At 41.0% G+C, this 144,179-nt stretch overlaps 6 protein-coding genes and 1 non-coding gene across 11 annotated transcripts; 1 reads left to right on the top strand and 6 right to left on the bottom strand.

Annotated features, from left to right (window-relative positions):
* Positions 1-32,796: 32,796 nt before the first annotated feature.
* Positions 32,797-37,916, bottom strand: mtx2 (metaxin 2). Its single transcript, XM_076742335.1, has 10 exons — positions 37,760-37,916; positions 36,553-36,600; positions 36,407-36,453; positions 36,140-36,212; positions 35,291-35,367; positions 35,014-35,106; positions 34,801-34,839; positions 34,596-34,721; positions 34,374-34,450; positions 32,797-33,813 (listed from the first exon to the last, which is right to left on the bottom strand). The coding sequence occupies exons 1-10, from the start codon at positions 37,797-37,799 to the stop codon at positions 33,654-33,656; spliced, it is 780 nt and encodes a 259-aa protein (XP_076598450.1). The 5' UTR covers positions 37,800-37,916; the 3' UTR covers positions 32,797-33,653.
* lnpk (lunapark, ER junction formation factor) lies at positions 37,270-89,157 on the top strand. Of its 5 annotated transcripts, XM_076742330.1 has the most exons (16): positions 37,270-37,371; positions 38,290-38,353; positions 79,542-79,611; positions 80,217-80,258; positions 80,632-80,682; positions 80,763-80,899; positions 81,253-81,311; positions 81,662-81,702; positions 82,075-82,158; positions 82,259-82,310; positions 82,507-82,620; positions 83,279-83,389; positions 83,623-83,728; positions 84,190-84,260; positions 84,461-84,631; positions 87,294-89,157. In XM_076742330.1, exons 3-16 carry the CDS (start codon positions 79,585-79,587, stop codon positions 87,464-87,466), a joined length of 1,239 nt encoding a protein of 412 aa, XP_076598445.1. In that variant the 5' UTR covers positions 37,270-37,371; positions 38,290-38,353; positions 79,542-79,584; the 3' UTR covers positions 87,467-89,157. The 5 variants fall into 5 exon arrangements, with proteins under 5 accessions (XP_076598445.1, XP_076598447.1, XP_076598444.1 ...); XM_076742332.1 differs by lacking the exons at positions 37,270-37,371; positions 38,290-38,353 and adding an exon at positions 78,200-78,329 and having other exon boundaries at positions 83,297-83,389; XM_076742329.1 differs by lacking the exons at positions 37,270-37,371; positions 38,290-38,353 and adding an exon at positions 78,215-78,329.
* Positions 41,070-42,729, bottom strand: LOC143327819 (homeobox protein Hox-D4b-like). The gene is made up of 2 exons (XM_076742334.1): positions 42,058-42,729; positions 41,070-41,374 (listed from the first exon to the last, which is right to left on the bottom strand). The coding sequence occupies exons 1-2, from the start codon at positions 42,710-42,712 to the stop codon at positions 41,070-41,072; spliced, it is 960 nt and encodes a 319-aa protein (XP_076598449.1). The 5' UTR covers positions 42,713-42,729.
* Positions 57,647-57,718, bottom strand: trnaq-cug (transfer RNA glutamine (anticodon CUG)). Its single transcript has one exon. It is a non-coding gene; the product is annotated as a tRNA-Gln (tRNA).
* On the bottom strand, positions 62,188-64,691 carry LOC143328426 (homeobox protein Hox-D9b-like). Its single transcript, XM_076743556.1, has 2 exons — positions 64,007-64,691; positions 62,188-62,432 (listed from the first exon to the last, which is right to left on the bottom strand). Exons 1-2 carry the CDS (start codon positions 64,689-64,691, stop codon positions 62,188-62,190), a joined length of 930 nt encoding a protein of 309 aa, XP_076599671.1.
* On the bottom strand, positions 69,571-72,454 carry LOC143328347 (homeobox protein Hox-D11b-like). Its single transcript, XM_076743431.1, has 3 exons — positions 71,800-72,454; positions 70,508-70,649; positions 69,571-69,670 (listed from the first exon to the last, which is right to left on the bottom strand). The coding sequence occupies exons 1-3, from the start codon at positions 72,452-72,454 to the stop codon at positions 69,571-69,573; spliced, it is 897 nt and encodes a 298-aa protein (XP_076599546.1).
* A 1,811-nt stretch (positions 89,158-90,968) lies between the features above and the next one.
* On the bottom strand, positions 90,969-104,798 carry chrna1 (cholinergic receptor, nicotinic, alpha 1 (muscle)). Its single transcript, XM_076743025.1, has 10 exons — positions 104,609-104,798; positions 99,048-99,190; positions 95,255-95,299; positions 94,638-94,747; positions 94,339-94,534; positions 93,945-94,182; positions 93,356-93,579; positions 93,123-93,237; positions 92,719-92,843; positions 90,969-92,405 (listed from the first exon to the last, which is right to left on the bottom strand). Exons 1-10 carry the CDS (start codon positions 104,661-104,663, stop codon positions 92,277-92,279), a joined length of 1,380 nt encoding a protein of 459 aa, XP_076599140.1. The 5' UTR covers positions 104,664-104,798; the 3' UTR covers positions 90,969-92,276.
* Positions 104,799-144,179: the final 39,381 nt, after the last annotated feature.

Consider the following 144,179-nt stretch of genomic DNA (forward strand, 5'->3'; position numbering starts at 1 on the left):
CATGATAATTTGGATGCCATCCAGGCTGTGGCCCAGTTCAGGCAACAAAAAACTTTGGTTAAGGTTCAGGAAAGATTGTGATTGCTGCTGACTTCTGTATTAAAATAGAGCATCATCTTTACCTGACATTAACCGAGCGCTGTCAGTGCCGAAACATGACCATAGAAAGGTTTAATAATGCTGTAATCACTGAGTGGTGCATTGCAAGATGTTGTCTGTTTTGGTGGAAAACAAATGAAATACCTTGTCAGTGAACATATGTTCAGTATCAACAGCACTGCCTCATTATGTTAATACAAATTCAATCAACATAATGTTTCCTTCAACATGTACTTGCTCTTGCTGATTAGTTGTGTGTGTGTATATATATATATATATGTAATTTGTGGGAGACACACAGCCACACCAATGCTGCTTCTGCCTTTTCCCTGTTAGCTTGTATGCGTTGCTTTCTTTTCATCTTTCTTTGGATATCCTTGATTGCCCCCCTTTTTCTCTTTGTGTCCCCAGTGAACTACACTTTTCTAAGTGTCATCTTGTTTTTGACAGAGAGCTAACATCTAACTTCAGGGAGGATCTTTCAGTCTCTTCACTCTTTCTCTGTCTTAAAAGTGTGTGTGTGTATATACATGTGCGTATGTATGTGTGTAAAACTGTCATTTTAGACAGATAAGGGAGAGACTGGTAAGTGTGATGACAGCTGAACACCAGAGAGGAAGAGAAAGCCTACAGGGCTGTGACTGAATACGTATTTTTCAAATGTACCTCCCAGTGTTATTCTAATCAGTATTCATTATACTATAATTAATACTCTTTGGTGTATGTATCTGTATTTATATTATGAGCGCAATATTGTGCCATGCATGTAAATAACCTTTAAATGGAGTTGTATGGATTTATGGATTTGACGTGGGCAGAGACAGGGATGTATGTGAGTATGTATGTAGAGAAAAGGAAGAAGAAGGGAAATAACAAAGAGAGAGAGTTTGTCCTCATGTCGGCTGTCTGTTTCCTTTCAAAAAACAAGGAGATGTGTACAGGAGTGACGGTCGTCCCGCAAACAAACAGAACGTCACAAGTGAGATGGAAACTCTCCTGTTTGCACTTCTCATTTCCTCTCCCCCTCTGTGTCTCTCTGTCATTCTGTCTTTCCAAAAATCCTCATGCTCTTGGCCTACTTTCCTAAAAAAAAAAAAAAACACTTTGGCACTAAAAATTGCATCCTCGCTCCACTCATGACATGTAAGGAAATGGGTGATGTTCCCCCACTGGTGGTTTGACTGGAAGAAACCACTGGAAGCCGAACATCAAGGACTGGAAGACTGAGAGAGAGACAGAGAGAGAAAGAACGAGAGAGGCAAATGTCTGACATGACAGATCTTTTTTAACAGTGCTATATCTGCCTAAAGGGGCCGCTTTCATCATTAACACCGACAACGCTTTTGCCATGAGCCTACTGTGTTCAGATAGTAGACGAAATAACACCATGGTACCCGAATCACTTTTGTAAGATCATACTGGGTCACACTGGGGTCAAGCACTGTTAGTTTAAAGCTAATGAATGATGCTAACTGGCAATAACACAGAATGACTTCAGAGTTAAAGCCATTATTTGTCTATACATCTGATTTTAAAGGGCCAGTCACAAATTAAAAATAACAACAAAACACATTTTCCCACTTTCACAAGGCAACATTTTTATACTCTTTTGTATAAAATGTACTTAGCCTCTACAGTTGACTTCATTTTGTATCTTTTTTATTGTCTAATTCTTTTTTTTCCACCTCTCCTTTAAAGTCCTGCTGTTGTAGCAAGCGTGGGATCAATACAGTCTTATCTTATATCTTATCTTATTTATACTGTACAGTAAAGCTACCAAACAGTAATTCATGTTCACTGAATCAGTATTCCAGTTACTCAGGAGAGTCCACAGTCTCCAATGTGAATGATGTTTTTGGCAGGAAAACAATTAGCGATAAAAATGTCAGTTTTTAATGCTTTTGAGTGAACTGACCTTTTGAAGCTGCTTCTGATTACTTATTTATTGTAAATTATTGGCATTTAAATGTTGCTGACCTCTGCAGGATCTGTAACAGAGCATTTATCTGAAGTGAAGACCCTTCAGAATTGATTTTTCTCCAGGAAATTGTTAAAAAAAAAAAAAAAAAAAAAAAAACCCAGCTTGTTCTTTTGAAATAAACTGGAAGTTGGTGATTGTAAAATATTTTTAGATGTGATGCAGTTTTGGATTGTTAAAGAAGAAGAAGTAGTTATCGTTCAAATTCTGCATTGAGGGCCGTACCTACAGCAGGCTCTGAAGCAGGTTTGCAAAGTGGGCTGCTGAATTCACTTTCATTTGGTTTCTTTTTCCCTCCACGTTTTTCTTTTCTTAATGTTTTTGCAGACTGGAAATTGCCTGTTTTCCTCAAGCCTTGTTTCCAGCTTTGTGCTTTGTCTCCTTCAGCCTTTCGTCACAAAATGCTAACTCCACGCTACCTTTCGCTGCAACAGTTACCACTCAACACATTGTTATCTGCACGCACCAGGCAGCACATATGTAATCAAAAGAGCAACAGACTGCAGTTTCGAAATCTGTCCTGCCGGTGCCTTTAAAATTAGGAGTTTTATAGGACCACATCACTGTTCTACAATTTCCCACAGAAGAATCATTTCTTGCCCCCGCCATCTTTTATCTGATGAGACAGTCATAAGAGGAAGTAAGAAAATCTGCAATTTTCCTGCATTTAAAATCTTAGATTAGCTCTGTTTTTTTGTTTTTTTTTCAAAATCTCAGAGAATGATTACAGGTCTTAGAGCTGAAATTAGTCCCTCTTGCCGCCATTCAGCCGGTGCTTGCATCATCAGGTGTAGCGTTTTGGGTGGTGAACAGAGCCTGCCTTCGACTATTGACAAGTGCGGTGGAGTATAAAGGCATGTCATAATATGACAGAAGCATAGCGATAAGGTTGAGAAACTGTGAAGTGGTTCCTTAAATGATGAGAAGAGGTGCCAGAATCCTCCGTGTGTCCTTGGTAAATCATTTGATCCAAAGCGCTCTGTTAGCACGCTATGTCGTGTATAAAAATAAAATTAGCAAAAGGAAATAAAAGATTTTCAGGACACAAGTTCTCATTTTGAAATGATTGATGAAGATGTCTGGAAAAAAAACTGAAACTTGGTTAGACCCTGACAACAGCGCAGCAGAACTTATTGAGTCAACCCCTCCCAACTTCAGCTTTATGAGCAAAGCAGGAGTGGATAAGAAAGGAAGCACAGTCTCCATTTTGTTAAATAATTCTGTCCAATGTAAGCAGATGTCTTGTGGGAATTACGCCTCTTTTGAAAATGTTGCTCCACAGCTGAATTCTGCTTGTCAAGCTGCGAATTCAAGCATCTAGGCCACCTAAATATTACTGAACTGCTGTCTATCATCTGCATTGACTTTGACGGTGTAGTTATTGTTGGTGATTTTAACATGAATGTTGACAAGCCCCAGGACAGCAGCACGAAAGAACTGTGTTGTCGACAACGATGGACTGACTCAGCATGTAAAAGAGCCCACACACGCACTAAAGGGCACAATCTGGAATTAATTATCTCCAAGAGTTTTAATATTTCTAAGGTTGCAGTGACTGATGTGGCTCTTTCTGAACATCCCCGTGTTTTCTCTGAGATGACTATCTCAGTATCACTGGAAACACCAGCAAATTATTCATTCAGGATTTATCTTCCACACTTGCTCCAGCTTTGGTCTCAGTCAGTCACCGAGTGGATGGTTTTAGTTCAAAAATGACAAATGTTTTTGATGCCTCTGGCCAAACTAAGGTAAAGGTAGCCTCAGGTAAGAAAAGAGCACCAAGGAGAAATGCCACACTGGTAAATTAAATCATACATTTAAACAAAATAAAGAACAAGAGTGTTGAAAAGCTGTTAAAAAGTAGAAAAACCAACCCAATCACCAGAATAAACATTGTCATTGTATATTTCTGCAAACCACATGTTGCATGTGGTCAGATTGTTGACTGTTTCCCTCAGGCCCTGAATACTGCAGTTATTAAGCCACTCTTATAAAAGGAAAATCTAAATACAATTAAAGGCCAATATCAAACCTAAAATCATTGAAAATGCTGTTTTTCAACAACTGAACGCGCTCCTGGCTCTAAACATTTTTTGATGTTTTACAGTCAGATTTTTGCGTAGATCATTGTGTAGTGTTCGTATTAATGTTTACGGACCGGGGTGAGTTACTGCACGTTTACTGTAGCACAACACAGAGACTGCTCTTGGTGAGGTTTTGAATGGTTTAATCTCAGTGTTGTATTGGATTCAGCCAACCACAACATATCACAGACTGGATCCTGCATCCTATTTGAATGACATGAAAATGACATGGAGTTCCTCAAGGCTCCGTTATCGGGCCTCTTCTGTTCAACATCTACGTACTCCCACTAACACAGATTATGGAAAACAACCAAATATTTATAGTTATCATAATTAATAACACTCAGCGCTCAGCTTCAGTTGCTAATACTGAAGACCACACACCAGGCCTGGACTCGGACCTGAATTTCAGTAGCAACACTGAGACAATTACAAGAATGTATCAAGAATAAAGGATGGTGTCTCAGTGAGATTTAGCAGAAAATGTGCATACATGAACACACATTCAGTCGGCTGTGTGATGCTGTCTTTTATTTCAGACAGCTGCAGCTGATTCAGAGCACTGCTGTTAGAAACCTCACTAAGACCTGGAGACTGGATCACATCAATCCACTCAGATCACCGTATTTTTTGTTTTCCTGTTTTATCTGTGACATTTTATTTAGGTTGTTTTCATCTTCTATTTTATTTTATGCTTTTAAATCCCATCTAAATGTGTGCTTTTAGATTGTCTTTTTACATTAGCTTGTGTTTCGTTTCTTAATGCGTCTTAGGTCTTTTATAAGGCACCTTGAGTTCCCTTGTTGTTGTTAAATTGTGCTGTACAAATAAACTTGCCTTGGTTAGATTCTACTTCATGAATCCAAGGTTAAACCTATTACTGCAAGGAAATGATGGCGCAAATGGGTTTTTAAGTGTTTTCACCTTGAAACCATTTGATCGTAACATGCATTTCAACCAAAAAAAAAAACTGCTTTCTACATGCAAGACTGTTAAAATCTTACATGGAGAGATGCAGCTTTACTTTGGAAAACTCTACACCCACCTCATCTGCCTAAGAACAATGTCTCCATGCTTATTACTGCCCAGGCCAATCACTAAATAAATTCAGCATATATTTTCAGTCATGATTCATTAGTCACGCTGCAACACATTTGTTAATCTCCTCACCATCACATAAAAGGCTGTTAGAAAAGCTTTATGTAAATGTCAGTCAGTACATTTCAGCACAGTGATCAAAATGGTTTAATGGTTTTACAGACTTCCTCACTGTGTTGTTGCATCAGAAGCACCATTTACTTCCAGTGGAAAGCTGTGTTTTTTAGTTTTGCCTCATCCTTAGCAGATGTTGTGGGGATGTTGGGTCAAACATATTAATATTATATATAAAATTCAATATATGCATTTGAGCTTACGTGTTGAAATTTCCAGTATCATGCATGTGATTAGAGGACCCATCACGCTGTTGAGTTTGTCTTCCACTCCGGAAATGGTTCCACCATGACTGAGCAACAGCAGGGAGTAATGACTGGAGTGACCCTGCAGGGAGTGTTCAAAGACATGGGACCAAGCAACAGTTAACATCAGTCCGATATAGATTTGCTCCATAGACAGCAGTAAAGACTTTCCTCTGCACCATCATTGTCTTGTTCTTTTTTTTAGGTAAAATTACACAGAACACATTAGAGAGACAGAAACCAGCTTAATGTCAAACTCTTCTCCTCTCATTGAACTTGCATAATGAATCGTGAGATCAACAAAATGCCTTAAAGATGTTACGGCCCAGGATGCACCATCCACAGGAGGAAAGCAGAGCCGAACAGAAGACTTAGGCAGTTCTGCCTGACTGCCTCAGGCAAACTGTGGGTGCCCTTCATCACAACAAACAATTTAGAACAGATCAGATGGAGTTGCATATGTATGATTCGGTGTTTGTTTTTGTGTCTAAAAAGCAGAACTATCCAGCTTTCCCTTATGCCGTCAGTCAGCTCTATCTGGAAGTTCACTGTGTGAGTTTTGTATCCCTAAAGCTCTCCACCTGTCTGCGGCTTTTTAGGCTTCTGTCAAGCTGTAATTGAGGATAATGGAGTGGATTTTACGTATATTGCTTAGTTTTACTAAAGTAAGTTTGTCATAGCATATAAAATGAAGGAACTGAAGTTTGAACTAAGAATAAACACTGGTCTGCAGCAAACCGTCCTCATTCGCGGAGCCATCCAACACTTTCTCATCCCAGAAATGCACAAAGCCTTTCTGCCTGAAAGTCTGCCCAAGATGTGGTTAATGTTGTGAAATGGTCATAGTTGCTTGGGTTTAAGCACTAAAACTACTTGGTTAGCTTTAGCAAAAGATTGTTCACTTTGGTTTCTCACGTCGTGTTTCCATTCTTGCTCTTTAACCCACATGCTGAAGGTTCTTTGTGCATCTGTGTGAGACGCTGAGGGACATGATAAACCGGTGGAAGCAGACCGGCTGTATGCAGCTTAAGTCTGTAGCTACTATTCAGTGCCTGTTTACATTTAGTTGTACTTAGTTATCTGTTCAGCTACAGTATATTATTTAGGTCACTTATTATAAATGATTCACAAATAACCCGCAGATTAAAGTAAGAGCATATGACTGCTCTGTGGAGTGGGCGGTCTTATTCATCGCATCAAAGTTTAGAAATGAAACCGGTCGTGAGCACTTTGCACTATGAAAATGCTGTGAAAATGGACTCACGGCAAACAAAGGAAAATGCCTAACACTCCCATGACCTCGCTTAAAAAAAAAAAACGTCATTTCAGTTTTTACCAGCTTGAATTGTTACGACACACAGATCCAGAGAGATGGGACATTAACCCCCACTGTGTGCATGTGTGTGTGTGTGTGTGTGGATGCTCTTGTGTGACTGTGTGTGTGTGTGTGTGTGTGTGTGTGTGTGTGTGTGTGTGTGTGTGTGTGTTGTGTAAATAGACAAAGATCCCTGAGGACAAATGATGAGGAGATGATATCTTGTGAAGTGTGCCCTTTAAAAATAGCAGGGTCGCTGTCAACATTACTTGGCTCTGGATGAGCTCTCTGTTTCTCTATGTGTGTGTGTGTGTGTGTGTGTGTGTGTGTGTGTGTGTGTCTACACTCCTGCATGCCACCATGATATGTGTGCACTATTGTGTGTGTGTGTGTGTGTGTGTGTGTGTGTGTGTGTGTGGACAAGTAACAGCTATTAGGATGTGTCATCATGCATGACTGAGCTCTAGACGACCTGTGTGTTTGTGCGTGTGTCCTAATAAACGTGTGTGTCCGCAGAGAGGTATGAGGTGCATTTACGCAGAGCTTCTATGACTGATGTACATGGTAATGTGAAATACTGCCTCGGGGTGACACAGACACAGAGACAGAGAGAGAAAGACGGCGGGTCAGGGGGAAATAAAAGAGGAAGATGATGAAACAAAGGAGCAGCAGAAAACAAACAGTATTGTTTCTCATTTACAGTATTTAAAGTGTAATTTAATGCAGCTCCTCTAAAATCTGATCTCCTCACCTTTTCTCTCACATTGTGTCTGTTACTTAGGGCACTGAGGTGCTGTTTGTAATGGTAAATGCATTAAGAATAGCATTAAAACTAACTAAGCTAACCCAACATTCAGACTGAATTGCCACCTCTTCATCCAGCGTGACGTCGTGTTCTGTTTTACCACATTTTATGGAGGCAGGAGATGATTTTGCCCTTTCATGTCACTTCTGACGAATGTATTCACCTGCTCTGATAGTTTTCAGTCAACACAAAAGGCTTCAGCATGCTTAAAACAAAGTGCCTTTTGGCACATCTTACAGCGACTGAGAATCCCTTTGGGGTTGAGGCTCCAACAACTTTTTTAACTTTCTGAAAGACAGTTTGACAATCGTGGCCTCGTTAATCAGCGATTGGCCAGTGAGAAAGGACACTCACTGCAGACAGACAAAAGCACTGCATGAAAAACACCTCTCCGTCATTCATTCTAATGCTGCCACTGCATTCAGTGAGACTTCTATTTTTGCCACAACAACGTGATGGCCAGTCGACACACACGGTTATTAATATGTATTCCTGGTATATTACTTTGTAAAGATAAAATAATTTTCAACTTTCCAGAACAGCAAAATGCCATCTGTGAGCATAATAAACTGCTGCGCAATGTGTTCGTGTCTGATAAACCTTCAAACTCATGAATCTATTATCAAACTGAATTTACTGTTCTATATTTAATCATCTCGCTGGTACTTGATGCAACACAGTCCCATCAGTTTTTAAACACATGGCTGTTTGCACAAAATGTACCTGTTGAAAAGGGGATGGTCCACAACAAGGAGACATGATGGAGGAAAAGAAAAGATGAAGTGAAGTCCACATCAGGATGTATTTAAGTGAGATTAAGTGTTTTTCGAAGCAGATTTTCTGTCATATCACAGCAGGTGAATGCACAGGTGGGATTAACAATGATAAATGCTGCATGCTTGGTATGCTTACCAACAAATTACACCTTCACATGCTATGGCATGTCTGCAGTGAAAATCTGAGACATGGGACTTGATTAACAGCTCTGCAAACGAGTTTTGCTTTCCCTGGATGATTGTCCAGTTTTTCCATAGGCCTTGGGAAACGTTATTGGAAAAATTTGACCTGATTTTGGAATTAGAAACTTTGCATTTTAGGGATCAGCAAAATGGTCACAATTTATCCTGAGGGAAAAATGAATGTGTGTATGAAATTTCATGGAAATCTATTCGCAATTTGTTGCTGTATTTCACAAATAACCATAAATGTCAACCAGATGAGGCACAAGACAGAAAGTCAGGCGATTACCAAAGTTGGTAGGTTCCATCCTCTGGAGACCAAACATCGCCTGGGTCAGCGTGGTGGACCAATATTTGCCATCCACGCTGCTAACATGGCTAAAAATGTGATTTCTGTTGCACTGAGGCAGAAAAAGTCAGTTTTAAGATTTGATTAAAAAGGAGCACAGTACGTGTAGAACATTGAGGAGAAATATGGAAGTGAAGGAGGGGAGGTGAGAAGAGGAGAGAGGGGCTGAAGGACAGTGAAAACTCTCCCCTCCCCCCACAGAATTCATATGCAACACCCCCCATTAAAACCTAGAGATAACAACCTACAAATTTCTCCCAAATGGACTCTCCACCCTGCTGCCTCGTCGTGTTTCACTCCCCCACCTCTCCTCATCTCTCCCACCTGTCTGTCTCTTATTGCTCCTGTCTTTCATCACTCCCTCCGCTCTGTGGCCGAAACCTATCAGAGGTTGAATCAATGACGAGATGTCTGAGGGCATCTCCGTGTGTCTTTGGGTGTGTGTGTGTGTGTGTGAGGATCTGAGTGTGTGAAAATGTGTGTACGCCTTGTGCACATTGTGAAAAGAAATGTGTGCATGTGTGTATTTCTTCCTCATTATGGAGAGATTTTGTGATTGTGTGGTTTAATGTGCTCTGCCTCGCTCTCATCTCACTATTTCATATATCAAAAAATGTGTGTGTGTGTGTGTGTGTGTGTGTGTGTGTGCATGGGAGTGTGTGTTTCCTTGAGGATGCTAACTAGTGGATGTTAAATAATGCAACGTTCTGCCGAATGCCTCTCCTCCCCAACAACATCCCCATTAGTGATTCGGGGTTTGAAAATGTTAATGCTTTTAACACAGTCACTCCTCATTCACATCAGACTGGAGAAAATAGCAGGACTGGAGAGGCTCGCACATACAGTAGACACAAACATGGACAGAGGCAGAAGCAGATAGGCAGACTTGTACCAAACCACAGTACATATACAGAGACACAGACATGCAAAGATACTCAGAGAAACATAGAAAGTGACACGTACATGCCAACACAGAAGCCGCTCACAGCTGGCTGATGGGGAGGTTCACACAGGGCTGTTCAGCTTCTCCTTTGTTCTTATTCAAGAGTCTATAAACTCTAATCTAATGGTCTCTGTGCTGTTTTCTGACATATGTTTCTATTGTTCCATTTTCTGTATGAATTTCCTGCTAAAAAGAGTTTTTTCAGTCGGTCCCTGCCTGGTTTGTCTTGCTCTGGACTGTCCAGGCAGTGATTTCAGGATATTCTACTAACGACAAGTGTGCCTCGTTACACAGCAATGCACCAAAAACGGCAGGTTAGAAGAAGACCTCCAGCAAGCAAACATGGATGTAAATGATGCAGGATTTAGGCTTTTAAGAAAACAAGTTTTATGAAGGAGGAAATGCATTCAACACTTTTCTTAGAGCTCAAGGACACACATAACGTGCTTTGGTGAGTAACACCGAATGTGCCTTTCGTTTGTTTAGAAGAAAGCCCCATACGGTGCCGTTAAATGAAAATTAAACAGAAAATAAACAAAAACACAACGCAGTTTGTATCTGTAAAACTGTTCCCCAGACACCTTGAATAAGAGACAAGCCCAAAGCACCATGAAGGGTTAATATTTGCTCAAAAAGCCGTGTGTGTGTCCACCCATCATCGAGTCTGTGGGCCAAGCAGGCTGGGCCAGGAACGTTAATGCACATGTAAGGGCTGCATTTGGCTTCATTTCCAATGGGCCACACAATTCAGAAGCAAACCAGGAGGAAAATTGAGCTTTTTTTTTTGGCTTATGTGCTGTGTGAGTAATTTTCAGTGGCTGCCTTCTTGGTATTAGCTCCCATAATACATGCAGTGTCCTTTCAGGGTTCTTCTTAATGGTACATCGTCTGTTTAATTGAAAACCACAGGGTTTATAGTGGTCATAGTTTTTGAAATCACTACAGTGGTGCGAGATCACCATCCACCACGGTGCTATTTGTTTACAATAATTCTATATTATTATCATAGCACTGTTTTAATTGAATGCAGTTTAAAAATGTCTTTACATGGCACTTGCAACATCTTACAGCAGCTCCAGTGAGCAGCACAGCTCGACACTTTGTTTACAGGCAAAGGGAGAGATGCTCGACTTCTGAAATGAGGCAATAGAAAACCAACTCACACTGCAGCACGGAGCATTAAAATGCAGAACCGTGAAACTGGCATTCGTTTTATTCTCCCTTGTTTGAATTTTGGGCAACGCTCAGCAAACAAGGTGAAAAGAATGAGCTCCCGATTTTAAATTTAAAAAAAAAACAAAAAAAAGTGACAGAGAAAGACTTTATCTTTTCAAATGACTGAATTCAAATGAACCCACAGTGCAACAGAAAATGTGTTCAGTTTAAAGTGCCTGAGGCAGGAGGAGAGAAATAAACATGCTCTGCACGCTTCCTTTTGTTTTTCCTCCCTCTCTTTTGGTTTGAAAATGGAGCATCTTTGGAGGAACTGTGTGACATTTCAGATTTATAGAGGAAGCAATATAGAGACGGTACGTTTTCATTGTTTAGAATACGGCATTGAATTATTTAACATCCACACTGTATTTGAAAGATAATGATTCTTATTATTGTCTTTTTAAACCTTTGTCTACCGATGCAGGCATATTGCAGCTTTGGCTGTCTAGGAACCGCATTGTGCTGCTGGCACCACTGCATGTCCCTCTGCTAAATGTCTTACCAAGTATAAAAATGTAAATGATTTCATTTCCAAGGTCACCATGCTGCGAGATTTTCTTTGACACCGAGTCATGCAGCTGTGATACGGAGAACATCAAGGTTAAACTGTTTTGATGTTTTCAGTAGGTGATCTCCCTCTCTCCCGCTCTCTGATGATGCAACCTCTCCTCACTCCTTGCCAAATGGTGCTAACTAGTGCCCAGACTCCAGGACCGTCTCCCACGTGCCTTTTCTTGTTTTTGCTTCTTTATTGGTGTGTTTTTTTCCCCCCTGCATGCGATTCAAATGCCCTCCCTAGAAGCACGCAGAGCGCTGAGCGGGCCAAACAAATCTGACTGAGTTGTTTATCACAAGCGCTTGAATGTCAACTTGGCAAAACCTGCAGCTATAGCTGTTGTGTGGAGAGGAATGAGAGTAATTACACAGACTGACAGACATAAACACACACAAAAAGCTTGCGAGAGATGCAACAGTGCAATCAGAGGCACACACACACACACACACACACACACACACACACAGTGTTTTTTTATGATAAATAGACTGAGGCGATGCTTTCATGTCGTCTCTTAGTTTACTGTATGATGGAGGCATTAATTGTCTTTCTCTACCTTTCTCTCTCTTTATCTTTCTTTTCCTCGTTCTGCAATCTCGTGTTTCCCCCTCCTCCTCCTCCTCGTCCTCCTCCTCCTCCTCTCTCTCTTCCCACCTATTTCTCTCTTTCCACCTCTCTCCCTTTCCCCCTTTTTCCATCTTTTTCTCACTCTCTGGTTCAATGATTGGAGACTTCAAATTGCCACTGAATTTCATCATAAAACCCCACTCTGCTCCTACTGCCCTTGTTGCCTCCTGCCAAACACACATAGATATGCAGGCACACACGCCAGCTCATGCTAACATGCCACCAGAACCCATTATTCGGGGTAACTATCAACAAATCCATGTCGAAAACAATTGGAGAGAAAGGGGGCTCAGAAAGAAAAGCAACAGAAAGAAAATTGGAAATTCCTTGTTTGCAAAGAGCGAGAAAATATTTATTGAAGTGTCTCATGCACACAAATCAACAAAAGCACACAGAGCAGAGGAGGGAGATAAGAATGGCTGGAACATAACATGCAAATAGGCAGTCAATGTGTTTCGAGCTCAGTGCTCTCCCTCTGGCTGCAGCTAACCACTTTTCACACAAACACGCACATACACAGTCAAATTGGCATGCAGGTACAATCGCTAAATGCTCTAATTTCAAAATAGCGTGTCAACATATCACATCCGTGCATTCTTATTTCACCAGCCTAATGCAAGTTTAAAAAAAGCATGTTATTTTAACACAAACTGACTCGTTGCTTTGACCGAGTCTAACACAACTTTGATTCATCCGTTTGATCAACTGGCAGGTCTTTCTGGTGAGGAATCCTCTGGGATGCAGGAAATGATGAGTGTTATGCCTCCAAAAGTGGGTTATTTCAACACGAGAGGAGCTGAGTTAGAGCTGAGGAGGTAATATCTGCCTTGGCTAAATGAGTCACTCTCTGAGATTCTGTTTTTATGCAGACAACTATCTGGATCTCTTGGTCAAATCAATTCTGGGGGTTCACGGGGGACAATATTCACCTTGCTGCATGAATATTTGATAGCTCAGTGGATGAAATGCAAATATGTGTACTCATTATTAGCATTTTTATATTCACACGATTTCTAGGCAATTATAAAGGTATCTGTACGTGCATCTGGTTGCACCAATATTTTTGTGTTGCAGCAGTAGTAAAGAGTAAATTGGAGATAGGTCAAAGATGGCATCAGTCTAATATTGTTTTTTTTGGTTCTTAACTACTGCAATTTTTCAAGTACCGTGATTCAGTATTACAATTTATTTCTGTTTGATTTTTTTAACAGTAGATCAAAGGAAAAGGTTGAATTGCACTCTTCTAAGACTGTATTCATATAGACTGTTTGTTATCGTGGTTGTTCAATCGATGACACGGTGCCCTCATTTGGTATCAAGAGACAACAAAAACTGAGAGAGCTGCGCTCCAACCATCAGCAAGTTGCAAATGCTGAGAACTGCACATACAGAAAAGCAGAAAAGCACATATTACTTGCATTTGATGCAACTTCATGTAGTTTCTGAAACGCAGCCATTTCTCTACCGCACTATATTTAGTTGTGCATCACATGGGGTTACTCATTTGAACAATTTTCACAAAAGCACTAGTGGAAATAGAAGCTTGTCCCTTGTGACTAATGGCTCAAAAAAGGATGCTCAGAAGAACTTTCACTGCAGCCTCATAATTTGGCCATTTGAAAAAAATCAGTGGATTTGTGCTTTGCTCAGCTCGTACTTCAAGTGCTGTGAAAGAAACGATACGATTGCACTGTGGACATTATGAGGGGAGTCTCCGAACATGCACCAGTTCATGTGCTTTACAAAACCCCAGATGCTGATAGAGAAATGCACCAAGCTGCCACAGAGAGAGCATCTCTGTTAAAATCAGGAGGAGCAGGAAAAAAGAGTGAGACAGACGTTCATGGATTTTCAGTAACGCACAGAAAGTAAATACATTAAAAATGGAAGCTTAAAACATCTGTCGGGTTTGTCTCTGCATGTGTTTTCTCCTCTTTGTCCTTCATGTTTCTACTCTCGCACCATACTTCCATTGTTTCATCTGTGTTCCCTGTTTGCATATTGTTTGATTTCTCCTTTTTCAGCTTTTTGACTTTTGAGATTTTTTTTTTTTTTTTTACAGAACTGGTTGTTGTGTTTTTGTTGATTCTGTGGTCTGTGTAAGTTTGGTCTCCTCCAGCTCGCTGGCTGCGTGGTAGCAACATTTTCCACCGCTTCAGGCGGCTTGCTTGGCGCTGCTGTGTCGTGATCAAAGGCAGCTACATTCTTCTCACCTAGAATCCAGTGGAATGAATCACTCGCTCATTCTCCTCTCATGAATCACGCAAAGTGGCAAACAGGACAGTCGGTGCGAGTAGATGTCAACTCAACAAAGTGACGTGAGCGGGATGAAATGCAAAAATATGCAACAGTGACTATAGGGGGATTTTTTTTTTTTTTTTTTTCATTCACAGCTGTGAGCCGAGGAATTCTTCCACTGTGTCGGGTCGCTCCGACTTCCTCCTATTGAAACAGTAGCAGCATGTATCACACACTCATGCACAGAGCACTGTGAAACCCTCTAACCTCTGCCTTCCTGCTGAGCTGATGGAAACTTCTGGTCGGTCCACAGCTGGACAACAGTCGTTTCAACCTCTCTGCAAAAACTCCACGACTGCTTCACTCACAGTTCTGTGGTCTTTATAGAAACAACTGTGATGTTAAAATTAAGTATGTTTTAAATAAATGTCATTTGTCAAAGTTAAAATTAGTTCATTTGTCCTTTTTTTAAATCATAGTAGTCAGTTCAATCCACTTCACTTCAGAGAAAGATGTATTTAAAATTAACTTGACTTTAGACAACACAACTACTTGTTCAGGTTTGGGGAAACATCAGGATTTGGGTTGAAATAATAAGTCAGCGTTGACTTTTTGGTTTCACACAGGACATGAACAATGGTCTCCTGCGTGAAGGAGCTTTCTGGCAGGAAGGTTTTCTCCCTTATGAGAACTATGTACGATGAGAAAAGGTTAAAAATGACTAAAATGCAAAATTGTGCACACACATGAGTAAACAGACTTTTATTTATAACACAACAGGTAAACATGGAGAGAGAGACAATGGCTGCAAACACGCATGTCAAACATACATGCACACACACACACACACACACACACACACACACGGCCAGATTAGACAATACTTAGAGGAAGTGAAGGGTTGTTGCTGGGTAAACCAGGGGAAGGACTGGAGAGACCTGATTAAGGATTGGCTAGATGAGATTAAGTGTTTTATAGGATTAAGCGTTTTTCTCTTCTCACTTGGCACTCTCTCTCTCTCTCTCTCTCTCTCTCTCTCTCTCTCTCACACACACACACACACACACACACACATACACACACACACTACCTTATCATACCCAGATGTGAGCGGGAAACCCTCTTTTGGAAGTGACGTTTGATGTCCCTTCAATGGAAATCTAACGTCATGTGTTAAAGATAGCAGATGGCAGCTGACCGGTGTGTGACAGTGAATGCCAAAACACTGAATTCACAGAGTGTTCAGCTCTGCGTCAGCGCTGTGACCAGTTTCCTTCTGGACACAGCACAATGAAATGACCTCACCTTTAACATCAAAGAGAAATTTCAATGACATGAGCTTTCAGATGAGTTTTCAAGTTGCTCGTTCTTGGCAGGGATGGAGATGTTCGTCTATCTTATGATTCCTGAATCTGTTCTTTCACCAGAATCGATTTTATGTATGTATATGAAACTAGCACTTATTCTGTTAGCTCGATGCTAACACAGAATGGGAATTACCATTAACACGCTAATGGAAATTAGCAGTGTGACCATGATTTGTGTGTGTGTATTTTTATACACACATCTGTACATAGTGCTATAGCACTAGCTTGATGAGCAGGAACAGTTATGCAGCACTTTACTTTAAAAAGTACACAAAAACCCACATTTCTGTCAGTGTGGTATTGATTGAACAACCACTAGCAAACAGTCTGTAGGGCTGCTGCTAGTTTATGTAAACGAGGGATGGAATGTGCACATTCTAATTGAAGTTAAATAAAATATTATTAGTATAAATTTAGAATTGAATTACCACGATGTGATCCGGTGGTATAATTATTTGATGATTAAATAAAATTACCATGAAAGTGATAAAAGAAAATGCCCTTAAAACATAAATTGAGTTTTTTAAAAAAAAACACTGTCTGAATAAAAAGCTAATTTCTTATCTCGCTTTCTTTCTATCTCTCTCTCTCCCTTGTCCTTCAGTGCCCTTGTGACATGATTTACTCTCCTTGTTAGACTCTCTCTCTCTCTCTCTCTCTCTCTCTCTCTCTCTCTCTCTCTCTCTCTCTCTCTCTCTCTCTCCATGGCTGTTTTCCATCGCTTGCAGTTTCTCTTCTTTCTTCACTGAACTTGATGAATATAACCAGAAATGCTGAGTTTCCTCTTTCAGTCACTGTATTTCACACTCCTACATATAACCAGATAGATCATGATAAAATAGACTTGGATTCTCCAGAATACAAGGGAATACAATGGGGGACGAGACTTTTACGGATAAGCCCAAAATCCATTAAGTGGATGGCAGTTTTTCTAATGAAATCTCTCTCCACATCTTTTCGTGTACAGGTTATCCCGTAATGTGATTCAGGGTCTTGTGTGGAAGCCAGAGGAGCAGAGGCAGGAACCAGCCATGCACGACTGGCAGGTGGACCAACAGGATTACACAGACAACAGATTCAGATGTTCCTTTCAGTTTCACACTGCAGAACCTCTTCAGAACACCTCGGATAAGTCAGATGCATTTGTCTCCTGAGCATGGCTTTTTTCTTTCTTTGTCTCCTTTGTCCAAATCTGCATCTGCTGTTTATTTTTAGCCATATCAGTGGCATGGCTGTTTGACCGTCAGAAATTCATGGACCCCAGAGGATGAATCCTACTGACTTTTGTAATCCCGATGTTTCATCAAGCATCATCACCGGGTCAATCTGTAGTTTGTCCAATACTTATAGCTTCATATTAATGAAATCCTCATCAGACTCAGCTGCACTTTGTGTTTAGTGCTAATCAGCTCATGTTGGCGTGCTAAGATTGTTAACATGGTAAACATTAGACTTTATCAGACACCCCGACAGAGCTGCTAGCTTTGCTGTCCCACTACGTGATATTTCATACATTCGTTTTTATATATTATGATTTTTCCTAAGAATCACTGTTAAAGCAAACATTAGCATGTGCCGTTCGTAGAACTTTCTCACAGCAGACTTGTCAAACGCTGGTAACTAATAACATCAATGGTGGCTCATTCCACTCAGATGTGGCATGGCTTCCTGGCACACCTAAATGGAACAGCCAATGTTATTGGTTACACCTGCGTTACACCTTTTCCTGCTATGACAATCACACGTTATTGTTTTAATTCAATCACATTTTCCTGATCAACCCATTTTTGTCCACTTCCTGCCTTCTGTGCCTGGTGGATATTTTATTTAGGCAGGGTTTTCCCAAAAGATATTGTGATTGTGTAACAGATCCACCTCAGCTGCAATGATTTACTTTTTAATTTCAGTTGCATTTACACTCCCACGTTCACATTATGCCTCCCGGCTTTCCCTGCCTTTATCGATTTGCTCGTCTCAGCTCAGTGTGCTGCGCTTGTATCTGTGTTTGATTCTGTTGCATGGTGGACACACCCCACAGATATGAGTATCTGGGTGTGCTTGACTCCTCCGCTCTCTTTCCTCTCCTGGTATTCAGAATTAAGACTCCATTACGTGGGATTTCTGTCCCAGACCAGTTTCTCTGACAGCTGAGAGGGGTGATACAGCTCTCAGGCCCAAGTTTTACATGCAACAAATCCTCTATTTCTCCCTCCCCATTTACTCAAATCCTCACCTCCAGCTCTGTTTTTTTTCTCCTTCCCCCCGGCTTTGCATTTATGCCATTATGGCAATCCACTGGGCAACTTGATGCACATAAAAAATGGAGATATACATTATTACAAACAGACTAGAAAAGTAGAGCGCAGTCAGTTCAGTTAGTTTTTTGTGTTTTTAGTCAGATAAGTAGCCAGAAATTACAGGCTGTAAACTAAAGTGGTGAAAAAAATAATAAAGTGGAAAGTTCTTAGAGTCTTTTACAATAATGATACACTCAAATGTTTATCTGGTGCACAACAGGGACTACATACTTCATTCTGAAAGAAAAATTAATATCTTATGAATCGCCCCAGTTGTACACAGTTCAAAAGAAGTCCGCAGAGTTTCAGTAAGAGTGAGTAATTACTCCTCCTCCTCACAACATCTGAGCATGTAAAAAACAGCAGCACAACAACCCAAGAGTGCCATCACCAACAGCAGAGGTCTGTTCTGACAACCACGCACTCTGGCCACAACACTCGTGATTCAGTTTGTGGCCAAAGGCTACATCCAGATGGAGGTGTGAGAGGTCAAAGGTCGTCTTGCGTTCATGTCCGCTTGTCATGATTTGCTCGATTCCACAAGACAAAGATCAAGAGTTCATGTAAAATGTGTTGTTGCTGATGTAAAGATGAAGAATGCCGGGTTTTACAAAGGCATCACATGCATTTTCAATTATGAGTTGAACATTATTCATTCCTACACATCTCAACTTCAGTCATGATGTCTTGCATGTATTTATTTTCAAATACAATGAAGTTTTTGTTGCATTTATATGACTCACATGAATTTTGGGCAAAATGACTATTAGGTAAAAATAATGGAATTGCAAGCAAGGACCCTAAAATCTGTGTCTAGCTTTGATTAGTTTGATAGTTTTGTCCTTAAATCCTTTGCTCACTTTGTTTCTGTCACCAAGTTTTTTTCAGTTCCAATATTTTCTCTTTCCTTTTGGTCTTGTGTTGACGTTGGGTGGGCTTGGTGGGTCCCAAAGGGCATTTAGCAAGGAATTGGCACAGGTCAAGGGTCACCTCTGAACCACCCAGCCTACTCATGTTTCACTTTCACAGAGCAAATAGAAACATGGAGATGGCAGCGAATCAAAAACCTCTTCATGTTTCATTTTGTCTTGCTCTGTTCGTTGTTTTATAAATCAGTCTTTGGCTGATGCTGTTAATTATTTTTGGTCATCAAGGTTGTTTGTCAGTTCCTTAGTTTGCTAATTGGCAAATGTTATAATGCTAACATGCTAAGCTATGTTGGTGAACATGTATGTTGTAGTTCCTAAACATCAGCATGTTAGTACCGTCATGGTGAGCATGTTAGCATGCTGATGTTAGCATTTAGCCCAAAGCACCACTTCTACAGAGCTGCTAGCATGGCAAACTTCCCTTCCTTTCTCTGGTAGTTGTATTGCTTCCAAAATTAGCTTTAGCATTTGTTTTTTGTTACCCATGTCTCTGCATCTATTCAAGGCCTGCGCAGAGTGTCACCGTCCCCAGTCAGCACAGCCATGAAAAGGTCAGAAAAAGCCTGCAGGTAGAAAACGATGACGTCCAGTCATAAACAGAGGAGACGGTGGGGGGTCTGACATCGGCTTTGCCTCAGGCGACAACAGCATCTGGAGTGTGTGTGTGTGTGTTAATCTGAGCAGAGTGTGTGTTTAAAGCGCAGTGGGATGATCTGCCCTCATATCCACCAAAAGGGGAGGGAAGAGGAGGGGGTGGGTTTAAGCTTGTTATTAGGAACACCAGTCAGACTCTTTGGAAAGGGACGGGAAATCCCTCTCTGACTCCGTGATTGTCTCCATCTCTCTCTCTCTGGATTTGGCATCTGTACTCCCCCTCACCAGATATATCTTCTTCCACCCCTCCTACAATTGTAGGAGAAATAGCATTTCTCAGAAAGCAACAGAAAATTGATTGTGATAGGGTTAAAGCCGTGCTAATGTCCACATACACACAAAGACCCCTCCCCACCCAAAGGAATGGGATTATAATAAAGTGCTGCACGAGCCGTAAGACCTGCTCTGTTTTTCATCATCTATAGACAAGGGATTCATAAAAGTATAAGAGTGAGGAGATTGTAGGGTTAAAGGACAATTCTGGCTTTTATTTTTCTTTAAGCCTGCTGTCTGCATCAGGCCATATGCATATTTTACAGCACAACTTGAAGATATCTGAAAACAGGCAGCACTGTGCTCAGTTTTACTACAAAATTACTTTATTCTTGCAAGAAGTCCCACATCCCATAAAAAACAATCAAACACACGAGAGAAGTGTGTTTGAAGTGAAGTAAGTTTAACAAAAGCAAATTCTTGTCAATGTGGAAGCTTGGAGACATTTTGGCTTTAGGTTTCTGTGTTTAGGTACCCGAAGATCTACAGACCTTTTAATTCAACATCCAATCAGTGATCATCGATATGAGTAATAAAGTAAATTTGACAAAACTTAGTCAAGCATGGTGTGGACACCATGATAGATGACCCTTCTCAAGCAAGTCTCTGCATGTGGATTTTTTTCCCCTGATTTATCAGGATTTTCTTTGTTGCGTATCATACCTCTGTCTCCCTCTCTCTTCCTGTCTGCCTCCCATCTGTCCCATAAAGGCATAAAAAGGCACACCGAAAAAATACAAATGGCACCTAATGCCTGAGAGCATAACAAAACACAAAAAGACAAGATGAGAAAAGGCCTTATATGTTCTGTAAAATCCCCCCTCTCGATCCTCCATACATACTGTACAATGTACAGTACTTGATTTGCAACCGTGCACACTCTGTTACCACAAACTGTTGAATTAAAGTCATTTTTTACTACCAAAACAGCTCAACAGATAAAAGAAAGACAGCAGTCGATGGCCTTGAGTGGGAAACTGTTCCCAAAAAGAACCCGCCTGCTGCTCGGGCAAATAAATAAAGGTTAGTAGCAAATAAAACAGAGCACCAGAGCGAGGAGAAAGGCCAAAAGGCAGCGCTCACTTAGCATACAGAAAGCCTGACGAGTTCACCTAGGCCTACTTTCTATTTCGGGTAAAGCGGCTCACAACAGAGGCGGAAGGATTGGATTTCAGTGCCGAGGCCCAGTGTCTCTGGGCTAGTGGCTCTGGGCTAAAGGCTAATCGGACACAGGAGACGATCAGTCAGGCATGATGAGAAGGTAGACAGAAAAAAAAACAAAAACTGAGACAGAGAGAATCAAGAGTGGGAGGGAGGGATTTCTGGTGCACCCGGGCACTAGTAGTAACACACACACACACACACACACACACACACACACCCAGAGGGATAAGACTTTAGTCAGTGGCCGGGGGCAGCAGTCGTATTTGATGCATGATTAACAAATTAATCTGCAGTCCTACTCAATATGGATTAATGAGCTATAAATAGCTCTCATTAATCTTCCATAGAAATAATGACATTAGCATCATTAAGAGGATCTGGATAGTTAGCATCATTTGGGTTTTTCTAGACCACTGCCCACTTTCTGTGTGTGTGTGTGTATGTGTATGTGTGCTATGCATGAGACAGAAGTTTCTCAGATCAGCCACAAAGGGAAAGAAGGTCTGTACTAGTTGAGTGGTTCAACGAATGAAAGCGAAGACAGCCAGGGCTGAGCATTCGTGTCACCGGCAGAGAGGAGAACAGGTAGAGCAAAGCGCCGACTGCCATGGACAGAAGTTCATTTCCTAAATGCCAGCCAAATAATTAAAAATGGAGGAACTGCTTTTGTTGTTTGTTTTATTGTAGCGCCAAAATGAGTGAAGTTCAGTCTGTAATTGCTGGTTCAATGTCAATTTTAATGCTTTTTCATGGATCATTTCGATCGAGCCGACAAATGAATCTGTTTAATGTCTGGTATAAAAAAAATGATACGAGCGTCATTTGCTTTAACGGTTGTCCAATGTCAATTACTGTTTGTGTGTGTGTGTGTGTGTGTGTGTGTGTGTGTGTGTGTGTGTGTGTGTGTTTTGGGGAATTAATTTGAGCCTTTTTACCTTTTAACAAGCTTTTTGGAAGGTGAGGACATTTATTTAGCTCACTTCTCTGAGGGGATGTTGGAGGTTTGAGATTCATTTTAAGGTTTATGATTAGAATTAAGTTTGTCTTAAATGGTAATTCCAGTGTTTTTATACCTGGACACCTTTTCGACTTATTTTGGAGTCCAAATGACTAATAGGTACAAAAGGTTTTGGAATTAGTCCTGTAAACCAGCAACTCCCATATTCTTTAAGGTAAAACTGTTTTTTGTCAAAGGAGTCTGGAGCAATGTTTTAAGAAAAGGATTTTACTCTACAAAAAACATCTATCGCTGCAGGGATGTTGTCGGACACATGGACGTTTCACGTTACATTTCGTGGCAGTTGGCTGAGGCGATACACTGGACCAGTTCCCAAACTTTTTGTACCTATTATTCATGTAGACCCCAAACTATATAAATAAAAAGGCCTCAGGTTTAAAAATAAGTTACTCTTTAATGTTTTGATAAGGAATTATGTCAATGTAGAACTGTGATGACGTGCATCTTGTTAACTGCATTTCCTGTTTTATTTTGTAGTAACTTTCCATGTGCATTCCAGTCTGTTTTACTTCCTGTCATTGCTTACTTTCCCACCATTTTCACTCATCACCTGTTCTTAATGATCAAATCAGTCCTCCCAGTGCTTAAAGCCCTCGACATCCACGGCCTGTTTTGCCAGATTGTCTTTGTCTCCCTGCAGACTGGAGGTCCAGCCTTTGTTATGGCCGCTGTTGCTTTGCAGCATGAGATCTCCGCCTGATGTTTGGGCTTTGATTATTGTCAGGATGACCTGTTCTGCTTGTTTTCTTAACTTAACAATTAGATTTTTGCATTTGAAGAATTGAATTCATCACAATAATGTATGTGCAGTCAAACATGTTTACACAGTCACATTATGGGGACAGAGACTTTACCTACCATCTGCCGACAAACCTTGAGCCACCAGAGGCTAAAACATTTATTTAGAGGTTACCATTTCTGTACAATTACCCTGACATGCCTTTCCAAGACATATCCAAGGTAAACTGAAAGCTGTTCTTGAACCATTTGGATTACATGGTTTTGGTCTCTTTTGAAATGTAACACTGAACTTTTATTCGCTGTACCACTGGCATTGAAAAGCAGAAGTTTAAACACACTGAAGCAGAAGGTTTTTATTTATGCCTGAATGCTTTTTTTCAAATAGTTTTTAATTATTAGCTGGAAAACATAATGGGACAACAGCATGAAGCCTCTCCTTAGTCCAAGTTCAGTCCAGCCTGCTGCCTGCTCAAGACCCCCACAAAGCCTTGGCTTTGATTACCTGCCTGCTCTGTTTGGTGTCCTGTTGGCTCTCACTGTCACCTTACCTGTTCTGCCTCTATGTCCTACTTTTGGGTCCAAACAGCACTTCGCAAAATCCCTGAAGGTCTGTGCAGCACCTCCGTTTGGTTTTCTGTTCAAGTTACAAACAAATTGTCCTTTAATGTGTTACTTTCGGTGTAATGGCCAGCCCGCAGGGTGTACACTTTTTTCTAACAGACTTTTACACATGAGTTAATCCAGACCTCTGGGGCGTGACGGGATGGACGTCTGGCTATGTGAGGTTTGACACTGTCCAGTGAAAACCACGTATCTCCACGATTTCATGCGTTTGGATCCTTAGATGCTGCCTCCTTAGATTTTAAGGAACTCAGATTGTTTCACTGATGCATTGTCACCAACCTGAATCACCTTTTGGAAAGGACATCAACATGTTATTTATTCAGGTGGAGCAAATAAAAAAAGAGGCCGTGATGTTTGACCACCACATTTTAACTTCACAAAGTATGAAGTCTGTACTGCACTGAAGTCTCCTGACTCGTTGGGTCCTCTTTAGCAGATTTCTGTCTTTATGAGTTGAATGCTTCAGCTCAAAATGGCAGCTACAGAAAAAGGCTCCGGAGTGACTGACACTTAAGAGTAAACCTGACATTTGTCACTCTTCTTTTAGATAACAAAGTTAAAAAATATGAAACTTTTGGCCAGTTATCTGTGGGAATGCACGCCACCATAAATGAAAAAATGGACCCAGTAATGAAAAGCACTGGCAGAAAACATATGGAACAACGAGATAGAAGCCGTGAGGAGGAGAGGGATGACATGAAAGAGAGAAAAATAAGAAGTGAGACAGAGGACCACTTAAACACACACACATCAGTGTACTGTACAGTATATGGACATGACAAGTACATGAGAAACACATTCTTCCACACCCAAGCACACACACTCTCACTTTGGGCTCTCATGTTTCCAGTAAACATCACTCACTCACACACACACACACACACACACACACACACAGTGTTGTTCCAGCTGTGCTGAACACAGCCAGTCAAACTATAACATACAGAGAAACACACACACACATATAGCACTGAAACACAAAGAAAGAACAGCTAAACACAGACTCTGTAGGACGGTCACAGTCACATTGTGTGGACTCGCCCTCCTTATGGGGACAAAACGCATCTCCCCATTGTGTAAATCATTAAATTTTAGGGTGAAAACTTGGGTTAAGGTCATGGTAAGGGTTAGGATGAGGCAAGTAGTGGTTATGGTAGTGTTTAGGGTAAGTCTCCAGGAAATGAATATATGTCTATGTCCCCAAAACTGATGGAAACCTAACGTGTGTGTGTGTGTGTGTGTGTGTGTGTGTGTCTCAGGCAAACAAGTGGAAAAGACTAAATAAAAGTAACAGAAAGTAAAAAAAAAGAAAAAGAAGAAAAGAAACTCACCTTTAAAATAAAACTGCTTCAGCTGTATCGCCCACGGCCTTTTGTCCAGACAAAGAGTCTGTTTCATGGGCTGTTGAGGCGTGTGTGTGTGTGTGTGTGTGTGTGTGTGTGTGTGTGTGTGTGTGTGTGTGCGCACGCACGCACGCGCGCGCACATATGTTTGTTTAAGATTGGTGTTAATAGGTCTCATTATGAACAACCTCTAATCAGTAAAAATAGCAATGTAGGTCAGTGTTTAGTCTGCACACACATGCATTTAGTATGACACACACACACACACACGCACACACACACACACACACACACACACTTTATGTTTCACATGATCATTATATTTCAAGGCACATGTGTGTGTGTGTGTGATTACATGGTGCTGGGGTCTCTGAGGCCACTTAAGCCCTGTGGTCATAGAGGGCCTCCACACACACACACACACACACACACACACACACACACACACACACACACACACACATTTGGAGTGAGATCATTGGAGAGAGTGACAGCTTCAGGAAATGAAACACACCTCAGATTACAGTTAAACAACATTAACTAACATTTAAAACATGTGGCTTCGCGTGATTCGCTCTCTCCATCAGAGCCGTGTGCTTCGTGATTGAAACCTTTCCTCCTCCTCCTCCTCCTCCTCCTCCTCCTTCTTCTTCTTCTTCTGTTAAACACAAACAGCCGAGTGTGAAAACGTCGCTCGAAGAACATGCAGGACTTTCTCAGCACGTTGAACTCTCCTCTGTGTTTCTCCTCTTTCTCGTTATTTGTGCCGACCTTGTGTTTTCTCCTCTTCTTCACGTTCTCCCTGTTGGTGTCTGCACACACTCAGCATAGTAAGCGATATCAAGGCTTCCCTCCCTTTAGAAGAAGCCATCTGCTGCTGTTTAATATTAAAGTCAAGTTTCAGACTTAAGTAAACCATCACAGTAAACACGCAAGTTTCTGTTGACTGTTTTCATATCAACACATGCATCAAGTTACTCTTTGCTTGCTGTCAATCACCCGACATCACAAGAGGACTTTTCCACCAGGAAATCATCTTTAAAAATAATATGTTGCCTCACAGACTTCACTGTTGCATCCATGCAGCGCTTGAGCTGAGAGATGAAAGAGGTCTTTACTCTGAAGCAGTAACCGCACAGCATCCAGCCCTTATGAGTAAGTCGTGTTTATGGCTGGTTTACTGTGATGAATGACTATCAGGCATGTGGTGATGTTAGTCCTTCATTTGTCTCCTTATGTAAAAACAACAAGCCCTTATGAGTATTTTATTATAGCATCTTGTAAATTACTCAGATGGCATAATGTGCTGTTATCAGCCCATGATAATGTAGACGGACACCTTTTCTTTCCACAGGTGGGATCATTTTGGATTTCTTTTCTTGACAAAGTTTGTTATTGAGTCGCTTTAAAGGCCCAGTGTGCAGGATTTAAGAGGATCTATTGGCAGAACTGTAATATCATATTAACAGGTATGCTTTCATTAGCCTATAATCATTTGGAAATAAAAATTGTTGTATTTTTTGCCTTTTATTGCCTCTTGTTTTTGCGTTTTTTGTGACCAGCGTAGGGGAGGGTGAGATGAGGGGTGTTCAGTTGGTTGCAATCACCAAACTCACCGCTAGATGGCACTAAATCCTACACTCGGGTCCTTTAAATCACACTTCAAAAACCCAGAAATCAGAACCCACCATGCGTTTCCTCATCCGACACAAGACCAAAATCTAAGGAAAGTGAGTTCAGGTGGGTTTAACTTCCACTTTGTGTCTGAATGAGAGGGCTGTTTTGATGAGAACCGTTTTAAAACGAGTTGGCAAGACAACTCTCGTCATACTGGTCCTGTCAACAGAAATTGGTTTTTCTCCAGCAGCTGTCACACATTACATGTCAAGCAATGGGAGAGGAGCTGCACCTGCCAGCCTCTTATCTGAGCTGGAAAAAAAAATGAAAGATCTGACTCTGATAAAATAAGAACATCCTTGATAGTCATCGGAAATTGGTGGTACGTAGATTGAATTAATGGCACGCAGGTTAGAAGAAATGACAAGGTTTCCGTGTACTTTACTGAGCGGCAGAACAATTCAAACACTGGCTTTTAATTCAAATGATGCTCGGCCCAAAAATACGTCTCTTGATTATGAATCACTCTGTGGTGTGTTTCACTCCTTCAATGAAACTGGAGGCTTAGTGTTAGTTGACAGTGGGTACAATGGATTCCAACAATGACAAGCTGTCATGGTGGAGGAAGTATCAAAACCACTCAGCATAATCCACTCCTCCGCCAGTCATCTGTATACTCAGTATGTTCTAAACAGTCATATTTTTACCACAATTTGCCTAAATACACGACTTTCATCTCAGATTACATGCACGACCCTGTAGCTCAGTCACTGATTGTACTGTAAACTAGACACAGACAGATGTAAATGGGCCATACTGACTCTAAATGACACCAAGATTCTTCTTTGAAACAAGCAAAATAATGACCACAAAACCCATAACTCATGACTGGAGTCACTGACTGACTTACAAAACAGTAACATGAGAATAACATTACACTGGCAGAAAATCATCAGATAACAGCTGTTTTACAAAATGGATTTAAAATGTTTTGGAACGAAGCCCTTCAGCTTTGGTGGAAGATTTCCAGCACAGACTCTGGGCTCAAATCCAGCATGTTTGTCTTTTTTTGTCCCTAATTTGTACACGGACATTTATATCCTGGGAAGTGAGAGCTCGCACGTGCAGCTTGGACTGGTTTACAATCTCATTATTATGAAAGAAAAATGAGTATGAACACTTCCACGTGTAGTCTCTCTCTGTCTGAGGCTTCGATTCGAACCCTTCCTACACCTGACTGGATGAGCGCCTGCATTTCTATTTAGCTGAATTCACCTGAAGAGCACTGAGGTGCAGTGTATTCCCTTATGTGTCTTACTCAAGAACTCCTTGACAGCCCTGTCGGGGAGCAGAGAAAATTTAGTATCTATTCTAAATGGATGAGAGTAAAGCAGCAGGCGATCTATATGTAAAAACTGTGAATAACTGCATGCAAAGTAGGAGAAACCTTTAAATGTTTAAGCCTTTTAGAGTAAACAACAACCTCGTGAGACAAATCCTGTGCTCTTTCAACATGTAAATTCTGACTTTAAGTCTGCTGCAGCAAAGCAAGTTTATCAGCGTAAACTGTGAAGGAACATGGGCAATTAGAAAAGACATGAAAATCATGAAGGAGGGAAGTAGAGCATGGTGTGTGTGTGTGTGTGTGTGTGTGTGTGTGTGTGTGTGTGTGTGTGTGTGCGCGTGTGTGTAAGCACGAGGGGATGGACTGTGAGAGGAGGAGAGGATTATCGACACACAGCTAATCTCTTTATTCCACTCAAATCTGCATCACGTCAAAACACGAGTATTGTATACATGATGCACCTTCACTCATGACGGAGACAAACTGTGCTCACAGGTATAAATGGCTGCTTATGTGTACAAGCACCACACACACACACACACACACACACACACACACGCATTGATATAGGTAGACTTTCCATAAGACACAGCTCAAACTGCTCAGCTTCTTCTTCTCTGATGATTGTTTGCAAACGTCTGCTGCAGGCGACACATAACCTGCATGTGTGTGGCTTCCTCCCCTCGCTCTTCATCATCCTTCATCATTATTTTAAGACAAAAGTCTGTCTGCTTGATACAAGCTGTGTTTTCATTTGCCTGGATGGTTATGGTTACAATGACTGTAGGAGATGAGACATGAGGTGTGTTCTCTGAGGTCAGCAGTGTACGTGTTATTGACCCACCCAGCAGCCCCGTCTCCGAGAAGTTGCCTTCATATGCAACTAAATAACAGCAAATACATTCTGAGAGAAGTAGAAAGCTGACCGAATTAGGTTTTCTATTCACATAATGAGGAAGTGTTGTTAATTAACGTACTTGGCAAGTGGCAAAAATGTTTACTGACAGCATATTTCATTTGTTTCCCACAAAAATCTGGCAATGCAGTATCCACCTCTAATGAATGCAGCATTATTCGGGTTTTTTATGATTATGTTCAGACTCTGGCAGCACTTGGTTAATGTTAAGTGAAGTCACAGTCTTCCCCTGACCTTAATCAAATTGATTTTGTTGGCTAAACCTAATGAAAGACAGTCTGGACGTGAACCTGGATTCTGGTGTCCTGCAGTTTGTATGTCCACCATTCAACCACCTCTCTTTAACACCAGCATGTGAAAAAGAGAAACAGTGACTCAGAACATAATCCAGGCAGCGATTACGCCGTCACTACAACCTGATTATGAATGCAAATTAGTCATCTATAAACATAATTTCTAGTAGACAGAGTTGAGCCCAGAGGTGCGTTCAGGCTGAAGGTGAATCTTGCCTCACTTGCATGACTGCAGAGACATTATCAGCATGAATGTCTAAAATCAGTTTGAGCCATTAAGAGTAACAACACATCAATTTACTACCATTGATCCATATTGAAATTTAGTGCATAGAATGGCTCAAGCTCCAAAAACACTGCATCTTACATTTCCCACAATGCAGCTTGTTTCATCTTTCATCTCCTGATGGCACCGGGGTTATTTTCTCAGACATTTTTCTCCTCGTGACAAAGAATCTGAGCTTCGTGTGCAAATTCAGTGCAGTTGCCGTTGCTAATAATGCAAGCCAGTAATTATTCAACCACGAGAGACTGCTTGTCAGGAATTATAAACACCGGCTATTTAAAGTGTTTGATCAAACGACTAATGCAGTGATTTTTCTCGGGGAGACATTGAGTTTGGCGCTCCTTTGGCTTTAGTTTCTTAAAAATACAAACATCATTTTAAACTGCTTAATTTGTATTTATTTGTCTTGTTCTGAGGGAAGGGAAGCGCATGCAGCAAGCATTCAAAACCTTTCATTAAGAAGACTCATTTGGCTTTGTTCGCCGCCTGCAAATAGTTTTTGCTTGCTTGCCAGGAGTGTGTAATGCGAGGTGGAGAAGGGCAGGGTTTCCTGCAGCGCTGTCATTGTGTCGAGCCTTGGCAGGCTGCTGGTTCATTGCTGTGAATGTGGGGGACTGTGTCATGTCAAATTTTGCAAAGTCAGCCACTAAACCTTGATGAAATTGTTTTTGTAGGATGATTTTTTTTCATGTAAAAATGCATTCTCCCAAATTTTCTGAGTGCGCAAAGCTTACACACACACACACACACACACACACACACACACACACACACACACACACACACACACACACACACAGTCAGCTCAGTTTCCGCCTGCCTGGAGCCTCCAAATCACAAAAAAGTGCCCCTGCACTTTGGCATCTGCTGATCCTGTTTATGTGAATGAGATTAGAGATATCCTGGCTCACCGCACCAGAGACGAATTATCGCTCTGGTTTTCTCAAATTAAAAAATATGCACCATATGCAAAGACAGACATAAACTGTCTCACCCACTCAGATACACTGAAGACAGTCTTCTCTGGCCGTCTTCTCTCACTCGTTCTCTCTCAGAAAGTGCAGATTATGTCTCATGACTCACTCTGATAATCATGTTGTGTAATTATCAGCCTGCAGTGGTTTTATCAAATCTGACACTTCACATCACAGCATAAGAACATATACACATCCACACTCATGAGCACAGAAACTCTGCTTTTTATGCGTTTCAACACTCTCCTCGACCTCTTTCTCACACACACATTCATCACACATGTGTCTTTATGGGGATCTTTCAGTGACTCGACATGCGATCTGTGAGCACCTGCCTGAGACAGACGCTGAACCCGAGTCTACATCAGAATTTATCACCAGAAATATCATTCAGTATTACTTTTAAATGCTCAGTTTCTCTTTATTATGGCATTATTTCTTGTGCTTTGTTCCAACGGCGCTTATGATTAACTGACTGTAATTGATTTATCATTTTCACTATAACGGCAAAGACTGTCAAAGGTTTGTTATTCATCAACTTGAGTAATCGAAACCATGTTTGTGTCAGTTTGTGTTACCACATAAAGCTGTGAAATAATTATTCTGAGAGCATTCAGACTCTGCAGCTCCACCCCTTCAAAATCATCAGGTTTTCTTTCTTTTTTTCTTTTTTTTTTTGCATTTTGTTGCATCATGGCTCAGCATGCATCAAGAACCTGAATGATAACAATTTTATTGCTGTTCTGGAACCTCTTTGTTTGTACTAATGTGTTTTTGGTGCCGTGCATTTGTGATGTTTTGATTCCATTACTGGTTTTTATTTACTTGTTATTCATATTTGGCTTGTACTGTATTTTATTGTCATATTGATACTGTGTGATTTCAAACTGTTGACTTTTTTATTGTTGTTTTTTTGTGGACTCCAGGAAGACTCACGACCACCTTAAGGACGCTAATGGTTGATCCAAATACAGACTGAAGAATAACCAGGACAACCAGCGGTGCTTCTGGTCAGTGGTGCAGTGAAAACAGACAAAAGCCAATCCAACCACTGACATACAAAACAAAATCAAATGTTTACTGTCACAGTTTTCTTCATTTTGTCAGATAAAACTTGCCCAGAACAGCAAAGCAATCAAAACTCAATTGATGTCATCATTTGTATTGTTTCTGTTTTCAGTTTCTTTAATATATCCTCTCTCAGTTTGTCCAGACCATAATCAGCAGGCCACTCGACCATCAGATCTCTGCAGCAGCAGAATCCTTTTCTGTCCTCATGCTGCCCCCTTCTGGACAAAATCTGTCATTACAATCTGTGGATCTGACTGAGGAAATCTGTGCAGTGTTTCAGTCATAGAGCTTATTTGGGTAAATTGGGCAATATGAGTTTTTCTTCATGTTTCTCACACTTTCTCCACATTGTGTGTGTGTGTGTGTGTGTGTGTGTGTGTGTGTGTGTGTGTGTGTGTGTATTAGTTGGTAATGAGTTTTTGTAAAATTCACCATATAAGCACTTGTATACTGAAATAATGAAGTCAGGGCCTCATGATTAGATAACAGTGCTGGTTTTGCCTCGACAGTGGTATCCACATTTGATCACCAGTTCCTGGAAATACCTCAGACGATCACCTCCAGTCCTCTGATGGTCAGAGGACAGTTTACGAGTCATGCAAAAGTAAATATGATGCACATTACTCCAGTGTGTTTTGGTGTTTTGGGGGTGTATTTAATGTCTGAGAGTCAAAATTCATAATTAATCTATAAAGGAATACAGATTTTGGGGGTGAGGCTCCGGGTCATGTAGTCTGAAAATGGTGGTCTCACACTGTGAACTTCACTGAACTTCTCCAACAAGCTGCACCTCTCTGTTCATTTCTCCGTCTGTCCATGTGTTGACCTCTAACTGTGCAGCCATTGCAGGTCATCACTCATGATGTCACAGTCCCTGGAAGTTCAAAGGTCACTCTCTGACCTCACAGGAAACCTGGAAGACAGACACTCATCACGTCTGTCTCACACACACACAAACTGCTCAAGTGGAGGGCAATCAGAGGTGATCAGACCTTGAGCTCGAGGCAGAAACACACTCAGCGGAGTGTGTGAAGTCAGCTCCAAATCAGGCTAAAATTAGATTTCCTGGCATCGTCTCACAGGCTGAAGCTGTGCTACTCTTAATTAAAACTGATTTCATCTGTTTGTTGTCCTTGAGTTTGCAGCATTATATAAGTAAAATATGGGAATATTTCAGATCTTGAGAATGTTTCAGTGCAGTTTAGTTGGCGTGATGCTGTATTTATTCTAAATTATAAATGAACAGAAGACTCAGTGTGTTGAATTCAGTCACTTTTATTTTGTAGGCACTTTCCATTCACACAAAGAAACCAACGGTGGAAAAACTAAGCAAAGAATCACATCATCTTCGTTATCATTATGTTCTTGTGTTTTCTGTACAGAAGCCAACACTGCCTCACATTTCCTACGAGCTTCTACGGTTCCTGAAGGAAGGAAAAAGGCAGCTTTGTCACACAGCTGTGAGTTTCAGCCTCTCTGAGACTCTGTGGCTATTTGTGAATGCGCTATAATACAAGTCGGAGCAGACAGCATTCCTGTGTGTGCAAACAATGGAAAAATAAGAGCATATCAATGAGTCTACGCCTCTGAGATGGGAAGCATCCACTCTGCTGAGGTGCCCTCGATCCTGAATCCCAGCTAACAGTGACTTCTGACCTCTTCCTGGGAGCCTGATGATAAGTATAAATATTCTTATTTAATGGCATAATGCTGGACATGCAAAGGCTCTAAAGCAGGTCAGACTGACTGGCATTAATTATCCGTGTTTAATTTAAATCTTTTTAGATGGAAATCATGTGCTGTAAATACCTTTTAAGAATGATCTGTACTGTGACTTTACAGTACTTTGATGTTAGCCATAAGTGGAATTATAGTAACAAACTCATTTCCTGTTATATTCATCTATGCGCAGTGGACACTTCTTCATCCTTAACAGATCTGGCTCCTCTGGAATTCTACCAAAATGTACAAGAATGAAGCAATAAGGGGGAAGGAATCCAAGAATCACGAAGGGACAAGGATGTGAATGGAAGCAGCTTTCAGCTTCTCTGTGCTACATCGAGAGAATGGGAGAATGTATGAGTTGAGATGATACAGAGAGGTTATTTTCTGTCCTTCAAGAGCTCTTGTCTTCAAAGTAGGTCTGTTCGATGCGTCTGCAGAACGACAGCAGGTTGCTGTAGCTCTTGATCCGCTCGGCCAGCTCAGTGCTGGTCAGCCTGGTGGTCAGTATGGTGAAGAGATGACCAAACACCAACGCATCCAGTTCTGTCGGCCTGCAACACACAGACACACACTCTTTGCTTGTTAATGCTGAAATCAACCGTTCAGTCAAGATTTATATTTCAGTTCTAGTATATTGCACAACATGATGTTTAATCAACATTGATTATATTCTAAATTGACCACATGCAGTTGAAACCTGTGCTCGTCATACACTACAGCATCTCTGCTCATACTGGGAAACTTCCATCCAGCTATAAATGAGAAGTCGGGACTGAGAAGTTAAAAGAAGCCGTGACATTAAAAATATTTGTAATGTTGTGTTGTGACCACAAGGTGGTGCTAGAGAAAAGCTGTCAGACGTTTCTAAACACTCATTTCCTTTTTGGCTTGTAGTTGGGATGAGTTTCCCATCAGGGCTTTCAGATGTCTGTCTGGCAGAGAGCCTTTAGGAGTCAAAGAGCGATAAAGTCGGGAGGAAGTTATGGTCAAGGAACAGGTCAAATGCTGGACTTTGGCCCAGGAGACCAGGGTCTGCGTCCCGTGTGAAACCGACAGACATGCATCAGGTAAACAGACACACGAACATGCAGACATACAGTCAGATACGTACTGTTTGTTGAAGAAGTATGGTTGTGTTCCCAGCCTCTGGGACAGAGCCTGGCAGCACTGACTCACATCCTCATAAACCTGAAACACAAGAGAGAGCAAACACTTATGTTTTTGTCCAGCGATGGCAATATTTTGTGAAACTACAGAACCATAAATCAAATCTGGGATATCATGAAAACAATCGTGTAAAACAGGAGACATTGACTGTCAGGTGGCTGCTGACCTGCTCCAGGGTTTTCCCTCCCCAGCCGATGGCGTTCATCTTCCTGCGGATCTCCCACTGCTTCTGATAGGCGAGGATGTTACTGAGAGGCCACGAGTAAGGACTGCTGTATCTGGGCCGTGAGATCTGTGCAAAACACATATGATTAATCACACTACACATACACTGCCAATTTATTTTTAGATCTGAAGACGAGTGCACACACCTCAGCAGCTGTGGCGTCATCACACCACTGGATGTACAGCTGTGGAGGAGAGGAGACTGGAATGAGGAGATACTATCCAGAAATACTGATAGCAATTGTGTGTAAGTGTGTTGATGTTCTTCTACCAGCACAGTGTTTCAGATGTGTGTGTTTTGTTACCTGCCAGTGTGTGTGTGTGTGTGTGTGTGTGTGTGTGTGTGTGTGTGTGTGTACCTCAGCAGTAAGCAGCATGTTGTTGACCAGCTCCATGTACGCTTTCATTTCAGCTCTCTGAACATCATCTAGGCCGTCACTCAGAGAATGACCCTAAACACAAAAAGCACACACAGAAAATGACTTTACTTCTCATCTTCAGTCGATCCTATTTTTCCAATTAATGAACAGAATACAAGGGATTCCCCAACATGAGTATTATTCTTAGGAACTTGTATCAGTGACAGCTTCATGTGATAAAATGTCTTCAGCTGTGATAAGAATCAGTAACGCACACCTTGGCTTTGGTGAACTGCACAATCGGCCCCAGCTCTGACACCACCTGGTTCCCAACGTGGATGAAGGGAATCTTACCTACAAGGAGACAAAAACGACAGTGAGAGAAGCAGAACGTTAAATATCTTCTGCAGTGCCTACGACCACCAAACCCAAAAAGCCATGAGCTCAGCAATCAGAAGGTCACAGAGTCTTCTCCAGTCGAACTGCTCTCAGTTTCACGTCCATCGACACAGTGTGGATACAAAGACTGACAAGTACATACAAGCACTGAATTTCAACACAAACTCAATGTCTGACCAGAGTTGCCGTTATGTGGTAATTATAGGTTCTTTACAAGGAAAATCTGTTGAAGTCAAACATCTATTCAGTCACAACGTCTGCTGAAAACAACTCCTGAGATAGATGTGAAAATATTGTGACTACACACCGTTTTCCCACACTGCTTCTCTGATACCCGCCCTCCCTCTCTGGGAATTAAGGATTTATTTTAACCAATCCAGAGTTGGTGGTGATTCATGGAACAGTCAAAAGACAAACCAAGAAGGTTTTGGGAAGTTTTATTTTGTTTCTGTCAAGTTTGTGTTTTACGCTGATAAAATGTTTGTAAATGGAGTCTGGTGGCTTCGGCGAGAGCGATACAGCAGCTGTTTCTGGTTACACAAAAAGGAACTTCCTTTTTAACAAAATGGTCTCTGTGGGGGTCCTTTGCAGAATGTTGTCAATAAAAATCTGACACTGAAATCTTCCAGGACACATGGACCAGCACCAATGTTTCCAATCAGAAACTCTGATTCAAGCGTTGTATGACAATGAGTACATCCACCTTTGCAGCAGCACATGTACTTACCGGAAGGTGACATGTATTCAGCATTTGCTCTGCAAGCCACCTGCACTGGTAGACCGCACATCCTGAGGTAGGCCTGTGCAGGACAGAAACAGGACAGGGCCAACGAGCATCAATCAGCACATTCAAATCATATGAATCATCTGTTAAATAACACACAGTTTCAGAGAGGTATCATGCATGCAGATACAAATGTCTGCATGGAATATGCTGACACACATATGTTGATATATTTGCTGATAACACACACAGACACACACAGAACTTCACCTGAACAGCTAGAGATGAGGCACAGTCTGACAGCAGAATCTGATCCTCTGTAAAGACAACACCAAAGAAATGTGAACGACTGACGGCCATGCTTCTATAACAACGACTCCAGGACTATTGTTTCTGCAGGACAAACGCTGACTCACCCTTCAGCGGCTGGTACAAGGTTGCAGTTTCAGGCCAAGGCTCAGCAGCTGTCAGGGACAAAAACAGACAAGCGAGCAGAGACGCACACACACACAGGGGCACAGTTATGAAGGTGAGGCTGGCTTATCAAACTGTTATGAGTAACATTTATTATCATACTTAACCCTAATAGTGCAATGCATTCATAATCAAACTAAAATCAACGTTGTGTTGATTTAAGTCTCACTGTACGTTAACAGACACGCCCCCACAGAAGCACAGACGCTGTTGTATTTGCCCGTGTTTAGCTTAGCTAACATGCAAACCCAATTCAGATATTCAACGTTCATAAACGTGCTAATCGGACGAATGCTGAAAACGCAAACTCCTCAGATGGGAGTTTAACTTCCCGGCAACAGTTCAGGAGGTTTCACATCAATGTTGGTGGTGTGTAAAGTAACAAAAACACGACTTACGCCAATAGAGTGCAGGTAAATTCAACTTAACGCTACACAACCCATGTAAAATCCAAGATGGCACATGAGTTCTTCTCTCCCCAGAGGGAGTGCTGCTCAGTGGCACTGCGCTCATTACTGCTGCTGGTGGCCGGAGGTTGTATTACAACAGCCTATGGTTTCACACCATTACTGTTGCAGTACAGCTTCCAACCACAAGTGGCAGCTCTGAGCGCACCAGTGCCGAGCAGCACTCCAGCTTGAGGGAAGAAGAGCTTCTTCGCCATCTTGGCTCTTCAAGTGGTGGCTGAATTTATTATAATTTAGCGGCACTTCATTGGAGTAAGTCGTGTTTTCGGAACTCGACACAAGGCTGACACCGAGGTGAATCCCCCTGAACTGTTCCTGCTTAAATATGCTGTCCTCTCTTGGATTCATGCTTTAGAAATAATCCGTTAAACAACTTTATTTTCACGTATATGCCCAAAAAGGGGGCGACGCCTTGTTAGCCATCTAGGACAGTGACAGTCCTGCATCAGAGCTAGCCTGGACAAGCTAGTTTTTACTAAAGAAACGGAGAAAAGTGGACAAGGACAGCCATCGTTACAGTTTTAGTTGAACCGTCCTGCCAAGTTAAACGGAAATTGACACTTACATGTATTTAATCAACGTTAGGAACAGTGTACATGGTTGTAAACGTTAGCTGACATTAGCCGCCTGAGGCTAGCTTAACAGGCAATAATAGAAGCTCTGGACTAAGTCAACCCATTACCTGCCATCTGCGACACGAAGGCATCTGCCGCGAGAGACATTGTGGTGCTGAAAGATCCGGATTGCAAAATAATAGTTAATATGGGTGATGAGGTCAATTCCACTGCAAGCAAGTTTAAGGGCAAGTGCTTGTTCCACAGTCACCGACTGGTCCGCCCGCGATTAATGTCCCGGGCAGCAAAAATAGTTCCGCGTTCCGCCTGAGCTGGAAACATCTGCCTGCCGTTGTCATTGTGTGTATTATGCTCGCATGTGTGTGTGTGTGCTGCAGTCTGTGGCGTGGTGACAAGGTGGACAAAATAGCAGAAACATGCATAGTGCGAGTTTCAGCCTTAAAATGGTCAACCAACTGAATAGCACAAGATCTGCAAACTGTGGAGTATAATGTGCATAATGTTGTACAGGTGTTCCTTTTATTATCACTTACTGATTATCATTCAATTATTGTTCATCAAATCTGAGCACATCACATATTGTCCTAATCCAAGGACTGTTCTCCCAAATTCGTTAATTCGTCGATTTCTCTTTCAGGCTGCAGTACTCAGTGCAACCACCGGAGGGCGTTCCTGCTTCACGGCAGTCAGACCGCACAAAGGTAGGTTGGTGTGATACTCATTGGCCAGCATGCAAAACGTCCACCAATCGCAAGCGCATACGTCTCAGGTATTTCAATATAGGATGTTCACAAAGACTAGAAATCGCAAATAACCCAATATATGCAGTTTAATTTATATTCAAAAGAAATGTTGTCGAGCTTATTTGCCATTTCTTTCTGTCGGCTTAGATTTAAGTAAAATGTCCATGTTGTCAGTGAGCGTGCACAGATGCTTTTTTGTTTGTTTGTTTGTTTTTGGTATATATTTTATAATCAACTAAGTATGCACAGCATGGGATCGGGTTTAAAAAATGCCAGTTCTGTAGTTCTTAAAAGGTTTATTGAATTCCCCACAGCGGAGGAAAACAAGTCAAGTATCCTTCCTTGGCTGCTGTGTCAAATTGCAGACATGCGACCCTTCAGAGGCTTTTCGTCTGTGAGTGAACATTCGAGCTTCTGTTGGCCTGACTGCTCAACTATGTGGTGGATCTGCAGCATGATAGATATTCCATGTCCCCCATGTCAGCCCCTTTCCTGCACATTTAACCCCGTCTCGACCGGAAGCCACCAATTAATGCCTCTCATTTACCTTACATCCCACGACACACACACACACACACACACACACACACAGAGAGAGAGAGAGAGAGAGAGAGAGAGAGCAGATTTCTTTCACCTCACGTAGCCCGTGTCCTCCCTGCGTAGTTCGTAATGCGTAAAAAGAGCATAGAAGTCATAAGATCGCCCAAAGGAATTTGTATATTTATATAATGTTTTAACCGTACTACAACAGCCGCTGCAGGATACGATGCGTGTCTTATTAACATTCCACGGATGATTACAGTCTGCGTAATCACGGCCACATTTTAACATTTTCCATCGCATGGACTTGAAAAAACATACCTCGGACTTTGAATATGTTAAAGCAACAGCAACTTCTGTGTGGGAAATTTTAGATATCCATTTATTTTAGAGCAAACGGTCGCAGAAGTGATGTTAAGGATCACCGTTTATCCACTGAATCACTCGGAGGACATTTTAAATCCTCCCACTTGTGAAAACACTCGCGTTTAAAAATACGTCTCAGTTGAGACACCGCGGACAGATATTTGTCCTGACTCACCTCAAACGGCTCGTCTGTGTTTGACTGTAAAACATGACAGAGCCGAGAGGATCTGTGTGTTTAACACGTCAGGGCTGTCCGCACGTGTCCTGATATACTGGCGGTAAAGGGAGATTATTTTTACGCACAGAGATTTTTCTTTGTTTGGAGCCAAAACTCAAGACGATGAATTCGCCTTCATCAAAGTGATTTCTACGTCACTTCCGTTAATTCTTCCCATCCCGACACCCTCCCAGCAGTGCTAAAATAAATATGATCACAGCATACACAGCTGGTGTGTGTGTGTGTGTGTGTGTGTGTGTGTGTGTGTGTGTGTGAGAGAGAGAGAGAGAGAGAGAGAGAGAGAGATGAGGAAAAAAAAGTCACAGTTTTGCAGTTTGGAACATTTTTATTTTTTATCATCTAAGTATTTTATCAAAACATTTCCACATATAAAATTCTTACACGAAGAGTTTTTCTCTTTTTTTTTCCAAACATGATCACAGAGAAAATAAAGAACAGAGATGTTGCTCGCTACAAAGAATAAAATATGCTTCTAAATAATACAAATAAAAATAAGTACTGTCGTAGGCTATAATAGAAATCAATAGCATATTAAACTGGAATCAAAGAGTGAACATATTCTTTGAAAATGCAACATAATGCTGTTTCAGAGAGGACGAATTTACACCTCTCTGTTCTGAATCAGACAACAAACGTTTCAGAAAGTTCTGCTCGTTAAAACCCTGTAACCCTGAGAAAACATGTTGGATTTACAGTCAGCGTCGTGCATCAGAAACCTCCTTCCTCCGTTTTAGCTGTTTGTAATTCTCTTTTTACTCTCCCGTGCGTACCAATGTATGACTTCCCTCCAAAAAACTGAAAAGTTTATTCACCCTTTGGATATTTAAAAAAAAAAAAAAAAAAAAAAAATCTGCACGATATGGCTACTTATCCTGCTAAGTATACATTGTTTTTGGAAGCTCCTCTATGTACAAAATAAAAGCTCAAACATTATTTATCCCACCATTCTGCGCGTCAGCCGCCGCGCAATTTGGCGTTTCTTTGCGTCTTTAAGCGCCAGTTTGTGGAAACAACATTTTGGTCATGTGCATATTCATAAGTTAGGCTATCTCATCTTTTAGGTAGCTTTTATAAAACCCTGTACTGTGTTTACCCTGTAGAAATAAAACCCTGTTTTCTCCAGATACAGTCTCCCCTTCACCGTAAATAGGGAGAGTTTGGCAAGACTACAACCAGCAGGCGCTTCACGCCTTTCATATCGGATGTCTAAATAAGAAACAGTTCGCTAATTTCACCAAAGATGTCAGACCGATAGGACCTGGAAGTTTACCCAAATGTAAGACTGAAGTACATTAATTAATTAAATGTCACGCTAAAATTGGATGCAACCTGGACACAACAGACCGTTTGAAAAACACCTCGAAGCTGAAACAGAAACCAGAACGTGTAAAGCCTGTAGAGGGACAGCCTGTCGTTTTAAAGCCGTGTGGGATTGTTTCAGGACTGCGGTCACCCTGGATCATTTCTGCATCATCAGTTTTGGAGGGTGAAGGTGCTAACATGGCTGCCTGTGACGGCCAGCCTGCGCGCTCAGACGGTTATGGCCGCCTTCGCGTTACTGTCGCTGCTGTTGTTATTGCTGTCCGTCGCTTTCCTGTTTTTGCTCCTTCCTTTGGTGTTCGGCAGCTTGTTGTCTTTCTTCCAGCGCATGCGCCGGTTCTGGAACCACACCTTCACCTGCCGCTCGGACAGGCAGAGCGCGTGGGCCACCTCCACACGCCTGCGGCGCGTGAGGTACCGGCTGAAGTGGAACTCCTTCTCGAGCTCCAGAACCTGCTGGCGCGTGTAGGCCGTCCGAAGCCGCTTTGGCTCCGGGCCCACGTGGTTCGGATTAACTGGAAAAAAATCAAGAAATGAGAGTTAATTAAAGCGTTTATCTTGTGTTTACATTAAATGTTACCAGGCCTACTTTTGGCATCGTTCTTGTACGAGTAAATGACAATAGACACGCACATTAAGATAAATAAAATTGAATTAGCCCAGAAATAAAAAAAAATAAATAAATAAAACGTCTTGTTTGAACATTTCTGCAGTTTTTATCATGAGGCAGGTTTTAGTGTTAATCTTCATTTGTGGTTGACCGGGAAAAGGTCCAGGGAACGATTTTTACTTTTAAACTTGCAGCTTTTTGTTCAGCCGCAACGTTGCACACCACAGACACACACTTTCTCGCGCGCGCGCACACACACACACACAGACACACACACACACACACACACACACACACACACTCACGTACACACGCACACGCTGTTGCAGGGCCATAAAACTTTATAGGGGTTGTAATTCTCTCTGACTCTCACTGAGATCATAAATAACTCAACAACACAAACCGGTCCTCACAAATGGACAAAACACTAGAAAGAAAGAAAGAAAGAAAGAAAGAAAGAAGAGCGGGGGAGCGCCTGGCAGAGCAGAAACATAAACATGGGAATCAGACGAACTGAAATGATGGAGAAATGAAACGGACGGAGTGTGAATTGGAGACACAGAGATGAAAACCTGCAGGCTATCTCACCTTGAGCGACGTGCACTTTCTTCATCCACGGGTAGACAACAATAGGCGGCTTGTCCTTCCCCTGGCAGGCCGTTTTCCTCTGCACCTGAGCGGGCTTCGCACAGGTCATCCAGGCCTGGCACTGCAGGTCACCCACGGAGAACCTCTCCTTACCGGGCGCGTCTGTCTCTCTGTAGCCGGGGAGGGGCGCACCTTGGTGCAGCGAGTGGTCCTCTCCATCCTCTCGGTGGTGCCCCTGCAACGAGTGTTGATAGCCGGTTTGTTGTGGTGTGTATGGAGGCGGAGGGGGCTGCATGGGCTGATAGCCTCCTCCATAACTACCACTGTCCTGGGGGTTGTTGTAATACCCCCCTTGGTCACTAAAATTACTGTAATCTTCTTCACAAGGCGGGAACTGCGGCTCAGCATATTTACAGCTCACCACGTAGGACTCCATGATTGATTTATAGCGAAGCTGGTAGGAGAATACTAATTTTTCTTTCTCTCCCCTCTCTCTGTCTCTTTTTCCCCCTCTGGCATCAAGCCATCCTGCGGCTGTCAAATAGACGGACGGCCGCGCGGGCCACGTGACCCTGCGGCCAGCCAATGAGAGACCGCACTTTGGGTTGTTTATGTCAGACGTAATGGGATAATTTGAAAGAAAAAAAACGTTCATTATAGGACTAATGAAGTTTTGCTGGCGTGGAGAAATGGTTAAGAATAGATGTTTGTGGACTGACAAATAACACGAAGAATCCTGCAGATCTCTGATTCTCACTAAAATAAATTAGGTACATTTTAGTAGGATATATGTTATATTTTAGTCATAATTTCTCTATCTATCTATTTATCTATCCATATATCTATTTATTTATTTATTCATCTATCTATTTATCTATCTATCTTGTCTCTTTATCTGCCCACTCCCCACCCCCTCCCTCACACAGCACCTATTGAAAACGCACGGACTGTAGATTTATGACTTTCAGCTGAAAGACTTTTACCCCCACACAGATGGCCAGAGCTGAAAAATTAATCTCACCCATATTGAGGGCTGGCTGGGCCATATTTGGCCTTGTGGCGAGTCAAAGGATGGACAACAAAACATGGCCGGTCAGAAAGGCCTCCAATAAAAGAATGAGATAAAAGGATTCCAGACAGTGACTAGTAGTTGGCTTTGTTAGGCTGGGGTCAGCCCGAGGTGTCCCGTTCACCACCGCCACCTCGGCCTTTAAAGGAGGGAAAAATGCGTTGGTCATCTTAAAAAATGATGCTAAAGCAAGCTGAACGAGAAGAAAACGCGACAGGGCTGAAAAATGAAAGCGAATTAGGGCGGATATAAAATCTAAAATGTGAGAATATGCTAAATTTAAGCCCTCACACGAAGAAAAAGTCATACAATGAGAATGCTTTTATCCTGTGGGCACCGCCAGCTTGGATAATTTGTCTTTCGTTAAAATCAACTTAAATTCCAGGGTCTGAAAAAATCACCTGCAGTGAGAAATAGCCCATAAAGAGAGTGTGATGTCCTCCAGGAGAGGGTTTCCTCTTTGGCTGCAGCTGCTCTCGAAGGATGCTCAGCCAAAACCTCTTAGTATGTCCTGCCTTGTATTACCTCTGCTTAATATAGCCTGCAATAATACTCTTAATAAAGAAGAGGAAGAAAATGTTTTTGCTTGGCTGAGGCATTAAAGGAGCTCATGCAGAGGGTGTAATGGGTTTGAAGATCTTGGCACGGCTGACCGAGTGCAAGTGAACGAAAGCTTCCCTGGGTTTAATCTATCTAATCTAATGAGTCATTTGTTCAGAATAGCTCATAACGCACGTCTGAAAGTGCCTGATAAGTCATAAAGTGGCAAAATCTCACTTTTTTGTCAGTTTTAACAATTATCCCACGACGGACTTTTAACATGAAAACACAGTCTGGGTGGTGAATGAGTCCCTTGCCTCAGCATCTTCAACAGAGATGCCACTTTTGACACATTATGTGAAGGGAAGCGTTAGTGTACACCACTGTATTCTTAAAAAAAAAAAAAAAAAAAAAAGCAACTTCTTCATTGTTTATCACCCCATAGGAGCATTTCCAACCACTTTATTATTTGAAGCTTCAATTTCACATATTTAGCATCATATTAATAAGAACTACTGTGAGCAAATGCTTTAAAATATTACAGCCACAAGAGTGGGCTGCACAGGTAAAATCATCCGGTTCTCATGCATAGCACCCACTCTAAGTTTCTGTGTCTGTGTTTAAGCTTTGTGCTGCAACCAGATTGCTGATTTCTTAATCAAAACCCAACTGAGCGGACCTCAGTGCTGCCAGGGAATTGGATCCAGTGTCGTAATCACACCACACACTGTGTAAATCAGCATGTGCAAACCATTCTGCCCCATTTCAGTTTCACTTACCCATCACCTCATTGGAGCTCTTGGTGTTTAACACAGACAACTGTCACAGGTAGCGCCTAAGTGTGAATTGTAGAATGTAAAAGAGAGCAAGACCTCAAAGCGAAAGCGCTGGAAACGGCCATCAGTTTCTCATTCCCCTGTCTTGCATTTTGATAGATGGTTATTCATCGCCCATAGACTCCCCTAGAACCCAATCTGTGACTGAGGCAGCTCCACACACATTCGGTTCTACAGGGTATATATAGGCGAAGGTTCACTTCACGGCTGGCTGCTGATGGCTTCTTTTTGTCGCTGACAGTGATTTACACACACATTCTCACACAGTTTTTTTTTTTTTTTTATTGTAGTTGTTATGCCTCAAAATGTAAAACACCGTTCAACCAATCCCTTCTTTTTTTAAAGACGTGCATATTGTTCAACATGATGTATCAGTGTCACTGTTTAATTTATTGAAACCATTAATGGTGCTGCAGCATGTAGCATTTTGACATCAATAACTCGTTAAGGCACACCACATTAATTCTAATACATAAGTGTAATTACTGTAATAAAGCAAGACCATCACCTAGAAGACCGGCAGCCTCAGCAGTGCATTGTCGACAAGGAGGATATTGGGTTGGGAAATCTGCGTGAAACCTGTCTTGCAGCGCAGAGGGACAGTGATTTACAGAAGCAAACAGCAGGAGGGGTGTCTGCTCTTCATCTGGGGCCAAAAGTTTGTCATAAATGGTGGAACAAGTGAAACGCCAATGGAAGAATTATGATTAACACCAGCATTAAGAACACCAGTAGATAAGTGGTTTGAAACAAGTCGGCCATGTATCGATGTTTGTACACTCTTCATCCCAATCCATCATCCGCTCAGCCCTGCAACAGCATTTCTAATTAGTATGTGACCTTGGTGGCTGCTAAGGAGCCACAGCTCTGAGTGTCACACTCTTCATTGTGCTTTATATGCTAAGACTGGATGGAAAAAGAATTGAAAAAAACGTGAAATCAAAATGAAAGCTTTGCTTCCCGAGAAGAGAAACCTGAACAAACTGGATATCAGTTGGTTGCTGACGGCCTCGTGCGGTTGAACGAGCCTTGTTTGTATGTTTTGTTGTTCTAAATATTTGGTAACAACCAGGGAGCGATCTGCCGTGCAGCAGTTGGTGAATCCAGCCACTGAGGTTGTGAGGAGAGAATAATGACAGCTGGTCACCTGCCAAAGTTGGAAAACAAGCGACCGGCTTGTTTACAAGCTACCAGCCGCAGTGCAAACGTGACCGGCATTGGGATAGTGGCTAATGGCCACTTCTGCCTGGATGTCAGATTGGACTAAAGTGAAGATTACAATGCTGGGAAGAAGATGGCCCTGGGGGCAAGTTTAAATTTCTCATTTAGATCCTGCTGAAATACATTTATGACGGTCCCCAGCTCCTACATAATTCAACATCTGTTGTCAGCTGGCCAGTGGAAGCACTGAAGGCTACATGCGAGGGTGCTGGAGTTTAGATTATAATCAGGCCTCTGCACTGAGAGGCAGCTTTACCGCCATGACTGATGGCACTGGTTGGGACTGTTGTTGTCATTGTTATTCTCTCTTTGTACACTGGTTTTGCTTGGGCACATATTAAATAAAGGGTAAAATATCATGTATTGATTTTCATCCCTCTCTATTTATCAGCGCTGCACTGAAGGCAACGTCACCGTCTTTTTCCATCCCCTCACAGCATGTCTTCATCCACACACAGTAATGCATTATTAAGAATACTGCTGCTGTTTGCTTGCGATGTGCACAGATATTACAGGGGATGTTGTGTGTGTGTGTTTGCTCTAAGTTTTGGTCGAGATGCCACAGAGACTTTCTGTTTCCGTTTCTTGCCTTGGGCAGCTTTCTGTGTTCTGGCAGAGACTCACTTTGTCCGTTTACATTTGCTAAATTCCCATGGTCCTTTGAACGAGGGGCAGGCGAAAACCAGTCTGGACCATTTGTTGCTAGAAAGTGAGAAGCTATAGCTGCATGGAGAGAGGAACAGCAGAACGTTACGCAAAGCAAGCCCGGTTCATATAGAACAGTGGGAAAGGTGAGCTTTAAGTCGAGCTACACATTGATTCAAATGGGTTTGGTTGAATAATGAAACTGCAGTTTAGAGCACTGATGTGCAGATAAAGTAGAAAAATCTATTCAGTTTAGCACTATTAATCCACGCCTCAGCTAAAAAGGACTTTGACCTAAAACTTTCATTTTTCACAGTTATTCCAGCCTAAACTCTCCTGCTGAATAGAGGTTTGAAGGCTGGAATCATTAGCCTGCGCCTTTTCAATGGGGCTCATAGCTCTGAACTTTGGTGGACTCCCTTTAGAGACAACAACAACAACGGAGCGATGTTTCGCTTTTTCAAAGAGCATTCTTCTTTAAGAATGTCGCCTAGCTGCCGTCAGGTCGCGCGGGGGTCAATCAGAATCGTTGACCGCTGGTTCACCGTTTCATTAGTCCTCGCGCTGGACAGGGCCACGCAGGGGCTCGAGCCGGGGACCATCCAGAGTTCACGCGGACTGCGGGAGTCGCGAGCCCATTGTTTCACCGGTTTCTGTCTCTGTAGATGGATTATTGTTGTGCAAAGGCCAGTTTGAAATTAAAGGGTTTAAAAAGAACCTTAAACTGATTTCAGTGTCATTTTTGATGAGGTCAGCAGAAACTGAGCTGATGTTTTTTCTGTTCCTGCAGCTGCAGTTTAATCAGCCCTCATCCACCATTTTCAGTTATTGATACGCTATTGATTAACGTTCTTAGTATCTTACCAGCACGAATGTTCCTCCACTAATCACCACTTTTTTAGACATCCGGTAACCGAACTAAATATTTTGTCGATTATTTTCGTCATTTACACAAACCCTCTTATTCGAACCTCAAGCAGCGCCGCAAACATCACCTCACACCTAAACCCTTCATTAAATTCGCCTCTCATCCACAGTTGGCTGTGTGATATAAAGCTATTCAGATGTGGCTTTTCTTTCTGGGGTCGTTTCACTTTTTCATCTTAGACAGGCTGACCGCCGGCTCACCCCTCCGCCCCCGGCCCTCTGCCGGGTCAAAGCCGAGCTGAGAGCAGCTTTAACCCGGTTTAGACATTAACTGCGACCTCCAGCCCTGAGAACCGCCGTGCACCGTCTCAGACTGACTACTAACAAGTAGAAGCCGAGAAATTCTGACTGTAAATGAGGCGAAAGTCAGAAATCAAATGCAACACAAACACGATGTGTTTCTACTCAAGGATACAAAACAGTGTATTTGTTATGGCTACAACTGCAGCGCGAGGTCTGTGGGAACCACTGCCTGATTTAACGGGTCTGAAACTAAAAGGAAAAAGGCCAATCACATCACCGCAAATATAGATTAAACTAAAGTAATGATCAAATGAAATAACCAATAATCGAGTTAAGAAATGTGTTTATTTAGCCTATAGTTTCCAAAATATTTTCCACTGCAAACTAATGATATTAGAGATTAAAATATTGCTCTGTGAACAGCATAAATCCCGGAGTCCTGCGGCAGATGTTAATGGATGAATGTGTGTTACCGTGAATGAGTCTGGACTGAAAAACCTCTGGATGACTGTAAAGAGACCACAGAGCCTGATCTGCCGCTGGGCTGCAAAATAATATCCAAACACGGTAGACTGCTGTTTTCTGCTGTAATGCAGTGACATTAAACTGGTTTCTATCGTAAAGAAAAGAAAGAAAAAAAAAAAGAAAGAAAGAAAATGTGATAATAAGAAGAATAATAGTGATACTACTACTACTACTACTACTACTACTACTACTAATAATAATAATAATAATAATAATAATAATAATAATAATAATAATTTCTTTTCGTAGCAGCCGTCAGTCTGCAAACATTCAGCTTCGCATGTGCACAAAAATCTAATTAATAAATAATATACAGAATAATAAAAACATGTTCTACAGCCCTGAGCGTGACTTGGTTTGAGGTTGTTGTAGAGATTGATGCCTCTGTTGTCCTGTGTTTGTTCGGAGCAGAGGCCTCGGCTGCGGCTCTAATCAAACTGCTCTGCTCGTCGTAAACTGCTGCTGTACAGTCCTCTGCTCGCCTCTGTTTACAGCCCGGAGAGGAGTGAGGCTGTGTGAGCAGAGATGCTCGTAAAAGTTAACACCACAAGAAAGCGCCATAACTCCCGAGAACTCAAACTGTGTTTACACACGCGCGCGCAAACATCCACCAATATGCGGCCAGCATAGGAAATCATTGTGAGTGCGGCAGGTAACACTGCGGCCCTCAGTGCGACTACAGGCACGTGCACTGTTACATTCAAGAGAAAACCTGCAACCCTGCAGCCTGCAGACATGAACAAAACCCACAGCGTGTTTTCTGATGGTTGGAGCTTCATCTCGTTGGCAAAGCTGTTCTTACTATTTGGGCATTTATTCTTATTATCATTCTGTCCTTCCTAAACGGTAGATTATAATGTCAACATCCTAAATCTGATAATCCTCAACATATGGAATAAGATTTTGCGGTTTGTGCCCACTTAAGGACACACATGCTGCGGAAATCTTGCGAACACACACACACACACGCACACACACACACACACAGTTTCATTTTGAAGACTTTCTGCCGAACACGTTAAAACACAAACCTCTGTTCACTTAAAAAAATCCAAACTGAGTCTCAAGGAGCAGATATTTGATATCAATAATATTAAACCCGTGATCCAAAACAGTCCTCCTTAAAAACGGGCTTCCACGGGCCTTGAAAGTCCTTGAACAATTTAGATTAAAAAAAAAAAAAAAAAAAAATCATCAGCATCAGCATCAAACGTGGATTTACAGGATCTGAAGGTAAATTACTGAATAATCCTTCATCCCGGACGAGTTTTCTCCTGAACTGACAGGTTCTGCTCATGTAAAAGACATTTTAGAAATTATCAATTGACCTGAAAATGTCAAGATACAAAACAAACATCAACAAAATATCTAAAGTGAACCGATGTCACGTCTTACCACTGAAACACGCCTTGCATGTCACCCAGACCAGGACCTGGAAGTGACTGGATTTGATGTCCCAGTGTCCTTACAGACAAAACTACAACCTCTGGAGATGCTTAATTGGATTATGTGTTGGACTGTCTACAGGTGGATCTCTGGACCCCCAAACCCACTTTAGCAGGGGCCCTTGGGGGCTCCACGGACCACAACTTTAACACCCCCCCTCCTCCATCTGCCCCCCTGCCCCTGACAGTCATAACTTCATATCTGTGCCAAATATGAAAACGAGACACACTTACATGTTCTGTTGTGATCTCGCGTTAAAACACGGATGTTGGCGGGTGTAAAATCCCGTTGGCGCGGATCGAAGCTGATTATTGGAGCCGTCTCCGCTGTTTCTCTCAGCCACACAAAGAGCATTCTGTTGATTTCGGACAAATATCGGCTACCAATCCCATCTGGCCGCCTGTCGGCTATTCTCTCTGAGTTATATTTTGGGGCTTGTCAAACCGCCGGCAATAAAACACACTTTATTACCGTCACGTGTTCACGGTTTTTTTTTTTTTTTCTTTTTGTCGGCTTCTCCCACGCGGGTTCATAAATTATTAGGCCCTGCACCGAGAGCCGCTTTATTCGATAATGGCGCCAACGAAAAAAAAAAAAACCCTTTAATCTCTGGGGGTTTCTGCTGGTGGAGATAAAAAAAAAAAAAAAAAGAAAAAAAAAAAAAGAAGAAGAAGAAGCCGTTTGTGGTCATTCTAACTTGGAGTTTTCCTCTTTTCGATTTCATTATTAGCGTCTTGTTTTTTGTTTTTTGTTTTTTTTAAAAAGGTTTCTCAGTTGCTGCTGTTAGAAGATGCAAAGTGATTTTGTGTGTTTGTGCAGTTTTAATCGAGATATTTCCCGTCTTTCATGTCACTGGGGCTTTTTGCTTGCACTCGCTATAAGAGAAATTGTTTTGGACGTTTCTGAACGGAGTCCAATCCGTGCGTAAACGTTGTGCTTCGTGTGCGTAAAGCAGAGAGTGTGCGTGCTGTCACCCCGTCGAGACCCCCGTGTGCTCTGCACTGCGGTGCTTTCCTCCAAAACAAGCAGAGACTAAACGCTGTTTGCAGTTTTCCGGATGTTTCTGGAATGCTGTTTGGAGCATTTGTTTCCTGCTTTGATTTCCGTAAATGGGGAGCAATAAAACCATAAAGTGGCTCTGTGAAAACACACCGAGGGTCTCTGTGTGTGGCTGTGGGTCAGCTCTGCGGCTGCTGAGGACATCCAAGTGTCAAAACAATGGATTAAATCAGTAGTTACTCAGGCCTGTTTTAAAATGCTTCATGCTAACTTAATAATACATGATTCGATAATAATAATAATAATAATAATAATAATAATAATAATAATAATAATGTCAGAAACGTTTGGAAAGGAACTTGATCAGAGAACATTAATTCAGCCATCTGTCTGCAGGAAAACAACACGTATTTCACATGTGGAGCAAAATAGTCTTTTCTGGTCTGTTTATCTGTTTTTATTAATTTTTGTGTGTATTTATTCGTGTATTTTTTTTTTTAATAAGTGTTGCAAAATATCCTCACAGTGTTCAGCAGCCGCAGAGGAGTTCATTCATTCTGCTGTTAATAACAAAAACAGTTCATTCGCCGAATGTCACCAGTGCGCCACAACATAACATTTCGAGGACACGATTTTCCATGTTCAAGACGTGCAGCCCTAAAGAATCCGTTTTCTTTATCTTTTCTGTTCCACGACCCACTTGAATCCATGATTTATAGCGCCTTGGCGTGGCGTCCTGCCTAATAACGCCTCCCAGCTGCTGCGACAGAAAACCACGGCCAGACCAAACAGAAACGTCCCGGGACAGCAGAGCGCACCGAGACGCCATGTTGGAGGTGCATTCAAGGTAACTGGGAGAAGAGAACTCTCATGACCTCCAAGCTGAATGAAGTGGAGAGTGACGGAGAGTGAACCGGGGCTGATGAAAGCTCACAGAGCTGGGACCTGCACGCTGATGCTGCTGAAGAAAATATCATCCGTGAATCTGTTGCGCCATCTAGTGTTCAAAATACACGTCAGCTCCGGCGTGTGTGAGGCTGCGAGGATGCAGCAGTGGATCGACACTGACGTACTCTCATGTAAAGATGTTTTCGGGTTTTATTGTTTTAATCGTGGATGAGGACATAGCAGCATTAGCGCGAGGAGCTTCAGCAGCAGTTTAGAAGTTGATCGACTTTACTGAAATTCATTTGTTTCAGTTATTTGTCGCTCAGTGTGCGTGTTGTCCTGCAGGTCTGTGGTGCATGTTTTAAAAAAAAAAAAAAAAAAAAAAACAACACTTCTTTAATCTTTAAAAATATTCTCCAAATAAATTTAGACTTCCAGAGAACTGCATTTTTGATGCAGGTATTTGCTGTTTGAGTCGTCTCTGCACAGCACTATCACCTATTTCCTGACTGTTAACGCCCCCTGGTGGATCATACTGACAGCAGCACTCTTGGCACAAAACATTTAAAATGAGATACAATAACCTGAACGTCCACCAACAGTTTGACCTAAGCATCACTTCATATTCAGAGCCACATAATGGAAATGATACTGTGACACGTATACTTGGAATATCACACATAATCAGTGTTAAAGCCAATAGAAAATGTGTTTAATGTATCTAAAACAGTCTCGAAATAGCTTTTGCTTTATGTTAGTATCCTTTTTTTATTACCTGTGTCAGAAGATAACGGCCAGCTGCTTCACTTCAGGTTAACTGATCAAGCTGCGTGAGCTCTGAAAAAATAAGAAAATAAAAGAAACAAACAATCAGTGAAATGCGTAAAGAGACTGTAAATAAACATGACATAAAGGACCTTTTACTAAAAAGTTAAAATCCCTCTCTCTTACATTTAATTGTGCTTTATTTTGCAGTGCTTTGGTTGTTTTAAATGAAGCCAGGTGAGGTTATACAGTAAAAATCAGGCTCTCAGGACAAACCTGCAGGTTGTTTCCTTCTTGGTAAACGTTCAGATGAACGTGAAGCCTTTGCACCATCCTGCAGGGACAGAGAGACAGACGTGTTTTATACGAGCAGGGGGGACACAGGACATCACAAACTGTGGGTTTCTGTCTCAATCTGTCTGTCTCTCAGCCTCTGTCTGTCTGACTTGTGTCTTTCTGTGTGTCTCAGGCTTTAATTTAATGTTTGTCTCATTCTCTGCATCACTGTCTTCCCTATCTCCCTTTGTCTCTTTGTTTCTCTCTCACACACACACACACACACACACACACACACACACACACAGATCTGCTGCTGCATTGCAGTAGGTTGTAAATACTGAGTGCCAGCTGAGCTTGACTGAGCAGAACCAGTGAAATACTGTCTTTGTTTCTCTCTATCTCTCACACCCCGCCTTCTCTCCCAGCTCTGTCGTCATGAGGGGAAAAAAAAGAAATGTAAAATTCAGAAAAGGAAGAAATACTGTCTCTGTCCCTTTGTCTGACGCCCAGGCTGCCCTCGTAAAAAAGAACATCAATGAAAACAAAAAGCACGCAGGAGAGGATTCCTTCTGTCTTCTTCTGTCCATCTGTCCAAGTGCGTTTTATGGAGGAGAAATTCAGCTGCTTTCACATAAACAGTATGGTGCAAGATAAGTGGACAAAGAGGAGAAAACCAGTGATGGTGATCCATTGAGAAAGTTTTTTTTTTTTTTTTGTTTACATTGAAAGAACCTCAAGTGTCCTTTATGTGTTTCAGCTGATGGAGACGCATGAAGCCACTTTGTATATACTGGTGCATTAAACACATGAAAATAGCCAAAAGACACACATGCATTAAAAAACATTTCTAAAGTGACCACACTGAGGACACACCTCCTCACACTAGTTATATTCTTCTTGAAAACGTGTGTGTATAAGCACCCATTGGTCTGTACACAGACATACACACTTAAATGTAGATAAAACCTGGCCTGGTAATTGCAGCTAAATGCAGTTGTGCTACCATACAAAATGAATCATAAACAATGGTGCTTTTCCCCTGAAAGCCTTTCCAGGAAACGTCTGACTTGGTTGGAGCATTTGGAAATACAGGAACAGTTAAACAGGAGCCATCATGTAACATGCCAACATGTTCATTGTCTCTACTTATGGTCATACAGGAATTATGTTCATATGCAACTCATTTTAGCTTGATGTGCCAGTGGTGGCAGTGTATTACAATTACAAATACAGACATTGAGCTATATTCTGCAGTTTAGCTGTAAAAACCTGCTTAATGCGCTTCTTTTTCATTAGTGTTATTATTATTATTCACAGATATTAATAATATAACAATGTACAGCAGAACATATCTGCTGTATTAAATGTACACACACAAGCATCTCGCAGAGAAATGATTGGACACAGCTCGGTGTTGGTACCTGATGTGAGAGTCTGCTGGACTCCATTTTCCTCTGCAGCATCCTGAGATCAAAACAGAAAACAAAATGAGAAACTCGAAGCACATTTTAAAAAAAGGAAATCTGCGTCTGTCCGAGGAGAGTTTAGAAGAGCAGAAGCAGACAGTCGAAACAAGAGAGAGCACATGCAAAATAAATCTACGTGCTCATCTTCGTCTGTGAGCCGCCAGTTTTTCAGCCTGTCGGTAATAAACGTCATTTTATGTCTGATGTGTGGAAACAGGAGACGTCTGTGCTGCTCGTTCAACACTCAAACATAGTATTTAACGAATAAATCACACAAACCTCGAAGAAACTGCAGAAAGACAAAAAAAAAAAAAAAAAAAAAAATATGGAGAGAGAGACCGTCCATGAAGGCGCGCGGGTACTGAGGAGCAGGTCTGGACCGAGAGCGCGCGAGGTACGGCTGCCCGTGAGGGTAAGCGCTGCACGCGCACACATGACCGTTAGCGGCCAATGGCCGACAGTGCTGGCTCATAAAACGGTTTTATGACAGGCGTGCATGTGTGCGCGTGCGTGTGCGCGCGTGTGAGTGTTCGTAAATCAGGCAGACACAAAGTGGAATTTGTGGCAGCTGCACTCAAGAGAAAGTATTTCCAAATAAACACATACACACTAATACCTACAGGACCGCGCGCGTGCACACACACACACACACACACACACACACACACACACACACACACACACACACACACACACACACACACACACACAGAGTTTTGGTGGATCCAGCCTGAACAGTGTTGAAAAGGCCTCTGGCTCAGTCCTTTATTTTTCACAGTGAAGGAAACCAAAACATCTTACACTTAATCAGAATATCTTTGGTTATGTTTTGTTTTGCGGCAGCTTCATCGAACCACAGCTCCCAAAAAAAGAGCAAAATAAAGGTGTTTTTTTCTTCTTTCAAACGAACCAATTTATCCTCAGACCAGACTCACTAATCATAAATACTAATGTGCGTATTGTAATTAAAAATTGGACAATCGCTCTTTTTTGATGATTGTTAAAATGAATTACAGTTTTGAACAGATCTCTGCTCAGAGATGTTTTTGCGCTGCCTCGGTGAACTCACGCGGCATTCCTGGTATTTTTTTCTGCTTCTTTGTTTTGTGCGTTTCAGCTCCATTTCTCTGGCACAATGTGGACAGACTGAAATACAAAAAATAAATAAATAAAAAGAATAAATTGAAAGATGATTAGTGAGCAGAAAAACTTGAAATATGACCAAACTTTACAGTATTTCCCTGAGACATTACGAAATGAAAGTAAAAAGTATTGAAATTATTGCAGTTGTTTGAGAAAAGCTCCAGGATTTATCTCCTCTGAAATACCAAACACGTCTTCTTGTCATGACGCTGAAATATTATTCTCATAAAAACAAAATATTCTTCCTGAGAACTGCTCATTTTTTACCACTTGAGGGCGGCGGAAACAAGATGTGAGCGCAGCGTTGACTTTCCCCTTTTAACTCCACGTGTCAGCAAACAGTTTTTTATTCATAGAAACACTCGGCCGCTGCGGAGCAACATGATCAGTCACCTCAGGGTCGAGTTTGAGTCCACCTCATCGATTTAAGCCCAGCATTCACTCCTTCACCTGCAGGAACCAACTCCTGTAGCGTGTGTGTGTGTGTGTGTGTGTGTGTGTGTGTGTGTGTGTGTGTGTGTGTGTGTGTGTGTGTGTGTGGAGTTAGACCGTGGGCCGACAGATAACCGACGAGCTGTTTGTTGTTTCCACGTTGACATTAGAATCGTGTTTTCTGGTCGATCTGTGAGAAAATTTTCATTTTCTTCTGAGGAACAAGCTTCAAAAGCAGCTTTGCCTTTACACACTGAAGCCACAGCCTGACTGCGGTGAAGTCCTGCTTTTCTCTGGGGACTCTGGTTGGAAGGATAGCGGACAAACTGAGGCAGCGTGGAGAGCAGATTTCACCACATAAAGGCACTTTGTCACAGCGCTCGTGGCAGATTAACTCCCGGCTCTCCTTACAGGACATGGAGCTCAACGTTTTCCATAACGAGCCAAGTGGCCATTTTCATGAACACGCTTTAATTCATAGCTCTGTGTGTGTGTGTGTGTGTGTGTGTGTGTGTGTGTGTGTGTGTGTGTGTGTGTGTGTGTGTGTGTTTTGCTGTCATAAATGCATTTCTATGTGTGCTGTTTATGTGCTAACAGCTGTTAATTACTCAAATACACACGACTCTCTTGGCTTTGCTGTGTAGGCTCACTCGTTCTTCAGCTTCTTCCCTCCGTCAGAGCCAACTTATGAATATACTGAGGTCGTTACTCTCACCTCTCCCGCCTTCATCAACTTTATCCTCCATAGCTTACATATCTGCAGTCTGTCTAAAGGAAAGATGGCTGCCGTACAAAAAGTGCAAGTCACCGGTTCCAGGTCTTAATCATTTCCATTTTCGTTCAGCTCAAACTGAACTAACTGTTGCCAGATTTCAATTAGTGGTACAAATCTCGTGAGTGTATTTTAATGGCTTTAAACCCAGCAGAAGCTTAAATAAACCGGGCTCACAGCTATCAGAGCACGCTCAGAGAACCACGGGGGTTTTATTCAACACCTTGAATATTGCAGGATGGATTAATGGAAATAATCATTCATTCAGTCACTCTGTTCCCATAATGCATTGAGGCTCTTGATGCTGCAGAGAGACAGATTGGGCTTTTTAAATGACAAGATGCAATAGGTTTTGCAGTTAATACTTAGTCACACTTTTCTAAATTTGTTATGAGATATTTTCAATTTTTCCCTTTTTTAACTGACAGAAATGTCTCCGAATAAAACGGGTAATTTTTTAACCGCTATGACAGAATAATTAAGCTATAACTGAAGTTTTTTCCTTTCAGTTTCACGCGGGCGGGTTGGGTCAAGGTGACTGCAGAGACTGGTTTTATTTTGAAGAGAAAGCACGAAGTGGAAGAAGCATCACACACTCCTCTGATGCCACCACACGCCAGGGTTTCGATCCGGTGTCCTCTGGATTAAAACAGGACAGATGACTGAACGGCCCTGTCCACCAGTCAGTTTCTACACGGGAAACGTTGTGATTTCACTTCACTGCATTTATGTTTGCATAAAAAAAAAAACATATGAAGAGCTTAAAAAAATATGTTTTCTTATAAATCAAACCAACCAACAGCGATTAATTAATGAGTTGGCAAGTATTTTTGGTAATTGTAAAAACGTTTCATGGTTCCAGCTTCTCAAATTTGATGATTTACTGCTTTATCTTACATTTTTAGTTTGTTTTGAATAATTGTGAGATTTGGTCTGTTGCTTGGACAAAAACAAACATTGTAAAGGTGTCACGGCTCTGGATTTATAATTAAGACGACATTTATTTTAATTTATTTTTTATTTATCAGTTGTTGTTTTTTTAAGCAAACCAAATCAATCAATTCGTGGATAAAATAACCAGCAGATGAATCTATAATGAAAATGATCATTAGTTGCAGTCCTGTACAGAATAGATCAAACTGAGCTCCACCTGAAGCAACTTTTACTTTAATGCATGAGTCATAATAATCTAATGACAGAATATATCATAGCAGAACAGTCACAGGGCCATTTTTCTGCACAGAGTACTTTTACTTTCAAGACTTTAAGGACATTTTCCTGACTTTACTTACATACTAACTTCAGAGAAACTTTACAGTGTGCTGTTGGTACTTTTACTCAAGTAAAGGTTTAAGTGCTTCCTGCTCTGCTGCCGTCAGCGTCACTCTTCAGTCTGTTCTACTGAGGTTTGAACTCAGATCGCTGGATTCAGAGTCCAGAGTGCTGACCATTACACCACAGAACCACTGCGACCCTCCGCCGCGGCGCGACACCCCCACCCAGCGGACAGAGTCAGTCACTACACACACACACACACACTCAGTGGAAGTATCAGTGCTGTGTTTTCATTTGTGTTTCAGTATTTAAAAGCACTTGCTTCTTTACATGTGTTCGTCTTTGAGACATCAGACTTAGCAGGCTGTTCAAACACTGACAAAATAGCTTGATTTCTTTTCTACATTTCTTTTTCTTCCACGCTGAGGTTCCACGTTCATTTCACACGACGCTTCAAGAATTCATATATGACCCTACTCCCTCCTACGAATATATACGGGCACTAATTCTTCTTATAAATAACCAATTTGCACGTAGCTCACCTCGTTCATTACAGTCTGCGTCACTGCGCCGCTGTGAATTCATTTTATGTTTCTGCACACTTGTACTGGGAACAACATTTAATCGGGAGCGATAATTTGAACATTACTTGCAGTCCAATTTAATTTCTGCATCACAATAAGTATTCCCTTTGTTGCTGACTGTTAATGCGGTTGCTTGGTTCATTTTATTTTATGGCACCAGTTACGTCCAAGGCCCGAGCTCCTCGTGACGATTTCTAAACGTCTTGTTGTTCAGTTTTCATCTTTATAAAGCAAATTTCTTATTTACCCATTTTTGCTTTTATTGTCCGTCATCCTGCCGCATATTTCTTGCCCCGTGTAGTTTAACTTTTTTTCTCTGTTATTATGGAATGTTAAAAGAAAATGAGATTTTCAAGCTTTCTTGGCTTTTATTATTCTTAACATAAAGCTCGCGCGCAGTCATTATTTGGATATAACTCAGACTGCGCGCGTAAAAACCACTGACATTTTAATACAGTTATTTTCTACCATTTCTTATTCATAGCAAGAAAACAGAAATAGAGTCACAGGTCTGATTTTCAGCACAGTAAACAGTGTAGATGTGTGCATTGAAGCTGCAGTCCCGCTTTCTGTGTTGGCCTCGCTGAAGTGCCGCAGCCTAAAATCACGACTCAAACGTCACTCAGGCGTGAAGGCTTTTGTTTTGCGTTTTAATTCCCTGTATGGTGAAATTTCCTGTGTTTTGTGGTCGCGCTGTCTGTAGAAATGAGGATGTCTGGTCTCATCTGCAGACAATGACTTTAACATTTAGAAGGACGGCTGAGGCTCCAAGGCAGGAAAGGGTGTCCAATAAAACCATATAGTCCCGATGACTGTCTGGGCTAAATGACTTTATGGTCCCTCTCTGTGTGCGCGTCTCTGGCCTGAGTGTGAGGAAAGTCACGTTTATTCTCCAAATGCATGCTGTTGCTTTATGACCCTGCGGTAGGATGAGCGCAGAGCGGATTATATGGCCGCAATAAATGAGGGGAGCTACGAGGCGCTGCACTGACTTTGACAAAACAAGGAGGCTGAAATGTCTCTCTGTGGACTGAAACTCAGGCTACATACCTGAGAGCAGTGAAACACCTTGACGTTGGAATAATGTAATCCTCATGAAAAACATCATAAATCGCGTTGATGCGCTATAATCCAGCGACACGTCAAACATGAGAAACTGCTTTTGTAAATATAAATAAAATATAATGAGAACAAGAATCCTTTTACCACGGCAAGTAATTAACTTTGTGCAGTAGTGTAGGAGTAGTGTGTGTGTGTGTGTGTGTGTGTGTGTGTGTGTGTGTGTGTGTGTTTATCTATTTCATACAAAAATGATAAATAAAACAGCTTTAATAAAAAAGGATGGCATAAATAAAGAGAATAAATATTTAGAAGAATAGCATTATTATTATTATTGTTGTTGTTGTTGTTGTTGTTGTTGTTGTTGTTGTTGTTGTTGTCGTTTCGTGTGTAGTCCTTTATAAACTAATATTATTATTATTATTGTTATTATTATTATTATTATTATTATTATTATTTATAATAAGAGTGGTAGTAGTTGTAGTCTGGTATTATTATTACTGTGTACTAATATGGCTACGACAACCATACAACTAGAATTATTGGAAATATTAAGTAAATCCTAAAATCCATGGAGCCCAGTTGACCAGTGAATTGCATAAAATCACAGACAATTCGGCTGAAATGGAAAATAAGAACAACAGGGAAACTGCACAATTAACAAGGATGTATCCATCTTTTATTCAGTGGGGGAAAAATTGCTCAAGAGCAGCATATTTGGCCTAAATGAGCAGATGAAAGCCTCCTTTCACCACATCTTGACTCCAGTTAAATCACAGGACAGGCCCGTCACTCCAGGCTAACATAGCCTGTTGTGTTTGCTTTTCTCCCAGAGAGAATGTGTTGTTTGAGTCCGTCTCATCCTCATGAAAATAAACCAAAAAACACTAAAATATCTTTGATACCCCTCTAATAATCCTGGAGTGTCTTAACGTGATATTACTGTACGATCTAACATGAATATTGTGCGTTGTTTCTGTGTGTAGTCCTTAAAAACAGTCATACACGGACTGTTTATTCTTACAGGAGGTAAAAAGAACCATCAGCCTGCTGTCACACCATAGCTTAGCCATGACTGGTGTGTGTGTGTGTGTGTGTGTGTGTGTGTGTGTGTGTGTGTGTGTGTGTGTGTGTAGAGGATGACAGGCATGACCATATCTGCATATTAGGCCCACAGTAACAACAGATATACATAATAACAATGACAACAACAGCAACAACAACAAGAACAACAAACACGCCCATCGGGCTTCATGCACAGTTTAGAAAAACAAAACGAGGAAGCTTGTTCTGTTCTGAGGAAGAAAATGTTCAAAGCTCCTTCTGAACGTTATGTCAGGGGAGACTGGGCTTGGTTGTAACACAGAGGATTGCTTCAATCAAGAGCACGATAATAAGAAAAACATGTTTATCTGCCTGTAGGCCTCTCTGGCAGCATTACTCACATCAGCACAACACTTTGAATCACCCAGAAGTATTTTCATGTTGCTTTTTTTTAATTGTTCTTTTTAAGTGGTTTGCTTTCACTTTAGCGTTAAAATCTGGTGAACTTGGCTAATTGTTCTGCTCCAGAACAAATGCTAACATCTATGATGAAGGTGTGGGTGTGACATAACACACATGGCAGCATGTTGCAGCTCTGCTCAGGCTGTCTGACTGTTCTGATCTATGTGTTTGTCTGTAGTTTCAGCCCTGGAGAGAAGCACAACAGTCCTCCCTAACACTGAGACGCTGAACTTTTCACGGGTTGTCATCCTCTATGGTGGCGGGAAGTAATTAAAGCTATCAGATGGGCAGCAAACAGAGCATCTCAGCTCGGGGTTGTGTGCATATTCAGCCATTTTGTGACATTCATCTTGATGAAACTTATTTGCAAAAGTGCTTAATTTCTACACTGAAGCAGCCTGATGTTTGAAGTTACGGTGAACGTACAAACATCAGTCTGGTTTGAACACATTCACCTTTGCGAAGGAGCATTTGAAGCACATCTCACATACTAATCACATGTGGAAAAAAACACTTTCACATGTTAAAAAATCACATTTCGGCACATGTGATGACTTCACATAGGCACATGTGGCTTTCATGTATTTCACATTTGATAACAGCAAAGCCACATAATGTCCTGTGTGAGCTGGACTTCAAATCACAGCATTTTAAACAGAATATGAACAGATTCCACCTTTAAATTCAAGCTAATTCAATAAAACACATAAATTGCTGATACTGCTGTTTACATCGCCACTGGGGATGAGTTTCTTCTGAGTGTCAGGCTTGTTTGTTTCTCCTTCAGCGTTTGATTTTCATTTCAAATAAACCCTCTGCGACTGTTTTCAGGCCGTAACAGACAGATGTTCAGACATAAGGTGGGATTTATCTTTGATGGCTGCCTTGTAGTGCAGCCTCGTCTGATACACTGAAAGCAGTTTTAATGATAACAATAGTTTCACCATTAAATCATAAAACATAGTTTGTGCTTTGGCAGAAAGCACAGACAATTTATGTCAAGTATGTGGCGAGTAGTTTCAGTTTTGGACATATGAGCTATACAACCTCATCAGAAACAGATGTGTTTGAAGACGAGCAAAGCCTTTGATAGCATCTAGTGTGTTTTTTGGATTTAATTTATGGATCTCCTTGTAAATGTTAACATTGTATTCGAGGCATTGCTGTATTTACAACTACAGGTTGACTGTCTTCGTTTGGAAACATGCAGATGGAAGTTCAGAAGATCTAACATGAAAAGGTCAAAAGACACTGAGGAATATTTTTTCTGAGAAGTGTTACAACACATCCTGGTCTCCCCTGCAGAGTTTCACCACTGCAGCTTTCCAAGGCGGCCATGTTGGAGCCACAGTCCGTTGCTTCGTAACAGCTGATCGTGCTGGCTGAGGTGAAAGGTGTTGGGCATCTTGGAGCACTGCGTTTCTTTTATGAGCTGTAACCTCACCTCCTCCACGCCTATCCTAGGAAAAAAAAAAAAAAAAAAAACAGCCCAGCCTCTTCTCCAAATGCATCATTCATTCATACTCCTCCTGTCCCGGGTCATCAGCTTCTTCATCTTCATCCGTCTGTTCTGGAACCAGATTTTGACCTGTCTCTCTGTCAAATTTAAGAGTCCTGCCACCTCCAGGCGCCGGTCCCTGGTCAGGTACATGTTGTAGAGAAACTCCTTCTCCAGCTCCAGGGTCTGGTGTTTGGTGTACGGACACCTTTTCTTCCGGGTGGACTTGGCGTGGATCCAACTAGCTGATGGATTTTCTGCAGAAGAAGAGACAGAGTGGCATAGATTTTAGCTTTAACCACACACCAGCGTATTAACTCTGCTGGCTGGTGTGTATCTGCCTGTGTGTGTGTGTCTATGTGCTGTGAGGAGTTCAAAGACTGACATAAAAATCAAAGAAAATATTCTCAGGAACACGTTTTATGAGCCTGCGACTTTTGGCTCATTAGAAAAAGAAACACCAGCGCATGCTCCAAACACAGCCCCATAAATAAAGTTGACTTTTGTTTTTTAACCATATTTTGCTCATTTTACCAAAACTAAAACAGCTCCTGGGTTTTATTAGCGCCAGGGTTGTTTGCATCCTCTTTTATCCTTCATCATTTAACACAGTGTGACATTGTGTAAAATGACTTCTCGTGCAGCTGCAGATCTTTTTAGATGAAAATGTTTTTAGGCAACAAATAGAGCAGAGTGCATGGAATGAGGAGTCTGCATGTGAGTGCAGGCACTGCTCACAAACAGCCAAACTGAGCCTCATTTCTGGAATTATTCAACTGATATCTGAAACTTTGACTGACATAAAAATGCTTTATTGGCAACTTTAAAACATAAAGCAGCCAGAGAGTGCTGTGAAATTCTAATTAGACAGAGAGGCGGCAATAGATCAACAACTTTTTTGGCTCTGCCTTGGTCATCGCACACTCACACCACACAGAGGACATCTTTGCTCACTTTGCTTCACGTTCTGAATTATTTATCTGATGAAGTGGACTTCAGGTGGCCAGAGATCTCCTTCACTCCTCTCAGTGATAACAGGTTGAACTCTTAGATGAATCACAGCTATTGAACATATTTCAAACCTAATTTCTGACACAGATATAAAAATGATAATAATAATAATAAACCAAAAGCCTAAATTTCCACAAAGTTTAAATGTAATGCCAGGAAAAAATGATGACTATTATTATTATTATTATTATTAGTAGTAGTAGTAGTAGTAGTATTAGTATTATTATTATAAGCTCTGTCATATGTGCTTTGTTACACTTGGTGTCTTTTCTTTCTTCCTCTAATCATTTTACTAAATTGTAATTCAGACTATTTAAAAATCCTTTCCTGGACCTTTAATTTAAAATAATTAGAGAGGTTATTTGAGGCATTTTGTAGACATGCTGCATTATAAAGCCACTTCTGTGGAAGCTAAAGGGCCTATAATTTACTGAGGTGTTCTTGGATGGACATGCTTGCACAACAAACTGGATGGAGACATTTTTGAGCATTAATTGCAAGAAAAATAGCCCATTAGTGTCCTTTGTGCACTGATCCTGTCAGAGAAATGCAGCGCGAGCCTACCTGCGTTTAACTCTTGTGACAAATTGCTAAATAACAGCAATAGCACCTTAATTATTTTAATGGACAATAAAGTTTTATATTTTACCGTTTACAAGACATTTATAGGGCTATAAAAGTCACACATACTTACTTACTTAGGCCACGTTCTCCCTCTCTGTCACACGCTCTCACACACACACACACATATACACACATACACACACCTGTGTATGCACATGCTAATAAACATTCCTGAGCTTGGTATATCTGTCTTTACCAGGGTCAGGCTGTTGCTGTGTTTTTCTCTCCTCCTCCTCTTTTTTGGGCTCCGGCTTTCTCCCCAGCTCCTCCACGGTCCCCAGCCGCTCGAGGACCACCTCGGTGGGGCTGGCGAAGCTGGAATCCGCGGAGCTATCGCGTGACGGGGGTGAATTCTCGGGTTTGACCGCCTCGAACCTCGGGCTGGGATCGGAGAGGTCACCCTGAGCGGGGAGACATCCAGGAAAAGCGGACGAGGCATGTCCCAGAGAGGTCTCCGAGGTGGGAGTGGACCCCTCCCAGCAGCGGACGAACCTTCCCTCGGAGGCGGCCGAGGATGCGAGGTGTTCGGCGTGGGTCTGCGTCTGTGGGCCGTAGTATGGGTGGTGGTGGCTCAGGAGGTGATGTGGATGAAAAATGCCGGGGATGGAGGCGCCGGGGGTGGACTGCAGCTGCGGAGAAGAAGATGAAGAGGAAGTGGTGGTGTTGGTCCACGGAGAAAAACCGTTTAAGCTCGATTGTTTGTTGGAAAAATGTGAAAAATCCGGAATGTGGGAGCCGGGGGTCCCCTCCTCTTCCTCCGCTCCCCGGCCTGGCTTTGCGCAGCCGGCCGTCGACCCCTGCAAGCCTCCCGGGATGAAATGTGCACCGTACGGCTCCTCAGTCTGGAGCCCCATCATGGAATAATAATTCGTTAGCGACATGTTTATTTTATTATTTCAATAAAAAGACACTTAAGTGCGACTGTAAAACGTTAGATGGGCTGGTATAGTGGCTTACATCCTCCCCTAAAATGGTAGTAATTTTTTCCTGCCCTTACCTTCTTCTCGGCTGCCCATTGGTTACACTGTGGATCACATGGTTAGACTGTATTTACCCAGTATCGGAAATAAATCAAATCATTCTTTTGTGCTCAGAAATGTGATAGTAGGTGTGCTCTGCTGCTGCCAGATGGGCCTGAATGCAGCATGGACGTTTGTAAAGCTGTGGACTTGAAACATCGTTTTACAAGCTGAATAAAAAGTAGCAGGGAGTCGTTTACAAGCTTGTCTGATGTCACTGTGTGTGTGTGTGTGTGTGTGTGTGTGTGTGTGTGTGTGTGTGTGTGAACAGGACTGAGATTAACACAGGAGAAATTGGGATCTTTGTCTCGACAAATGATTTCCTCGATCTTCAGTGAAAATATTGTGCATTTGTTGGAAAACTGAGACCAAACTCGTCTTGTGAACTTTCCTTCGCGCACACACTCTCCATGCAGGCCACCACCCAAATCACGGCATGTTGTCTGAGATGGATTTGTGTCAGGGGACTGCTTCGTTTCGTTTCAGCTGTTCTGATTCAGTGATTAGATCTTTGAAAGCCGTGTTCTTTTTCTTTTTTTTTTCTATCTATTTATTGACTTACTAACCTTTAATAATTCACTGAATAACACATTCAGTTCTATGACCTGCTTGCACCATTAGCATTGATTTTATATTGTTAGAAAAGTTTTGTTTTGTTGTTTTTGGACATTTTGTTGTTCACAGCTGTCTATGTCTGTAAACACCACGTATCTCCAATTTGTTAAATTTGAATTTCTCAAAAATAAATAAATAAATAAATAAAGGAGGATTATGTGTGATCACAAAGATGAATGACTGACACTTTGGAGACACGTCTGTCGGTCAGTTGGCCTGATGGACCAGTGCTGATGACAGCTCGAGCGTTTACTCTTTAACGAGATCACTCGGAGATTCACAAACCATATTTGTCCTCTTGCCAATTACTTCGAAGACTTTCTCCACTCACTGTCATTGTCCCATGATTGTGTGAGAACGTGGAATCTCATTGGCTGGAGAAGAGGATGACGCACTGGATGGGGCGTGGCTTAAATACAAACCGTGTATTTTGCAAGTTTTCTAACAACCCTCTAACGTAGACCTTGATCGCTGTTTCTGGTGCACTCTTAGCGCCATCTGCTGGCTGGTCCTGATGGAGAATGTGTCTACATCAGGACACAGGCTGCGTTCAACACGGTCTGGTCCTGTGACCATCGTTCATTCATTTATTCATTCATTCATTCCTTCATTCATTCATTCATTCATTAAATAGAATTCCGGACACGCTGTGAGTGCGTTGATTCCAACAGGATGAAGAATAAAATTTGACCTTGAAACAGCAGATTTTCTTGCAGATTACCTGAAAACACCTGCATGTGGAAGTCTCAAAAAGTGCCTAAGAATATCCACAAAATAAGTGTAATAGCAATATTTAGGCTGCCAGCGCGGGCTTGTTTCAGCAAACAGGGCACTAAAATACACGTTCCTCATTGCGCACATTATCAAATTAGTATAAAATGAAGAAATCCGTGAATCAGCGTTTGTAATTTAATTAAGCTGAACCCTTGAGGACTCCGGCCGGATTTGTATTATTGCAGTAACGTCCTCTAGGTGGCAGTGTCATCATAAGTGCTGAGAGGGTGGAGGCGGGTTTGCTGTGCAGAACTCATGAAGGCTGACACATAAGTTTACACTGTGAGAAGTGATGGAAAGAAAGTGCCTGACTCTGAGCTGCTGTCATCTGTTCTCCAGATGAGCATTTAGGAAATATGTTTGTGAAGTATTAATATTACGATTACTTTTCTATTTCCCTGACTGTTACTGTCACAGCTACATTGCTAATGCTGGCAATATTCCTTTCAGTGGTAACACCTTTCTCTAAGTGCCCCGAGCATTTATCGGCAGCGTAAAAAACACAAAATAAACGTTTTAAACACAGTAAAATGTAGTTGACAGCGTATATATTATACTATGCTGCTGTCATATGGATATAGTGTTATAAAAATCAACAATTTTAACTTCTCATATTTATATTTTTAATTTACCGTGATTCATTTTTATACACCAGCTTCACCGCATGAGTGGCTGCTGCAGCAGTTGAGGTTGTTTACGTACATTAATAAAAACTCTGCATACAACTGAATTACAGTGTGTTATAAAGCATTTATTAAATATTTGTTTGCCGGTTAAAAATACTAAATGGATGTTTATAATATTACTGTTGCACTTTTACTGTTTACTGTAATTATTAGAACTACTACAACCACTGCTGCTGCTGCTGATACCAAGTACTGCTTCTATTATTTGTACTGCAATAACTACCCATATGCCACTGTTCTATCACTAGTTCTGTTACCAAGACCACCTTCTATAATTACTGATACTGTATTGTCTATTTCTTTACTATTACTACTGCTACAACTCTTACTACAACTACTTCCAGTATTGTAACATAATACTGCTATTGTCACTTTTTCTCCTAATAATACCACTGCTGCTGCAGCTTAATGTATCTCTTCTGCTAAAACTGCTACTGCTACAAATACTACTACTACCACTACTACTACTACTACTGCTGCTGCTGCTGCTGCTGCTGATACCAAGTACTGCTTCTATTATTTGCACTGCAATAACTACCCATATGCCACTGTTCTATCACTAGTTCTGTTACCAAGACCACCTTCTATAATTACTGATACTGTCTTGTCTATTTCTTTACAACTGTAAAACTAAAAAAAAAAAAAAAGAAATTAAAACAGCACACCTTATAGCAATGATTAAAAAAATCTAAGTACACCAGTTTAAAACATGGCTGTCAGTAGAGGCTCAGAGGTCTTGTGCTTGAGTTTATTGTGGGTCATTACGGTGAATGCCTTTAGTTCCAACCAGGAACACAATCTCCCCTTTCATCTCCTTCTTTTTGTATCACACACAATCACACCCTCATGCACAGTCCCGCTCACACAGACTGAGTGAGGGTGTGAGAGAAAGACAGAGGGAGACAGCAGACAGTCTGTATTGCCCCAATAAAAGTCATTAGGTGGAGGAAACGGTGGTTGCGACGCTGTGCTGTGTTTGCGGTTCAAGGTTCAGCTGCAGCCTTGGACTCACTGTGTGTTTCTGCTGTCTGCTGCCGTGTTGTTCAAAGTCTGGGTCAGAACTCAGTGAGGAGAAGACAGAACACATGACAGAGAAGCTGTTCATCACGTTTACTTGTTGTCTTTTATGCTTTGACACGTGTACTCTTCGCTCACTGCTGTTATTTTTTATGTTCGTGTGATTTAGGCATCATCAAGTGTGAGCTTATTTAATTATGTTCTCAGCGTACTTCTTTGTTGCAGAAGTGATCACACATGACATTCATTTTATTTTCTAATTGTATAAAAGCATCCTGACAGCAGCCTGTGAAAGGCCTCTGACGACCCGCCGACAAACTTACATTTAAAATTTAAAATGAGCTGTATTTGTGTCATTTGTCTAAATGTTTTCTTATCTTAAAACATTTTTTCAAACATATTAAAAGCATTTAAACTGGTTTGTGCCACCACTAAGAGGCAGTAATCCTAAATGTTAACCTCACATTTAGAATTTCACAGTCAGACTAAACCTGAACCCTGAAAGAAGGTTTTAGAGTTTTTAGAGTGAAATAGAAATGCTTTTAGAAATACATATGTTTGTGTTAGGAAAATAACCTGCTGACCTTTAATTCACTAAAATTCAACTTGGATCCTTTCTGGGGGGAGTTTCTTCCCCAATCACTGTCAACAGACTCCTCCATCAAAGCCCCTTCAAAACAATGAACAGTTCCTCTAATTGGATTATTGTATGAGATTGACGTATAATACATGAATATATTGAAATCCAAATTGTGTATTATTGCAATAAGAACACACTTGGAAGATAAGAATGAAATAATGGACTCATTGATGAGGGTATTCAGTATTTAATCACATTTTATATGTCTTTCTTATGCAGTCAGTCTTATTGGCTTAAAACTCAGAAGCAAAATGGGAACAACAAAAGATCAAATGTCGCAAATATCAGAATAATTGATGTAGATTGTCCTTGCTTGCCTAAAATGACTCTGTTCAAATGCTAAATACATGAGTAAATTTGAAGTTATGAGGTTTAAGTGCATTACTTATTAAGCTTATGCAAGAAGGACATTTATGAACAAAGTCAGCAACAAACAGCAATGGATAGATGTGTTCAGTTGTTCAGCCATAAAAGTTCACAACCACATTCATTCACACACACACACACAATTAGATTGCCAGCAGTGCAAGTCAACATCAAAACACTGGAAGAAAAAGAAAAAGAAAAGCCAAATTGAATATTCTCTGTGGAGTCCAAAAGGCTGCACGGACAAGCAGACAAAGAGCTGCATCTGCATTTGATGTTTCCCCATTTAGTTTTTTGGTTTTTAGATGAAAAGCATGAAGAATGTCTTTCTCATTCCTTGCTAAATGGACACGAAGGCCTGAGGCGGGTCATTTCCTGACAGTAAGCTTCAGAGACAAAGTTGGGTTCAGATGAGCATTCACAATGTTTTCTTGATGAGTGACAGACAAGTTGCTAATTTTGACTGTTCAGAGTGTGTTTGTTGAGAAAACAGGGGGCCTAAACCTGAGCCTTGGGGTTTCTCCTCCAATGGCAGGATTCTATTTATGGTTTTCGCCTTTTATTCACGTCTCTATTAACCTGCGTCCAGCGTCGTCACACAGTTTGTGCATGACACTGAAAGAAAGACTCTCTTCTTTCTCTCTCACATGTCTATGGGGAAATGTGGTGTGTAGTACTGCAGTCTCTCTCTGTTCAGTTTCTTCTCTTTCATTCTTCTGTTCTGGAACCAGATTTTGACCTGTCTGGATCAGCAAAGGACAGAATAGAAACACGCATTTAACATGTGATCCGTTTGAGCTGTTCCAGGTGAGATGGATCTGTTTCACATCATGAGTTTTCTACAGACAGAATATTCACTGTGAATGTAATTGCATCAACATTTTTCAGACAGGTGTATTCCCAGAGGGTGGAATAGTGTAAAGTGGACTTTGCTACTGTCAGTGAACATTAATTGTTAACATTAATCTTAACTAACAATCATTATCAATGAATGAGTGGAAAATGCCTGTCAGGATTTCCTACAGGCAAAGGTGACATCTTCAAAAGTCTGATCAGTCGTCCAAAATCTAAAGATCTTCAACTGATAATGATATAAAACAGAAGAAGCTGGAGAAGAAGCTTAAAATCCCCACAGTGGAGAAGCCACAACCGCAGAATGACCAAACAATTATCCAATTATTTAAATAAATGCTGACCACATTTCTGTAAACATACAAATCAATTTAACTAATTGTTAATGAAGTTTTTCACTGTTAACTTTTAGATTATTACAGCCAAACAGCGGTTTCTCCTTCCAGATTCAAAAACATGTCAGCTCACCTTTCATGGTCATAAAACTACCATTAAATATTCATGTTAATCTGCATTACAGAGTGTGGAGTATTTCACAGAAGTGCTTCCCTGCAGCCTGAAGATTAGGCTGAATAACACCTGGTGAGTGGAGTAACGATCCCAGCACTAATTTACCCTGATGTAACCCCAACTGGAGCAAAGTTGTCCCTTTGAAAGTGCTCCCAGGCAGCAGCTTGTGTTTTACAGCTCTTTCATGTAGTTAAGGATGTAGTGGAACACGGACGCACCGTTCGCTCAGGCGCAGAAGGTGGGACAGCTGCACGCGTCTGTCCTTGTTGATGTAAATGTTGAACAGAAACTCTCTCTCCAGCTCTCTGATCTGCTGCTTGGAGTAAGGGCAACGCTTCTTTCTGCTCAGACAGGGCTCTGCTGGAGAGAGAGGGAAAAGATTCAGCGTGATAATAAACAGTCACTTTGTTGACAGATAGATAGATAGATAGATAGATAGATAGATAGAGAGAAAAGAGTTATTACAAAACAACATTACAAAATCACTGTTAGAAAAAACTGTCTTATAATCCAGATATAACTGGTCATGTGTCTAATGTGAGAGAATAATATTACTATTTTTTTTATAACACTAATGCAATAAAAAAAAAAAAAAGCCACCCCAAGTCGTTGGGGTGAGGATCAGGATGGTCAGACTATCTGTCCCAAACATCCAACAGAGCTGAGCAACGAAGCTTACAAAGATAAAACCCATGTGAATCAGTCTGAGTTTATATTAATGGAGATTTTCATTTTTTATTTAAGGTGAATGTCAAGGTCTGAGTGAAAACAGTTCAAGAAGCTGACATGACCTTCAAGCTGTGAGTCTAATTCATGCTCTCATAACAAAGTGATCACATTAGGTTCCATATCATTTCTCTTTTAGGGCCAACATGTGCGCTTAATAGCATCTGACTGCTAACTACCAGCACTTGAGCATAGCAAAGAAATAAAGACAACAATGGAGTATTAATTAAAATTACTGAGTAAAAAGAAAATGTGTTTATACGAAAAGTACCTTTTTTTTTTAATCTTATAATAATGAGTCTGTACGCTTCGTGTTCGATCTGCCGGAGACATGTACAAGAAAAGCAGCCCACACCATTACTCCTGTTTTAGTAAATAGTTATTTCGTCCTCAATACGCTTTACTTTGAAAAGATAAATCTGGTCTAATAATATTACACCGAATAAACACAGAGAAGCAGGCTGTACAGCCAATAAACGAATTGATAAAGGGGAGAGTGTATTTTTAGCCGAGACAAAGGTTTATACAGGACTACTCTTGGCTGCCCAGTTGGCCCATTCTGGCTCCTCCGGGAACATTTAACCAAAACGTTCAGTCAGTTGATGCTCAGAGGCCTGTTCTATTTCACACCATGGAAAAGTCCCTGGAACATACAGAAATGATAATACCTGCATACTGTCTGGGATAATTGTATGGAAACAGGATATCACTTATCAGCTGTGGGCCTACAAATCTCTGGTGACTTCAGTAATTTATCTCCATTATCTGACTGAGATGAACTTACTCTGTGCATGGCGGTAGTCTCCTCCACAGCCGCTGGATGACGGCGCATCTTCCTCGTCGTCTCTCCCAGCCTGCGGTGACTCTGACCCCGCCCTCACCTCGCTGCTCTCCCCGCTATGACAGCTCGTCCACTCGGCCCGAATCGTCTCTTTCTCCTGTTGGCTCCCATGTGTCCTCCCCGCTTTCGGGTCCACTCCCTCTCCTGCACACTCCAAACACTGGTCGAAACCCGGCGGCAGGAGACTGTTCCGACCTACCGGGAAGAGGAGCTGAGAGTCCGGGCTGAAGGCCGCGTATCTGCCGGGGAGACTCCGCGGAGCTCCGGCAAACGCGTGTGGGTGTAAAGGACCAGAGGCACCGTACAGAAAGCGGCCCTCCGGCGGGGAGCCGTGGTACTCGTGGTAAACAGCTTTACCCGGTAAGCTGAAGCAGGATGGCGGCGGGGAGGCGACGGGCCCGCTCGCCTGGTAGAGGCTCCATTTCCACGGAGGAGGACGCTGCTGTCGCGGCTCACAGCGGATGTCCCGGCCGCCCGACAGTCGCCTCGCTGCAGCGGTGTTGTGGTCCTGCAGAGCTGTGCCGCTCTCCGTTAAAAACGGCCAAGTGATGGAGCCAAAGTCAGACTTTGACGGATAGGTGCAGCTTGGTAAATACATGGATAGTGAAAATACTTTAAATTTGAACAGAATACTTGGTCGTTAATCTAATAAAACCTAGAAATGGTCCTAAACAGGGTGAGATGCCTCCCCCTTTATTTCTACATGGGCACAGCAAATTAGTTGTTACCCTTCAGTCCAAAAACTAGTAATTAATATAAACTTCATAGAAATCTAGCCCTGCAAAGTGACCTAAGACCCCAAAGTTAAAACAAGAAATATAAGTGTATTATTAATAATCCACATCTCTTCTTTACCCCAAAGACCTCAATGAAAGCACCTCAGTGTCCTGAAAACAAACTGTCTTTGACCTTGAGTCTGCCCAAACTGTGTCTGCTGAGTACAATTAACTTAAGGCTGGGCTGCATGTTTTTCTGTCAGGCCATGTCAAATCTGGGCTTGGCCAGCCCCGAACACACACACACACACACACACACACACACACACACACACACACACACACACACACACACACACACACACACACACGCACACACACACAGTTACACTTAGAGTAGTGCTGTAATGAAGCCTTTCTGGCACTCACTGTGTAAAGTAAATTGGCAGGAGGTGAAATTGAAATTTACACAGGTGTTGTATGTAGCTTATAATAAAAATCTGTTTTTCCAACGCAAAGAAAAACATTCCTTTTGCTGCATATTGATTACCTGTGCATGTGTGCCGCTCATAAGACTTTTGGATATTTCTGACTTGCACTGAAAAGCCACTCCAGATGTTGAGAGCAAATTTCTTTTCTCTTCTGTTTTTACTACTGCTGGGGAACTACATATCACTGTTTCGCTAGGTTACTATTACCAGTAGTAATATTGATAATCTAGCAAATGGGGAATATTGATGACATCTTCTTTGATATATTTTTATTTATCAGACTTATGTGGGTCTTCCATACAGGGGTTGTTGTGTCTATGAAGAGGAAGATTAAAAATAAATCCAAATCATATCATAATGCAAAAATCCACCAACATGGTATAAACTAAGTGGAAATAAGGAAGAAACAACTACTTTTAGGGTTAGAGAGATGCATTAGGTTGCAAAATACTGAGCTGATGATGGATTTTCACAAAATATTGAAACACAGAATGAGAACAGGGACAATAGACAGAGGCTGAGGGAACGGCACCAGAAGGTTAGCTTACTGACCGACAACCTTTCTGCTAGAGTCACTGTGGACAGGAGAGGCCTTCAGCGTGGAGGAGGCATAAATCATGGCCTGGAATGGCTTTTAAATGTAACAGGACCAGTGCACACCATTGCCATGAAATATAATACAAACTGTCTGCATGTATGTTAGTTGTGCATGTCAGATTATACAGTATAAATAACTGACGCTCTCCTGCGAACCACGAGGCCTTTTTCACAGATGAAAATTACAGGTAGAAATAATAAAATGGCGGCTGGATTTCGTTCAGCTGCCTCAGTCTCACGGTCCTGCTCTTGCTGGCTCTCTGTCACTCTGGTGGGACACTGGAGAACAGGGCCATCGTTAACACCTAAACACCTGTTTTTCCATCTATCAAGAGTCTGCAGTTAAGAATACAAGTACTTCTTGTTTGCTAACCAGTGTGTTGCATGTATGTCTGCTGATGTTTAGTTTCCATATGACCAACACTGTCTTGGGTGCCTTAGCAGGTGCCTGGTGGGCTGACGTATCCGACACTGACTGACCATAATTCGGCTTTTTTTTTCTCTCAATACACAGATGTTAATAGCTCCTTCTCAGACCAAACAATAGTGTATATAGAGACATCTTTTAGAGGGTCACATAGATGCTAACAGAACTACAGTGCCAGGTCTTTACCCCAACACATTGAACACAAAGCCGCTGCAACCAAAGTGAACTCAACGAACAAACCAGATGTAGACCTAAAATGTTCTATATTTAGGCCATCACATATCATAGACAGATGGAAGTCCTTAAAGGAGCTTAGACAGGCTACAGCAGAAACCCCTTAGGCCTAGAGCCATATAAATACCTTAGTGGTGTATTGGGATTTTTCCATTTATTGCATAATAAATATTTATGTCTAATTAAAAGGCTTTGGCTATTTAATGCTCAGCGCAGGGCCTCTGACTGAAACATATCAGGACTTTGTCCTAATGGAAGGTCATCTACTTAAGCCCATTTCTATGACTCTTTCTCCTGTTTCTCATGTTATAACCACACATTCATCTGTATGATTAATTACTGGAGCACATTGGATGTTACTCTGATATTTAACATTCCAGGACAGACGTGATAGTCTCCAGTAAACATGATGTGTTTGCTGTGTATGTGAAGGATCGTGTCTCCTTCTGTGTGACAGCTGTTGTGTTATGAGAGCTTTGCCTGTGTGTGTTGGTTGCAGGTTATGTCAGGATATGTATGTTTGAATAAATGGCTTTTAAACAATTGAAGCAAACGCAATGCTGGCGTTGTGTTTGCGTGTTGGGTTACACAATGTCAGGGTGAAGAACGCAACTGTAACAGAAAGACTGAATGTATGAAGCTCAAAGCAAAATCACGCACGCGCTGTTTCCTGCACTGCTGGTGTATTTTTGTAGTGGATCTAAATCGATAGTTGGCTTGCAGGTGCAAGTGGTCCTACTTCAGGCTGGTACCACGTGAGACGTCGGAACAGTAGAGGGATGAACGTCCTTTGTTTAAAAAATAAAAGAAATTAAACAAGAGACTCGAGGCCTGGAACGACCCATTAACTATTATTATTATTATTATTATTATTATTATTATTATTATTATTATTATTATTATTATTATATTAGTGGTGGTAATAGTAGTTAAGTGAGATATTTCTTACGGACGCCACTGAAATCTCACAGCAGCATTAACGCTGTTAAAGGGTCCTGAAATTCATCGTTCTCCGATTCAAATATTAAAAACCACATTCTTTATTAAATTATCATCCATATATATATATATAAATAGTTTATGGTTACTTTCTTGCTTCTATATTGTATTATAGGCCATTAATATTATAATAATAACTTCAATAGTTTGACGTCCTCAGTTTTGCTTTTGTTCATTAAAAGCAAACGAGTCCACCTTTTCTACGTTATAGCCTGAGACATTTTGTGCATTAAAAGATCACATTCACTTAAGTTAAAGTGCAGATCAGAAAGTATGCTATTATTTTAATCGATCATTCAAAGAAACTAATGAAACATCAATCTTTCATTAGGAGAAGTTAATGAACGACTGTCGCCCTGCAGCGCGTTTGTAAGGAAAGTTTGGCGCACTGAAAAGGGAACATTCCCGACACAAGCTAAAAAGAGTCAACGAAGAGAAGGATTTATATGATTAAACATAACCACACATTGCCGATTGAATGTGAATCACTAATTGCGAAATAAATCTCTTTCAACCAAATTCAGCAGAATGGAGGCTTACCTTAGCTGGATGGAAGGCCGAGCACCAGCAAATGAGACCAACTTCACGGGCTGTGCGTCGGCATCCGTCCGAGGGCAGGTGTCTCCTGCTTGGACAGACACACACTGACTGCCAAGTCCAATAAATGGTCTAACCCCCCAAAACTTTAGTGTCTTTGAATCATGTGCCATCCACTCGCAATGTTCAGTCAACAAAAGAGGTGCAAATGGTGGCATGCGGAAGGCCCTTCACAGTGAAAGACCGATGTGGAACACGATATCAATAAGACTCTTGAAATCATTTGAGCAAAACAAATCGTACAACGGCTTTAATAGGGTGCATGCATGTTAAATATGCTTAATTAAGAGAAAGTACTGCAAGGAAAAACACAAACAGCGGATAAACCACAACTAAGAGCTTATGCAATTTTTGCTAATTTTATCCCGTGTTTCTTAGATTCTGTCACAGTTTCAATGGATGAACTCAAATTTTACCTTTACTTTAGTCTCACTGCAGAACAAAATATGCTGGAATTACAGTGTGGGCATGTAGTTAACGCAGATATAGTCTGAACACCATGCAAAATGCTGATCAGAAATTAAATCTGAGTTGTCAGATGAAGGCTCACTAAAAGAAGTGAAAGACTAAAACATATTTCGTTAAAAAATATTTTCGTTTCATTGGCAAAAAGGTAAAATAATACTTATTTATGTGCACATTTTGTTTTGCTGTGTTTCAGTCAGACACACCGTGCGCTCACATGATTCTGTGGACTGCAACATCCATTAGGCCCACTACACGCACACACACACACACACACACACACACACACACACACACACACACACACACACACACACACGTACTGTGGCCCATCTGTGCACGACGAAAAATGTCCCCGCTGTTTTTTTTTTTTTATTCGTGGTTTAATTTATTAAGGGTTAATGAAACGGAAATAACATCGGCATCAGGATTATTCATCAGCTGTGATATTCATCAACAACATATCGTGTGTGTGCACGCGCGTGGGTGTTTGTGATTGTGTGTGTGTGTGTGTGTTTGTGTGTGCGCGCGTGAGTGAGTGTGTGAGGGAGAAAGAGGGAGGGGACAGAGAGAGAGAGAGTTTTATTAGGCCTATAACTCTTCAGACTCCAGAGGAAGCTGTAAGCATTCAAGCTGAAGGCCAAATCTCTGCACGCTGCAGCCTAATCTGAAACAGCTCATCTGGGAGAAAATGCTGCTAAATATTAGAGAGATTCCGCGGCTTCACAGCGTTTTATACAATCTCATAACAGTGGAAACACTATGGGAACATACGTGTGTGTTTGAGTTGCTGAGCTGGACCTCAGTTTGTCTGGGTGTGCGACATTCAAGGAAATCTCTGAAATGATTCACGGATATAGTAAATGTGAGGTTCTGTTATGGGAAACATATTCAGGTACCATGTGGTGTGAAAATGCTGCAAAGTGCCTCACCATCTGTTGTTACCTGCAGAGAGGAAGAGAGCGCAGCACTATCAGAATACTGTACTACTGTCTAAAGCTGTTCAGCTGGAAAGGAAATTAGTACATTGCTGATATTCCAGGTGTTTGTATTAGAATAAAATACATGGTGACATGCATGATGGCAGATTACCATTAATCTTTAATTAAAGATATCATCACAGCTTAATTACAGTCCAATTAAAATATATTGTTCACTGCCCCACTCAGCTCACTTGAATGCTGCATCATTGATTAGTGAAAGCCCACATGAAACAATGAACTTGCGACATCTCGTGGTGAAAAGTTGACTTACACCTTAAAGTTACTGCACAAAAGCTTGACGCTGTATTTAACTTGTGGGGGTTCTTTTTATCTTTTCTTATTTGTTGACTGGCTTTATGTTATTGTATCTCATCATTCATAGCTGACCTTTAATTATTTGACTTATTGTGTTTTGCTTTTGGTTAATCACAGGTGTAAATAAAATAGCAAAATAGTGTGTATCTATATTGTAGTCTGTTATAAAAGCCCACAAGGTAAATAAAAGGTGTGTGTGTGAGGTGTGTGTGGGTCCAGTGTTTGGGGGCAGGTTAGGGCCGTGATGTTTAGGGAAATATGACGACTGACTCAACAAGTCCAATCAATGAATAAACATGTTTTTGTTTGTTTGTTTTTTAAACAAATCATTTAGCTGTTACTGAAAACATTTGTCAAGTTGTTTTTGAATGCAGTCCTTCGCTTAATCTTAGTTCTTAAACGCTCCCAACGTGGCGAAAAAGTTTAAAAAAATTCAAAACACTACAACGCAAAGCACTCTGGGAAACAAATCAACCTCTGTCGGCGGGTGACGTCATCCGGTGTACGTCTGTTACGTTTACACGCCGCGCCAACCGCCGCTTGGCAGTTAGGATGTCAGTTAAGGTAACAGCAGAAGTCTGCTGTGATGTGGCTTCTCCGCTAAGTTGAGCAAATGACGGCTAATAGACATAATTATACACCGCGTGACGTAAGTATTGATTAAACACCTGATGGAGACCGTGGACTAACGAGCACGTTGCTGTGTGTCTCTTGTAACGTCGGTAACTCAACAGTCAAACGTACTGATGCAGAAACGTTAGCTAACGTACGGTTAGCTGGGTACAGCAGTTAAGCTAACACAGTCCAGGCTTAACTTTGTTTAAGTTAGGATTTGTTGTGGTTTGTGAGGATATATGTAATGTTATAGTTACGGCGAAGGCAACTACACGGCCATTATGCCTGGCTATATGACGTCATTGTTGCTTGCTAGCAGGCATCCAGTGTTTTGATGGAGCGGCTAACGTTAGCTTTAACTCCTTTAGCTGGAACCGTGAAATTACAAGATTGTTTATACGTGTCATTCGAAAGGAAAGTGATAAATAGGGGAAATACCGTATTCGCCTTCAAGCAGTTCTAAGTTAGAGGACTGAAAGAAGAGTCAGTTAACGTTGCAACGTTATTAGCATTTCTGTCTGGGGACCACTTCAACTCCAGACCGTTTAGTTCTGTGGATATGCTGTCCGGATGGATGCTGCTGTCTCTTTCAGCATATGGGCAAAGTCATATTATTGAAAACGCTGCACATTTCTTGCTGGCTTCACATTATCTTATCTTTAAAATGTACTACTGGAATGTCAGCTGTGATATCATAACAGCAGCCACATGTGGACTTACATCGTGTGTAAAAAAAAAAAAAAAAAAAAGGAGTCGAGTTCTTATAGGTCGTATCTGTGCAAACGGTAAAGCAGGCCGTGATGTCGTCATAGCTTCCGATGACATGCTGACCTTTATCCAGAGTCATAAAACAAGCTGTTCACAGTAAGTGTAGTGACAGTTTTCAGTGTTGAATATACATCATGCTGTTCAGTACGAACTACAGCACAGACGATTTTCAGCAAAGGACCTACCTTGGAGTGTGCTATTTGTCAGCCCTGTGTGTGTTGTATACTTTAAGTTATACAAGGATCCATAAGCAGAGATTTTCTGAGTAAAGGCACAATAACAATGGCAGCCATTGTGTGCATTTTTTCTATAGGCGGCTTGCTAAATCCTATAATGATGTAAGTGCTGTGTAAATGCCATAGCAGGGCTTAAATGAGGTGTTTAACATATCAGCAGCGTACATTGTGTGCCTAACAGGAAGGAGCATGTGCTGTGTCTGCCTGAAGCGTGTTGTTTAACTGAGTTTTTTTCTCCATAGTGAACCAAAGAAATCAAAGAGAAGACAACTCTAATTTACAGATATGGGGGCCCTGATATCCCGATGGAAGGTGAGTGGAGCGAGAAATCAATCAGACGAATGGTAGCATTTATACGTTTTGGTTTTATGCAGTGTTTGGTGTTATCAGCATTTTCAAAGTCTTAAAATTCAATGCACTTCATTAAAGTTTTGTTGCTGTGCGTAAAAAAAAGTAAATGCCTGATATTTAGGTTAAAGTGACACAAAATACCTTTAAAAAGAGGTGAGGTGACCTATTTCAATATATTTTTCAAAATAAGTTTGGTAACTGAATTATTTTACTTTCATATCAGGTTTTTCTTGTATTCGACTTGTGTGATAACAGTATTTGAGGCAATTTGTGTGTGTTAGCCACTGACACACTGAACCCTGCACCTGAGCTAGATGGAGTTCATATTTTTAGACATACTATTTTTAGCACATCACATTTGCTTTTACTTACATGGAGCTGAAATAATTCAGTGAAGCACAAACTGAAGTCCTTCGTAAGTCACATGCAAGCATGTTTGCAGCATCAGGGTTGATTGTTTACTGACAGACCAATCAATCTGTTGGCTGTGAGTGACACTGAGAAGCCCACTGTTATCTGTTCTGATGAACCTGATGATTATTTTCTGAGCTTTGTCCTCTTTTCAGACAAAGGCAACCACAGTTGAGCAGCTGGAGAGCCTTGACAAGGTACTGACTAAATATCAGATTGTATGTACTCATGCAACACAGGATATGTATGGCATGTCTCTCTGAGTCACAGTTTGCGTTCTAGTTTTTCTTCATGAAAATATACAGCAACTTAAGCCTGTCTCAAAAGATGGATTATTGAATAATTGGATGATCACATTAAACATGGGGCAGGATTTCCATGTTTTACCAGCAAACTTCATTAACTCTGTGTCATCAGAAAGGTCACTATTTCATTTAAGATGGGATGTGGCATTTACTTGTATTAGCCTGAAAGAGTTACAGGCTTTCCTGTGAACTCTGAACTTCACGTGGTTATTTGAGAGTCTTTGCATAGTTTAAATAACCTTTAACCTCCTCTTTTCCCTTGTAGGAAATAAAAGAGCTGGAGGAGTTTAGAGCCAAAAACCAACGGCTACAAAAGGTAAAACATGCAGGATGTGCAGTGATATTCTTGAATTGTGGTTGCTTTTACCTCATCCACATGTTTGTGTTTGTCTGCAGCTGTGGGTCGGCCGGTTGCTTCTCTACTCGTCAGTCCTGTACCTGCTGACGTCTCTGATTGTGTACTGTCTCTACCTACCTGAACAATGGTTGCAGAGACTAGCCATGGGTCTGCCTTTCTTCATGTACCCTGTCCTGTGAGTGCTAACGTTGTTTTACAATATCCTTCAAACCCTGTACAAAGTACATACACGATTTTCGTGTGTGTGTGTGTGTCTGTGTCTGTGTCTGTGTCTGTGTCTGTGTCTGTGTCTGTCTGTCTGTCTGTCTGTCTGTCTGTCTGCAGTTAATCTTTAATGTTATTGGGCCAATCAGCCAAATATTGCTGCTAAACATTTATGACTGTGTGCTCAAGGCCTTCTTTTGGTTGTAGTGATTCACAATTTTAGGAAAAAACCTGGTTTGTTGACTGTTGTGTTTAGGGATGACTGAGTTTTTTCCCTTTTCTTGATCAAAACACTGGGCTTTTCTTTCTCTTTCCTGTCATCAGGGTGTGGTTCATCAGGAAGTTGTTGATCTTCCTCTTTTCCAAACGCACTGAGAGAAACAGTAAGTTGTGTATTGGTCTCTCTGTCCGTCTCTCCACCCAGCTGACACATATCTTCTTCAGGCTTTTGTTGATTCTAGGACTGTTGTTGTTGTTGTCATACTCTAAACTATAAACTATCATCCATATTTACAGTAGTAAATATAGTAGTATCACCGTATGATATTTTAAAATGCACAATTAAATTAACAGATATAGCTTAATGATACTGAAATAATACTAACTCAGTATCTTAATAATATGCTAAGTATACACCACATCCAGATACATTTGACAAAGTCTATTTCATTGGATGGAAACAAAAATGATGAAAAATAAACTGAACTGACTGAACTGTCATTTCTTTTTTTAGATGATAAACTAGAAGATTTAAAAGCTGCCAAAAAAAAGATTGTAAGTGTCCTATTCTTCACTGTTAACATTTCATTTATGGTCTTCTGATGTGGATGTGTTTAAAGAGAGTTTTGATGTGATGGTGTGAGGGAGTGTGACTCGTCTCTTGTGTTTCTGTGCTCATTCACTGCAGCTGGCTCCTAACATGTGATTTAGTTTCTTTTACTGATAGCTCATTTCAACAAGCTTAGAAAACAGCTACCTTTTGGTCTGTTCTTTCATATGTAGTGTCCCTCTTCAAGATTTAGGTTTTGCTGCTTTGCGATAAATCACTTTGGCCCAGTCTATCCCCGGTTCGCCTTGTGTTTTAACCAAAGGGCCACAGTTCAGTCAGCATGTTAGAACAGAAGTTTCCCTGTTTTGTGTTTCCAGCTGGAGGAAGTGATGGAGACAGAAACATACAAAAATGCCAAACTCATCCTGGAACGCTTCGATCCTGAAGCTAAGAAGAAAGCTGTGAGTGCCGTTGTTTTTTGTTGCTTCATCTGCGTTTGATTAGTTTGAGCTTTTATTGTGTCTTCGTTTTGTTTGACTTTTGTTTGTTGTTTTGTTGTAGGAGCTGGAGTCAACTCCAGTGCGCCCTCAGATGACTCCGAGGCCAGGCCAAGGTACGACACGCATCAATACACGACCGAACGATGAAGAGTCACATTTAGGTTAGGCTGTTGAGTGGTGTTTGACGGAGCTCAGCTCAGAGTGATGTCACCAAGATTCACCAAGATACTATGTTTAAAGGATAGACCAGTTCAATATTTGTACCTGCAGAATAACAGATTCTGTGATGAATTTCTCTCGTGTATGCAGAGATTCGACAGAGAGGGGTGGCAATGAGACCCATGCCGATGGGAACCCCGACTGCAATGGTAGTGACTCCAGTGGGAGCACGGCCCCCATTGGGACCAGGGGGCACACCTGTGGGTAAGGGGGCCACACAGAGATCCTTAACAGTAAAGTAACGACAAGGAACAGAAGTGGGAGAGTTTCCTGGAATAAAGACTGCATTTCCCATGAGGACCACCACCTTGTGTTGTGAAGATCTTGATCTGGCTAGTGTGTGCATTTGTTTTGGAAGCAAGTGAAGGAAAGATGCAACTTATTTTTCTTTTTGTAGGATGCATACTGGTAAGGTAATGAGTATATTACAGTTCATACTTGAAAAAGCCATGAAAGACTAAAACTAACAGATTTGGTTGGTCGGTTTTACTAATTTGTTGAGGAAGTTTAAGTTATCATCAGTGTGTGTGTGCGCGCATGCGCGAGTGTCTGCGTGTGCGTGCATCTGTGTGGAAGCAGCGCGTCCATAAATGTCATCAGAATGCTGGAGGTTTAATGATGATTAAGTATCACAGTTTGGAAGTGGACCGGCTTTGATGCGTGAGCTTCTCAGCTGGGCTTTTACTCCAAGGAACATTATGTCAAGTCTCTTCTAGTCTGTCTATGAAGACTTTCAGGCATCCAGGCTGTGGGCGAAGCACTAAGTCAAAGGCAACTGGAATAAACAGCAAGTCCAGTTCCTTTTGACTTAGTTCTTTTAGACACTTGTCTGTGTCTTTATCCAATGCTGCTCTCCCTACAGAACCTGTTCCTCTCTCAGCTCCAGGAGGACCACCGGAGAGATCTGCTCTATCTGCCTCTGTCCTCCAGGGGGCGGTATCCAGGACCCCCTGCTCCCCTATACCAGGTGTAGGTAGGTTGTAAAGCCTTTGAGTGTATCTTGGCATGAGTGCCTCTGTGTGAGTTAGTTAGGCGCCACCTGTGTGTGCACATTGTGTCGAGGCTGACAGAGCCCAGGGTGTGTGTGAACTGAACTGTGAAAGCCTGAATCTATAGAAAACACGCCATATTATTTCTGAATCTATTAATAGTAATGCATTCTTCTGCGTGTTTTCATTTTCCATTTGTATGGACTGTATTTTGCAGGTATGCACCCACCAGGTCCTCCATTAGCAAGACCCATTCTACCCAGAGAAAGGGGAGCTGTGGACCGAGTCATTGAGTACTTAGTAGGGGATGGACCACAGAACAGGTGAAAACCCCTTTTATTTTTTTAGATATTAAATCCCCTGTGGAAGTAGCCTGTAACTATATCCCAAACTCACATTCTCACTGAGCAGGCTGCAGATTGGTGGAGTAGTGTTCAGTCACTGTCACACCACCTATTACAGCAGCAGCAGCTTAACCCTGTCGATGAAGACATGTTGATGATGGTTTGTAATTGCTCAACAGAAATCGTCCAAATGAAAAAACGCTGCAGTTGGTTTAGTTAGTAAGCTGCACCTATTTAGTCATATGTTTAGATTTGGTTGAAAAGTCAAGTGTATGCACTGCAGCATGTGTCTCCTGGTGTTCATCAAAAGTCCTTTAGAAAACAAGCAGTCACTGACTGAAGTAGACAAGGCAGGTTCATGGAAATGAGCTTTGACCAAATAACTCATGGACACAGTCTCTCTCCCTCTCCCTCCCTCTGTTCGTCCTTCCTTCCTATAGATACGCTCTGATCTGCCAGCAGTGCTTTTCTCATAATGGCATGGCTCTGAAAGAAGAGTTTGAGTATCTCGGTAAGAACGGAAACACACCGCTGCATTTAATGACGAAGACCATCTCAAATAGGAGCGAACGTAATGGAAGTCGCATTTTTGAGATTCTGAACTCCAGGATGTTATAATAACGCAGAACATAGTTTGTAAAATGATACGATCCCCCCTTCTAATTCTTTTTCTTGTTTTCTTTCTCCCTCTTTTTGTCTCCCACCCCCCAGCCTTTCGTTGTGGGTATTGCTACTTCCTGAATCCCGCTAGGAAGACACGCCCTCAGGCTCCCAGACTTCCAGAGTTCAGCTACGAGAGGAGGCTGAGAGCAGAATCACGTTCCCCTGCACCAACACCTCGTTCTGGGACAGAGACAGAGGAGAGCGCGCCCCCTTCTGGAGGTATTGAAAAACACCAAGCAGCAAGCAAGACCAACCAAGACCAGGTCTCCTCAGGCCTGACATGAGAAAACAGTGGAAGGGGTTTGTGTTAAAGTCGAGAACAATGCTCAAGGTAGCAAGTCCTCATTAGAACCACAGCTCAGGATCTGTCCTGATTCACACATACTGGAAGGACAGTCAGATGTTGTTTGACTGAATAAACATCTGAGATCAGACAGAATGTGAGATAAGAAATGAATTGAGAAAATTGGTCCAGACTTGAGACAAAAATGCTGAACATGTGTGCTACACCTCTGAGAGAGAGCTGCACACACACACACACACACACACACACACACACACACTGATACAGTCATACTCACACCGTTCTGTGCATCTCTGTGACTTACTCCATGTCCTAACCACCTGTGTTAAATGCTTCTTAGTACAGTGCTCCGGTTGACCTCAATAGTTTATGTTTGATTTTTTTCCCAATTTTAATGATGTCAACTTTTATCCTGTAGTAGTTGTTAGCAAGCAGTGAGCCAGCAGAGGTGAGACACCACCACCTTCAAATATCACCATATTCTTGGCTGCAGGAAGCAAGAGTCTTTAAGAAATTATCATTTTAAAACGGAGAAATACATCCAGCATCATTTTTAGCAGATGAATTAAGCTGAATAATTGAAGGTAACCAAACCAGTTGCGGGAAAAAATTGGAGTTTATTTGTAATTTGTGCACAAATTTTTTTTTGCCTGCTCCCTTTTGCAGGTGGCATACCTGTTAAAGAGCGTATGTCTTACCCAGAATGCTATGAAGTAATTAGAGTTTTAGAAACTGATTCTGTGCGTGTGGCAAACAGAAACTGGACAAAATGCTCCAAACATTGCAGATTAGTTAAAAATGTTTCGTTCAAAGTACAATTAGCAAAATTTTCTAAATTTTGTTTCAGTTCCCATCAAATTCTACATTCATAGCCGTTCCTCAGCACGTTTCCTTTGTCAGCCCTGTGAGCACACTAACTGTGACCAGTGGGTCTAACGGTGTGATCTTGCCTCTAGCCAAGGCTCCGGCTCCGTGGAGTTTGGTCCACAGTTTCCAGATCCAGCAGAGTCCAAAGAACCCTCAGAACCGACCTCTGCAGAGTCCAGGTTCCCCTCCTCTCCCTGCACTGTCTGATCTGGCTGAATTTGTACTGATTTGATAGATCTGATTACCCCAGAATGGATCCATTTTCCTCGCTGTAGAATCCATAACATTGTAGAACGCAGACCAATGCCGATCACAAATCGCTACCTCTAATCACACTAAAGCAGCAATGGGTTTTAGCAGTTACTGGATTTCTACACCAGACCTGGGTTGAATACTGCTTACAGATACATTTGATCCTATTTTGAGAATTAAAATTCACCCTGCAAAATTGATAAAATCACTGCAGCTCCTGTGAAAGTTGCTTTGATTGACAACTGATTTAGTATTGTCTGCATTGGACTTAATCCTGATGGATGAAGCCATAACATTTTGGTGTCATATGAATTAAAACAAATGCTGAACAAAGATATTAATTAAAAAAAAAACAAAACACCCAGATCTGGTCTTCACTGAGTGTACAAAATATTTAGACGACTTTCCTGATTGGTTGATTTGCTCTCCAGTCGACATAGTTAATGTCTAAAATGTCTCACAATGCCTTAATCATTTCCTTATCTTTGTCATCCACACCTACATGAAGTCAAGAGAGACTCGTTTGTGTCTGCTCAGATCACTTCATCTAAAATAACGAGCGTCAGATATTTTGTACATGAAGTGTCCCTTTGTGTCTGGTCATTAAACCCCCATTCGGACAAGATGTGCTCTTTATTGAAGCCTGAGTGATTTTTATTGTACCTCCTTTTTGTGTACATCTCATAATTTTGACTCCTATCTGGACTGGCACGTGTACATCTGAGCTTTTACACATTCAGACCTGGGTTCCCAGTTATTTTCAGCTCAGCATGTGATGGGCGTCATGTGATTGATTGATTTTGGTTTGAACATTCTCGTCTATTACAAACCACTTCCCGTATTTGGGCAGCGTGGTCGACGACAAGTTTAGCAACTGAACAGCAGGCCAACTATTTTATGGGCTCCATCCTGTCCGAACGGGGCTCAAAGCTTCTTTTTACCTAGTCTGAAAATGATCAAGTCTTATGTAATTGATTGAATGTGAAAGCGTGCAGATAATGGTGTATTTAAACTGTAAATCCTATTTGATTTTTTGATCCACAGACTAAACATTACATGAAGAAGCAGTGATTCTGTTATGTTTTTAACATGTATGTCTAACACCAGAGTCTCTGCATTGATTTTGGTGATGAACGGGGATTTATTTGTGTTAAACACACAGTTTTAATTATCCTCTTGAAGCTGTGCTGTTGGATGGAAGCAGGGAGATTTTAAGGGATGTTGGTAAAGCCTCTTACGTTCTCTGTTGCTCAGTCGACTTGTTTAACTGATATTAACCTTAACAAAGGGAATGCTGCTAATTTTCTTTGATTTACCACTGATTTTGACTCCAACAGCCAATCATTCGTTGTATTGCAAACTATTCACATGATCTCAGATGCTCCTTCTTTCTCTCACCCTTCTCTATTCTTTGCTTACTGGCTATGTATGTGTCTTAATTACACGTCTTCTCTTCAGATGAGAAAGAGTTGGAGGAGGACGAAGGACCCACTCAGGAAGTAGAGAGTGAGACCCAATCAGAGGAGCAGCAGCAGGAGGAGGAGGCCGAGGATCAGGGAGAAGAAGTGGTTCGGGAAGAGGCAGAGCAGAGTCACAGCGCCTCCTGTGAGACAGAATCTCAGCCGTCATAGTCGCAGAGTCCAGATGAGGACCAGTGACGTCTGATCACTCTGTCCAAACAAAAGGTGTTTGTACTGGCCATGATAGAAGGTGGCATTTTAAAGCAATGTAGGTAGACCAGGATTGTCAGCAACAATAGTGTAATCATATCTTCCCCGCAACCAAAAACCTCACCAGTCTCACTTTTGTTTAGGTTTGCAGATTTTAGTATCCATCTTTATTATTGTTTTTCTTTTTGTTCTAAATTTGACATTTTTCAAGCGAGCATCACACCAAGACAAAGCACGTAGAGGAGATTATGTCGATGATGTACTGATGAGATGATGTGCGTTCTTGAAGAAAACATAATGCAGGATGAGTATCTAAATTATTATTTTCATCACATTTAAGAGTGAAATTGTCCAGTGATGTTGCTTAAAACGATGCCAACATACCATGGCCTTAACAGTTTGATTGGTTGACTGGGAACGTGCAGGAAGTTTGATGATTGTAGTTTTTTTAGTAGTTGGCTGCTGCTGGTGCTCGGCGCGCGGAGACTGACGATGGTTTTTCAGTATTCTGTTCTGTTAGGGTTCATTTAGGTTTGACGTGCTGCTTTATGCTGTGTGAGTTGATGGCAAGACACCGAAAGAGTTGAGATTTTAGATAGAACTGCTGGTTTATAAATGGTTTGTCCTCAGATGCTGCAAAAACATACTTCAATCTAAATTCCCTCAGTGACCAAACTCAGAAAATTCAATTCTAATTTTTTTTTTGGGATAGCGCATAAACGTTTCTCACTTAAGGTCTGAGACAGCATTAAATTTATTACAGTGCATCTTAAGACAAACCTGTTGTGAATCGGGACATATGTATGTTTACAATATTTATGAGAATGCCATGAAGTTTCAAGGTACTGCTGTGGCTTTCTTCATCTCCTGTTTTTAATCCTTCACACAACTTCTTTGACCTTTTATCAGCTTGTCCCTGACAAGCAGTATTTGGGATATGAGAGGTTATCCAGAAAACAACAGTTTGTGCATTTCAACAAAGCTAATGTTTTCCTCGTTAGCTGCACTCAGATCTGCCAAGAGCAAAGCTTCTGACGTTGGCCAAATCAGAGAAACAGAGCAGTGTGTGTATCAAGGCTTCATCGTGACATGAACCAGAGAAAGCAGCTGCTGCAAGTCTGTCCACTGACTGTTGTTGACCACTCACGCCTTGTTTCCTCCTCGTTGGTTAGAATAATTAGATGCAGTCTGACTTTTTGTGGGCCGACTTCTGGGAGCAACCACTTGTGACTGTAGTTATCCTGAACACTGTGTGCTGCACTCAGTAACTGAACTCAGATCAGCCATTAGCGGTGCAGCCGAAAATATGTGTTTTGAGGAGAGGCGCGTAGCGATTGTAGCGATTTAAATGTGTGACTCTCTCCACCATTCAGTATAACACTGCAGCTTTGTCTGTGCTCTGCCTGGGTAGAAGCCACACAGGGCCTCATCCGGTCTAGAAAAGTCAGACTTTATGGAAATAATTTGTTATTATTTTTCCGAAAGCAGCTTTTTTTGCACTATGGGAAAACTGAACCTCTACAATTAATTTTGAGTTGTTGATCTTATAAAGAGCTGTCCAATCTAGCCACTTAGTAACCCAATTTATTAGCTTGAGGATAGCATTAGTGTTGGTGAGCATTGCTAACAATGAATAAACTGAACCATAAACACTCGTCAGATGAGGAAAAATAACTGCCATAGATCTCTCCATCCGCTCATTACCAATCTCGGTTCATTATCATTTGCCAAATGCACTGTTGTTTTTTCTGTATTTCCTGACTCCATTTGCACTTAGTCTCTCTTTGTATTTATTTGGCCATATTGGTTTTTAATCTGTTGTTCAGGTATTATTGCTCTGTTTGGTTTTAAGTAATTGGATGCATAATCTGTACATGCCATTATACTGTCACAACTATTTAAAAGTATAGGCCTGAATTGGGCTTAAGTTGCTGCCGATTTGCATTTATGTGCTTGTTTTAATGAGTTTACAGTGTAATCTGCCGTATGTCGAGCTACTGTGGAAGCGTAAAGATTGAGGTTTGTGGTTTATTTGCACCAAGTGTTTTTGATGACAGTTCATTCTGTTATTAAATGGAACCAGAGGAAATTGCTGTGTCTATGCAAATATGTTGCATCACCTGTGTTGTACAGATCTGGTATCACAAACACTTTCATGCTAAGTGGGCAAAATATTCTGGAGGGGTACACAGACTGCACATTGTGTATATTTTAATGTGTTTAGCTTGGATTTTCACACTAATTCTGTGTGTGTCTGATTCGTTGTCTCGTCAAAATCTCACAGCAACCCAGAATCATTTGGCAAATGTTGGCCAGAAGTTTTGGGCTGACCTTCTGATGGTGCACATGGCAGCAAAAGTGCCGTTCAATGAGGAGAGACCATGTAATGAATTTGAAGTTGCCTGACTCTTTGACCTTTTTGACATTGTCCTGTTTTTTTCCTCCCCACTAAAGGCTGAAAATAGTTGCATCATGCGATCTTGACCAGCTCACTAACCTGTGGTTAGCTGGATGGTACCAGTGTTAACAAGCTTTGTGTCACCCTTGATGCCTGCTGGTGATGAAAATATGAAGCTGTCACTTTAATATTTAAAAACTGTCCTCCACAGATCCTCAAGTTGACTCACACTGACACATGTAACACCTATTTCCTTTGTCTCGTACTTTTGTTTTTCTCTGCTAGATTTACCAGTTATGTTTTTGCCAATGCTGGTTGTCATTAAGTGTGTGCATGGCACGCCTAATAAAATTTTTCAACTACAAAGGAAGGCAGAAGTTGTTCTGTTCTGGTTCTTGCATGCGACCCATGTCTCCCTCACAGATTAGTTGAATTCTGGTCTGGGAGGCCAGATGCCACGAGGGTCAGTGAACGCGTGTTTGCTTACTGTGATTTGGGTGAACTTTTGAATTGCTTTATCTAAGCTTGTGCTCACTTGGTATCCACATCATCCACCTGCAACTCATATGGATTATCCCTTGTATCTTGATCAGAAGATTGAAAAAAGTTAATCAGGGAAATATGATTAAGTGTACAATCACAACTAGATTATAGGACAATAAGATGGTTAATGTGAGATTCAATGATTTAATGATATATCAGTGAAGTCCGAGCTTTAGATAACAATACCACTATAATACAATATTAAGAAAGAAAATGGCATAAAGTAAATGATAAATGACTTTTATTTTTCACTCTACACATCTTCACATCTACAAACCTACAAATATATATAAAAAAAACAGTAAATGATCAACAGTTTGACAGCAAAACTTGAATCTAACGTTAAACCATTTTTTGTCATAAGGAATCAAGGCTGCAAAATAAATCAAGTTGCCCTCAGCTTCTTGCTGTGAACACAGGCAGCAGCACCGCACCTGTGATATTTTAAATTTTAAATTTCATGGAATTTTTCACATCTATTGCTCAACAATGTTCCTTTGTTATTACATAGTTTTATTTGAAATGATGTTGGCAAACTCACCAGTAACTCCACCCACCTACAACACACCTGCTGTTTACTGTTTTTACACATTTTCACTGAAAAATACACCAGTCATTTTGAAAGAAGCAGATCAAAAAGATAATATTAAAACTAAGTAACTGACAAACTGTACAACAGAGTTCAGAGGAATTCAGGCGTGTCAGTAACAAAAGCAAACCTTGCCACTAACCCATGCATGTTTGCATAAATCACAACTTTGACCCATCCTGTAAATGAGAAGTTCAGTCAAGTCAAATGAGTGTCAGGCAAAACAAAACAATAAAACTTCCAGGCAGGAAAATATCTTGCCTGCACTCAAAGACCAATGCAGCCCTTCAGCACCCATACATAGTATACCAGCAAAAGATTTAGAATGTCCCAATACATAATTTGTCAAATACAGTATGCCAAAAATACCAGGATATCCTCCTGCACCTGGTCGCATTTTGCAATTTGGCACCTGTTCCAAATTGCATGCAGGATCAAAACTCAAGGCGCAATGTTATGATGAAGCAGTATGTCCCAGTTGTATGGTTATTGCATACAACAGTACCTATTAAAAGAAAAAAGTATGTGACTTGGAACACAGCCCTGAGAGTATTTTGTCAATCAGACTCAGTCGATGGAAGTGGTAATTAAAGTGGATTGCGATACAATTAAATTAGGTCTGTTTAAACAAGCTGAACGCATCTTCTTCCTTTACCTGGAACATCCAAGTTGGGTTTCTCCATAGAGATTAACTAGAGGCTGAAGCCCTCGACTGACCTACAGGAATGGGTTTTTCCATTCACTCAAAAGGTTAATAAAAAGTACACGTATTTCCTAATGATGTAGCATCCATTCTCAGTTAGTCCTCAGCACAGTGTACATGAAATGTCTCTTGACCCAAACCTTAAATCAAGCTGCCAGAAAAGACAAAACAAATCAATTATTACTGTCCTGGTTTTTACACAACAGTAATAAAATACACTCACAGAACCCACCAGAGTGAATTGCAGCAATAAAATACTGTAGAAAAACAACCAAAACAATGGAAAAATTGTTAGTGACAACAATAGATTCAAGTATGACCCATCTAGGTCACAAAACTCACGCCTTTAAGATGCCTGGATCCACCTTTAACTGCAGTCTCCTCAAATACAACTCAGACTGTATCTGTTTGTGGGTGAGAGACAGAGGGAGAAAGACAGCAAACACAACCTGAACGGGTCCACTGACGAGCACTTTTCCGATGCATCTCGAAGTGAGACGTCTATCCCGATAACACAGTCTCCTTATGGGTCAGGCCCCTACAGCATGTTGAGCTCGATGAGTCTCCCAGCAAAGACGGCAACCGTCCCGATGATGCACACAGCCATGAACACACAGAGCAGGATGTGATCCAGAACCATCGCGACGAACTTCCACTCCTCTGCTGCCTGGAATGAGATGAGACAGGGGAGCGAGAAAGTCGTGTTTGAGGATCTCTGACTTTGGACGAACATAACGTGAGTATTTACTAATTAGTGAGTGACACTCTGGTGATGGGTCATTGTGCACTGTCTGTGTTCACCCTGGTAAAGGCAGCGTGGTTGATTTTCGATGAGATTTTGCTAATTCATATTTGAAAATTTGATCTACAGACTCACAAGGGATTTGGCGATGTGGTAAATCACTAATTAATTGAATTGTTTTAGAAACTTGTACAGGTTCATACATTTGTATCCATTATTCATGCAGTTGTTGTCTTACATTGTTGGATTCCTCGTCTGATTTCATGGTCTCAGCGATGTACTTCACCCCTTCAATGGCGCTGCGAACATCAGGGTTTTTAGCAATAGGAGACTGGTAGGTGACACTGGTGGGGGTGGGGTTACCTGTAGCCGAGAGAGCAAGGACAGGTTGCAGTTGTGGGGATACACAAAGAGATATGCCATTAGGATGCGCTGTCTTCCCTAATAATTCTATTATGGCTTGTTTGGTGTATTTTACTTTTTTAATAATAAAGCATGTCAGAAAAGTTTCATGTTATAATTAGTGCTTCTTCACAGCTGGGGTCACATGGCATTATCTGACTGACATAATAATACTGACAATAAAACCTGCATGTTACACTAACATGGCCACAGTATTAAAAAATCTGTCCTTGTCCTTGCCTGAGATGTCAGAGATGTCCATGTCAGTCGGGAACAACCTCTTCTGCCGGATCTCCTGACTGGGACGCTTCATTGTTGAGAAGAACATCATGTTGGGAATGGTTTCGATAAAGACCTAAGAGACAGACACATGCAGGTATCGATTACGTTCCTTTCAAACTGTTTCAATCAGTCACATAACAACAACGATGGCATTTCTTGAATTATCACAGGTAATAAAACACAATATAAACCTTGCGGATCCAGGGGGGCATGGTGTGTGTGCTGGGAGAGCGGTGATGTGTGTTAATGACGATGACAGTGATGATGATGGAGGCGATCACAAACACCATTGTGAAGAGCATGTATTTGCCTATGAGAGGAACAGCGCTGGAGGTGGAGGGAATCAGCTCCACAATAACCAGCAGGAAGACAGTCAGAGACAGCAGGACGGAGATGGAGAGGGTCATCTTTTCACCTACAGAGATGGACACACAAAGACAGACACCATGAGTCTTGATTCCAAACTTCAAACTTCTGCCTATATTGCCAGTTATTTCTGCCATCTGCACAGCACTGACCTGAATTTGCGCTTGACATCCGAAACATTTTATTATTTATTTTACCATTATCGTATGTTGTATTTTAAACTGTACTTAGCCTGTTGACAGATATGGTGACCCCATAGTGTTTGGTCAGGGTCACAAATTTTGAACATGTCTTATAGCAGAAATTGGTGGCCATGGCGCATGGTCTTTCCTACTTTATTTAATTGCCATCCAAGTTTTAGAAAGTTTTTGGACACATTTCAACACACTGCAAAGCCCACTAGGATATACGTACCGGAGTCAGTGGGCAGATAGAAGACGAGTCCGGTGAGAAAAGAGAACAGCATGCAGGGAATGATGACATTGACGATGAAGTAGAGAGGCAGCCGTAGCATCAGGAAATGGTAGGTAATGTCAAGGTATGGTGTGTCAGGACAACAGGTGTAGTAAACCCAGTGTTTCCAGCTCCTGTAGTCCTTTAACACCCATTCACCCGACTCCATGAAGTTACTGAGGTCAGGCCGATCGCTGTCCTAAAAAACACAAGAGTAAGAAATAATGCAGTACAATAGAAAGGGGTAATGGTTAGGGTATTTAGGGTTACATGTTTTAAACTACAGTGTTTAAAAAATATTTTTCAGAGTGTCCAGTCTGTCAGCATGTTTGATAAATGTATGAATCACACTCACTGGGTTGATGACAACCAGCAGTCCATCATATGTCCACGTTCCCAGTTTCATGCTACAGTTCTGCAGGTCAAATGGGAAATGGAGGACAATGATCTCACAGTAACTCTTAAAGATGGCTGGAGGGTTCCACGTTATCATCCCATTGTGCTCCAACAGGACCTTAGTTTCATGGATGATGGCAAAGTCACCATCAGCACTGCCGAGGAGGAGGACAGGGACAGAGGAGAGGAAGAGTGTGACAAGAGCAGCAAGATGTTTGAGCATGTTTAACACAACAGAGAAACTGAACGTGTGTTTACTTGTTGTATAGCACCAGGTCAGGTTTCCATATGTCGGTTGAAGGGACTCTGATCTTCCTGATGCCTCCATATTCATCCGGATTCCAGTTCAGGTTCACGTCTAACCATTGCTGGGATGAGAATTGGTAAACACTGGATCATTTGGCCTACCAATGTACTGATAGAGCACAGTTCAGCAGCCACCATGTCACAAATCCTCCCTGATTTATATTTCAAGCTCTTATTTCATGCTTTTAAATATATAAGAATAATAATGAAGATGCTAAGTATATAAATTCCACACAAAATTTATTGCCTATGTAAGTCTATGATTACTAGTTTATGATAACTCAGTAACTGCATTGTAGGTGTCACAGGTTTATTATGGTAAAAACTTGAACAGTATTCATTTCTGTTGGATGAAGTTACATGAGCAGAAAGTGTATGTTGACTGAAATTTATGAGCAAAGCAGAGCCTTGCTTTAGATCCTAAAATACAGTAACTTTGAAAGACTAGAAGGATATTTCTTGAGAAATATATACCCACTGAAGTTATACATTTGTCACCTATCCACCATTGTCATTGGGGTTTGTACATGAATGGTTAGCATATTCATGAATTCAGCAACCATATTTACCTGTCTGAGGCGGACATTACTGGTCACGATCTGGTTAACTTCATCCTGAGAGATGAAGAAATAGAGAAGTCAGAAGTAAGTACATTTTTTGAGAGATATCACAACACAATACAATTCAAGTGCTCATGAGCACCTTTAAATCTTTTTATGGACTCTCTGTAACGTTACAATTATATTACACCAAAAACCATAAAAAAAGCCCAATTTCCAACAAAATTTTCCCTCCAATTTCTCTTCAAAGTGAGGCGACTGCGCATGCGCAAAATTTAAAGACCAACGGTCGATCAGACGCGGACGTGAGTTTGGCCAAAAAAGCTTTCTACTCCACAAATTTTTAAGGGAAAGACAAAGTTTTCGAAGTCGGACACAGACCGCCTGACCGTTAAAACGTGTCAGCAACGTTATAGGTTTGTTCAAACGTTTGTTTCAGTGTACGTTAGCTAGTGAGTTAATGTTTGGTTTTGCTAGCAGCAGTAGTTCAAGTTTCTGGTCAGCACCGCTAAAACCAGCTTATTCTTGTCTGCTGTCGACAGCTTGTGGTAAAAGCTGGAAACTGCGACCCAAAGAGAGGAGGAGACCGTTTAAATTCATGAAGTTGGAGTAACAAGTGTAATTGAGGGACTTCTCAAGACCAACGGTTAGCCATGGCCATCGTTAAAAACCGTTGAAGCTCCGTAAGGACGCAGAAGGAGAGCTACGAACAGTAAGAGCTATTTTTTTTTATTAACACTATGCTTGTGATTGTGGCCGCCGTGCCACCTCTGCGGCCGGTATGCTTGTGTTTGAGGCCGCCGTGCCATCTCTGCCCCCGAGATGTTTGTGGCCGCCACTTGCTGTGTGTGTTGTGATGGGCTGCTGGTTAACTTTACAGACAATTGAAGCTCCATAAGGACTCAGAAGGAGAGCTACGAACAGTAAGAGCTATTTCTTTTATTAACACTGTGCTTGTGTTTGTGGCCGCCGTGCCCCTTTTGCGGCCGGCATGCTGGTGTTAGTGGCTGCCGTGCCATCTCTGTGGCCGCTGTGCCACCTCTGCGGCCGCCATGCTGGTGTTAGTGGCTGCCGTGCCATCTCTGTGGCCGCTGTGCCACCTCTGCGGCTGGCATGCTTGTGTTTGTGGCCGCTGTGCCATCTCTGTGGCCGCCGTGCCACTTCTGCGGCCGGCATGCTGGTGTGAGTGGCTGCCGTGCCATCTCTGTGGCCGCTGTGCCATCTCTGCCCGAGATGTTTGTGGCCGCTGCTTGTAGTGTGTGCGTTGTGTTGGGCTGCTGGTCAACTTTACAGACAATGGAAGCTCCCTAAGGACGCAGAAAGAGACCTACGAACAGTAAGAGCTATTTTTTTTTATTAACACTATGCTTGTGATTGTGGCCTCCGTGCCACCTCTGCGGCCGGCATGCTGGTGTTCGTGGCTGCCGTGCCATCTCTGCGGCCGCCTTGCCATCTCTGCCGTCAGTATGCTTGTGTTTGAGGCCGCCGTGCCATCTCTGCCCCCGAGATGTTTGTGGCCACCACTTGCTGTGTGTGTGTTGTGATGGCCTGCTGGTTAACTTTACAGACAATTGAAGCTCCATAAGGACGCAGAAGGAGAGCTACGAACAGTAAGAGCTATTTCTTTTATTAACACTGTGCTTGTGTTTGTGGCCGCCGTGCCCCTTTTGCGGCCGGCATGCTGGTGTTAGTGGCTGCCGTGCCATCTCTGTGGCCGCTGTGCCACCTCTGCGGCCGCCATGCTGGTGTTAGTGGCTGCCGTGCCATCTCTGTGGCCGCTGTGCCACCTCTGCGGCTGGCATGCTTGTGTTTGTGGCCGCTGTGCCATCTCTGTGGCCGCCGTGCCACTTCTGCGGCCGGCATGCTGGTGTGAGTGGCTGCCGTGCCATCTCTGTGGCCGCTGTGCCATCTCTGCCCGAGATGTTTGTGGCCGCTGCTTGTAGTGTGTGCGTTGTGTTGGGCTGCTGGTCAACTTTACAGACAATGGAAGCTCCCTAAGGACGCAGAAAGAGACCTACGAACAGTAAGAGCTATTTTTTTTTATTAACACTATGCTTGTGATTGTGGCCTCCGTGCCACCTCTGCGGCCGGCATGCTGGTGTTCGTGGCTGCCGTGCCATCTCTGCGGCCGCCTTGCCATCTCTGCCGTCAGTATGCTTGTGTTTGAGGCCGCCGTGCCATCTCTGCCCCCGAGATGTTTGTGGCCACCACTTGCTGTGTGTGTGTTGTGATGGCCTGCTGGTTAACTTTACAGACAATTGAAGCTCCATAAGGACGCAGAAGGAGAGCTACGAACAGTAAGAGCTATTTCTTTTATTAACACTGTGCTTGTGTTTGAGGCCGCTGTGCCCCCTTTGCGGCCGCTGTGCCATCTCTGTGGCCGCTGTGCCACCTCTGCGGCCGGTATGCTTGTGTTTGTGGCCGCCGTGCCATCTCTGTGGCCGCTGTGCCACCTCTGTCCGGGATGTTTGTGGCTGCTGCTTGTGGTGTGTGCGTTGTGTTGGGCTGCTGGTCAACTTTACAGACAATGGAAGCTCCCTAAGGACGCAGAAGGAGAGCTACGAACAGTAAGAGCTACTTTTTTTTTTCTTAACACCATGCTTATGTTTGTGGCCGCCGTGCCCCTTTTGCGGCCGCTGTGCCACCTCTGTCCCCGACATGTTTGTGTTTGTGCCCGCTTGCTGTGGCCTTGGGTCTGTAGTAGAAGTGGCGCGGCCCTCAAAGACATAGGTGGCTGCCCAGCCTGCTCAATTAAGGCTTAATGTTTAGGTGACACAGACACCTTGTTGCATTTTTGTGCCCATTAATAGGAGTGTGGCTGGATTGAAGTGAGTAATAGCCTTGATGTTTACAGTGAGCCGTAATCGCCCAAATTCCTGGCTGTTTTGCATTATGTCTGCATAATATTCAGTCGTCTGTATGTGACAGATGAATAGAAGTAAATGTTTCTTGAGTGAATCGTAGAAGTGTCGCAGATATGTTGTTATCTCACATTACTTGGCCAGTGCATAAATTTTCATTTCATCTGTATTGTGGCAGTTTTCAGACTTGGTGTGTCTGTATCAGTAACCAAGCACAGTGACATAAGTCGCTCTACATATTCTGATCCACTGGTTGCTGCGACTTTTTTCTGTCATGAATGAGGCTGTTTTGCTTTTGTTTTGATTATGCTGTGCTACTGATTAATGTGATAAACCCTTGTTTGATGTCAAGCATGTTGGCAGCATGGTTTCACGACATGATTGTTGATAACCTGATGAGGCTATGTTACCTGGTCTCAAAAATAACAGCATGGTACATAGAGCCATTTTTACAATCTGTCAAATTGTCTGCTGCTGCATTTAAGTGGATGTCCTTATTGGACCTTGTAATGCAATTAGAACATTTTTAGATGTGAGAAAATTAACAAGGAATATGGTCTTTCTGAATAAATTTGTGCAGTGCACATGTCCCAGGGTGTGAAAATACTATAGTGTTTTTACTGAAGCAGCGATTTTTGCTTGAGGTAGTGGAGTATAATACTTACAAATCTGGCCAAGTGAAACTAGAATTACTGTTGTCAGAGTGTATTCTTACAAAGGACAAGGACAATAAGGGAGATGCTAAGTTATGGGAATGAGTCTTTCATTTCTTTCTTTATGTAAACTGCAGAAGTCGAATCGCATACGGTCTTCATAAATAACACACCTAAGTATTTGGAGGAATCCTGAAAGCCTCAAGTGAAAAGTTTGTGAGGTGAATATGCCACTTTTTTAAATTAGATTTTGCCTTGGCCATGACCAGCTCTATCCCTCTCTCTTACCACACTGATTAGCTGTATCAGCTGCAGTCCCACGGTGACCACTACGGCCTCACTGAAGTGGTTAACGGGGCGGACCACCTTGTTGTAACCGGTAAACAGGTCTTTAACCAGACGAGTCTCATCCACAGAGCAGAATATGGGACCTAGGGTGCACAGACATTAACGCAATTTCAATCAGACATTCAAACTTTATTTTGTTGCACACTCTTTACTTCATGAGTCTAATCTTCTGAACATATTGCACAGGAAGATCAGAGGCCAGTCAGACTGGGTTATCAAGAAGGAGAGTAAAACAGACAGCTGTGTAGTTTGTTGGTGTGGAGGAATGAAATGTAAAACAATTTACTAATGGAAGTAATGTACAGCTTATGCTGGACACAAACTCTGGTTCATACTTTCATAACAAAGTTTATTTTGGGCTCACTTTGGCCGAGGTTGCCAATACCCAGCTGACACCCTTGTCCCCACAAGTGTTTTCACACCAGAACTGAAATCACAGCTGAAGCAGGAGGGAACTGTGATTCACACACCAAACATTTCCCTGTCTTACACCAGCAACCTGAAACCCTTCAGTGTGACTGTGAGAGCCTGTCAGACAGTTTCTAGGAAGAGAGAAAGACGGGAAGGGAGAGGAATTATCAGATGAGAGAAAGGCAGGGACAGACGGATGCAGACAGCAGTCACGTGACTGGCATTCCATAATGGTGAAAAGCCTCCACACTGAATGCCCCGTGAGCTGTCTAAGCGCAGTGATCAAGTCTGTTTCTGTATTACAGGCCTCGGAGCGAACCTAATCTGAGTGCTAAGAGGGTGTTTGGGAAAGCCACCTCCAGGCCAATCCACTTGACATTAAGTCAGGATCAGTTAGAGTTCATAACAGTTAACCTGCATTTAACACCTCTTCATACAGGAGATGTTTCCCGCTAACAGACTTACAGTTTTTTTAAGCCATGCCTTTATGAGCCCATAAATTATGCCATAGCACCATAAAAATGTAGGACAGCCCACTATAGCTTAATCCAGCGTCAACAATTGGTTTCTGATGAGTCAGAGACATAGTTTTGGATACCAAAATATTTAATTAATGAATTTATTCTTTCATTAGTCACAATCAACCTGTCTGCCCCCCACAGACTGTAAGGTGGCATTACATTGACAGCTTCATTAAAACACAAGCATTTATCTCTAGTATAGTGGAACTGTATTGATGGTTATATGACTAAAGTTGGTGTTTTGTGTGGCTGGGATGGTTAGTGCAACAGGGCAGTAACATGATGTCAGACACAATTAAGTTGACTGGGATTTGACCTTTTGTCTCTAGAAAAATATCATCAGGTTATTATGTTTTTACATTACATCATAATCTAAAGATCAGCAGAGTAGTTGGCAGTAGTTGAATCCTCAGTCTACTTTACGAACAATAAAATCAGTGCTTTTTGGATCCAGTGAGGTTTTGAATTCCCATGACCTGATTTTTTTTTTTTTTGTGGCTTGTGTGAATGTGAAATAAATATACTGTACTAGTATATTAAACCTAAATATTAATAGATATTATTAGATGTTTGAGACTCCCGGATAGACATTCTTTACATGAAGATGTTTGGCGTACATCACTGGTGCTGATGATCAGTCAGCATCAGCTGTTAATCTGACCCATCAAGATACTGGTCTGGTTCTAGTAGGGCTGTGATGGTATGGATTTTTTCTTATGGTGAAAAAGCATCATACCCCCCTGATTTGGCGGTCATGTGGTGTTGGCCCAAGGTGGGGTTGGTTAAGTTAGCCTGCTGCTAAATGCTGACATATATGTGCAGTTGTCATTTGAGTTATTTAAAGAACCCAATATGTTATGGTGTCAAAAGTGTTTTTACAGGCCCTTGTATGTATTTTCACTGGCCTGGCAGCCACCTCCCCCACCCATCCATAATTTAATAATTTAAAACATCATAGACTCCACTCCACCATACCCATCAATGATGTAGCATGTTATGCATGGCTGGTCCAGATCTCCATGAGGCCCTTAGTAAAATTCAGCCAGGGGGCCCTCCTACCTGACCCATGAGCCATGTAAACAATTTGTCATTTCCACACAGTCACATCTGACACCCCAGTGCATTGTATGTATGTATGTATGTATGTATGTATGTATGTATGTATGTATTTCACTCATGCTTTTGTCAGGCACACAGTCACAGAGCACAGCCCTGGAAGCTGCTGGCTGGCAAGCAAGCAAGTCACACAGACCAAGAGATGCACTGCCCAGCCAGGTTAGCAGGACGGACAGAGAGAGATGATGATAATTTGACACATGCAAAAGAAATCTCCCATATATTTAATGGACCGTCCCTCCTCCTCCTTGTGGAGCTTCAGTATTGTTTATTGTATTTCATATCTCAAACCATATGCATTTCTGTAACTTTCACCAGCAAACAAAATGACAGTAAAAAAAAAAAAAAAATAGGCAGCGATGACGATAATGAGCTCAACCCTGCGATAGGTATCACATGATTGTGGTATTATCATGCAGTTGTACAGTCCGACCCACATGTAGGCATTATTACTGTAATAGGCTATACTTCGCTCTCAAGTGGACTATTGCATCATCTTTGTTCATGTAATCACAGTTAACACACATAGCTTTGTTTGAATATGACCAAGCAGATCAGTGTAGTGCTGCCTGCCAGGTTGTTACCCGAAGTTACGTCCTTTGCATGTTATTTCTGGAATCTGCTGGCAATCCACACTCAGCCTGAACTGAGCATACTAGTGTCTTGTTTCATTTAGCCAGTAAGAGCGGTGGACACACACACACACACACACACCAGCCACACATAGTTTGTGTTTGGTTCCCGTTCAGGGCTTCTTTTGGCATCTTTCTCAAATGTGTGGAATAGCAGTGTGGTGCTGTTGTTTATGGCGTTGTTGTACATTTCCTTGGCTGTCGGCCATGGTCTGTCTATCTCTGGCTTCCTGCTCCCAGTCTGTTGTCGTGTTAGCACACTTTGATCTGAGCACATGCAAAAATAGAAGGGAGGCGGGACAGAGCAGCCACTTGGAGCTGTCAGTCATTGCCTGCTGAACTCTAATTTCCGCATGAACCACCACTGTAAAATAGTAAACTTAGACTCCTTCCATTTTCTTCCAGCTGCTACCAGAAAGGCAATAAAAGTGTGGACATGGAGTTTATTTAGAGTTGCATTTCAGCCCATGAGGATGTGGTCATGTGCCAGCTATTGACATGACAGGCCGGTAAAATTCTGCTGAGGAAAGTGAATCAGTCTGATTGACAAGGCATTTGTCTAGATTTTGTTTTCTACTCTTTCATTGATATTGCTTATACATCCAAATACATGTAGTATTGATACCAACGAATAAACAGTCATCATTACAGATGAGTCCTGCTCCTCCGGTACGGTATGGTTATTTTAAGCCATTTCTTGAATTTATGTAACAATTACTGTTACCGTGATATACTGTATTAGGTCTGTTAAAGTCATTGTCAGTGAATGAATTAGTTCTTTGACGATGTTCTCGTGTGTTATATGATAGTTAAACATCATTGCAAGGACAAAGCCAAGACATGAGTCCTTGTGTTTTTTTTGTCTTTCTGGCTGACACCAAATTTCTGCAGACATTGAATGCACAATACAAAAAGAACTAAAAGATAAACAGTGAATCAAAAATCAGGTTAAATCAGGTATGCTGTCATCATGATTGCACCGGTGGCAGTGGTTTGAACGTAAAAGCATTTCTTTATGAAGTACTAACAAAAGCAGTTATGACGTGTAAAACACTGAAACTCTATTAAGACTTGATCAAAACTCTGCATTCCTCATGATGCCGTATGTTAGAGAGAGTTCATTCAGTCCATTTAAACACTGTATCCTAAGCTGCATTTCAGCCTTTTCAGAGGTGTTATTAATGTTACGTATGTGTGTAGTATCTTTGTGAAGTTTATATTCTTAGGTTTTGCTTAAGTATACTCAAGTATAATTTAATGGCTAAGTAATCAACACAGAGGACACTGGGAAATTTCCCTGCTCTTCTTCCTTCTGCCTGATCTCATTTACAGTTAATCTTAAATCACATGTTCTCTTTGAGATACTGCCAAAACCCAAATGCTTCATGAGTACATCATTTAATTTCACGTTAAGTAGATGTTTTCAGTAATTGGAGTCATCGTCTCATTTTCTTCTCGCTGCTTACCAGATAAACCAATCATGTTAAGTTGTAATTACTGTCTTCCTTTCAAAGCAGAATCTGTAAAATACGTTGGCACAAGCATTTAATTATTGTGTGTTAATTTGCGGTGATCAGTAGATGAGGATAAGCAGACCATGCATTTCATGGGCAAAACATTTGTTTAAATCATACAGAAAATCATTAAAGAGAAGATTAAGCGTAGAAATATGGGTGAGTTAAGTCTGTAAAGTGCTCCATGTTTTGGGCAGGCGGGGCGTGCCTGGTTGTTTGACTGTCCAGTGCTTGAAAGGTCACATGTTTCATCCCCCCAAAGAGTCAGTGTGTGCATCAACAAGCATGTGTCCTGTCAAAGTGTCCTTGAACAAAGACACTAAACCCATACTTACTCATTGATAAATATAAATCACTCCTGAAGAGGACATCAGCAACAGTAAATGACTCAAATATGAATCCAGCCAAGAATGCTAACAATGCTGAGCTGCTTTTTTTAGGCTACCTGAAGGACAAATGCCAAAGTACTCACATATTCAGAGGTGCTTAACACAGAATTTAACAGGCAGAATTTCATATATTGATTGTAGAAGAATCAGGATTTTTTTTTTTATAACACTCCCCACTCCTTATATTGTTTATAGTTTGGGAGAGGCATCCCTCATATCTCTGCTTATGTTAGGCTGTTGTGGGAATGTTGGTAACCAATACGCAGGTCTGTTTTAAGGTTGCATTGAAGTATTATGACTTGCATAAATGAAGCACTTTGATGTGTCAGGAATTGAATTCACTGGATGATCCAAAACTAGATTCCTGTCTGGTCATTTTATACATAAACTGTTGTGGAGGGGTTTTTACAGAAAATGTCCCGTTTCACTGTATTTATTAACATTGTGAAATAACATTACATGTTCCCTGACAGGATTTTATTCATATTGCTTACCCCTAGTGTGCATTGTAGCTTTTTTTTTTTTTTATTTCTAGGCCGTCTCCTGTTTCTGACTGTGGCCTCTTGACATGCTAGTACAGTCTCTGGAGAGGTCGGTACCTTATCCATAGAGAACATCAATTTGGCGACGTGCGAATGACAGAAGTTGTTGTTTTTAGCTGTACGTCTCTTCCTATGCTATTTTAAATTGTATTTGGAACTGTGTTTAAGTACATTAGGAATAAATACTAATATAATAATAAATAAAGCTGACTGGCTGAAGTTGGTGAGACTTAATTTAGATTTTAAGAAACAACAGGTCAGTCCCCCTTTTAAGACTTTTTTCATGACCTGTGGTCCTACAGCTAGTCTCAAAAACATAAACAAGAAGGTTGAAATATCAAGACCTCCACATGCACACACATGCAGGAAGACTTACCAGCAAATCCACCGAGAATCCATGCCAGCAAGATCTGGACCATAGAAAGCTTCATATCTCCGCCAGAAGTTTCTGAAAACAATTCTGTAACCTACAGCATCCGATTAACGCGTTGTTAACCAGTTAGCAGGTCGCAAGCTAACTTACTAACTGACTTTACTTAGAAGCAGACTTATGCATGAGAGCTGTAGCAGTCACTTCGGAGTTAAAGTGAGTAGTGGGAAGGTGGTTTGGCCAGTAAGTGAGCTCTGGTTTCTCCATTCTGCCTCCCCCCACCCACCAACATCACAGCCTCTCAGCACACTTCAAGGCACAGGAGACAGCTGGCTGTGTGTGTGTGTGCGTGCGTGCATGTTTGCACCTGTGTGTGTGTGTGTGTGTGTGTGAGAGAGAGAGAGAGAGAGAGAGAGATATGAGTATACACAAATCTACACTTTCATCATTTGTCATACATGTGGATGTTTTTCTCGACTCCAGTGTGGCATCTGACATCAGTGAGATGGAGACGCAGAGGACAGTGAGTGGCATAAAGAAAGACAGCAAAGGGGAAAGGAGGAAAGACAAGTAGACGGACAGTGTACGGGACAAGACAGGGAGGGAGACAGGGAGGCAGACAGGAGGACAGCTGAGAGCTGTCACTGATGGAATGAAAAGCCTCTTTGCACATGCTCCCACCCTGTAATACACACACACACACACTCTGTACCCACCACCCTGCCAGCATGCATGCCATGACAGGAAACCCACCAGTGTATGTGTGTGTGTGTGTGTGTGTGTGTGTGTGTGTGTGTGTGTCAGAGTGAACAACTGACCAGTTAAACATCTTACAAAGACAGCAAAGGTTTAAGGTTTGACTGTGTTTTGAAGTGCCATTTTATGTAGTTTTATTTACTTGTTTTTTTTTCCTCAATTATACGATTGCAGGTTGACTATTTGACAGCTTAATTTTCCAGTTCTCTTTTGGCTCTCATGCACATTTGTCATCATTGTTGTTGAAATTTTGTATTGATTGACTGATCAAGAGAAAAATTCAAGCAATCATTAGCAAATTGGTAGTTTTGTCAAGTCAGCGATCCTAGACAAAATTCAGCAAGCTAAATTCAGCAATACTGAAATAATGTTTAATTCTGTCAATAATAACAATGATAAGAAAACTTTGAACAGGACCTGTGACATGTTGGTGACCAGGCTGAGGTTGTTATGTTACCTTTCCTCCACTTGATGGCAGGAAGCAGTTGAGAGAGCTCAGCCTAGAGCATCAAAACAGGAAGACATATTATGACAAACTGGGCCTGTGGGTCAGTTTTGTTGTTAGATTAATAGAGTGAAACCCTTTGGATCCCACACTTATGAACTGCACATGGTAAGCAGCTCAAGCATTTCAAGCATGGGAGCTGTTCTACACTCTTATATTCAAACTGCATTCAAAGCAAACTGGGAGTCTTTCTGTCTTTCTGAAGATTTCTTTGAATTTCTTTCTTCATTTTGAACGTTTTTGTGCTGAGCAGTCCAAAGATTCAGTTGTTTCCCAAATTTCTAGTGATGTGACAAAGCTCATGTCTGCAGTTTTCACTGTGTGGGCAGCCTCACGCTTTACTGCAGAAATACAGCTATATAACCTTTCATTCTTAATGCTTTAGCCTTACACTGACAGAGTTTTCATGACTAATGAACTTGATATGAGTGAACTTCATTTCTCTCACATCCATTTAACTTTTTCTTCTTTTTTTTCTACTTGGCATTAAACTGAAAATACTGTAGTTTTGACTTCAGCTTCTGTTTTTTCTGCTGGTCATACCAGTAACACATTTCTACCATGGGGTGATGTCATGTCTTCTTGGAAATCTTATTTTTTCCTTGTTAGATGTGTTAGCTGTCGACTTTTGCAGTCTTTACTCAAGTTTGCCTTGTGCTGAGAAATGTTTCCATTACTGGACACTGACATTTTATGATGTGTTTGGTTTGTAGTAAGTCACTCAGTTAAAACAATTATTTGGATAAAATGGACACAAACCCGAATAACTCGCTGTCCCCACTAGATGGCAGTACAAGACTGAGGTTCCACAAGACAGGGCACAGGATTTTGACGGCATTATGGGTGAATAGTAGTCAGTTTCTTCACGGTGAGTGTCACCTCACCTGTCACCAATTGCAGATATCTCATGTTTGTCATTTACTGGAGGTAGAGTTCAGAGGTTATTTTGCCTGTATTGTCCGTATTTTCAAAAGTGCTAATCCTACTTGTAAATGAACAGATATAATTTAATATGTGATTGGAGGCTTATTGAAATGTATAGAATTAGAGAATTAGACATCATTGTTGTGCTCTAGTGAATGCAAAACCAAGATTTTCAGTTTGTGGAGAAAGAAGTGTTTGTGAGAGGGAGATTCACTGACTGGCTTTGAGAGGAAGGGTAAGAGCAAAGCATGCACACTTAAAGCAGGTTGAAGAAAACCTCCTTTAAAATGTATTATTTAGCTGTACACCACATACATACAAGGTATGTGTAATTTCAAAGTATCTTAGGTGTTCTTCAGATGAACTGATGCTTTGACTGAGGGGAGACAGGGCAAGGATTAAGGAGATTTGCCACTTTTTGATTGTTTGGTTGTTATTTTGTGCTTTACTGAAATTTTCCTGCACATACTCAGATATTTCTGTTCAAAAATGTGAAAAAGGCCACCAAATGGTTTAAAACATGCTTTTTTCTTGTTCAAGTTATTGTTTTAAATGCAACCACAGCAAGGATTAAGGATGCTCTTCATGGAGTAGAATATGGCAATATAAGCCTTCTGTAGTCTGAACTGACAGTTATCCTTTTTAAATACAGCTAACTGTCAAAGAAAAAGGAACAGCCAAAGTAAATGAAGGATTTTATTTGGGCTGCACACAATTCTTGTTTAAATGTTATACTCTAGAGTCAGACTGTTACACAGTAACAAAAAATGTAATGTCTGTAATCTGATAATTGTCTTCAGATGCCTCCTTAAAGTCTGCAACTGCAAAGAGAGCTGAATTTGGGTTTTCCAAAAAATTCTTAGTTATTATCTTGGCTGTGGTTGTTTGTGTGTTTTGTCAGTGGTTGCATTTGTGGTTAACAGTACTTAGGTGCAGTATTTACACTTGAAGCTATAATTCATGCCAATTTGAGGACTGGAAAGAGTCCAAGCACAAACTTAAAACTCCTGAATTTTAATTGGTTTGTTGTTTTGAGGGAATATATTGCAGAAATGTATTTGTTGAACGTATCATTTAGAGAAGGTGTAGACTTTCCCGTAGCTGTTAGAATGGACCCAGACTGGAACACTGGAGAGCAGGAGAGTGTAACATTTCACCAATGCAGCATGCTTGGAGATAAACTCTAAATGCTTTCAGAGGAAAAGGAGAAGATTTCACCAGCTGGCTGAAAGATGTCTGGTGAAGAGCTCACATTCCAGTGGTTTGAATCAGAAAAACAAACAGAAATATGTTTCACATGTGTTGAATGAACACGCTCACAGCAGGAGTTGCATGAATTTAAAGTGATGTATATTGGCAATATAGGTCCATGTGAAGGAAGTGACATGAGTATGGAAAGTTAATAACACAGAGAGTAAAGAGAGAGGAAGAAAAGGACAAACATATTGTAGCTCTCAAACCAGAACAGGCCTTCAGGGCGAGTGTAGCCAGAGATTTTCCAAAAAAATGTATTTCAAGGGATTTTCTAAAAGGCCTTTGTTGTGAGACCCCATCAGGAGAACTGAAAGTGTCTTTACTAGGATCAAAAAAAAAAAATCTATTTCATCCTGTTATAGCAGGCTATTTGTAAATGCAGCTTTTTGTGACAAAGAATTTGGTGTAATACTGATGCTGCCCAAAGAGGATAGTGACTAGCAAAGATAAGGAAATATGTGGATGTCATCGTGTATTGAATTGAGTTGTACTGAATATTATATAATAGAGCTGCAACATTTTATCAATTAGTTCTCAGCTTTTCAATCCATTTGCAACTATGTACATCATTGATTCATTAGTTTGAGTAGTTTATTCAGAAAAAGAGTACAAATTCTCTGACTCCGGCCTCTGAAATGTGAATATTTTCTCATTCTTTACTCCTGTGTACTGAAAACTGTATATTTTTAGGTTATGGACAAAACAGCAAATATTTTCTAGACCAAACAGCTAATTGGCTATTGAAGAAAATAACTGACAGATTAATCGACAACAAAAATAATTGTTATTAATGATTGTTTAATGTAGGTAGATATCTATCTATAGATTGGACTGACCCAAAGGAGAAAAGTCTGCTGTGGTCTGATGAATCCAATTGTTTTTGGAAATCATGGACACTTTGTTCTCTGGGCTACAGAGGAAAATGACCATACAGGTTGTTTCCAGTGTAAAGTTCAAGCATTTGTGATGGCGTGGGGGTCTTTTAGTACCCATAGCATGGGCAACTTGCACATCTGTGAAGGCACCATTAATGCTGAAAAGTACGTACAGGTTTTGGATTAACATACAGGATGTCAAGATGACTTTTTTGTTAGGGACGTCATCCCTGCGATTTTCAGCATGACAGTGCCAAGCCATGTTCGGCACAGCTTGGTCGTAAAACAGTGCTGGTACTAGACTGCCGTGACTGCAGTCCAGACCTGTGTCCCATTGAAAATGTGTGGTGCATTGCGAAGCGCAAAATATGACAACAGAGACCCCGGACTGTTGAGCAACCGAAGACGTATATTAAGCAAGAATAGAAAAGAATTTACAGTGATCGTGTTGTGAAACAGCCACTGAACAGCAAAAATAATCCCTTTGTCATAACTGGGTGCATATATATCTTTATTTCTACATCACCAAGATCCTTCCAGATACAATATTGTCAAAGGTTGGATCCATTATGATCTTGAGACTGTGTTTGTTGTTATTTGTCTGTATTCCATGAGACAGTGAACAAAACGGACTTTGTTGAGACACGTGTTCAGTAATTCAAGTCTGATTCCACAGCATGGAGTATTGACTGCAGCACAGCTTGAAAGTCGGAGGAGGCAGGAGGACAGAATGGAAGAGAAATTTAATTTGTTGCTGTTTCAGGGCATCTTCCCTGTTCTCCTTCTCTTCCCCTTTGTGAGTTCTGTGATGATTCTATGAAGTAGCAAAACGTCTGACCTTCTCTTCTGCTTAAAAAAAAAAAAGAGTTTGATGGAAGGGAATTCAAAAAACGAATGTCCCCTTGAACATGCCCCAGGTGAGAAATGATTACTAGAGTGTAAGTCCCCAAATGATAAGAGTCCTAGTATATTTTAATTAGCCTGGATTCTTGGTTGAGATACTATATTTACTTGCATTAGGTCCTCGTAAGATGAGCTCACTGACGTGTTTTTAATTTGCCTAAATTAACGTTTTGGTCCCTGATGGACTAAAGGTAATATGACTGGGTCCCAGAAAGCACAGCACATATTTATCTGCTTTGGTGAGAACAACGAGAAGTTTATTTTGTTTGTTTGTTGAGATTCACATTGTCTGATTAGAAAGGAAACAGGGCTTGTAAACAAAAGCCACATGAACTGACAAGTGTTATTAGGATGGATTTGTTTCTGCCTAGTGGGGAGGGCAGAAATGAATCACCGTTTACTCCTGGAGACATGAACTTAAGTTGAATTGACTTGAATTCTGTACCGTACTTTATTCTGTCTGTCTGGTGTTTTTATGAGTTCATACAAGGGCTGTCAACAAATATTCCGAGGTTGAATATCTAATAGAATTGGCGAGTGCACAGTGTGACAGGCAGGAGTCACATAACTGTTGTCCAGTAAACCTTTTTTTTAAGTCGACATATTTAAATCTCTCCAGTCATAATGTCAGATGAAAATCATTTCTAAAAACGCTGGTTTTCCCCACTGCTTCTCTTAAGTAGACCCTCTCTCACTCCGCTCCTGATTCAGTGAATAATAATAATAATAATAAAAATAATAAAAAGTAGTAGTAATAATAATAATAATAAATATTCTGTTTGATTTCCCCCATGACAAGTGCATTAAGACCAAGACAAAGAGACTGCAATTCTTCATTTTGGAAGCAGTATATATACCCCGGTACAGCAGTTCATGAGATCACCAGTGTTTGTCATCCACTGTTGTTCACACCTCCTCTTTTACCTTTACCTTTGTGTTTCATTTTAATTTCAAAGGAACAAAAACCTTAAATTTACCAGTGGACTTTAAGTTGACATATGATTGAGATCTGATTAATTGTGACTGATGTTCAACTTTATTTCTAAGATTTCTGTCTGTCTCTTCTGTCGCACATTTACACTCACACACACATACAGACACGCACATACAATATATGTAATCCATAAAATACCCAATCAGACCTCACCAGGACCTTCACTCCCATAAACGTTCACACTGGGGGTCAGTGAGTGACCTGTATATAATAGGGTCATGACTCCTGCAGCCACTGTGGAGAACTCATCACTGGGCTCTGAGCTAAGTATACCTGACAGTGCTGGTATTCTCTGACTCACACAAGCACATGCGCGCACACACACACACGCAATTGCCATTTGCAGTAATCACACATCCCTACACACAAATTCACACATATGGCATATGATAACACACATGTGGACAAACACATCAAACACATTGACAGATAGATGATGAAAAATTACACATGATCACACACAAACACACACACACAGGGTATGGTCCCCATACCAGCAGTCCTCTGGAGAGTAGGTATCTTGTGTGTGCGTGATTGTGATTATCAGTGTTGCCTAATGTGTGTGATTTTCAGAGAGGACAAATCAGTCTTTACCCTCGAAATAACCAAGGATTTACAGCAGACATCTTACAGTAGTGCTAATGGAAAGACCAAGTGTTGGTTTTTACTCTGGAATTCATGATGAGGATATAGATACTGACAGATTGATAGGCGTTTGTGATTGATCCTGTGACCGCCTTGTCCAGTTATTAGACAAATCATCTTTTGTTATTTGTAATAGTGAGTGAGGCTGTCATAATTTTAAAAGCTCATTTTGAAATAATTCTTTCATCTGTGACTTAAAGTCCTCTGAACAGAAAAATGAGAAACACATGAGAGAGCAATCCACTGCAATGGAACTTGAGCACCTGTAACATCTTTAGAGCTGAAATCCATCGTGGTTTTCACAACTGTTTATTTTGTTCATCTGTATGTTGGATTGTTGTGAAACGTTAACAACACTGCATTTGTCTAAGGTGTTCCATCACACTCAGAAATGTTATTATCTTATCACACTGAAACTGCGTGGTTGTGAGACACTGACTGTGTGCAATCAATAAAGTATAAATGCAAGACCAGGTGTTTAGTTTAGCATCGCAACTTTGACGGCATCTTAGTAAACAAATAAAAAAAAGATGAAAATCTCAGCCTTTGGAAATAATCCTTCATGAGCTTTCCTGAACATCCTGTGAAAACTGGTGCTGTTTGACATCAATTAATCAGTTGAATTTGATGTTATGCACAAGTTTGTAAATGTATAAGAAATTACTACCAATACCCAACCAATTGGCTAGGTGTGCTTTTCCAAGGTGACAGTTTGAACCACCAAGATTTCAGGTTTCATCCTGTTTAGCTGAGAAATTCACACTTTTCGTTCATCCTCATCTGTCTGTGGTGCTGATGGCTTCTTAAGAGTTCGACTGAAGACATTTCAGCTGGTATGAAAACAGGCAGAATAAAAATCTACAAGTCAAATGGTGCTTTTGTTTTTAGATTTCCCACGTCATTCCCACTCCTTCACATCATTTTCTTTCCCTTTCCTTAATGTAGCACTCAAAGCGTAGATGGGAACATTACTCCACAGGGTGAATATCTCTTTTATTTCACAGTTGCTCCATATTCCCTTTTGACACTTTTCTGCTCACCACCTGCATCGTCTTTGTCTTGTTTTGTCTCACTCTTTTTATAATGTGTTGACACATCTCTGTCTTGTACTTTGTATTTGTCTGTTGACACCCACCCCCCCGCTTACATGCGGTCAAAGGAGAGGTGGAAGGCATGGGGGACAAGGTGAGGGATGTGCTGATGACATGTATGAGTCTTTGTATTCTGCAATTGCCTAAACAGCAGCAGCACTCATTCTTCACTTTTTAAAAAGCATTTCAGTGCCAGGAGTTGAGGAATGACTAAGGTCCCCTTCGCCATCTGGACACAGGACTCAGCTCAGTAAAGCGCAACTGCATAGGTGAATTCAGTGGGACAAATTTAAGTTCTTCATAAGAATTCTTAAATACTTAGAGGACAAAGAAAAAACGTGAAATAAAGTAAATACTTCCATGTGTTTGTTGAAATATAGAGTATATTTATTTAGGTGAAACTTAAACTGAAAATGATCAATTGATTGACCAGCAATTGATTCTTTTGTTGAGGTGACTTCCATCATCAATGAATGAATGAACGAACGAATGAATGAATGAATCAATCAAATTGATTCAGTGAGATGTCTGAGGGCAAAATTGTCTATCTTTTACTTGACAGTTTTTACATCAGAAATTGTAGCCTGACTTGTGAAATTTCAAGACTGTAACAGCACTTCACTACAGTATATATTGAAAAGCATTTTTCTGTCTCCTTCCACCCCGGATAAAAAGAGACAGATGTGACAGGAAAACAAAAGGTTGCAGACAAGGAGTGGCTGTAGAAAGATTTGCAGTGCAGGAGGGAGAAGGAAGAGAGTTGCAATAGAAATCCTCTTGATGTTTGATATGGATGTGTTGTGATGTTCCACATTGTAAAACCTTGCCTAGACACAGCGTCTCTCTGAGGCTTCACATGTCTGCTCTCCTCTGTCGGTCTGCTGATCTATTTTTGTTCATCTGCCTGCCTTCTTCTCTCTCTCTTGTGTCTGGAAGGTTTACAAAGTCAGAAATCTCAGCATGTGGCCAAAGCACTACCCCATTGATGGCCGTTGATCAATAACCTCATCAAACCACTGTCATTTCTAGTGCAGTAAAAATCTAATACAGGTAAAGCTCTGTTGTCATTTAATTGATTTACTGAGTTGCATTTATTTTTACACAAAATGCTCGCTGATTGTTTTTAAAGATGAACAACTCATATTAATTGTTATTGTTATATTTCAATGATAGTATGAAGTTGAGAACAGGACTAAGGGTGATCAGTATTAATGTGAACAAGTTTCAGCACCCATGCAACTGTTAGCATTTTGGTCTGATATCATAAGAGCAGTCACAAAAATGACTTAAAACACTTATTTTATACTTTAAACATAAAATGTACTGATGAGAGAGCAAGATGACTCGTCTCCTCTAAATACACTGCTGACACACAGCAGCAGACAGAAAGTGGGGGTCATATTTTACAGAGAATTATTAGCTGTTTCTGGGTGAATAATTGTTAATGTTACTTACAAAAGGAAGTTAAAAAAAGGGCAACAAGAATGCTGAGCTTTGAAGTTTCATCAGGAGTCATTAATAACACCATCAAGCACATCAAGTTGAGTAAAGTAGTTTAAAAACATGCACACACACAAAGGGCAACCATTTACTGTGCAGCGCTGTTTGAAACTGAGTACAATTAGCTCATAATTAGCCTAGCCAGCCACCGTCAGTAATCAATAACAACATGCATTATTGGACTGTAAACCATTAATCAAACCGATAACTAGCAGTCAATGAATATCAGACAACTGTGTCATACTTTAGCAGGTACCTAGAGATTCTGGCAATTCAGGATCAAAGAATCCATAAACTGTATTTCTGTTCAAACTTTTTATCACCTTAACTCTCTTCCAGCCTCCATTGGTTAGCTGCGCTATTATAGTGGGAGCCAACCATAGAACGAGAGGCGAACCTCTTCAACAATCCTGTTTTCTCACTAAAATATGTCCAGGTTGATGTATTAACACTGTTTCATAACGCTGTTAATTCACTGTGTTGAGATACTGTCAACTATCACTGTGTTGCTAGTGGGCTTACTGTGTCTTTTTGGATTTTAATCAAGGGCAGACACCTGCAAACACCATTGCAAATTGAATTATTACTGAGTACCAAATAGAGATAAATGGGAAGTCGGATCTCATAGCAACTGATAAACTCTATGTACAGTCGTCGATAGCTAACACTAGCAGCAATATGCTTGTAAACTGTAAAACACACGGTTAGCTGTTCTAACCCGCTAGCTAATCTTTAAGGTGTGGGAAAAATCTTATGCTTCTGTTGATGTCCAGTGTGATGACGGAGATGCTATGAAACGTGTTTGTTTATTTGTTGTGTTGCATGTAGTTTCAATGAGCTAATCCGCAATTTTCTTTTAACATCACAACGGCCAGTTCAAGACATGGCAGACCAAACTGGCCGTATGGTAGAAGGGCATTAAGGCCATGCCTCAGGCCATCCACGGCATTGGCTGTTTGGCTGTGTTACAATTCCTGCCCTGATCTATTTAATTTGCCGCCTGTTCTAAAATAAACGAGACAAAGTCAAAAACCCTGAGCTGTGTTAGCCCTAAACCATCGTGTCTAATATGGGTTGTTCGAATGTGCTTTAGATCTCGTCAAAGTGTTCAACACCAAACCCATTCAGCTGTCTGTGGCAGTGTAGTTTGGTTTGCTGGATGTCTGCCAACAATCCGTCATTTTGTATCTTTCCTGAGAACACTGGAGTCCAATGTAGGCCAACAACAGTGATGTCTGCCCTCAGTCAGTCTTTTGGCCAATACAGGCGTAGGACATGTGCATGTCAGTTTGGCTAAACATGCCTCATCTTCTGTAAACAGCTGGAAGCTGTAGGGCTAAATACTGCGTAACCTTGAGGAGTTTGATGCCAGTGTTATGTATGTCTTCACCCCCGCAGTGAGCATAATTTAACTGATTCCCCCGGAGCACATTAGCAATGCGAGGCGGGTCAGTCCGTTTGACCCAAGCCGTCAGACTAGCAGCATGTGGCAAAGAATCAGAGGAAAAACTCTCAGAGCGAAGACAACAAACGGCAGACAAGAGTGATCTTTTCATCTTAGAACAGAAAAACTGAAAGAGCAAGGGAGAGGACAAAGACGGCAAAAAACAAACTGAAAAACATGGGAAGGAAAAAGACAAGGAGAAAGACAACTATATGATGAGCAAGGAAACAAATGACAGATCCTCTCATCTGTGTTGAGAAAGGAAAAAAAGATGAAGTTACAAAGGAGTGAAGAGAGAAAAAAGAGAAAAAAGGGAGAGACAGATAAGTACTGACAAAACAGTGAGGAATAGAAAAACAACAGTTGGACAGAGGCAGGAACCACAGCAATGAAGACAGCAAACAGACAAGCTTCAAGGGAGGAAACAAGAGTGGAGAAAAAAACAAGAAGAAGAAAAGAGGAGAATGGGAGCGACAAGTAACCAGAAGATACAAGAAACAGAAACAGTAAAACGACAATCTTGTGTCATCTGCGATCCTCTCCTCTCTATCCTGCAAAGGAGGTGCAAATAGGAGAGACAGCAGACAAATCAGGAAAAGATGAAGAAAGAGAAAAATGGAGACAAAGGGCAAAGATACAGAACGTTATGTGCACTCTGAGGAGAATTCAGATAAACGTCTTACACTGATTTTATGAAGGATGTGAAATTGGCAAAACAAATCCAGCTTAGCCAGAAGATGATGGTCAGTCTGAGCCTAATCATATTTATTGCTAAATTCCTGAAAACCAACCTTTTGTGCAAGGAGGATTTAATCTGAAAGCTCCCATTTGTGATTTTGTTGTAAGATGTACGACTCCTTCTAGCTGTCATTTCCTTTGCTGTGGGGAAGAAAGCAATCAAGCCCCAATCACGGTTACAACAGACTTACCCAAGTCAACCCTTGTAGTGTGACTTACTGTAATGCTTGTTCCATCTGTTGCTGTCGAATGATGTCCCTGCAGTAATAGTGTTCGCCCTCGAAAGCTCACGGAAGCAATCCCCAGAAAATCCCCACTTTTGTCATGGACTGCTGGAAAATACCTCCCAGTTGCCATGAGGGACACCCTGTCATATTGTGATAACTGAAATCAAAATCGGTCATTTTCAAAGGCCACTTGACATCACTGAAACACAACCATATTATTATTGAGATGTTAGTTTACAGTAATTAAAAAAGCAACGAGAACCAAAAGAAAGGCATGTTTCCTTCGTCATCCCCAATGGTGCCTTTTAACTGTCTCTTGCCAGGTTGGGTTTTAGAGTATCAGCAAAAAAATAGGAACAGTTTTCATCCAGCACAGCTCAGGTAGAGCACACAGAAAATCACTTCTAACATGATTATCAAAGACAGTGTCGAAAGCTGTTATTCTCTGCCACTAAATCTGACAGTAATATCAGTTGAGTCTTAAGCAGTTATTAAAAACTTGCCTTTTGACCTTTCTTTTACTGTAGAATTTGTCATTACTACTCCACTGAACAATTGTCCAAATTTTGTAGATTTAATCAATACTCCACTACAACCTAGACAACTACCTTTGCATTGGCAGGGAGACAGAAAGTGGTGAAATCTTCCTATCTGTCTTTCAAAATGTTGCTCTTCCAGTACGGTTTTGTTTTAAACTTTTTTAATTTCTGTCTCCTGGGTATAGAAGTTATAGTCTGCACTGCCTGAAGACAGAGGAACAGTGTGTTCAATCTTCAAAGTCAGGGTTGTTCCCCTTGGATGACCTTTCCATGCAAAGGATTGGATGTTGTCAAGTGATGGAATAACTTTAATAGCCTTCACTTTCTAAGGCTGAGTAAAACTCTGTGAATGGCATTTAGCTTCTCAGAGACTGTCAGCACAGAGGTTAATAAGGAATAAACATTTTTGCTTAAAGCCTCTTATGAAGGTGGAATGACTGTTCCAAACAAGTGTCTCATTAGGGTGGAGAGAATATGAGCTATCTCTTTTAAAGGTAGGACAAGCATGTGCCAGCAATAAGGCTGGTTTAAAGCACCAGCAATTAAGGTTGTCTCAAGGTGAAAGTCTCTGTCCATATAGGCATCTCATCGCATCTCATCGCATAGCATCTCATCTCATCTCATTGCATCTCATTGCATCTCATCGCATCTCATTGCATCTCATTGCATCTCACCACATCTCATCGCATCTCATCTCATCTCATCTCATCTCATTGCGTCTCATCTCATTGCGTCTCATCTCATTGCATCTCATCTCATTGCATCTCATCTCATCGCATCTCATTGCATCTCTCCTGTCTTATTATGTGTTTGCATACCCGTCTCTCTCTGTCCCATCCTCCCTTTGTCTGTGCTCTAATCTAGCTGTCAGTCATCTTGTCATGGTGGTTCCAAAGTCTCATTTCCTGGCCAGGAATACATTAACAGAGTGCTGCTCTGCTATTACCTGCTGAATTACAAGGCTGTCTCTGACAATTAGTTGGAAGACAGGGGACAGGGGCCTGCAGTGGACACTGCCATCCTGAGAACTGGCACCTAGCCAGACACTCACACAGAGGGCTGAGGAATACAGGGGTTTTCCACAAATGCGCATTAAGTTTCATCCATAAGACGAAGTGAAATTAAGTCTGAATATTCAGTCCTCATAGATGATTCCGGGTGATATGGATGACCATCAGGCTAAGTTTTCATCCCCAAGATGTTATCTTGAAAATATGGCAATATTTCTTAAAAATAGCATTGACAATTGATCATTTATGACATTAAAATGCACACAATGTAAACCTTGATGGGGCCAGGAGTGTGGCCTTATGACTTCAGGGCTCATTCAGTTTTCTTAAACATGTAAGAAAATACGGATGGGATGGTGAAATTAAATGAATACTGTGGTCTCCCTTTAAGTCAAATTGGTTTCTTGAGGATCATAGAGCCTGACATTGTAAAGCACATTAAATCACTACACAGAGGTCAGAATGCAATATGCACACCAGGGACCTGCAATTTTTTTTTTTTTGCTTTTGTATTTGCATGACACGTCTGATGATCTTTAATTAACATTTTAGAAATAACCCTGGCATTGTCTTCTAGGCTTTGGCAACATTACTAAAATCAATCTTTCCAAGGGAGGGTTGTCATTTTGTTTGAGATCAGTGTTGTAATCCCATTACATTACCCCCAAACTTTTGATATCCATTCTATCCCAGTCTTGTTCAGCCAGCATTGCCTGTAACCTTTGATATCAATTCTCTCAGAGCCATGTGCTGATTGCTTCTTTTCTGTGTGAGGTGAGATGTTTTTTTTTAAAAGCACTTGAGTTTTTCTTTTATCTCACTTGCATAAATTAGTTTCTCATGTTGTTTTTTTCCCTTCATTGTGTTTTGACATTTTGTGTCTTTGGGATCCATTTCAGTGTTTCTCTTATTTGCTTGCAGTACTTGAAGCAGTCCTTATAAAACAGGGTTCTGAGATGTCCAGCATTTCCCGAACTGGAGTTGGTGCACTACTACTGCATTCAGGCACGTCCAAAGCAGTTTCGGCTACATACAAAAAGACACATGATATTCAGTTTATTTGCCATACACAGCCAAACTATTTTATAAATTTGTCTGAGACTGTGAAGAGACTTCCATAAAGTCTGAGAAAATAACCCTAATGGCATCATTGGGGTTATCTCGGGTGTTAATTTACCTGGGTTTAACATGATTCTATTGAGCTGCATTATGGGAAATGTAGAATTCAGTGTTTTTGGAGCTTGACCCATACGAGCTCCTGTAGTGAAACTCAGCATTTCCCACCCTCTGCAGCATTAGTTTAACCCTATTGTTTCCAATTATTGCCTCCATCTACCTTTTCTCTCTTGGCCCGGCCTCTGTCTTTAATACCAGCTTATAATGTGGCATGATAAATGCATATGTGGAGAAATGCATCTGCTCACGTGTGCACATTAACCTCAGTGGTGATTAACACAATGATTTCTTGCCTTCACTGTCAGTTTTGGACTCGAGCAAAAATCTCTGACCACCTTTCTCTGACCAGCGCTGTGCTGTACCTATTTTTTCCAGAAGGCATGGCTGTGCATCATCAGTGCATCCACCAGCAGTCACTGTTGACTCAAGCCTTTCCAGCCTCTTCATCTGTCCTTTCAGTGGGGACAGCAGCAGTAGCAGCTTCCTCTGGGCTCCCTCAGTCCAAACAAAAGTAAATGAGGTGTGGCTGAAAGTGCTGATGTAAATTTCATTTTCCACTGTAGCATTCCTCTTTACCTGCATTCTTTACCTGAAAGAACAGGGAGGCATTGATACGACAGCCCATCCATAAACAGTCGTACAAAAATCTCTAGGGTCGATTTCTGCAGCCTCCAGCCCATGTTTGCACTGACTTATTGAAGAAGGTGTTGTTTTTCAGTGTTGTCATCCTTTAATATCTGATTAACATTCTAACCCAGCCATGTTCTGTCAACATGTGACTGTTTGAAGCTGGATCAGACAAAGAGAACAGGCTGGACATCAGACCTTTGATCTGACTGTCCTGTGTGTGCGTGTGCGTGTGTGTGTGTGTGTGTGCGTGTGCGTGTGCGTGTGTGTGTGTGTGCGTGTGCGTGTGTGCGTGTGCTCTGGCTATTGCACATTAAATAGACACACTTGTGAGAGAAAGAGTTAGAAACAGGCTTTTTGATCCTAACCTTGGATGAAGAAAGAAAGAGACTGTGTGTAGGTGTGTAGGCTACTGTGTGAAGTCATCATTGAAACTTGAACCTCAGATCTTTTTTAAGTGGCAGAGGTGCAAATGAGGAAAAACAAATTAGACCATACAAACATTTTGTCAGAATTCAGAGAAAGGGAATTTTGGGAATCTGGACCAAGAGAGAGGAAGGGTAATCTTAGAAAAACAGACATAAATCACACCAAACGAAAAATACATAATTTTAAAGAAATTATGGAACAGTACAAACTACAGAACGTGCATAAAAAAGGATACATTTTGCAAACACATCCACCCTAATCAGGTTGAATACAGGTTGTAATTTGACCTGCTCCAGGACAATAATCTGTCTACATTCTTTCAAACCAGCAACCATGTATCACAGGCTTTCTTTATTGAGGATTTCAAATCAGAGAGAGATGGGGAAGTCTTTTTTGTGTTTTTTTAGGCACTGCATCGAGCCAACCAAGGGCCAAAAATATAAGACTGCTCAGAGAGAGCTACAGCAGAGGTCATTTTCACCCAGCCATATCCAATTGGCACTCTCAGTCAGTTGGAATCCATTCCCTTAACATCAGCTTTGAAATACATCATACTGCAGGGTGTACACACATACTGACTCCATTTCCACTGGAAACATTGTTGGGGTGTGTGTGTGTGTGTGTGTGTGTGTGTGAACAAGTGTGTGTGGGGGACACCATTTGTACTGGTTTTGTTGTCAGCAAGGGAAATAAGCATTTTCATCATGTTGTTGTCCCATTCCTTTTTAAAATGATATCAGGACGTCATTAAGAGCCTACCCATTCTATTCTGTTCTATTGCATTCAATCCCTAGACATCAGAGAGATTGATGGTACAAACATTCTGTGCCGTCTCTCCCGAATCCAAATTACACTTCAGGTAAAGCAAAGGCAATGGGGTCAGCTTGTAATCTGCTAAAGCATAATCACTCTCATGCATAATAGAACGGTCCTGCGGTGTAATAATAACGCAGACATGGAGATAGCTAGTTGCTTGGGCAATCAGTTATTTTCTGCAGACATTTCCATTTGACATTTCAGGCGTTTAACTGATACTTTTATCCAGAGCTACTTACAGTGAGGACACAGGCCAAAAGCAAATTGCAATTGCTTTTTAAAGCCAACTCTGCACCTACCAACCTAATCAGTAACTTATATTTGTTTTTATTTTTTAATTTTGGCATGCAACTTGCCAAAGACATGGTAGTTGCAACTGAGCCTGTCAATGAACTGTGGTTGTTGAACTGTTTTTAAGAAGTGACACCTCAGTATGAATGGTGGCATTTGGATGGTTATTGTAGTCCTTAGCAATATGAAAAAGAAAGCTTTCACTGCTTCTGAAAGCAGTCCCATTATTTTCAAGAGCAAAACCAGGAAAAAGTAGGTTTTTCTCCAATTGCACATTACTGAAAGTCTTTCAGAGTATTTTCCAAGTAGACCACTTCCACCCTGTGTTTGATTGATGGCTGGCCCCACAGGGAGTTACTGCACAGTAAGAAGAAACAAGCTACGCTCTGCTTTGGTAAAAAGAAAAAGTTAAGCTCATAGGTCAGCCTTTCTGTTGGTCTCTGATGATTGGAAAGGCCATACTCGTGGTTAAAATGTGATGAACAGCAGTGCTTCATTTAACTGGAGGCCAGACATGCAATAGCTTCTTGAACTTGAGTCTTCTCATCTCTCTGTATAGCTAGCTATCATTTTTAATGTGTGAGCGAGTTTGTCTGTGTGTAAATGTTCTTTCTTTGTCCTTCTCTTAGATGTTAGCAGTGTGTGTTTGTACATAAAATTGTGTGCAGTCCCTCAGTGGCATGAGCCAGTCTTTCTGTTTGCCTATCACTGCAGACAGATCCAGTGTGTTGGTCAGCTACTTTGCTTGTGTTGACAGGACTTTTCTTCCCTCTGTGTGTGTGTGTAAATATCAGTGAATGTGTGTTGTTCAGATGACAATCAATTTTGTTAGTGAATGTGGGCATCTGCCTGTGTGTGTGTGTGTGTGTGTGTGTGTGTGTGTGTGTGTGTGTGTGTGTGCGTGCGTGCGTGCGTGCGTGCGTGCGTGTGTGCCTGCGTGCGTGTGCACATTCCACTGGTGCACTTTCCCTCAGTGCCATTTCAGTTTGATAATTGCAACCCTCAGACTCAGACTGATTTCCACTTGTCTGCCCTGAATTTCAATATAGCTGCTCTTTAACGTCAAGGTCCTCCATATGACTAAGTGAAAGAGATGGAGAGAAGTGCGAAAAGAGAGGCGAGCTAAAACTTAAGAGACCATCATCTTGATTGTGTGTCTGTCCTCTTTCAGTGTGTCTTGTCGGAACAGACAGCAAGTTGAATTTAGTTATTGGACCTGACAAGTGGATTTTTCAAAGCTGGGTGATTTGAAGGAGAATATTAGTCCAGTCATTTAGTTAATAATAATGCTTACTTGATCATAATGACAGGAATAATAATAATAATAATAGTAATAAACTTTATTTGTATAGCACCTTTCATGCAGGAATTGATCATCACATAGTTCTCACAAGGCACATCTCACAAGACAAGTGCATGTTCAAGTATACCTAACAAACACATCGTAACAGAAACCAATTTAATTTAAGTCAAACGAATGTACAAACTTTTGCTACCTAATTCTAAAATAATTGAAAAATATTTTATGGTTATTAATAAATGCACTGAAGAGAAAGAAAAAACATGATTAGTGTGGTTTATCAGTAATGTAGCTGAGCAACACTACAGTAATTTTTGTTCTCTGGAGAGTAGTTTCTTGTTGGGTTTATGTCACTGGGCATGCCTGGGGACACATTTCATTTCAATGTTTAGAGGTTGTAATTTTTCTGGGACCAACTCCCAGTGGACACAGGGGGCCTCTGAGTTTATCAGGGTCCCCCCTGCACAGGGGTTGAGAGGTCATGCAGTTAGCTTCCCTTGCAGGCAGAGAGTCCATTGGTCAGCTTCTCTCCTGAGTGGTCACTCTGCTCTGTGATCAGTATATTATCATTGCCAATCAGTTTCTCAGCCAGACTCTCTTCTTGAGTCTGCTTGAGACTGCTCCTGATTTCTGATTCTGTGGCAGCTATGGTTTGGGCAATATGTTGGTATGAACTGTGCAACGTTAGAAATGTGTCTATTGGTAGAGATTAGGCAATGCCATTTCCACCGTGGGAGCTATCCCTTAAGCAGATTTATGCACTGTTGTTCTTAGTGCTATGCACTGCTACCCTGCTACACAGCGAGCAAGCGGGCATGTTGATGTGATTGCACAGAGTGTAGCTGCTTTGTACTTTTCTCTCATGTCTGTATATTGCTTTCCACCCCTCCCTTGATATTGCACGTATGCCCAAATACATCTGGTATTGGTATCAATGCAAAAACAGTCATCATTAAAGAGAAGTCTTCCTCCTCCTGCACACTCTAAAATATAGATCATGTTGTAAAACATCTTAATTTTAACTTGTGTTCAGTCACTTATGCTGCATTCACATGGATATGACAGACAATGCCTTCTGGACAACGCTTGAAAAACTCACAAACAGACTAATGAAATGGCAGGATGGCAAAATAAAAGGGGCACATTGAAATGTTGCAACAGTGATATCGTAAAAATTTTGTCTTTTATTTCATGTTATTATTCTCGCAATGCCTGTAGCATAATAATGTTGTATTGCAAGCTTAAAATAAATGTCCAACTCCACCCAAAATGTTTGGTCATTCATTCATTTCCAGTGTGAACAGTGATTTGGTCATAGTGAACAGAGGTGTGTACTTGGTATATCCCTTGTTTATATTTGTCTGAAAAAGAGGTAACAACAGCACAAAAACCACCAAACTTTTCTCCTTGTGTGAGGAACATACTTCTCTTCATCCTGTTGTAAATTCTATTGCAGAGAATGACGAAAAGTTTAGATATTTTGACTTCGGACAGCAATGCTGGCAACCATTATTTTTGCCAATATTGTCTGCTGGCGTCACCTAATTTTACCGTCCTGCTCTAGGCCAGTAAATGAAATCCAGCGTGCTGTCTACTGTCTGCCTGAATCCATGAGAATGCAGCATTTGTCAACCACTAGTATGAACTCTTACCAAGAAAAAATGTCATTTTCACTAACACTTGAAGAATGCCATATTATTAGAATAATGTTGACCTCTTGTAAGAGCAGAGACAGAAATCATAGCAGAGAATAAAGTACAGATCATCAACAGCTGCCGAATCCGGTAAACTTTCATTTAGTTTTTTTGGTTGTTCAAAGACGGCATAAATTTCCTGTTTCAGAATGGTCTCTGAACTGGGTTTTCTTTCTTGTTTTTCTCTGCTGTTTCTTTTCATGCGGTGTTGAGAGGGAATCAAAGCTGAGTGCTCCGCTCCCAACATAGTGATCAGTGTTTTCATGGAGACCCTCTTTGATGCTGTAATGAGCCCGGTGTGGTAGGTTATTATTATCCAGAGAGACAGCGAGTGGAGAAAAGATGGATGGAGAGACAGAGAGGGAGAGAGGGGGAGGAAGTGAAAGCAAATCAGTGGGTGGCATGTTTGGAACAGTTTATCTGAACTCTGGCGCAGTTAGTTTGACTCATTTGAGCAGATGAGCAACATGCAATTTGAACGCGTAATCGTCGCTCAGAGACTGCATGAATGTCGGCCCTGTTTCAACCATGTTGCATAATGAGAAAAGATATTGTATATAAAGTGGCCCCAAAATGGCCATTGTTTGTATCAGTGTGGTCTTTTATCTGATCTGACAAAAGACCGGAGAGCAAAATATAAATCCAAAACCAGAATGTCTGAACCAGATGGAATTGTGTTACTTAAGCTCTGTCCTGGTCGTTAAAAAGAAACCAGAAGAGGAAGAAGTTATACTGATGTTTCCATCGTGCCTAAAAAGAAGTGCAAATCACTGTTGGCAAGTGGTGACGCTGCCAAAGGCAACAGATTGGAGCGTGTTGTCGATAAGCATATGTTACAATTTAATCTGTATGTCACAGTCTGTACAAACATTTTACAAAAGTATCATCATCATTGCATTGACGTCGTTAAAGCAAAAATAAAGTTGTTTAAGTGTTTTCATGACAACCTTGCAAGAAAGGATTCAGCAATTACTGTATCTCTCAATCATTTGTCTCATTAATCTTTGCTGTACCTTTCAGTATTCATCCCACAAAAGGTTTTCACATACCACATCAAATACAAAATAATGGGAAATTTTCAGTGATTATTGGATATCTTGGTTCATCATTAACAATACCAATTAATGCCACCTGCCTGTTTTTGGAGCATTCCACAACTTTCCCAGTCTTTTGTTGCTCGTGTCCCAACTTGTTTGAAATGTGTTTTAGCTATCAGATTCAGAATAAGCATATATATACAACAATCAATGAAATTGAGATAAAACATTAAATGTTTTTACAGTTTTCAATTGAGTACATATCAAAAAGGATGAACAAATGATCATGTTCTGTTTTATGTTTAACACAGCGTCCCAACATTTGTGGAGTCAGGTTTGCAGTTGAGAAGAGACAGTGGACAGAAAAGAGAGAGAGTTGACTTTTGGGAGAAATTGCAAGCAAGAGAGAGAGAGAGAGACAGAAATCGTGATTTAGAGACAAACAGAGGGAGGAAAACATGGAGATTGCAACAACTGTGTCTCCAAATCAGCCCCCAGCAGCTCTGTGACAAATAGAAAAGAACTGAGCATGGTTTCTTCAACGGTCATGCAGCAACGAAGGGCAACCATTGGAGGACTGCTATCTTTAATGCTAAAGTGATGTCTGTTTAGCATCCACTGACAAGAAAAAGAAACCAAGGCCAGTTTTTCTACACGAGTCTTGGCTTCACAAAAGTCTGACTGGGGTTTTTGTATTTGTTGAGGTCCTGATGCAAAATCCTGAGTATTACAGATTAAAAAAATAGAGGAACTACAGCGTAACCTTTATGGACTGACAAATGTATTACAAGCAAGTAAAGATGCAGATTCATGCATAAGACTGCTGTAAGTCAAGAGCTACTCAGTGTGAAAGTAGTCAAAGTAAGTAGTTTGCCCTTTTTCTCGCACTGCAAGGTTGCCGTAATTAGGGGTGTTTTTCACCAAAAAGCAGGCAGTGTTATTACTCCAATTGGAGTGCTGAAAATCACCCAGTAGCACTTTACAACGTTATGCAGAGTAGGAAAAGGACAGGGAGTCAGAGAGAGGCTTATCTGAATGAAAAGCTCTTATCATGTTGTTTCCGCCTCTCTAAGCCATCGCCGTATCCCCAAGGTCAACAGCTAAATAAATGTCTTTATGGGGGATGTTTGCCAGTTTTATGCAGAAATCTTGTCCATTTGCGCACTTTTTAACTCTGTCAAGTGACACGCCACCCTTTTCCCACCTGCTATGCACACATACCCCCGCCACACGCACAAATGTATGTTTGTCTTTCTAACTCCAACACCTCGGTAAAAGTATTTCTCAGAGTTAATGTTTTCAGTGCATGTGTCATTTTCCAATCATTTTTAAACACATCGAATACAGTGCTAGCTGTTGATAAGTACCATGAAACAAGAAGGTCAGCAGTTACATTATCATTTGTATGTTGCTTGGTTGTAACTCTTTGGTATTATTTCATTGTTGAGATTCTCAAGACTCCCACCAGAACAGCTATACATTGGAGTCTGTGGGCTTCTTTAACCACACGTTTGACTGGGAAATAAATTGAATTCCCCTCACGTGTTCATTCTAACCATTGATTGCATTCATTAAGACATGGCATTTAAACACGTCTGATCACTTTTTATGGTGTTTGTTGAACAAATAGAAATGCTAATCACAAATATGAGAGATGATAGCTATGTCTTTGCTTTTTAGGGATTTAGGAAATGCACTTATTATATTTCTACATATGACAATCAGATATGGCAAAACATCCAAAAATGAGCAGTTGATTCACTCCATCAACTGATGGCACTGATGGCCCCAGATGACGAAAGAAGAGACATTAATTAATGTGAACTTTTTATCAACACAGTACCAATCCCTGTCTTTGACTTCCTCCTTCTCCCCGGGATTTGTTCTCCTCATTGTCCTCATCAGTCTGTCCCTCACTCTTCTCTCATGCGACAGATGTCTTCACAGAACAAGACTACACATGTACACACATACACAAACACAACTACTTGCGCACACAGAAAAGCCACATAGCTTTCTAGGCTTAGCTAAATCCTGCCTCCATTCCCTCAACGTAAACACACATGAACACACATACATACACACAGCCGTGCCTGTATATGAACACGCTTGCGCACACACACACACGCACACACACACACGTACACAACCTCTCCTCCACCCGGTAATCTCTCCCTTTAGCGTCTCCTCTGTCCTATTATGTGGGGATTTTCCTTCTGATGGGAATTCCACCAGCAGACACACTCAGAGGCCATTTAATTAGCCATAGATGGATGACTTCCAATACAAGTAAATGAACAAAGATCTGCCAGTGGACAAATCATTTTAACCCTGACAAGAAAGGAGACATCTAGTAGTGCTAATCACAGTCACAGGCAGCCACTCCCTCTAAGAGAGAAAACACATCTGCTTTGAGGCTGCATTTGCATTTGGTAGGGAGAAAGTTTTTTTTCTCTCTTTGTGGCGGAAATCTGGTCTTTCCATGGCTGTCCAAACAGGTTAGGAGGGCCAGGGACGATTCGTGGCCATGTGTTTTTTTTTTTTTTTCTTTCTTTCTTTCTTTTTTTTTTTTTTAAGTTTGCCATCACAGTTCATCAGGACCAACTTTAGACTTTTAGGGCAGTGTAACACAGCTGAGAGACAGAGGTCCTCTCTCTTAAGTAAACAGCTGTGTTACACTGTTTCCATTTATATACAATCAATTTGCAACAGCAATGATAGAAACGTAATGGCAAAAATTTCAGTTGGTTTTACAGAACAAGGAAATGATGCTCACATACCTGGCAAGTGACAACAATGTTGATTTTGAACTTATCAGTAAAACGTTCACTGACAATATATTTCATGCGTTTTCTGTCAAAATAGGCAATCTTGCAATACACTATCCACTCACACAGTGACCACAGCATTTTTCAGCTAATGGTTTTGTTTCATCACTGACAGCACTTCGTAGAAATATCATGGTCATTTTTAATACATTAGTATTCAGCAGTACGTTCTGACCAAATTTTTTTCTTTTATTAGCATTTAACTAAAATCACAGTCTTTCCCTTACCTTAACCAATGTGCTTTTGTTGCTTAACCACAGACAGGAGTGTCAACATGGACCCTGGACTCTAGTGTCTGGTGTTATTGTTCTGCACTTTGTATGTCCACCATCCACCCAGACCACCTCCTTGTGACTACAGCCCAGGACATGAATGCAGTGTTTCATTCAATCAAAGAAACGTTCTCTCTGATTATAATCCAGGAAGCGATTACGCTGTCACCACATTGTAATTATGAAAATAATTCAGGATTACACAAGTGTAATTTCTCTGAGGTAGGGTTGCAATGTATGAGCTCGACAGTCAAGCAGAAGCAGCACTGCATGGCTTGCATCCCTGCCAAAAGAGGGCTGCAGATGGACTGACTGAGCTTGTACACAAGGACGTGACTGGTGGACTTGAGGATGGAACTTGGCATTTTAACAGGATTTTATGTATTAATGACTTTGATGTTCTCAGCTTAGATTTTTTTAAATGTGTAAAATGTGATAAATGTAAAATTGTAAATCAGTGCTCATCTCCAGTACAAATGGAAATTGGCAAATCTTGCTACACCCCCAGGATAGTCACTTTGGCTCGCTACCACTTAGTAAAACAAAAAAATTAACTATCCCAACATTGCAGTTTCCAGAAATACTTTTTGCATATATTATCTTGTTTTGAACAGGCAATAACCAATGCCTTGGCAGTCTTTCTGCATGGGACCCAAGGTATGTGCCTGCATGGGTTTTGTTAGGTTTCAAATAAACAGCAAACTAAGATAATGGGTTCTTGCAGGAAACCAGCATTGCGGTATCGTCACTCATGCTTTCTTAGGTGATGAAAGTCCTTCTAGAAAAATTGAATTAAAGCAGAATTAACAGACTGTGAGGCATCAGAGTGATCCTCGAAGAGAACCAAAAGCTGTTAGTGGTCCTTTGGCCCCTATCCACTTCTGTAAAGCACTGCTTAATACCCCCTCTCTCTACCTTTATCCATCCATCTTTCGCTTTCTTCCCCTTTCTCTCTACCTCCCTTTACACCCCGATCTTCCTTTATGACTCCCTCTTCCCTCTACTCATCCATTACTTTATCCTGCATTCATCTGTGCTTTGACCTCTGTCCATACTCCTGTCCATGCATCCATGATGAAGTCTACAAAGCCCTGAATCTTAGGGATTACCTCCACAGATTTCCTTTCCCCTGCCTTACTCTATTTTCCTCTCTTCATGCCTCCTTTACTCTCTATAGCTGTTTTTTAAACCTTTCAACCATTTGCACTCTGTCTCTCCTTCTACTGACATCTCATTTTCTCTCTCTCCATCTCCGTCTGCCCTGCTGTCTATCCTTCAGTGAAGGATCCCTCTGTCCGAGGTAGGATTGGTGGGCTGATAGAGAAGACACAGAGCTTTTTGTTCGGTCGCAGTAACGTAATCTATGCTGTGATGTGGAGAGTTTTTCTGTTGCCAAAAAGACTGGACAGAAGGCTCACCGAGGGAAAAAATCACCAATGGCAGTGGAAAAGAAGATGACCCAAGAGAGCAAGTGAAAGAAAGAAAAGTTGTCAATACTTTGAATGCCAAGTTGGGTCAATACACTAAATACAAAGACATTGAATCAAGCAGTTGCTCTTTGGTTTCAGTTGCAAGTTAGTAGATCCTGATCCAAGGGATGTCCCTTTAAAAATATGATGTCAGTATCACTTTAGACAGTTTAGGGTAGATTAGACAATGTGACCAAAAATTCTAAACCTGTAGTAGTTTTCTATCCTGTGATCAAAACAGTTATTGTATTATTTTATAATCTGGTTTGCGCAAAAAATCTCAGCAAATGCAAGGAGATCTAATCGAACCTGAACAGGACCACATAAATATTTTAAAAACAAGTCTTCTTTGCTTTTTTGCTTTCAGTATCAAAATGGGAACGACGTTGATAGTAATGATTATGATGTAATGATGTTACAAATGTGCAAAGACATGCACCATATTGTCAATTGAACACAGGTGTACAAATGAAGAAAAGTTGATGCCTGAACTTGGGGCTGAATTTATGAAGAAAACCCCCACCTCATCTCAGAACCAAATATGATGAAGAAAGCAGACAGTAGAAATCAACATGACAATCAGATTCTCAGTGACAATGATGTGATGGGAAGTACTGGGACAATGGGAAGAAGCATTCATTTTTCTGGAACTCAAATTTCAGGTGTTGATAGGAAACAGTTGTGACTGAAAAACAGTTGGGGTATTAGAGTATAAAGTGGCTGTTTGTTCAAGCCAAAGCAGACTCATACTGCAGGTCCTTCTGTCTTTAGGCTCTCAACAGTAAATGATTTGGGTGTTGGAGAAACCTTTTCAATTATTAAAGTGTTTGAAATTTACCTCAGGAAATGAATATCAATACTTTCCTAGATGTAAACTGAAGGTTGTTTCTGTAACTGCACGGCCTATCGCTTGTCTCAGATTTTCTTAGAAACTGACTTTGGTGGATAGTTGATGGGAAATTTAGTGGCCATGATTTTCCACTTTGAGCGTCAGAAGGAAAGATGAAAGACAGCCCAGCATGTGGTAGGGTTTATGATGATGACTGAGTGAAGGACAGAACTATCAATCATCTGTGGTCCAGCCTACTTGCAGTGAAATCTCTTCAAAGCAGACACCTATTCAACCTTGCCAGTTCACACTGAGTGAACAAACCAACCATTTCAAATGTGGGCTGGCTGTTATAGGCCCAGAAAACTTTATTCTTCACATTATCGAACACAGAACACAACCAGCAGTGGAAGGCAGCACAGCAACTAATGGGCGAACAAACTGTTTGCGAAATGCAGGGAGATGCTGTTAATGGATAAATGTTCTCCCTTACTTTCACTTTTCCAAGCACAATCCTGTGCACATCATTAAAGATAATACACACACACGCGCACACACACACACACACACACACACACACACACACACACACACACAAAATGGAAAAGGCAAATGCAGGCCCACACTCCACACTCGACACAGACACATGGATTTGATGTTAATTTTGCATATGTTTGCTGTGATCGATGGATGTTTGGCCCAATGATTATAAATGCATTAGCACCAAGATATAATCAGCCAGACACATGCACACAAGAACACACAAACGTACAGTATGACCGCACGCACGCACGCACGCACGCACGCACGCACGCACGCACGCGCACGCACACACACACACACACACACACGCTTTCAAACCATAATCTAGTTCAGAGTGGGCTGAGTGCTGTGCTCTTCTGATTCAATTTCCTGTTGAGTTTCATTTCATTACTAAGTCATGAACCGTTGTGTTTACAGACCCATGTGTCAGTATTCCATCACATAGAAAATAAAAGTGGAATAATTTGTCATAGAAAAAGAAGGCAGATTTTGTGCTGATTAAAACTTTATTTTAGTTGTAATTCTTCCACACAAATGGGAATCCAGACCAGAAACAATGAATACACTGAAATATAAAATTCATCTCCAGCCATATTTCCTCAGCCTGCTGTACAGTCTACATTGTAGTACCATAACATTTCAGTGCAAATTATTTCAGAATGTAATTTAAACTCATGGTTTGATGTTTTCACTCTCAGTTCAACATGATTGACCTTATATCCCTGATATGAAGAGAGCTGTGATACAGTACATGTGTGATGTTTTAGTGCTGATTTCCTCTAAAAGCTTGTTTATATCTAAAGTTAAGTGTTTGCTGACCTTGAAAGGTCTATTCGGGAATATGACGACAGTGACAATCTGTTGATCTCTTTTCTGATCAGAATGACAGCTAACCTGGTCTTTTGATGCGGAGGCTATTAAAATATTCCATTTTATGATGGAGGAATGTAACCTTCACAATATTCGTGTCTAAATTGTGTTCATAAACTATCAGATAATCAAATCAAAAAAATCATACACCAATCAGTCATCTACAAATCAAGTATAATCTTTTAGCTTCAGCTCCTATATTGGTCAGTTTTTCCTTAAACATACATCACATAATACGAACATGTGACAGCCACCAGGACTGTTGTGCGTCAAAACATTTAACATCAAAAATGTAGAGTGTAGAGATGACTACCAGCAGCAAGGGCATCTGTTTACAGATTGTAAGCCATAAAACATAAGTATTTCATTTTCCCCAAATGTAAATCCAGTATTCAAATGTGAATCAACTGGGTATTGGTGAAAATAAATGCAATGTTTTGCTCCCCCGCCCATTCTGCAGCAAATCTGGATTTTTAATATCAGACTTTTGTTTGCATATGTAATGCCATCTAAGCTCATTGTGGAAAGTTCAGATTAATTTCTGAGGCTAAGATGAGGCTTGAATTATGACAGAGCAGAGGGGAGCAGAGACAGATAAAGAGCGAGAGAAACAAAGCAGACACAAACAAATGAAAAGAGAGACAGGCCACAGGACAGAAACAGGCATTATCAGAAGAGTATTACTGTACCTCCATAGGCTTACAGGCACACAGCTCTGACAGCTCTCGTTATTGATAGAACAACAAACTCAGCTCTATGCCAAAAAGAAAAGGTCACATTATACAACTTATGGCTTAGAAGGCGAATATGTCACCTCCAAAAGTACACAGAAAATGTCAGGATATCATTACAACTTCGTAGTTAGAACAGCGTTTTTTTTTTTTTTTTTTTTTCCATAGAGCCATTCAGTTCACAGCAGTTTGGACACCGTGACGTGGTGCCCGAAAACTGTGGGAACTGAGCAAAGCAAATTAATGGGCAAACAAGGCCCTGTGGAAAAGATGTGAGCATGCCAGAAGAGGAGGAACATTTTAAGGAACACTCACGATTTGTTTATTTAAACATGAACAATTGACTTTGTTAATGAAACTGAATCTGAACTGAACTGACTTAATTTCTGGCCAGCTGCTCTCCAGAGATTAATCAAACCTTGCATGTGCTGCTGCACTTGACCGACAGAACTGTTAGGACAGAAGCCCTCCCTCCAAAAAAATTAAAGAAAAGGAATAGAGGGGAGGGAGAGAGATGAGAGGAAAATGAGAATTGTCATTTTAGTATTCCATTAACAAACAATAAGTCCAGTTTTTCACTTGCTGTTAGACATGGCCATAACAAGAAAAACAATATGAGGTGCAGAAGCGAAAAATTGAAAACAAAAGAAATTTGTCAGTTCTCTTGAGCCTCTTGAGCCTTTTTTTTTTTTTTTTTTTTTTTTTAAAACAACACTTCGTAAATGGTATGAATTGGTTCTGGAGTCAGGTACCATTTTATGAACAGTGTGATGTCTGCTGCCACTTACAACAACTTGTGATGTTTACTTGTGGCAGAGTCGGTGGAGAGGTCGGGCTCTGCAGTTGTATGTGAAAAGTCTGGGAAGAATTCACTGCACACAGTGTGCTTATAAATGAGTCCCATTGATCATGTTTAGAGATGCTCAAACATGGAATCAAGTTCTCAGGATACGATTTCGCAAAGAAAAACACACAAACAGAATGTTGGACAGTAGGACAGCAAGTTCTAACTGCACTGGATAGTTGAATCTGACAGAGAACCATTGTCCAATCATATTTGACCTCATAACTTTATTAGCTCTGATGTTTTTTAACAGTAAGTTGTTAATAAAATGTAATGGCCTCTATACCAAAGTTAACTAACGTGTAGTCCAGAGTTAAAGGTTTACTTCAGCATACCATTGCCTGCACATGCACGAGAATATGAACATTATAAAGAAAGACAGATTGCCCACTCAAAATGTACACATCTGGCTGTGTCTCCAAATGCTCCAGTTATATCAAATCAAAAATACGACTTTGAGGTTAGTTAAATTGAGTCATTCGAGACGCTCCAATCTGGCTCCAGGACTATTGCCCTGAGACAGCTCTTCTTAAAGTGATGAATGAATCCACTCTTTAGCTATAGATCTTAATGCAGTTGTTGGCAATGTAAATCATTCCCTTCTTCTCATCTCAAGCAAGCATCAGATGTGTCAAGCTCTGACTTAGCATCTCAGATACTCCCCTGGACTGACATTAGGCTTGTCAGCACAACTTTTACTCCATTGTTTTTTCACCCTATGTGATGAAATGCTTCGACAGGGATAGGTATGCAAGGTATGCAAAGGATAAGTAATTTCATGGAGCAATCATTGCCTGTGTTAATAATCACTAATAGATCAGTTGTTTAAGCTTATGAGGCTTATGACATTGATTTTCTTGTTTCTCCTTGGCCCTTAGTTAAACATCCTACAAAGTGTTTGTTACTTTTTTCTAGCAGCTCGACAGCCTCTGGTCTGTCTCAAGCTAGACATGTTTCTTCATAATAAACAATGATCCTGTCTCAAGTAACACAGCAACAATTCCCACCAAGTTGATTTAACACAGAGCTACAATGTATGCTGCACATATTGGTTACAAAAAAACCAAAAACAATCATTGTTTCTTTTACGCAAGGCCTTAATCTTAGAAAATTAATCTGCTTTATGGTTTCCTGTAAAGTGTACATGCAGCAGCCCTGCAGTAACTGATGGTGAAGACCTTCTATTTGTTTCGCGTGCTAGTGGCTGTGTTTGCTTCTGTTTTAAGGTGTACACTTAACTTATTTTTTTTACTGTAAGAATCTTATATTAGCAATTTTATATTATGTCAATGCTTTATTGACAGTTGCACCTGCACCCAGTTAGGAATATACAAGATTAAAAAAATCTGCCAAAATGATGGATTAAGTATTGATATATCATTCAAGATATCAGAGGGTTATCTTGGTATAACCACAGCTAGCAAATCAGATAAAAAACAACACAATGGTGGATGTTTCAACAGTTTCTTCAATGGAGTGTGTTAAGTCCAATTTATGTTTGCTCACTTCCTCTCAATGAAACCCTTCTTAGATCTTAAGAAGCCTGTGGTTTTAGTTCTTCCTTAGTGGGACTTCACTGCAGCATTTGAAATTGATCATGCAGTGTTAATTGATAGCCTTGAGCAGTTGCTGGTATCTCCGGTTCAGCATGAGTTGGCTCAGGTCCTATCTGTCAAACAGAATGTTTTTAGTGAAAATGGGCAGTTCTTCATTTTCCTCATCACATGTCCCTCGTGGGGTCTGTCAGGGCTCATTTCTAGTACCCATCCTTAACTCCCTTCACATGCTCTCTGTTTCTCGTAGGATTCAGAGATTAGGCCCTCTTGCCATCACATTGTCAAGAACGGCATAGCTGACAGTAAGTGTTGGATGTCTTAGACCTGAACCAGCAGATTTGGCCTGTTTTTCTAACTCATGCCCAGTGGCTAACTAACTAATGGCCAGTGGCTAAAATCTTAGAACAGTGGGCTGACTTTGAAGTGATAAGTAAAGACACCGGTTTTAGGGTCTGCTTTTGTACATATCTCGGTTAAAGTTCTGCAGCTTCATCTTTTCCTGCCTTGCTCAGCAATTGCTCTTTTAGTATCCAACTGGTCTGAGTGAAGCATGCATTTCACCAGCTCCAACTGTGCTTGTGATTGGTGTAGTGGGGTGGTCCTGTATTGATGCTTCTTCTGGGAAACGCATCATTTCCTGAACCATCAAAGAAAAAAAAAAATAAATCAATACTTGAGAACAATCTGTAGCTGACAGTTCTCAGATTACATTATTTAATTTTCTTTAAGAACCACAAAATGATATTGTTTGTGGTTCAAGGGAAAACACGCGTCCTTTTTGCATCTTTGACATGGTTATAGTTCCATGGTTGTGTATATACAACAGGGTCATGAAGATGAAATATATCAAAATCATTCAAAAAAATGTCCCATATTTTAGAATATCTAAGTCACAGGAATCATGATTTTTTATTCTAACAAGTACAAATGACAAACTTCAATATGAAGGACTGCTGACACGTGGAGGCATAGATTTTTGTTGACAGCAGTCTGCCGAAATGAGGAATCTTGCTTCTTTAGGAAACTCCAGCTGTGACTCAACATAGAGTTCATCCTACGCTCTGAACAACATGGGTATGAATCTGCCTCAATTTGTTCAACACTCTCATTCTCTCCCAGCAAGCATCCGACAGATGGCAGCAAACAGGAGGTGGCCAAGTTCAAAATCAACCCAGTAGAGGATTTTCATGCTGATATTATGACAGAAAAAAAATATATCAAAGGATAAATTCACCCTGTATGTGTCACGCTTATATATCACCAATCTGATGTTCAGTGCATTCAAGGTGTTTTGAGATGGAATCTTGTAAATTACTTTTTTATGTACTAACTTTACCCTGACCTCCATTGTCTGTTTGTATTTCTGGTTGTGTTTTCCTACTTTTCTCAGAATGACTTTGAGCTCTATCCCTGGTTATGGATGACTACTTGTTTTCATTAAGCAATAACTTTTATGTACTGGCAGATAGAGAAATGACACAATACTGTTGAGCCCTTTCCTTTAAAACCCAGAACACGGATGGATGATGCACATTGGTTTCAGTTGTTGTGGCCTCAACCAGGTAGATAACAGTGTCTGTAGTGTTAAAATCATAAGTCAATTTGTCAATCAACAGAAAATGAATCCTCAACAATTATGGAAGTCATATTGTAATTACAAAAATATACTTTTTTTCCACATTCACAAATGTGGATTATTTGCTGCTTTTCTCTGTGTTATATCATTGTAAGTTGAATACTTTTTTGGTTTTGGATGGACAGTCAGGCCAAATGAACTGCTGATGAAAGAAGCCCTTGCTCTTTGATGCTAAACTTGAGTCTTCAGAACATAATTTCAGTATCTTTTCTGGTTTGAAAATGTACATCTTATAATCACTATACAAAGAAAAAGCATTTATTGTACTTAAAATTTTGTCCTTGACAGGGTGAACATATTTTGCCGTTTGCTCGTACATTGTGTGCTTTAGGGCTGCAACTAATGATTATTTTTGTTGTCGACTAATCTATCGATTATTTTTTCGATTAGTCACGATTATCTTCTTCATTTATAAGCACATATTTTGGACTTCTGTTTAACCTAACTTGCTTAATAAACCTTCACACCTGTGAAAGTTACCCTGTTATACTCTGACAGCATATGTTTTTAAAGAAATATATTAAAATAATGACACATAAAACATGTATCTGTAACATTGTTTATATATTTTTCAACATATATCACTGTGACCACAATAAAAAATAAATTAATTAAATGATACAAACTTAAAGTGCAAGTGGTATTAACAAAAATTCTTTGTAAACAAGTAACTCAAAAAAGCTTCAGTTAACCAGTTAACCTTGCAGGTTGAGGAGGTAATAACGTTTAAACCAACTAAGGAGTTGTTTTTACTTAAAGCAATTAAGTCCATAAAAGTAAAAAAATAAATAAAACAAAACATCCATTTTGACAGTTGGCTTTTTTAAGACTACACACTCAAACAAAGCTTAAGGCCAACATGACTAAAAGGAAATATTATTTTTTTAAATTGCAGTGCAGGAACGTAAGCATGTCAACATGCTTAGGTGTGAGGCTGGCTCTCTTCTTTGAGACGATGTTTCCAGCTGCAGAGAAGAGACGCTCAGATGGTGTAGAGGTAGCTGGAATGCACAAGAATGACTTGGCTAGTGATGCAACTGTTGGATACTTTGCCTCATTTGACTTCCACCAAGAAAGGGGATTCTCCGTCTTGAAAAGAGGCTGCTCTCCGAAGTACATCAGCACCTGCCATGGGACAACAAATGAAATTAAGCATTATGACAATTTCTGGAATGTTACCATAAAAAGCACTATTATTCAAATAAATAAATCTTACCTCATTTGTGATAGCCTGGTTGTGAGCATCCTGTTCACTGGTCTCAATGTCACTGTCTGTTGAGGAGTCACAGCCCAGCAGTGAATCAAGAGCTGAAAAAGTTCTCTCAGCTGAGGCAAGGGGTTTGTCAGTCTCACTGGCATTTCTTTTCTTCACAGCCCCTTGGATGGACTGTAGGGCTAGAGCTTGGACTTTATTTTGAACACTGAACCTCTCCTCTGGAGTCAGAAATTTCAGTTTCTTAAATCGTGGATCTAAGGCAGCTGCGATGACCTGTCTGCATGGGTTATTATTTGTGACTGTGTAATTCCTGTAATGAATTACCTGTAATTCACTGATTACTGCCGTAAAGTACGCATTAACGTAAGTGAACTAGCGTTCTCTAAGCAAGCTTCTTCCATGATTTTCCGACTGATAGACGTACGACACAAACGTATTATGTACGTGCATCGTAGGCTGATGGTTAATTAACAAGTTAGCATTGTCTAGTTGCTTTATGATTTAAATAAATTTGCTAACCTCTACTACAAACCTCTGTCTCACCATTTTTTGTCATGGCCTACGAGCCAGGTCTTGACAATGTAATTTCAAAACATCTACTAGGTATCAACGTTATTTGTGAACTCACCTTTCTGCGGTACGTGATGATACAGTGGCTCCGGGGTGTCGGCGTTTAAGGTGTTCGTGCATCGCCGTAGTGCTACCATGGAATGAGAGTTGAGTTCCGCAGAATTTGCATTTAACGTGTTTCGCTGGTTTATTTTCAGTGAAATGTTCCCAGACTTTGGAAACTTTAGGTCGGAGTTTTTGAGCCTCTTCTGTCCGTTCCGCCATAATTCGTACATTCTTTTCTCTGTTTCCTTGCGGGATGTAAACGGCGAGCGATACTGCCCCCAGCACTTCCTGTGGTGCACTGCAGTTACAGATGAGCATGAAGCGGCCTGTGTGTTTTTATCATACAGCAATTTACAACAATAACACGACTAGTCGACGCTTAAATTTTCGCGTCGACAAATTTTTGTTGTCGACGTAATCGATTACGTCGACTAATCGTTGCAGCCCTAGTGTGCTTGCAGTTATTTTTTCAAAATGTCTGGAGCTTGACCATCATGCATTTCTAACAGCCCTAGGTCTGCTTAATAGAGTGAACATAAAATTGAATAGAAAATCTCATCTTTTTCTTGTGGACATCTCAAAAGGTGGAAGTCTCAAAGGCACTTTATGGTGATTTTGACCCTGTCATCGCTCACAGATTATCCATGATAAAGACACACCATTAAACAGCAAAGGAAATGTAAAAATCCAAGGTACATCACCTGAATTGTTCCTGCGATTATTTTTCCTGACAACACCTTGAGCCATTGAATAGATGAATCATTGGATTCGTTTCAGCTTCATGTAATTAAAAGGGCCTTATGAAGTCTCTTCATTTTTTGCACTGCTGAGAGTTTGCTGAAGTGATGAGCTCCCATTACTGCAATCCACATTTTAGCTATTTCGGCGTGTTTTACAGCTGATTGAAGTTTTTACGATCAAATCCCTCTATTCTGTCCATGTTTTCTGTTTCGCAGATATCATTGGGCTCCAAAGTAGGGAAACATGTTGTTGTTTTGGCACTTTAGTATCCTCAGAATTGAGGCACAATATAAAGCATGCTTTTATGTCCATCTTACCGACTGCACTGTACTAAAGAAGAAGGAGGACAATAATAATAATAATAAGATTCTTATTGTCACATACAATCGTAATGACTACAATGCAGTGAAATTTGTTCCTTGCATTTAACCCATCTGTGAGTAGCAGAGAGTAGCCACTGCAGTACCCAGAGACCGACTCCAACTCTAGACTAGTGTTGTGATCAAAGACACTGACCACTGAAATGCCAACCGTGAGCATTAAAATAAGACAAAGAGAACACAATAACCGAGCCATCTCAGCTCAGCCACTTCATGAATCTGCCTTCATAAATGTTGTTTCTTCTGAGGAATGCAGCAATAACAGGGCCGTTTGGCTTTTACTGCTGGCAATAACTTTGAAAGCCACAACAGAGAGTCTGACATCCTGGCTGTGGGAGAGCGCTATAATTCACTGGCACCAATGACAGACATATTCAATTTGCATGTATTTGTATCTAAGCTAAGAAAAGAAAGGTGAGGGGGCAGACAGAAAAAAGGTTGAGGAGTAGGAGGATGGAGAACAGAATGTGCACTTCTTTATTTTAGCCAGCCTATCATGTGTATGAGAAGAGGGTGAAATTAGTTTGTTTCTAATTCGAGCCATAGATAGTGCAGTTACAATCCAAATCTTCTGGACTGGAAGAAGCAGGCAGCCAGGAGTGAGAGTGAATACTGATACCGATACCCACAGGGGGTGTCTGCTAATGCTAATGGAGTATCTATCAATGATCTTTTTCCCACAAATTTAAAATCTGTAAATCTATCTGTATGGAACTGATTAAGATCATTCTTTTAATGATCATGCACAGCTGTATCGCAGCATCAGCTCTTAGCTCTAACTGATATTTGTACACCAGCATCCTTTTAACTGATATTGTTTAGGGGGTTTATGAAATTTTAAGTTTTAACCTTAAAATGACACAGCATTGAATTGTCTAGCTTGTCTACACACACTATATGTAGTTCATGGTGTAGCATTACAAGTACTGTGTACAAATACAGACCTACACACGACACTTAGCTGCTGTGAAAGAAAGGAACCAGAGTTGATTCAGCATTCACTGTCCTATGTTTGTTTACATGGAAAATAAGGGAAATGGCCGCAAATTATATGCTTCTGCATCTCAGCTAAACCACTTAAAATGTGCATCGCTCCATCTTTTTTGTCATAAAACCAAAACCAACCAGCCAAAAACAAAACTCGGTGTTTTTTGTGTTGGGGGGATTTAGAGGGCTCTATTGGCAGATTATGGTAGAAATAGAATGTAATATTAATGAAGTATGTTTTCATTAGTGTATAATCACCTAGATATATGAATAGGTGTGGTTTCATTACCTTAGAATGAGCTGTTTCTATCTATCTAATTAGGGAGCAGGTCTTCATCCATGTAGCACTGCCATGTTTCTACAGTAGCCCAGAATGGACAAACCAAACACTGATTCTTGAGAGCGACTCACATGGCCACCATAGGCTTTCCTACACAAGAAGGGTAGGCTGAGGTGAGGGGCATTCGCATAGTTGTAGTCTGCAGCTTCATCACTAAATGCCACTAAATCCTACCCACTGGGCCTTTAGTAGCTAAGAATTCTTCAATATGTGTAACCTACAATTGAGAGATATTGAGAATTGAGAGATGTGAGACCTGTTTAGATTTTAGTGCCTTTTGTGTATAATCTGTTACATGAAAAGGCAGATATCCACCCAGTCCAGACGTAAAGATTTTGTGTCCTCATCATAGTTCAGTCAGACATTCCTTGCCCACCACGAATCGTCTCTGCTGCCTGGCTGCTAACAAAAACCAAATCAGCGGTGACATAGACAAGTGAGTCAGCCTTTGAAACCACAGGAGCAGTCTGTTTTTGAAAGTTGGAATTTTGGATTTGTTTTCTTGTTCAACTCCAAGTCAGTATGAACCTACCATGTTCATTTCACTTAGTGTGTGTGTGTGTGTGTGTGTGTGTGTGTGTGTGTGTGTGTGTGTGTGTGTCTTGTGTGCCTTGACAATGTGATAGATTCGATACATGCAGCAATAAATCATCGCTGCATCACTACTGACAGAACATGCGTACACATACACACACTTATGCAGATGTCAATATGACAAGTCCAGATGTATGTGTCTGTTGGATGTTTTGTGGTTTGTCCAGATGGGACAGTGCTGGAAATAGTCAAGAGATGAGACAAGATGAGAGATGGGGGCAAAAAATGGAGGGGAAAAAAACTGCAAATGTCTTTGTCTGTAGTTTTGAACTGGAGAAATAAAGTGAGAGGAACTGTATAAAAAACTGTATGTTCATCAGATGGTGATTTGTTAGGCATGTGAGCAACAGCTGTGTGTGTGTGTGTGTGTATAGACAAAGATGAGAGGAAAAAGACAAAAAAATCAGATGACATCAGGGCAAGAATTATACTGCAGCCACACAGCCAGTACCATGAATGCCCTAAATTGTGGTCGTAATGCCTGTTCTCCAGTTTGGCATGCCCCGTTTTGAACTGTTGTTCCTCATTTAAGACAACATGCATGCACATATTGCTGCGGAGTGTTTGCTTACTACAAATGTACATAGAATTTATAACTTGCTGTGAGATCTGACTTGAAACTGATCTTTGTATTTGCATGTATATTTAAATACTTAAATAATTCAATTCCCAGTGATGTCGATATGTACGCACCTTGCATTAAAATCTGAACGGATGCAGTAAACACAGTATCGATCGACACTATTTTTTCCCTTTCCCTGGTGAATTTATAGTGCTATGAGTCAGTGTTTAATTTTACATGTATCTGATACACCAACCAGCCACATTTTTAGTTTTCTCCAACTAAAGTGGGAATGGAGGCTGGGAGGGCATTTAGATGACAAAGTCCAAGATCTGTGGAAGTGGATGTTTTTGCAGAAATACAGTTTCTTAATGGATCATATTGATGCTGAATTGACAAGAAAACCATTGACATGTGACACCTTTTAGCTTGTGTTTCCACATAAAGAACTATTAATATCATATTTTTAAAGGGTGTTTGGCGTGATAGTTTCCTCAGAGAGCGAAGGGATCTTCCGTCTGAAAATCTGCACTATATGTGTATTTTTTCAGATTTTGTCAGCACCACAGAAACACTCGGTAACTGCTAAGGTTTTCTCATATTCATTGACTGCATTTAGATTTTGGTTTGATTAATGGTTTACAGTCGAGTAAGTTATGTTTGTATTGATTACTGACGGTGACTGATCAGGCTAATTATCACCTAATTGTACTCAGTTTCTAACAGCAGTATGCAGTAAACAGTTGAACTCTCTCTCTCTCTCTCTCTCTCTCTCTCTCTCTCTCTCTCTCTCTCTCTCTCTCTCTCTCTCTCTCTTCCTGGACATGATGTGCTTGATGGTGTTATTGATGACTCCTGATGAATCTTCAAAGCTCTGCATTCTCATTACCCCCCCTTTTTTTTCTTTCATAAGTAACATTAACAATTAAAAAAGTGATTTGTCTGTATAATATGACCTCCTCTTTCTGTCAGCTGCTGTGTGTCTGCAGTGTTTCTGATGATAAGAAGGGCCTAGCATCTAACTGGTGTTCCATGTTTCACTTGTGAAAAAGTGGCTTAAGTCATTGTTGGAAAGTTTTTAAGTGACAAAGAGGAAGAGATGGTTTTGTGTTGTGATGTCACATCAGACTTAATTTTGATTTGAAGAGATTTCTTATTTTGTGCTTACAGTCAGCCCTTAAAATATTTTGAAAAAACCTAAAATGTCTTGCAGTTTATTCACTTCAGTGTCGTAGATTATAATTACTATTTTGTTGGACACATTTTTACTCTCTCTTCCAAAAATAACACCAAATATTCATTCATTCAGAAGTCACGGCACTGCTCTGAAACAGGAGTCAACCTCTGTGCCTTTTCCAGGAAAACTTTACATGATGAGAGTGACACCACCCGTGTTTCCCCTGTTTTCACTCTGCAGTGGCGTCAGTGCTGCACAATCACAAATATCCTCTACTCTCATGTTTCACAGAGGGTGGGATTAGCTCCCTGACACACACAGAGTCGAGCAGAGGAGAGAAAGGTGAAGTGAAGATAATGTGCGAGTTACAAAGAGGCTCAGTAGTGAGCGGTGTGCTAACATGCTGATGGATTCTGTGTCTTTGTGTTTTCAGCTGAGCTTGGCCACAGAATATTCAGTTAAAAGGAGATCAGTGTTGCTGTTTTGCCCTCATAGTTTCCGGTGAAATTTTCTGGAAGTGATGGAATCTCTTCATGTATCTTGTGTGTTTCATGTTGAGGTTGCACTGTGTCAGATAGTTTAAAAAATAGACTTTGAAAGGCTACATCGCTT

Source organism: Chaetodon auriga, chromosome 11, assembly GCF_051107435.1.
Source record: "Chaetodon auriga isolate fChaAug3 chromosome 11, fChaAug3.hap1, whole genome shotgun sequence".
Classification (NCBI taxonomy): Eukaryota; Metazoa; Chordata; class Actinopteri; order Chaetodontiformes; family Chaetodontidae; genus Chaetodon; species Chaetodon auriga.

What these genes read in the sequence shown, in the direction of transcription:
- mtx2 (XM_076742335.1), bottom strand. Translation starts at nt 37,799, where the DNA reads ATGTCTCTCGCGGCAGATGCCTTCGTGTCGCAGATGGCAG. An exon ending in CTTGTACCAGCCGCTGAAGG is followed by an intron (nt 36,454 to 36,552) that starts GTGAGTCAGCGT and finishes TTGTCTTTACAG; the next exon opens with AGGATCAGATTCTGCTGTCA. An exon ending in TGCAGTTCACCAAAGCCAAG is followed by an intron (nt 35,107 to 35,290) that starts GTGTGCGTTACT and finishes TTTTGTGTTTAG; the next exon opens with GGTCATTCTCTGAGTGACGG.
- LOC143327819 (XM_076742334.1), bottom strand. Translation starts at nt 42,712, where the DNA reads ATGAACGTTTTTTTTCTTTCAAATTATCCCATTACGTCTGACATAAAC. An exon ending in GAAAGTGCACGTCGCTCAAG is followed by an intron (nt 41,375 to 42,057) that starts GTGAGATAGCCT and finishes ATTTTTTTCCAG; the next exon opens with TTAATCCGAACCACGTGGGC.
- LOC143328426 (XM_076743556.1), bottom strand. Translation starts at nt 64,691, where the DNA reads ATGTCGCTAACGAATTATTATTCCATGATGGGGCTCCAGACTGAGGAG. An exon ending in ACAGCAACAGCCTGACCCTG is followed by an intron (nt 62,433 to 64,006) that starts GTAAAGACAGAT and finishes CTTCTTCTGCAG; the next exon opens with AAAATCCATCAGCTAGTTGG.
- LOC143328347 (XM_076743431.1), bottom strand. Translation starts at nt 72,454, where the DNA reads ATGTATTTACCAAGCTGCACCTATCCGTCAAAGTCTGACTTTGGCTCC. An exon ending in AGACTACCGCCATGCACAGA is followed by an intron (nt 70,650 to 71,799) that starts GTAAGTTCATCT and finishes CTCTCTCTCCAG; the next exon opens with CAGAGCCCTGTCTGAGCAGA. An exon ending in CTTCTGCGCCTGAGCGAACG is followed by an intron (nt 69,671 to 70,507) that starts GTGCGTCCGTGT and finishes TTGCTGATCCAG; the next exon opens with ACAGGTCAAAATCTGGTTCC.
- lnpk (XM_076742330.1), top strand. Translation starts at nt 79,585, where the DNA reads ATGGGGGCCCTGATATCCCGATGGAAG. An exon ending in TTCTTCATGTACCCTGTCCT is followed by an intron (nt 80,900 to 81,252) that starts GTGAGTGCTAAC and finishes TCCTGTCATCAG; the next exon opens with GGTGTGGTTCATCAGGAAGT. An exon ending in AGAAGAGTTTGAGTATCTCG is followed by an intron (nt 84,261 to 84,460) that starts GTAAGAACGGAA and finishes CCCACCCCCCAG; the next exon opens with CCTTTCGTTGTGGGTATTGC.
- chrna1 (XM_076743025.1), bottom strand. Translation starts at nt 104,663, where the DNA reads ATGAAGCTTTCTATGGTCCAGATCTTGCTGGCATGGATTCTCGGTGGA. An exon ending in TGCTGGTTGTCATCAACCCA is followed by an intron (nt 94,183 to 94,338) that starts GTGAGTGTGATT and finishes TGTGTTTTTTAG; the next exon opens with GACAGCGATCGGCCTGACCT. An exon ending in TGCCCCCCTGGATCCGCAAG is followed by an intron (nt 93,238 to 93,355) that starts GTTTATATTGTG and finishes TCTGTCTCTTAG; the next exon opens with GTCTTTATCGAAACCATTCC.